Source organism: Lucilia sericata, unplaced genomic scaffold, assembly GCF_015586225.1.
Source record: "Lucilia sericata isolate MDLA Ls3-8-SP2 unplaced genomic scaffold, ASM1558622v1 Contig000510F_arrow, whole genome shotgun sequence".
NCBI classification, from domain to species: Eukaryota; Metazoa; Arthropoda; class Insecta; order Diptera; family Calliphoridae; genus Lucilia; species Lucilia sericata.
In genome coordinates, this window is record NW_023994523.1 from 73,354 (window position 1) to 194,338 (window position 120,985).

The following is a 120,985-nucleotide window of genomic DNA, read 5'->3' on the forward strand; positions in this document are numbered from 1 at the left end:
GAACTTGAAGAGAAGTAGAACTAAATTAGAACAGAACCAGAACAGAACCAGAACAGAACTAGAACAGAACTAGAACAGAACTAGAACAGAACTAGAACAGAACTAGAACAGAACTAGAACAAAACTAGAACAAAACTAGAACAGAACTAGAATAGAACTAAAACAGAACTAAAACAGAACTAGAACAGAACTAGAACAGAACTAGAACAGAACTAAAACAGAACTGGAACAGAAGTAGCAGAGAATTAGAAAAGAACTAGAACATAAAAAGAGCAGATCTAGAACAGAATTAGAACTGAACTAGAACAATACTAGAACAGAGCAGAACTAGTACAGAACTAAAACAGAACTAAAACAGAACTAAAACAGAACTAGAACAGAACTAGAACAGAACTAGAACTAGAATAGAACTGGAACAGAACGGAACTAGAACAGAACTTGAAGAGAATTAGAACTAAACTAGAGCAGAACTAGAACAGAACTAGAAGAGAACCAGAACAGAACTATACCAAAACCAGAACTAGAACAGAACTAGAGCAGAACTAGAATAGAACTAGCACAGAACTTGAACAGAACTAGAACAGAACTAGAACAGAACTAGAACAGAACTAGAACAGAACTAGAACAGAACTAGAACAGAACTAGAACAGAACTAGAACAGAACTAGAACAGAACTAGAACAGAACTAGAACAGAACTAGAACAGAACTAGAACAGAACTAGAACAGATCTAGAACAGAACTAGAACAGAACTAGAACAGAACTAGAATAGAACTGGAACAGAACGGAACTAGAACAGAACTTGAAGAGAATTAGAACAAAACTAGAGCAGAACTAGAACAGAACTAGAAGAGAACCAGAACAGAACTATACCAAAACCAGAACTAGAACAGAACTAGAGCAGAACTATACCAGAACAATACCAGAACAGGAACAGAACTAGAACAGAACTATACTAGAACCAGAACAGAACTTGAACAGAACTAGAACAGAACTAGAACAGAACCAGAACAGAACTTGAACAGAACTAGAACAGAACTAGAACAGAACCAGAACAGAACCAGAACAGAACCGGAACAGAACTAGAACAGAACTAGAACAGAACTAGAACAGAACTAGAACAGAATTAGAACAGAACTAGAACAGAACTAGAACAGAACTAGAACAGAACTAGAACAGATCTAGAACAGAACTAGAACAGAACTAGAACAGAACTAGAACAGAACTAGAACAGAACTAGAACAGAACTAGAACAGAACTAGAACAGAACTAGAACAGAACTAGAACAGAACTAGAACAGAACTAGAACAGAACTAGAACAGAACTAGAACAGAACTAGAACAGAACTAGAACAGAACTAGAACAGAACTAGAAAAGAACTAGAACAGAACTAGAACATAACTAGAACAGAACTAAAACATAACTAGAACAGAACTAGAACATAACTATACCAGAACAGAACTAGAACAAAACTAGAACAGAACTAGAAAAGAACTTGAATAGAACCAGAACTGAACTAGAACAAAACTATAACAGAACTAAAACAAAACTAGAACAACACTAGAACAGAACTAAACAGAACTAGAACAAACTAGAACAGAACTATACCAGAACCACAACAGAACTAGAGCAGAGCTAGAACAGAACTTGAACAGAACTAGAACAGAACTAGAACAGAACTAGAACAGAACTAGAACAGAACTAGAACAGAACTAGAACAGAACTAGAACAGAACTAGAACAGAACTAGAACAGAACTAGAACAGAACTAGAACAGAACTAGAACAGAACTAGAACAGAACTAGAACAGAACTAGAACAGAACTAGAACAGAACTAGAACAGAACTAGAACAGAACTAGAACAGAACTAGAACAGAACTAGAACAGAACTAGAATCAGAACTGAACAGAACTAGAACAGAACTAGAACAGAACTAGAACAGAACTAGAACAGAACTAGAACAGAACTAGAACAGAACTAGAACTGAACTAGAACAGAACTAGAACAGAACTAGAACAGAACTAGAACAGAACTAGAACAGAACTAGAACAGAACTAGAACAGAACTAGAACAGAACTAGAACAGAACTAGAACAGAACTAGAACAGAACTAGAACAGAACTAGAACAGAACTAGAACAGAACTGGAACGGAACTAGAACAGAACCAGAACAGAATTAGAACTGAACTAGAACAGAAGTAGAACCGATTTAAAACAGAATTAGAAAAGAACATTAATTGAACCGGAATAGAAGTAGAACTAAACTAGAACTGAAACCAGAAAAAGATTCAAGAAATTTTATTTTTATTAAACATTTTATTTTGCATTGCACATTTGTATTTTATTCCATAATTTTCACAACAAAAAATTAATCTTTAATAACATCTATTTAGGACTTACCCATATCATTACCTACTGCTTCTTCACCTGGGCCTTTAATATTTATTTTTTTAATAATTTTTATTTAAATATATTTTTTTAACATTTAACTTCTTTTTATTAACATTTTTCTTTCTTTTATTATATATTTTTCTAATTTTTAAATGATTTTCTTCCATATTAAACTTTATGATAATTTCCCCTTTTAAAATCACATTTGCAATAACAAAAACAATAACACATCACATTACACTCTTTAAATTCCCCTTCTTTTTACTCTACTATTATACTCTTTTTTATTACTTTTCATTTACACTAAAAAAAACAACACTTTGCTTATGCATATTTTTTATTTCTTTGGCTTGGGAATTTTTTTCCTTCAACTTCTTTGGCAATTTTCACTAATTTATTTTATTATTTTCAACAAGATTTTTATATAAATATATTAAATAACATTTAAATTTAATTTTTATGCAAAAATATTTTTAATTTCTTCACTTTTTACCCGATTTATTAACGTTTAAACAGGACAACTAATGAAATAACCGGCAAACTGTAGCAAATACAAAGAATGACTGACAATAAACTGTAAAATTGATGAATTACTAACTTAACATTGTTGTTGTTATTAATGTTTTGGTAATTTGCTTATTATGATGATAATGATGATTAGTGGGAATATGTTTGTGCATGTTTTTCTATTGAATGGGGAGAGATGGGAGAAAGAGTTTGTTTTTTAAAGAGATTTAACAGAAACAATAACAAGTATAACAATAACAAAAATAAACACTTGTTGTTTATATCAAAATTATTCAAGTATTTTGTGCATTTGTTCATAACAATTTGTAAATATTAATAAAAATAGTGTTCAAATTAAACAAATTAAAAATATTTTTGCATAAATGTGTTCATAAATATTGTTTTAATAGTTTTATATAAAAATGTTCAATAATCAAGCAACTAAATTAGTGAAAATTGTAAGGGAAGTTGATGGAAAAAATTTGGCAAAATTTTTAAGTAGCAGCCGGCTGGCTGGTGTTCCACAAGTATCTTCTAATGACAGAAAAGTGTGTTCTAAAAACAGTTTTTTTTAGAAAGGCGTTTTTTAAAGAAAAGTGTCTTGTAATGAACGTTTTCTTAAGAAAAGTCTCTTGTAAAGCAGTTAGAAGCGTGTCTTGTAATGACAGTTTTCTTTAGAAAAAAGTCTTGTAAAGACAGTATTCCTTAGAAAAGTGTCTTGTAATTACAGTTTTCTTTAAAAAGGTGTCTTGTAATAACAGTTTTCTTTAGAAATGTATCTTGTAAAGACAGTTTTCTTTGTAAACGTGTCTTGCAAAGACAGTTTTCTTTGTAAAAGTGTCTTGTTATGACAGTTTTATTTAGAAAAGTCTCTTGTAAAGACAGGTTTCTTAAAAAGAGTATCTTGTAAAGACAGTTTTCTTTGTAAAAGCGTCTTTCAAAGACAGTTTTCTTTGTAAAAGTGTCTTGTTATGACAGTTTTATTTAGAAAAGTCTCTTGTAAAGACAGGTTTCATAAAAAGAGTATCTTGTAAAGACAGTTTTCTTTGTAAAAGCGTCTTTCAAAGACAGTTTTCTTTGTAAAAGTGTCTTGTTATGACAGTTTTCTTTAGAAAAGTGTCTTGTTAAGACAGTTTTCTTTGGAAAAGTGTCTTGTTAAGACAGTTTTCTTTAGAAAAGTGTCTTGTTAAGACAGTTTTCTTTAGAAAAGTGTCTTGTTAAGACAGTTTTCTTTAGAAAAGTGTCTTGTTAAGACAGTTTTCTTTAGAAAAGTGTCTTGTTAAGACAGTCTTAACAAGACAGTTTTCTTTAGAAAAGTGTCTTGTTAAGACAGTTTTCTTTAGAAAAGAGTCTTGTACAGACAGTTTTCTTTAGACAAGTGACTTGTAATGACAGTTTTCTTTAGAAAAGTGTCTTGTAAAGAAAGTTTTCCTTGTAATGACAGTTTTCTCTAGAAAAGACTCTTGTAAAGACAGTTTTCTTTAGGAAGACAGTTTACTTTAGAAAAGTGTCTTATAATGACAGTTCTCTTTAAAAAGTTATCTCGTTAAGACAATTTTCTTTGGAAAAATGTCTTGTAAAGGCAGTTTTCTTTATAAAAGTGTCTTATAATGACATTTTGCTTTAGAATAGTGTATTGTAATGACAGTTTTCTTTAGAAAAGTGTCTTGTAAGGACAGTTTTCTTTAAAGTGTTTTGTAAAGACAGTTTCCTTTAGAAATAGGTCTTGTAAAGGCACTTTTCTGTAGAAAAGTGTCTTCTTTACAAGACTATTTTCTGTTTTTACAATACCAGACTACTGATCAGAGAATAAACTATTCTATAGAAGTCTGTAGACCAGAATTTAGACAAATCTATATTTCAGACTATAGATGAGCCTATAGACCATACTACAAATGAGTTGATACACCAGAAAACATAATCCTAATGAAACTTTAGAAAAGCTTTCTCTGAAAATTTTTTTCAAGAAAAGTCTTCTTTATAAAAGATTTCTGCATCTTTTACAAAAGTTTTCTTTAGAAAAATTTTCTTTAGAACTGTTTTTTAGAAAAGATTTTTAGGAAAGATTTCTTTAGATGACCTTTTAGAAAAGTTTTATTTAGAAAAATATTCTTAAGAAAAGCATTTTTTTAATTTTAGTTTTTACTAACAATTCAATTTTTCACAATAAAAATACATTTGTACTAAAAGTAGAATAAATTAATTTTATTACTTACCACTTTATTACTGCTTTTTCTCCTGGGATTTTAATATATTTTTTTCCTTTTACAGTATATAATTTATTATTTTTTATTTAAAATTAATTTTATTATAATTTTAATTTCAATTTTTTAAATTTTTTATAACGATTTATTATCAAATTTTCTTTAATTTTTTAATGATTTTTCATTCATTCAATATTTAACTTAAAAATAATTTCCCCTTTTAAAATCACACTTGCAATAACAAAAACAATAACACATCACATTACACTCTTTAAATTCCTCTTCTTTTTACTCTTTTTTATTACTTTTCATTTACACTAAAAACAACAAAACTTTGCTTATGCACATTTTTTATTTCTTTAGCTTGGGAATTTTTTCTTTTAACTTACTTAGTAATTTTCACTAATTTATTTTATATTTTTTAACAAGATTTTTACATATATTTATTAAATAACATTTAAATTTTATTTTTATGCAAAAATATTTTTAATTTCTTCACTTTTTACCCGATTTATCAACGTTTAAACAGGACAACTAATGAAATAACCGGCAAACTGCAGCAAATACAAAGAATGACTGACAATAAACTGTCAAATTGATGAATTACTAACTTAACATTGTTGTTGTTATTAATGTTTTGGTAATTTGCTTATTATGATGATAATGATGATGAGTATGAATATGTTTGTTCATGTTTTTCTATTATTGGGGAGAAAGAGATTTTTAAGGAGATTTAACAAAAACAATAACAAGTATAACAAAAACAAAAAAAAAAACACTTGTTACATTAAAATTATTTAAGTGTTTTGTGTCTGTTTTCATAACAATTAATAAAATATAGTGTTAAAATTAAAAAAATTAAAAATATTTTTGCACAAATTTGTTAATATTTTTTAAATAGTTTTATATAAAAATTTTAAAGAAATATAAAAGATAAATTAGTGAAAATTGTAAGGGCAGTTGGTAGACAAAATTTGGCCAAACTTTTTAAGTAGCAGCCGGCGGGCTGGAGTTCCTCAAGTGTTTTGTAATGACAGAAAAGTGTATCCTGATGACAATTTTCTTTAGAAAAGTTTCATATAAAGAAAGTTTTCTTTAGAAAAGTAAAGAAACGCAAGGACAGTTTTCTTTAGAAAGGTAAAGAGAGATTTCTTTATAAAGATGTATTCTAAGGACAGTTTTCTTTAGGAAATTGTAGTGTTCTTTAGAAAGGTGTCTTGTAAAGATAGCTTTTTTTTAAGTTACTTCTAAGGACAGTTTCTTTAGAAAAGTGTCTTGTAGAGTAAATTTTCTTTAGAAACGTGTCTTCTAAAGACAGTTACGAAACACTTTTCTAAAAAAAACTGTCTTTACAAGACATTTTTCTAAAGAACACTGTGATTACAAGACACTTTTCTAAAGAAAACTGTCTTCAGAAGACACTTTTCTAAAGAAAACTGTATTTAGGTGTCTTTAAAAGACACCTTTTTTAAAGAAAACTTTCATTACAAACATTTTTCTAAAAAAACTGTCCTTACAAAACACTTTTCTAAAGAAAACTGTCTTTTCAATACTCTTTTCTAAAGAAAACTGTATTTCAAAGACTATTCTTTACGACTGTCTCTACGAGACACTTTTCTAAAGAGACCTTTCTTTACAAGACTTTTATTTTTCTTAAGAAAACTGACTTTACAAGATGCTTTTCTAAAGAAAACTGTATTTAGAAGACACTTTTCTAACGAAAACTGTCTTTAAAAGACACCTTTTTTAAAGAAAACGTTCATTACTAAACATTTTTCTAACAATAACTGTCCTTACAAGACACTTTTCTAAAGAAAACTGTCTTTCAAAGACTATTTTCTAAAGAAAACTGTCTTTATAAGACACAATTTAAAGAAAACTGTCATTACAAGACATTTTTCTAAGGAAAACTGTCTTTACAAGACACTTTTCTAAAAAACTGTCATTGCAAGACACTTTTCTAAAAAAAACTGTCTTTGGAATACATTTTTCTAAAGAAAACTGTCTTTACAACACTTTCCTGAAAAAAACTCTCATTACAAGACAATTTTCTAAAGAATACTGTCTTCATTAGATACTGTTCTATAGAAAAATTATCTTTACAGGACGTCTATATAAAGAAAACTGTCACTGCAAGACACTTTTCTAAAGAAAACTTTCATTACAAGACACTTTTCTAAAGAAAACTTTCATTACAAGACACTTTTCTAAAGAATACTGTCTTTACTTTTCTAAAGAAACTGTCTTTACAAATCCCTTTTCTAAAGAAAACTATCTTTAGAACACAATTTTCAGTCATTAGAAGACACTTGTGAAACTCCAGCCGGCCGGCTGCTACTTAAAAATTTTGCGATATTTGTTTCCATCAACTTCCCTTACAATTTTCACAAATTTAAATGTTATAATTATTGAACATTTTTATACAAAACTATTAAAACAATATTTATAAACGCATTTATGCAAAAATATTGTTAATTTGTTTAATTTTAACACTATTTTTTGTTAATATTTGCAAATTATTATAAAAAAAGTCACAAAACACTTGAATAATTTTGATGTAAACAACAAGTGTTCATTTTTGCTTTTGTTATTGTGTTTGTTAAATCTCTTTAAAAAACAAACTCATTCTCCCATCTCTCCCCATTCAATAGAAAAACATGCACAAACATTAACACTTATACTAAGCAAATTGCCAAAACATTAATAACAACAACAATGTTAAGTTAGTAATTCATCAATTTGACAGTTTATTGTCAGTCATTCTTTGTATTTGCTACAGTTTGTCGGTTATTTCATTAGTTGTCCTGTTTAAACGTTAATAAATCGGGCAAAAAGTGAAGAAATTAAAAATATTTTTGCATAAAAATAAAATTTAAATGTTTGTTAATATATTTATATAAAAATCTTGTTGAAAAATATAAAATAAATTAGTGAAAATTGCCAAAGAAGTTAAAGGAAAAAAATTCCCAAGCCAAAGAAATAAAAAATATGCATAAGCAAAGTGTTGTTGTTTTTAATGTAAATGAAAAGTAATAAAAAAAGAGTAATAGTAGAGTAAAAAGAAGGGGAATTTAAAGAGTGTAGTGTGATGTGTTATTGTTTTTGTTATTGCAAGTGTGATTTTAAAAGGGGGAAATTATTTTAAGTTAAATATTGAAAGAAAAATCATTAAAAAATTAAAGAAAATTTGATAATAAATCGTTATAAAAAATTCAAAAAATTGAAATTAAAATTATAATAAAATTAATTTTAAATAAAAAAAAATAAATTATGTATGTACTGTAAATGGAAAAAAATATATTAAAGTCCCAGGAGAAAAAGCAGCATGTAATAATATGGTAAGTCATAAAATAAATTTATTCTACTTTTAGTAAAAATATATGTACATATTTTTATTGTGAAAAATTGAATTGTTAGTAAAAAAGTAAAATTAAAAAAAATGCGTTTCTAAAGAAAGTCTTCTAAAGACGTCTTTCTTAAAAAAAAGTTTTCTAAAAAACAATTTGAAAGAAAAATTTTCTAAAGAAAACTTTTGTAAAAGATACAGAAATCTTCTATAAAGAAGACTTTTCTAGAAAAAAAACTTCCAGAGAAAGCTCTTCTAAAGTTTCTTTAGAAATATGTTTTTTGCCTGGTCTATCAACTCATTTGTAGTATGGTCTATAGGCGCATCTACAGTCTGGTCTAAAGATTCGTCTAAATTATAGTCTACAGACTCATCTATAGAATAGTTTATTCTCTGATAAGTAGTCTGGTATTGTAAAAACAGAAAACTGTCATTAGAATACATTTTTATAAATAAATTTATTTTTACAAGAAAATTTTCTTAAGAAAACTGTCTTGACGAGATATTTTTCATAGAAAAACTGTCTTTAGAAGACGCTTTTTGAAAAAAAATGTCTTTAGAAGACACTTTTCTAAAGAAAACTGCCCTTACAAGTCATTTTGCTAAAAAACTGTCCTTACCTAAAAAAAACTGTCCTTACATTCTAAAGAAAACTGTCTTTAGAAGACACTTTTCTGAGGGAAACTGTCCTCACAAGAAACTTTTCTAAAGCAAAATACCTTTAGAATACATTTTTGTAAAGAAATCTCTCTTCACTAGATACTTTTCGATAGAAAAATTGTATTTAGAAGACGCTTTTTGAAGAAAACTGCCTTTAGAAGACAATGTTCTAAAGAAAACTGTCTTTAGAAAACACTTTGCTAAAGAAAACTGTCATTACAAGACACTTTTCTAAAGAAAACTGTCCTTACATGACACTTTTCGAAAGAAAACTGTCCTTACATGACACTTTTCTAAAGAAAATTGTCTTTAAAAGAAAACTATCATTACAAGACACTTTTGTAAAGAAAACTGTCTTCATTAGATACTTTTCTATAGAAAAAACTGTCTTAACAAGTCACTTTTTTAAAGAAAATATTCCTTACAAAACACTTTTCTAAAGAAAACTGTCTTTACAAGACACTTTTTTAAAGAAAACTGTTTTTACGAGACAATTTTTTTAAAGAAAACTGTCACTACAAGAAAATTTTCCGAAGAAAACTGTCTTTACAAGACACTTTTCTAAAAAAAACTGTAATAACAAGACACTGTTCTAAAGAAAACTGTCTTTACAAGACACATTTTTAGAAAAAGACTGTCATTACAAGACACTTTTATCGAGAAAACTGTCTTAACAGGACACTTTTCTAAAGAATACTGTCTTTACAAAACGTTTTTCTAAAGAAAGCTGCCATTACAAGATACTTTTCTAGAGAAAACTGACATTACATGACACCTTTCTAAAGAAAACTATTATTACAGGACACTTTTATAAAGAAAACTGTCATTACAAGACAATTTCCTAAAGAAAACTGTCTTTACAGGACACCTTTCTAAAGAAAACTGTGATTAGAATACACTTTTCTGTCATTACAAAACACTTAAGGAACTCCAGCCTGCCGTTCCTAAAAATTTTCACTAATTTAGTTGTTATATTTATTGATCATTTTTATATAAAACTATTTAAACAATATTTATTAACACATTTATGTAAAAATATTTTTAATTTGTTTAATTTTAACACAATTTTTTATTAATATTTGCAAATTATTATAAAAAAAAGTCACAAAACACTTGAATAACAAGTGTTTATTTTTGTTATTGTTATACTTATTATTGTTTCTGTTAAATCTCTTTAAAAAACAAAATCTTTCTCCCATCTCTCCCCATTCAATAGAAAAACATGCACAAACATATTCCCACTAATCATCATTATCATCATAATAAGCAAATTACCAAAACATTAATAACAACAACAATGTTAAGTTAGTAATTCATCAATTTGACAGTTTATTGTCAGTCATTCTTTGTATTTGCTACAGTTTGCCGGTTATTTCATTAGTTGTCCTGTTTAAACGTTAATAAATCGGGTAAAAAGTGAAGAAATTAAAAATATTTTTGCATAAAAATAAAATTTAAATGTTTGTTAATATATTTATATAAAAATCTTGTTGAAAAATATAAAATAAATAAGTGAAAATTGCCAAAGAAGTTAAAGAAAAAAATTCCCAAGCCAAAGAAATAAAAAATATGCTTGAGCCAAGTGTGGTTGTTGTTTTTTGCAACTGTAAATAAAAAGTAATAAAAAAAGAGTAATAGTAGAGTAAAAAGAAGGGGAATTTAAAGAGTGTAGTGTGATGTGTTATTGTTTTTGTTATTGCAAGTGTGATTTTAAAAGGGGAAATTATTTTTAAGTTAAATATTAAATGAAAAATTATTAAAAAATTAAAGAAAATTAATAATAAATCGTTATAAAAATTTTTAAAAATTAAAATCAAAATTATAATAAAATTAATTTTAAATTAAAAATAATAAAAAAAAATAAATTATGTACTGTAAAAGGAAAAAATATGTAAGTATATTAAAGTCGCAGGAGAAAAAGCTGTAATAAATCGTAAGTCATACATAAATTTATTTACAATTTTAATTTATTTTTATTGGAATTTTTTGCGAATTTTATTTTAAGTGAATTATTAGCAAAATACTGAAATTTAAAAAAGGTTGCTTTTCCAAAGAATACTTCTAATAGAAAAATTATGTAAAGAAAACTTCTGTAAAGAAAAGTGTTATAAAGAAAACTGTTCTAAAGAAACTTTGTAAAGACTAGACTATAGACTAGACTACACATAGACTAGATTTAAGACTAGACTATAGACGAGACTATAGACTAGACTATATTCTGGACTATAGACTAGACTATAGACTAGACTATAGACTAGACTATAGACTAGACTATAGACTAGACTATAGACTAGACTATAGACTAGACTATAGACTAGACTATAGACTAGACTATAGACTAGACTATAGACTAGACTATAGACTAGACTATAGACTAGACTATAGACTAGACTATAGACTAGACTATAGACTAGACTATAGACTAGACTATAGACTAGACTATAGACTAGACTATAGACTAGACTATAGACTAGACTATAGACTAGACTATAGACTAGACTATAGACTAGACTATAGACTAGACTATAGACTAGACTATAGACTAGACTATAGACTAGACTATAGACTAGACTATAGACTAGACTATAGACTAGACTATAGACTAGACTATAGACTAGACTATAGACTAGACTATAGACTAGACTATAGACTAGACTATAGACTAGACTATAGACTAGACTATAGACTAGACTATAGACTAGACTAGACTAGACTATAGACTATAGACTAGACTATAGACTAGACTATAGACTAGACTATAGACTAGACTATAGACTAGACTATAGACTAGACTATAGACTAGACTATAGACTAGACTATAGACTAGACTATAGACTAGACTATAGACTAGACTATAGACTAGACTATAGACTAGACTATAGACTAGACTATAGAGACTATAGACTAGACTATAGACTAGACTATAGACTAGACTATAGACTAGACTATAGACTAGACTATAGACTAGACTATAGACTAGACTATAGACTAGACTATAGACTAGACTATAGACTAGACTATAGACTAGACTATAGACTAGACTATAGACTAGACTATAGACTAGACTATAGACTAGACTATAGACTAGACTATAGACTAGACTATAGAGTAGACTATAGACTAGACTATAGACTAGACTATAGAGTAGACTATAGCCTAGACTATAGACTAGACTATAGACTAGACTATAGACTAAACTATAGACGAGACTATAGAATAGACTATAGACTAGACAACAAAACAAACATTTATATTGAATTTCACCTTAATTCCGATGTATTTAAGCAATTTATTGATTAAAAGCAAAATCTGTAAAAGAGTCTTTATATGGAAGTTAGGGTCAAATATGTGCCGATCCCCAAGAAATTGGGAGAAGGGATATAAAGGTTAGTTATGCTGAATTTAATCGCTATACTAATGGTTATATGACAATATTTGAACGTTTTAAGATGGTTTTTAAAGGGGGGGGGGTGTGGTTGGTCCGTTTGTTTTTGTATAGGGGCTAGGGTCAAACGACGACCGATCATTATAGAAATCGCCGTGTTCATTTATACCTATATAGTTGTGCCAATTTTTAGAAAGATAGTAAGTAGTATATTTGACGTAGTTATGAATAAAAACCGAAAATCTGGAGTTCAGGTTGTATTGGGGCTAGGTGAAGTAAGGGACCGATTTCAACTATTTTCAATAGGCATCGCTCTTGTACGTATGGTCAATATTTTATAAAAATATCTTGAAAATTGTGGCCTGAAAATACAGAAAAAAGTACTAAAGTACTGAATTTTCCAAACCTTCAACATTTCTCTGGTGGACACCACTCGTTTTGGTTTAAAAAGAAAACTACAAAAAATTTACATATTTTTGTTGGTATTTTTATTATTATTTATGTTTAATTATTATTAATCATCTTTTTTGTTTGTTTTTTTTTTGGTTTTAACAATTAAATACACATATATTTTTTATGTTTTTTTTTTTTTTTTGTTGTTAATTTTTTTTATGTATGTGTAGTATTTTGTTAATTCTTTGTTTTTTTTTTTTTTTTTGTATAGAAGATATTTATTCGTTTACTAAGTTTTCAATTTGTATTTTTTTTATTTGGTATTTTAAAATAATGATATACATGTAGATTTGATAGATACAGATATAAGTTTTTTTTATTATTTTTTAATTATTTTTAGGGATTTTTTTAGCTTAAGTGTTTTATCTTAATAAATGAATTTATTTACAAAATGTTTTATAAAGATTTGGTTTTGGTTTTTAAAAATGTTGTTATGCAGGGAGTGATTTTTTTTAAATAAAAAAATCTTTTGTTTTTTAAATTAAGTGATTATATTGGGGTTTAAAGGGTGTTTATCTTTTTTTATCTGTATTATATATTATTAAATATTTGTTTAAAATATTTAAGTATTTTTTTATATATAATAATAATGATTTTTGTTATACATACTTAAAATGTTAAAAATTTAATATTTTTTTTAATTATTATTGTTTTTGCAATAATAATTTTTGTTTAAATTTTTTAATACATTTTTGTTGTTTCAACACATACATTTATTTTTTTTTTTTTATTATTTATTTATTTTAACAATTTTGTGTTTTTTTATTATTTTGTTTAATTTTTGTATTTGTTGTTGGTTTTTTGTTTGTAATATTTGTTCTATATTAAATATTGCCACTTACATATGTTTTTATAAAAAAATATTATTTAAAGCTTTTTTTGAATTTTTTTGTTTGTGTTTTTTTAGTTCGTTTTTCAAACTTACAAAAAATTTTACTTATTTCATTTATTTATTAAATTTTGTTATATTTTTAAACAAAAAAATATTAAATAATATTAACTGAAAGGATAAATAAATGTTATTTATAAATTTAAAGCCAAAACAAAGCAGTTTCCTAAAAGAGAACTAGTACAAAACTAGAACAGAACTAGAAAAGAACTAGAACAGAACTAGAACAGAACTAGAACAGAACTAGAACAGAACTAGAAAAGAACTAGAACAGAACTAGAACAGAACTAGAACAGAACTAGAACAGAACTAGAACAGAACTAGAACAGAACTAGAACAGAACTAGAACAGAACTAGAACAGAACTAGAACAGAACTAGAACAGAACTAGAACAGAACTAGAACAGAACTAGAACAGAACTAGAACAGAACTAGAACAGAACTAGAACAGAACTAGAACAGAACTAGAACAGAACTAGAACAGAACTAGAACAGAACTAGAACAGAACTAGAACAGAACTAGAACAGAACTAGAACAGAACTAGAACAGAACTAGAACAGAACTAGAACAGAACTAGAACAGAACTAGAACAGAACTAGAACAGAACTAGAACAGAACTAGAACAGAACTAGAACAGAACTAGAACAGAACTAGAACAGAACTAGAACAGAACTAGAACAGAACTAGAACAGAACTAGAACAGAACTAGAACAGAACTAGAACAGAACTAGAACAGAACTAGAACAGAACTAGAACAGAACTAGAACAGAACTAGAACAGAACTAGAACAGAACTAGAACAGAACTAGAACAGAAACTAGAACAGAACTAGAACAGAACTAGAACAGAACTAGAACAGAACTAGAGCAGAACTAGAACATAACTAGAACAGAACCAGAACAGAACTAGAACAGAACTTTTCCTTCCTCTTATAAACCGCCTTATTTTGGCTTTAAATTGAGGTGTTTTTTTCAAAAATTTTGAAATTAAATTATTATCTACATTAAATATTCGTTTGTTTTTGTTATTATTTTTTTAAATTTTATTTAAATCTTATTTAACTATCAAGACGGATGTATGATGTTCACTAATTTCCAATTAAAAACCAAAAAACAAATATAATGTTTAAAAACTAGAATGGCATTTTGCAAAATGTTTAAATAAAATTAAATAAATTTTAATTATAACTAAAAGAGAGAGGGGAAAGAAGTTCCTTTGTATGGCCAAGTTTTATTAACCACTAGCCGCGTAACTAGTGAAATGTTTACAAACATATCAACTGTTTTTCAATTAAAGTTTTTAAAAAAATTTCTAGAGAACGAATAAGATCTCAGTTTTCGAAAGCTTTACTGGAACAGAACTGGAATGGAACTATAACCGAACTAGAAATGAACTTGAACTGAACTTGAACTGAACTAGAACTGAACTAGAACTGAACTAGAACTGAACTAGAACTGAACTAGAACTGAACTAGAACTGAACTAGAACTGAACTAGAACTGAACTAGAACTGAACTAGAACTGAACTAGATCTGAACTGGAACTGAACAAGAACTGAACTAGAACTGAAGTAGAACTGAACTAGAACTGAACTAGAACTGAACTAGAACTGAACTAGAACTGAACTAGAACTGAACTAGAACAGAACTAGAACAGAACTAGAACAGATCTAGAACAGAACTAGAACAGAACTAGAACAGAACTAGAACAGAACTAGAACAGAACTAGAACAGAACTAGAACAGAACTAGAACAGAACTAGAACAGAACTAGAACAGAACTAGAACAGAACTAGAACAGAACTAGAACAGAACTAGAACAGAACTAGAACAGAACTAGAACAGAACTAGAACAGAACTAGAACAGAACTAGAACAGAACTAGAACAGAACTAGAACAGAACTAGAACAGAACTAGAACAGAACTAGAACAGAACTAGAACAGAACTAGAACAGAACTAGAACAGAACTAGAACAGAACTAGAACAGAACTAGAACAGAACTAGAACAGAACTAGAACAGAACTAGAACAGAACTAGAACAGAACTAGAACAGAACTAGAACAGAACTAGAACAGAACTAGAACAGAACTAGAACAGAACTAGAACAGAACTAGAGCAGAACTAGAACAGAACTAGAACAGAACAGAACTAGAGCAGAACTAGAGCAGAACTAGAGCAGAACTAGAACAGAACTAGAACAGAACTAGAACAGAACAGAACTAGAACAGAACTAGAACAGAACTAGAACAGAACAGAACAGAACAGAACAGAACAGAACAGAACAGAACAGAACAGAACTAGAACAGAACCAGAACAGAACTAGAACAGAACTAGAACAGAACTAGAACAGAACTAGAACTGAACTAGAACTGAACTAGAACTGAACTAGAACTGAACTAGAACTGAAATAGAACTGAACTAGAACTGAACTAGAACTGAACTAGAACTGAACTAGAACTGAACTAGAACTGAACTAGAACTGAACTAGAACTGAACTAGAACTGAACTAGAACTGAACTAGAACTGAACAAGAACTGAACTAGAACTGAACTAGAACTGAACTAGAACTGAACTAGAACTGAATTAGAACTGAACTAAAACTGAACTAGAACTGAACTAGAACTGAACTAGAACTCAACTAGAACTCAACTAGAAACTAGAACTGAACTAGAACTGAACTAGAACTGAACTAGAACTGAACTAGAACTGAACTAGAACTGAACTAGAACTGAACTAGAACTGAACTAGAACTGAACTAGAACTGAACTAGAACTGAACTAGAACTGAACTAGAACTGAACTAGAACTGAACTAGAACTGAACTAGAACTGAACTAGAACTGAACTAGAACTGAACTAGAACTGAACTAGAACTGAACTAGAACTGAACTAGAACTGAACTAGAACTGAACTAGAACTGAACTAGAACTGAACTAGAACTGAACTAGAACTGAACTAGAACTGAACTAGAACTGAACTAGAACTGAACTAGAACTGAACTAGAACTGAACTAGAACTGAACTAGAACTGAACTAGAACTGAACTAGAACTGAACTAGAACTGAACTAGAACTGAACTAGAACTGAACTAGAACTGAACTAGATCTGAACTGGAACTGAACAAGAACTGAACTAGAACTGAAGTAGAACTGAACTAGAACTGAACTAGAACTGAACTAGAACTGAACTAGAACTGAACTAGAACAGAACTAGAACAGAACTAGAACAGATCTAGAACAGAACTAGAACAGAACTAGAACAGAACTAGAACAGAACTAGAACAGAACTAGAACAGAACTAGAACAGAACTAGAACAGAACTAGAACAGAACTAGAACAGAACTAGAACAGAACTAGAACAGAACTAGAACAGAACTAGAACAGAACTAGAACAGAACTAGAACAGAACTAGAACAGAACTAGAACAGAACTAGAACAGAACTAGAACAGAACTAGAACAGAACTAGAACAGAACTAGAACAGAACTAGAACAGAACTAGAACAGAACTAGAACAGAACTAGAACAGAACTAGAACAGAACTAGAACAGAACTAGAACAGAACTAGAACAGAACTAGAACAGAACAGAACTAGAGCAGAACTAGAGCAGAACTAGAACAGAACAGAACTAGAACAGAACTAGAACAGAACAGAACTAGAACTAGAACAGAACTAGAACTAGAACAGAACAGAACCAGAACAGAACTAGAACAGAACTAGAACAGAACTAGAACAGAACTAGAACAGAACTAGAACAGAACTAGAACAGAACTAGAACAGAACTAGAACAGAACTAGAACTGAACTAGAACTGAACTAGAACTGAAATAGAACTGAACTAGAACTGAACTAGAACTGAACTAGAACTGAACTAGAACTGAACTAGAACTGAACTAGAACTGAACTAGAACTGAACTAGAACTGAACTAGAACTGAAATAGAACTGAACTAGAACTGAACTAGAACTGAACAAGAACTGAACTAGAACTGATCTAGAACTGAATTAGAACTGAACTAAAACTGAACTAGAACAGAACTAGAACTGAACTAGAACTCAACTAGAACTCAACTAGAACTCAACTAGAACTAAACTAGAACTGAACTAGAACTGAACTAGAACTGAACTAGAACTGAACTAGAACTGAACTAGAACTGAACTAGAACTGAACTAGAACTGAACTAGAACTAGAACTGAACTAGAACTGAACTAGAACTGAAGTAGAACTGAACTAGAACTGAACTAGAACTGAACTAGAACTGAACTAGAACTGAACTAGAACTGAACTAGAACTGAACTAGAACTGAACTAGAACTGAACTAGAACTGAACTAGAACTGAACTAGAACTGAACTAGAACTGAACTACAACTGAACTAGAACTGAACTAGAACTGAACTAGAACTGAACTAGAACTGAACTAGAACTGAACTAGAACTGAACTAGAACTGAACTAGAACTAGAACTGAACTAGAACTAGAACTGAACTAGAACTGAACTAGAACTGAACTAGAACTGAACTAGAACAGAACTAGAACAGAACTAGAACAGAACTAGAACAGAACTAGAACTGAACTAGAACTGAACTAGAACAGAACTAGAACAGAACTAGAACAGAACTAGAACAGAACTAGAACAGAACTAGAACAGAACTAGAACAGAACTAGAACAGAACTAGAACAGAACTAGAACAGAACTAGAACAGAACTAGACAGAACTAGAACAGAACTAGAATTAATACTTAAGATGGAACCATTTTTTTAAACTTTAAAATTTTTAGAAAATTTTTTTGAAATCTTAAACTTTTGCCTTTAAAACTTCTTTAGTTGTTTTAAGATAAATTTGATTGAAAAAATTACACAAACTAATTAAATTATAAGATTTATTAATTAAAGAATTTATAAAAATAAATTAAAATTTAACTATTAATATAAAAAAATTTAATAAAATTTATACATAATTGAATATACAACCTTTTATACACATATTAAGAAATTAATTTGTTACAAAATTTAAATTAAAACTATAATTAATAAATAAATTATTATAATGAAAAATTAAAGGAAATTATTTACAAAAAATTTGTTAATTATAAACTAATTAAAAGAAATTTAAGAAAATTAAGAAAATCTTTGGTTTGAAAAAACTAAAAATTAAAGGGATTTCATAAAATAGTCAATATTAAGGGACCTATAAACACACATTTAAATAATTATAAAAATCCAAAGTTTTAGGAAAAACTTAAAGAAAGCTTTAAGCAAAAGCTTTCTTAAATTTAAAGACCTTAACAAACAAGTGTCAAGACCCAAAATAAATATCTAAGAAAATCTTAGTTTTAGCTTAAAAGCTTTCACTTGATCAGAAAGCTTTTTATGAGCTTCTAATGTGTGTTATTTTCAAAACCCTTTTTTTAAAAAATATCTTTAATTTTTAAAATAATTAACTAATTAACTATTGTTTATATTTTATATAAATAAAATTATTGTTTTGTTTTTTTTTTTTTCTTCATTGTTTTTTTCTTTTTCATTAATAATTTTCATGTCTTCTTACTAAAAGCACAAAACCTAAACTTTAAGCTTAAAATTTTGTGTTAAATTTTGTCTAATAAAAATTATACAAAAAAACTAGGTTTTTTCTCTTATTATTTGTTGGGTTAAATGGTAAAAAACAACATACAATTTTGACCACTTCTCACTCGTTTAAATGTAAAAATATTTTTGTTTTATTTTTTTTTAATATTATAATTAATTATTTATTAATTAATTAAATAATTATGGCTTGAGCAATAATTTAGGTATGTGTTTATATGTTTTAATTACATTATATAAATGTTTTATTATTATAATAAATTAATTACTCTTTTTATATAATACAACCTGGAGGGGATGTTTAATGAAAGTGCAAACGTTTAACATATTAAGCTTTCAAACATTTTTCTCTATTTTATAAAAGCTTTTGCAGTTTTCTTTAAAAATTTAAAAGAAAGTTTTAGTTTTTTCGAAAAAACTATAAATTTGATACAAAATTTTAAGAAAAACCGAAGTTTTCATAGTTTGTCGTCAAATTTAGCAAACTTTTAGTAAACTTTTGTTTATTTTTGTTGAGCTTTTTCGAAGCCTTAATATCACTTCTAAAAAAAGACGTAATAATTTTTCGATTTTTATTGAAATTTTTTGAAAGTTTTTAAATTTACAAAATTTTTCTAAGTTCAAGCACAACTCTCTACACTTTTCCTGTCAAACACCCCATCCTGTTTTTACCAGCTTAAGGTTTAAAGCTCACAAACAATACTTTAGCTTTTTGTCCAAAGCTTGGGCATCTGTTTCTAATTATTAAAGTTAGTCTGGACTATAGTTTAGTCTACAGTCTTGACTACAGTTTAGTCTATAGACTGGATTATAGTTTAATCTATAGACTAGTCTATAGTTTAGTCTAGAGACTAGCCTGGGCTACATTATAGTTTATTCTATAGTCTTGACTATAGTTTAGTTTACAATCTTGACTATAGTATAGTCTATAGTCTTGACTATAGTTTAGTATATAGTTTAGACTATAGCCTTGACCATAGTTTAGTCAATAGTCTTGACTCTAGTTAAGCCTATTGTTTTGACTATAGTTTAGTCTATAGTCTAGAGTAAAGTTCAGTCTATAGCCTTGAGTATAGTTTAGTCTATAGTCTTGACTATAGTTTAGACTATAGTTTAGTCTGTAGTCTTGACTACAGTTTGGTCTATAGTCTTGACTATAGTTTAATCTGTAGTCTTGGCTTTAGTTTAGTCTATAGTCTTGATTATAGTTCAGTCTATAGTCTTAACTATAGTTTAGTATATAGTCTTGACTATAGTTCAGTCTATAGTCTTAACTATAGTTTAGTCTATAGTCTTGACTATAGTTTAGTCTATAGTCTTGACTATAGTTTAGTCTATAGTCTTGACTATAGTTTAGTCTATAGTCTTGACATTAGTTTAGTCTATAGTCTTGACATTAGTTTAGTCTATAGTCTTGACTATAGTTAATACTATAGACTAGACTACAGTTTAGTCTATAGACGAGACTATAGTTTAGTCTATAGATTAAACTATAGGTTTAGTCTTTAGACTAGACTATAGTTTAGTCTATAGACTTGTCTGAAGTTTAGTCTATAGGCGAGACTATAGTTTAGTCTATAGACTAGACTATAGTTTTGTCTATAGTTTAGTCTGTAGACTAGACTATAGTTTAGTCTATAGTCTTGACTATAGTTTATTCTATAGACTAAACTATAGTTTAGTATATAGACTAGACTATATTTTAGTCTATAGACGAGACTATAGTTTAGTCTATAGACTATAGTTTAGTCTGTAGCCTTGACTGTAGTTTATTCTATAGACTAGACTATAGTTTAGTCTATAGACGAGAATATACTTTAGTCTATAGACGAGACTATTGTTTAGTCTATAGACTAGACTATAGTTCAGCCTATAGACTAGACTATAGTTTAGTCTATAGACGAGACTATAGTTAAGTCCATAGTATTGTCTATAGTCTTCACTATAGTTTAGTCTATAGTCTTGACTATGCTGTAGTCTATAGTCTTCACTGTAGTTTAGTCTATAGTCTTGACTATGCTTTAGTCTATAGTCTTCACTATATTTTAGTCTATTTTTTTTTACTATAATTTAGTCTATAGTTTTGACTATAGTTTAGTCTATTGACTAGACTATAGTTAAGTCTATAGTCTTGACTATAGTTTAGTCTATAGTCTTGACTATAGTTTAGTCTAGTCTATAGTCTTGACTATAGTTTAGTCTATAGTCTTGACTATGCTTTAGTCTATAGTCTTCACTATATTTTAGTCTATTTTTTTTACTATAATTTAGTCTATAGTCTTGACTATAGTTTAGTCTATAGTCTTGACTATAGTTTAGTCTATAGTCTTGACTATAGTTTAGTCTATAGTCTTGACTATAGTTTAGTCTATAGTCTTGACTATAGTTTAGTCTATAGTCTTGACTATAGTTTAGTCTATAGTCTTGTCTATAGTTTAGTCTATAGACGAGACTATAGTTAAGTCCATAGTATTGTCTATAGTCTTCACTATAGTTTAGTCTATAGTCTTGACTATGCTGTAGTCTATAGTCTTCACTGTAGTTTAGTCTATAGTCTTGACTATGCTTTAGTCTATAGTCTTCATTATATTTTAGTCTATTTTTTTTACTATAATTTAGTCTATAGTTTTGACTATAGTTTAGTCTATTGACTAGACTATAGTTAAGTCTATAGTCTTGACTATAGTTTAGTCTATAGTCTTGACTATAGTTTAGTCTGTAGTCTTGACTATAGTTTAGTCTATAGTCTTGTCTATAGTATAGTCTAAAGACTTGACTATAGTTTGGTTTATTCTGTAGTCTAGACTACAGTTTAGACTACAGTGTAGATGACAGTTTAGACTATAGTCTAAAAGACGACAGTCTATAGTCTGGATTTTAGTTAAGTGTAAATTATAGAATATTCTATAGTCTTGATGATAGTTTAGTCTATAGTTTAATCCAGTGATTAAAATTACTAATATATTAGTAACCAAAATGCATATTTTCTCCTATGCATACGTATGTAATATTAAAATATAAATATATTTTATGAATATAATATATTTAATTGCTCCCATTCGAAATATTTCTAGTATTTTTGCTAAAAATATTTACCCATACAAACTATTGCATATTACAGCTTACAGACAAATATAAAATGTTTTCACTTACAATATATTACGCAGCAACTCGCTAACATATTTATAATACCCACATATATTTCATATGGCTTGCCTATAATATTAAAATATTTTCCTACACAAATTATTCGCAGTCAACAATATTGAAGCCATGCGAGCAGTAATATACGAACATGAAATGTACGCAAGCAGAGCATATATGTGCCGACGAAAACACGAAACAAAACGATAGTCGCGACTATCAGGTTACAATATTTTTACTATCAAACTTAAATATTATTTACTATAGGAAATGACTTATGGTCTAAAATTTAACATTTCATGTTGAACTTGAAAAATTATAAAATGTGAAAAATGTATGCAAGATATAACCAAATTTTATTTAGAAAATAATTGAAAACGTTTATATCTATGTATGTTTTATGTATATAATGGGAAAAATGTATGCATGAAATAACCAAATTTTAATTAGAAAATTTTTGAATTGAATTATTGAATGTATGTATTTATTAAATTTATGTTTAATTTTTATGTGGAGTATTAAAATGTATGTATTTGTATTGATTGTAATATAATTAGAAAAAAATTATATAAATACTTAGAGGATCATATGAATGTAAAAATATATTCAAATATGCAACACCATTTATATCTGGTTTTGTATATACATATGTATGTATGTAAGTATGTGTGAAACAATAACAAACAAGTAGGAAAGTATAGTCGGGCATGGCCGACCATATAATACCCTACACCATGAGTATATTTTAAAAATTTCAATTTTTCACAAAGAAACTTTTATGTTGAATTTTACCTTAATTCCAAAGTATTTAAGCAATTTATTGATAGAAAACAAATTTTCTAAATGAGGCTTTATATAGGAGTATAGGTCAAACATGGGCCGATCCTCACTAAATTTGGGAAAAGGATATATTGTTAAATAATAGTTAATTATGTTGAGTTTCATTGCGATACAAATGGTTACAAGTCAATTTTAGACGTTTAAGACATTTTTTGATGGGGGGTTTGTATGGGACCTAGGGTCAAATAAGGGCCGATCATTACGAAAATCTGCAGTGTCATTTATACTTATATAAAACTTATTTGTGCCAATTTTTAGAGAGATAATAGCATATTTGACGTAATTATGGCATAAAAAGCCCAAATCGGGAGGTACGGTTGTATGGGGGCTAGGTGAAATAATGGACCGATTTCAACCATTTTCAATAGGCTTCGTCCTTGTGCCAAAAAACATGCTTGGTCCAAATTTCATCAAATTATCTTGGAAATTGCGGCCTGTACCTTGCGCACAAGGTTTACATGGACAGCCAGCCAGCCGGACAGACGGACGGACATGTCGGTATACTTAAAGGTGGGTGTAGGACCAATATTTTTGTGTGTTACAAACATCAGCACAAACGTATAATACCCTCCCCACTATAGTGGTGTAGGGTATAAAAACACATTCGTCATAAAAATGACCTGTAACAGCACTTTTCTTTCCTACTTTTCACGCACATTCCATAACGGTGGATTACGATAGGTCATTTTTTCCCTGAATTGGTGGAGGGAAGAAGATATGTACGTGTGATGCAAAAATACATTCGTCATAAAAAGGACCTGTAGTAGAAATTCTCTTTCCTACTTTATCATTTTACGCACATTCCTTAACGATAGTTTACGCAAGATCCTTTTTTTTTTGCTTTACTTTAATTTGTGGTGGGGAGAAGAGGAAAGAAATATCATTATTATTTAGTCTCTCTCATGCAAATTCAAAAGGTTGGCAATGGCATATGCAAATTTATTAACACCTATATATTTTTTTCTTCGCGCCTGTTCATTCATTATTGTAAGATAATTGAGTGTATGTAATAATAATTTATAGAAATGTGACACATGCATATGAAAAACATACTTGTATATGTATGTAATACACTCATACATTTTTGTTGTTTTAACCTTTCACAATGTAAAATTACAAAAACAACTTTTTATGTCCCTCTTAATTTTTTGCCATCCTTTTACAAATTTCTAAAATACCTATAATTTCCTTCATTATTGATCATTTCATAGACACTACTAATGCATTACTACCTGTTTACAAACTTATTGTCATCCTGTTACAAACAATATGTTTAAATATAGCCTGTAAAAACAATTTTTTACATATATACATATTTGAATATATTTTTACATTCATATGATCCTCTAAGTATTTATATAATTTTTTTTAATTATATTACAATCAATACAAATACATACATTTTAATACTCCACATAAAAATTAAACATAAATTTAATAAATACATACATTCAATAATTCAATTCAAAAATTTTCTAATTAAAATTTGGTTATTTCATGCATACATTTTTCCCATTATATACATAAAACATACATAGATATAAACGTTTTCAATTATTTTCTAAATAAAATTTGGTTATATCTTGCATACATTTTTCACATTTTATAATTTTTCAAGTTCAACATGAAATGTTAAATTTTAGACCATAAGTCATTTCCTATAGTAAATAATATTTAAGTTTGATAGTAAAAATATTGTAACCTGATAGTCGCGACTATCGTTTTGTTTCGTGTTTTCGTCGGCACATATATGCTCTGCTTGCGTACATTTCATGTTCGTATATTACTGCTCGCATGGCTTCAATATTGTTGACTGCGAATAATTTGTGTAGGAAAATATTTTAATATTATAGGCAAGCCATATGAAATATATGTGGGTATTATAAATATGTTAGCGAGTTGCTGCGTAATATATTGTAAGTGAAAACATTTTATATTTGTCTGTAAGCTGTAATATGCAATAGTTTGTATGGGTAAATATTTTTAGCAAAAATACTAGAAATATTTTGAACAGAACCATTTTTTAAATATGCATATTTTTAAATATGAGGTAAATGCATATTTATTGCAAAGTCAAAAATAAAAATATAAAAGCATCTACTAATATTTAAACTCTGGTTTAATCCATAGTCTGGACTATATTCTATTTTGAAGACTAAAGTTTAGTATTTAGTCTGTGCTATGGCTTAGTCCATAATCTAGACTATAGTCTAGTATATTGTCTGTAGTGTAGTCTATTCTTTAATCTGAATCTATACTATCGACTAAACTATAGCTAAGTCTATGATATCGACAATTGTTTATTTTGTAGTCTGGACTTCTTGACTGGACGTAATTCTGAATCATTTCTCTTTTCTCTGGAAATGTTTAAAAAAGTTTAAACGAAAGTTTTAAGCCGAAAGAACCAGTCGAGTATATAGTTCTGTAACGATAGTTAACGAAAACTTAACCGCGAGAGTAGAAACTGTCTATAGGTTGACCGTTCTCTCTGCTAAAGCTTAAACTGTTAATAAAGTTGAGCTTTTTCTCCTTTTACATGGAAAGCTTTAAAGTATTGTTTGTTTAATTTAAACCTTAATTGTTTTTATTTTGTACAAATTGTTTTTTTTTTAACTTATTTGCAGGAGTTTTTTTTAATAATTTTCATTTTTGTTAGTTAAATAATACTAAATTGTTGTTGCTGTTGGTTTTTTTTTTACACTAAATACACACACTCACTACATTTAATACAATTAATATATAATTTTTCTCTTTTTTTTTTTGTTTATGTAAATTATAATAATTTTTCAATTTATCGTTAAATATATAAATTTTTATTTAATGATTTTATTATTTAGATAAATTTTTAATTATTTTTATTTTATTTGTTTTTAATCATTAGTAACAATACAACCAACACACCCTGTATACACCACCATTCAAAAGAAGACAAAAAAAAACAAAGAAAACTTAACTTTGTGTGTTTTTTTTAAGGTTTTCTTTTATATAAAAAACGAAAAATAAAATTAAAGGGAAAATGAGTTTCTTTGATAAATAAGAGTTTAATGCTTTTAAAGCTTTCTCTTTTTTCTTTTTTTGTAGACTTAATATAATACTCTCTTAACTAACTTACTGTTACTTACACATTAACGGTTTGCCGAGCTTTTGCTGTGTTTAGCCGTTAAATTTAAATATAAAAAAAATGTGTTTCGCTGTTTTATAATTTCGCTAACTCTTGCCAAAAAAAAACGAAAAACGTAAAAGGAAAATTATTATAAATTTAACAACTTATCTCTGAATGTTTATCCTTATAACGCTCGCTATAGCCTTGTATGGTAAAGGGCGGGGCATTAGCACCCACGCCCACTACCGGCGCTACAGCTGCACCCGGCTTATTTAGATTACCATTCATTTTATTAACATTCAGACCATTACTGCTCTTGTGTAAAATACTGCAGTTAAGCTTTTCACTGCCACTGCCCATCAGCAGCATGCTGTTGTTGGGCGAGCTGCCATTGCTGGGATCGCCAGCAGTGCAGTGTCCTTTCAGATTGCCCACCGAATTGGACATCATTTGAATATTGGCATACGAGGAGTGCTTATTATTAGGAGTTGTTGTAGTAGTATTTGTTGTATTTGTATTTGGAACTGTTACGGTATTGTTCAGACTCTTTGTTAAAGCGGCCGGATCTAAGGTTATACCATCCAGCTGGGATGAGAATGATAATGGCGGTTGTATGGTGGTCGGTGTCGGCTGTGGTGTATCCAAACTAATGAGTGTGGTCTCTTCGTTCGGATTCATTTGCGTAGACGCTGTAGTGCTCTGGCTATTGCCATTACTATTATGGCAATTGCTGCTGTTGTTATTGTTGTTGTGTATTGTCCTTAAGCCATTGGAAACAGGTGAACGCTGACTACTGCTGCTATAGCCACTAGTATTACCGGGACCCGGTGCACCCATTGATACGGTATTTATGCTTTTCTGTGAACCATTTGTTTGATTCAACAACGGTTGATCACTCTTCGAATTGGGCAATATAAACGAAGTCTCCCAACTGCCCTCATTATTCGTATTAAGACTCTGTTCGCAATCACCCTCTTTTAGGCCGCAACAAGGGGCCGAGGGTGAGGATACTCCAGGCGGGGTACAAACATTGGTTCCGGTTGATACGGCTGCCACCACAGGTGAATTTGTGTTGGTGGTTGCTTCGCTAATTTGCATTTCGCTGATTTGTTGCTGAGGATTGTGTGTTATCCCAGGCAAGGGGATTAAATAGTCTGATGTTGTGGGTACCTGTAGACAAATGTCATCGACTCCTTGCGGTCGTATTATTGTTTGATCTCGTTCATTGGAGGGCGGGCGTAAGATGTGTGGTAGTGGCGCATTCATAACAGCGGGATCCTATTAAGGAAAAGATATCAAAAATCAATCGTAAATTCTTTCGTTAAGAATTTTGTACTAAGTTAACCTTAGGAGAACAAAATTTCATACATTTTAATACAATTTCGCAAGAAAAGTTTCAAAGTACGATTTCCCAAAAAAAAAACTAAAAATTTTTCCAAGTGTAATATTTAAGCCGAGCACACGATTTTATTAAAACTTCTCAGGGATAAAGCCCAGGTATAGCAGAGTCCAACAACCCAATTTGAAACTTTTACAAGCACAAGAACCATGGCCAAAAACACCTAAAGTTGGACATACCAGGTAAATGAAACACTAAAGAAAGATAATTGGGAAATGTAACGGTTATTCTTAAACCCAGCAACCGATTTCCAATAAAAGGCCCAGAGTTTAAATTGAAAATATAAAGCGAAAAGCTTCATAAGAAGCGATGCCACTGGACCCTAAAGTAGAGCTCTTCAGCATTTGAAATAATACGAAAAGGAAGCCATGGAAATAGGAGCATTATTTCTAATAAAACGATTTTAATAAAACTTCTCATGACTAGAGCAGAGAAATAGTGCTAGGGAGATCCAAAATAGGGCACTTGAGCTCCAGAAAGAAATTTCAAAAGTAACAAAGAAAAGAACGGCATTATTCCTAAGCCGAGTGAGAGATTTGAATAAAACTTCTTACGACTAGAGAAAATGAGTACCAGAGTTTATGCTAAAGGTACGAAGTTCCAAGAAACGTTGTTAGAACGACTCAAAGTTCAGAACCGAGCGATCGATTTTAATAAAACTTCTCCTAATTAGAGCGAAAGTAACGCAAAGTTCAAATTTGGAAAATGGACCATATAGTATCACTACAAATGTCTGCAGAGAGACCTATAGTACAGCACTTCAAAGTTCTCTAAGCTTAAATACTTACCTCTGTTACGGCCTTTAGTCTCTCTAAAAGACTAGAGAATGTGGGACGATCTTCTGGTGTGGGATTCCAGCAATCGGCCATAATTTTATAAATTACCGAAGGACAGCCGGGTGGTGTACCCAAACGACCGCCATTGGTAACCAATTGCATTACCTCGGGATTGGGTAAACCGGTATAGGGCATTAAACCCAAACTGAAAACCTAATAAAAAAGGAAACAAAATTATGTTAATAACCTGAAATAACCATATAATTTTTCAATTTTCTCAACCCACCTCCCACAATAATACACCAAATGACCAAACATCTGTCTTGGAAGTAAATATACCATCGAGAAAAGCCTCTGGAGGCATCCATTTTATGGGCAGCATAGCCTTGCCACCCTTACGATAATAATCACTACGATATATATCGCGTGCCATGCCAAAATCAGCAATTTTCACCACACGCCCAGGACCTTTACTACTCAGCAGACAATTGCGCGCCGCTATATCGCGATGTATAAAACGTTGACTCTCCATATAACGACAACCCTTGGCCACATCAAGAGCACAGAAAACTAAATCTTTCATGGTTAACGAAGAGGGTCTATCGGGTTTGTGGCGTCCCTCACGCAAGAAATTCTTAAGATCACCACCGGCCAAAAGTTCCAACACTATGAAACGAGGATGACGATCAAAGCAAACACCTATTAAATGGACCATATTAGGATGATTAAATTTAGCCATAATGGCAGCCTCCATAAGGAAATCTTCCTCGGCCTGCAGCGTGGACATTTCGGGCAAAGTTTTAACGGCTACAGGCATTTCAACAGCATCACCATCACGATGACGATACAAACCCTGATAGACTTCACCAAAAGCACCCTGGCCCAAAGGTCTGAAAGCATAATATAATTAAAATAAGCAAAACTTAAAGAAATAACAAAACTTACTTCACCAAACGCAAACTTTCCCTTGCGACCTGAGGCAGACTTTGAACATTAATGGTGCCATTGATAAGATCATCACAGCCATAATTAGGATTGAAATTATTCAAGTTATTTTCATCCAAATTATGTCTTAAACGGGTCAATTGCATATCCTGTTGCATTAACATCTTATGACGCTGTTTGGCCAGTTTCTTGCGTTGATAGCGGTTGTCTGAAAAAAAAATCAAAACATTAAACTTTTTGCCCATAATTCCCCAGAACACACTACTTACATAACATCACAATCAAAGCCGCCAAACAGGCGATTAGCAAAAGCATTAAAACGGTAAAGAAGGAAATCAAATATTTCAAAGGTATAGACTCGGTTATGGGCACTAGAAAGGAAAACAGAACATATTAGATAAATTGTAAAAAAATCTCAACAAAAATTCTTTTCTTACTGTCACACGAAGAAGAATTATCCTTGCGTATACGCCAACCCTCAGGACAAATACATTTCACCGATGATCGATATTCATCCAAAGCTAAACATCTATAATCACAACCACAGCCCTCTATGGCGGGTATTATAATCACTGAACCTGCTCCCAAGTTAGAGCCCTCATATATAGCATTTAGTTCCTTTAAAGTGCGCGTTGTGGTTATATAAGAAGTGCCTCCTTCACCATTCGATTGATTGAGATAAACATCTCCTCCAGCATAACCGCCGCCACCACCTCCTGTATAACAACCTCCACCACCGCCACCAAAACCACCCTGACCATGACGTTTAACATTTGAGCCATTATTTTCCAGATCTACATAACAAGAAAAGCCACCACGTCCTCCCAACAAAAGAGCTGCACCAAATTTAGGATCTAAAGCCTGATCAATATTGGCACGCCAGCCCCCACCTGGACCCGCTATTTTCTTAGGTAAAGGCTCACCATTTATCTGGCCCGTTAAACCTTTACGTGCTGAATTATCCTTTTGGCCATGTTGGAAATCTTCATCTAAATAGCGTCCTATACCCAAACCACCACCACCTCCGGCCACTATTAAAGGCACAGCTTCATTGCGCGCTGAGTTCAACTAATAAAACAAATAATATCATATAGAAAACATGTTCTTTTTATAATCATAATTAAGCTACTCACACTTACCAAAAACACATAAGAAGCTCCTCCTCCTCCGCCAGCTCCATATTCCAAATTCATATTTTTCAACATGTGCTGTTTAGAGGTAAAACTGTATTTACTTAAATCCAAATCAGGATCACTAGAACCACAACCATCTTCCTTATAGCCCAAAGATTTGATGCAGGCATTTTCCCCCTGTTGTCCTACCAAAATATACAATTCCTCGTTTTTGTGCAATTCCAACACAGCCACTGCTACAGCACCACGTGAGGAACCCACACCGCCAGAACCCAAACCACCACTGGCTCCCTTGACTATGAAACTAAAATGTCAAGAATAGTATTATTTTATAGGTTTTATTACTAGATATTTGTTCTGAAACTTACGTATAGAAGCCCTCGTGCGGCACCTTCCATTTTTGCATTCCCTTATAGGGTATTTCATCCACTACTTTCACCTCTTTTAGTACTCGACTTCGATTGTGTGTGCTATAGTAGTGTTCACATTGCGATTGCGTTGGTCCTAACATGCCTCGATTATCACAGGTGCCCAGTTCCAGGTCTAAAAGGAAAGAGTAAAAGAATGTTAGTGAAGTGAATAATTAAACTAGAACTGAACTAGAACTGAACTAGAACTGAACTAGAACTGAACTAGAACTGAACTAGAACTGAACTAGAACTGAACTAGAACTGAACTAGAACTGAACTAGAACTGAACTAGAACTGAACTAGAACTGAACTAGAACTGAACTAGAACTGAACTAGAACTGAACTAGAACTGAACTAGAACTGAACTAGAACTGAACTAGAACTGAACTAGAACTGAACTACTGACTAGAACTGAACTAGAACTAACTGAACTAGAACTGAACTAGAACTGAACTAGAACTGAACTAGAACTGAACTAGAACTAGAACTGAACTAGAACTGAACTAGAACTGAACTAGAACTGAACTAGAACTGAACTAGAACTGAACTAGAACTGAACTAGAACTGAACTAGAACTGAACTAGAACTGAACTAGAACTGAACTAGAACTGAACTAGAACTGAACTAGAACTGAACTAGAACTGAACTAGAACTGAACTAGAACTGAACTAGAACTGAACTAGAACTGAACTAGAACTGAACTAGAACTGAACTAGAACTGAACTAGAACTGAACTAGAACTGAACTAGAACTGAACTAGAACTGAACTAGAACTGAACTAGAACTGAACTAGAACTGAACTAGAACTGAACTAGAACTGAACTAGAACTGAACTAGAACTGAACTAGAACTGAACTAGAACTGAACTAGAACTGAACTAGAACTGAACTAGAACTGAACTAGAACTAGAAACTGAACTAGAACTGAACTAGAACTGAACTAGAACTGAACTAGAACTGAACTAGAACTGAACTAGAACTGACTAGAACTGAACTAGAACTGAACTAGAACTGAACTAGAACTGAACTAGAACTGAACTAGAACTGAACTAGAACTGAACTAGAACTGAACTAGAACTGAACTAGAACTGAACTAGAACTGAACTAGAACTGAACTAGAACTGAACTAGAACTGAACTAGAACTGAACTAGAACTGAACTAGAACTGAACTAGAACTGAACTAGAACTGAACTAGAACTGAAACTAGAACTGAACTAGAACTGAACTAGAACTGAACTAGAACATAACTAGAACAAACTAGAACAGAACTTTTGAAAATTTTCAGATAAAACTTATACTTACAATTATGATTCGTAAAATCTTTATGCGTAGGACTTTTCGTATGACGAACATTCCAATAATTATAGCCATTCAAATGTCGGGTGGTATATTAATGCCAAAGCTATTCGGGGGACAAAGAGAAATCATCCACAGCCACATCGGAGTAAATGCGCATGCCCATGCGAGCCTCAAATTGCAAGTAATATCTTAAAAGAAACAAAGAATTAATTCAATACAATAATTTATATTAAAATTTCTCTAATTTTACCTTGAAGTTATATTCGGCAATATATATTCTGCTCTCAGCCAATCGGCGCCCTGATTCTTGGTACTCCACCATAAAGTCGTGGTAATATTTTCCTTTTCCTTCATTTCTACCACAGATAAATTTATGCTACCGGGATTTTTACCAAATTGATGTATATAAAAACGCACGACACAGGAGTTGCGATAGGGCGAATTGGGATCTCCATGCACCGTAGGTGGAGGGTTAAATGTGCGCGATATCATTATAGCATTACTAGCAAAACCGATTAAAGAACCTTTTTCACTATTATTGCTATGTTGATTCATGTTCACAAGCATGTAATAGCCCACGGTGGAATTGAGTAAATGCTGATAGGTATGATCACTATCGGGCCCGGTATCAAATGTAGGCGAAGAGCCGGTGTGACGCGACCACGATAATACCGTACGTCCCGAATCACGCCAGCCACACCAATCATTTTCAAAATCACATCTAGCTCCAAAGGGAATTTTGTCACAATTCAATAGCTCATCTTCGGCCTCATCACAGTCCCTTGTTATATCACATATCCTTGGTAATGGTATACAAACTGGCACTTTATTCATCATACATTTCACCTGGGAAGTGCTACACTTCTCAGCTTTAGCTCCTTCAGGGAAACAGTTAATCATTCGTAAATTATCAATGGCCACATGAGCCTTTTGACCCTCGAATAGTTTGGGCACGATTTCAAAGACTATTCGAAAATCACGAGAAATACGCCCCAAACGAAACACTTTCCTTTCCCATTGACTATAGTTATCACCAACAATTTCCGCTGGCACCCAAGAACTTTCTTGCGAATGTAAAGGTTCTACCACCACACGTGAAAGACCATGTGTCATGCCACTTTGATGCATATAAACTTCGAGAAAACATTTCTCCATGGTGGTGCTAAATTGTGGTGAAGTCAAATTGATTTGTAGCGTAGTGGGCGAGAGGCGGGCATATAAGAAATGTCCATTAGCATCATCGATATTATCGGCTAAGGGGCCGGGATATAAACCGGTCATATTCTTTTTCGAAACCTCAGTACCACTCATAATGTGAAAACCATCAGAGAGATTTTCTGTCCATTTCCAGGCACAGGGAGTTTCAAAGGTGCAACGCACTCCTAATAGGTCTTCAATGTCGGTATTAAATGTGGCCTCGGTATTGATGATATAGGGATTCTGTAAAGAGAAACAAATTTTGCGTTTAATAAAATTTAAAAATATTTGTTTAAAACTTTGTTCATCTTTGGACTTTTTTCTATGGATGGGTGTCTTCTTTAGACTCTAGTCTATAGTGTAGTCTATAGTCTAAATTATATTCTATAGTGTAGTCTATAGTCTGGTCTATAGTCTGGACTAAAGTCTGGTCTATAGTCTGGTCTACAGTCTGAACTATAGTCTAGTCTATGGTCGGGTCTACAGTTTAGTCTATAGTCTGGACTATAGTCTGGTCTATGGTCTGGACTATAGTCTGGTCTATGGTCTGGACTATAGTCTGGTCTATAGTCTGGACTGTAGTCTAGCCTATAGTCAGAACTATAGTCTTGTCTATAGTCTAGCCTATAGTCTGGACTATAATCTAGTCTATAGTTTGGACTATAATCTAGTCTATAGTTTGGACTATAGTCTAGCCTATAGTTTGGATTATAGTCTATCCTATAGTCTGGTCTATAGCCTGGACTATAGTCTGGTCTATAGTCTGGACTATAGTCTGGTCTATAGTCTGGACTATAGTCTGGTCTATAGTCTGGACTATAGTCTGGTCTATAGTCTGGACTATAGTCTGGTCTATAGTCTGGACTATAGTCTGGTCTATAGTCTGGACTATAGTCTGGTCTATAGTCTGGACTATAGTCTGGTCTATAGTCTGGACTATAGTCTGGTCTATAGCCTGGACTATAGTCTGGTCTATAGCCTGGACTATAGTCTGGTCTAGTCTGGACTAGTCTAGTCTATAGTCTGGACTATAGTCTGGTCTATAGTCTGGACTATAGTCTGGTCTATAGTCTGGACTATAGTCTGATCTATAGTCTGGACTATAGTCTGAACTAAAGTCCAGTACATAGTATGAACTATAGTCTAGTCACTAGTGTGGACTATAGTCTAGTCTATAGTCTGGACTATAGTCTAGTCTATAGTCTGGACTATAGTCTAGTCTCTAGTATGAACTATAGTCTAGTCTCTAATGTGGACTATAGTCTAGTCTATAGTCTGGACTATAGTCTAGTCTCTAGTCTGAACTATAGTCTCGTCTCTGGTCTGGACTATAGTCTGGACTATATTCTAGTCTATAGTCTGGACTATAGTCTAGTCTATAGAATGCACTATAGTCTAGTCTATAGTCTGGACTATAGTCTAGTCTATAGTATGGACTATAGTCTAGTCTATAGTCTGGACTAAAGTCTAGTCTATAGTCTGGACTATAGTCTGGACTATAGTCTAATCTATAGTCTGGATTATAGTCTAGTCTATAATCTGAGCTATAGTCTAGTCTATAGTTTGAACTATAGTTTAGTCTATGGTCTTGACTATAGTCTAGTCTATGGTCTGGACTATAGTCTAATTTGTAGTCTGGACTATAGTCTAATCTATAGTCTGGACTTTAGTCTTATGTATAGTTTGGACTATAATCTACACTATAGTCTGGACTATATTCTGGTCTTTAGTATGGACTATAGTCTAGTCTCTAGTCTTGACTATAGTTTGGACTACAGTCTAGTCTATAGTCTGGACTATAGTATTGTCTATAGCCTGGATTATAGTCTTGTCTATAGTATGAACTTGTCTATAGTACAGTCTGGTCTACAGTCTTGACTATAGTCTGGTCTATAGTCTGGACTATAATCTGGACTATAGTCTAATCTACAGTCTGGACTATAGTCTATAATCTGGACTATAGTCTAGTCTATAGTCTGAACTTTAGTCTAGTCTATAGTCTGAACTGTAGTCTAGTCTATAGTCTGTACTATAGTCTAATCTATGGTCTAGTCTATAGTATGGACTATATTTTTTGTAAAGTCTGGAGTACATACAAGACTGTAGTTCAGACTATAGTCCACACTTGGATTCTTATTAAGTCAGTTTGTTGCAGTGTTTTTGCAACCTTATGTTTTTATTGTGTTTATTGTGTTTTGCAATGAATGTGTTTCCTTAACCCTCTAGCAGTTGCAGTTGCACTGAAATGAAATGCTAAAAATAGCTACATGTCAACATATTTTTAATAAATTCCCACCCAAAATAGCAAAACAATCTTTCAGAAAAACGGAGATATTAGTTGGAGCAAGTGTTTTAATGTTTTCATAATAATTCCCCCAATATATGGCGGAACACTAAAAAGAGTGACAAACAAGATGCCACATTGTTTAACGTATTGATCTAGTGTACAAAGTGTGGTATCATGTTGGAGATTTTAAAGTTACCATATGATGTTAATTTAACATTTTCAAGTTGCCATATTGCTAACTATTCTTTTCATCCTTAAGTAGTGTATTTCCTTAGTCGTTTTCTTTCCAACTTTTGCTTCTAGTTTTCTTATTTTATTTATTTTTTAACATGCTAAATGTGTGTTTGTTTATTTCGATTCTCTCCCCCTATTTTCTTGAAGAGCTCTTTTTAAATTGTCATCCGTTTGCTATTTAATTAGTTCCTGTTTTATTTTTGCAACATTTGTACATTTTCTTTTCGTTTTTTTTTTTTAATTTTTCAAAATGTACTTTTATTATACCAGAGGGCGGCTTGTTGATGCGGGTTTGTTGGTTTGATGATTATAATTGAAATTTAATAAAAACAATATTGAAAATGTTTATAATAAAAATATAAGAAGAAAATTCCTTTACTGGGGGAAAAATAACAAAAGGATTTAAACATATAGGAAAAAATTCGTTCAGCATGTATGTCTAACAACAATTCTTAACATTGAATTCAAAAATAGAGTTTTTGTACCAAATAAAAACATATAAATGTCCTGCAATAGCCAGAGGGTCCTTTGAGTGGAAGCAGTAAGTGTGTATGTAGAGTGTTTGAAAGTGAAGGGAACAGGGCTGGTATTTGTGCTATAAATATTTTCTAGAAGGACACTCCTGTATGGAATAGAGCCCAAAGTGCATTCAACAATAAGATACTCTTTTGAAAATGCCGAAAAATTGTTCAGATTATAAACTGACATAGACCAGTTTACAGAGTCGGCTACAGTCAAAAATTATATGACTAGACTATGGTCCAGACTATAGACTAGACCATAGTGCAGGCTATAGACTAGACTATAGTCCAGACTATAGTCCTGGCTACAGACTAGACTATAGTCCAGACTATGGGCAAGACTATAGTCCATGCGATAGACTAGACTTTAGTCCATGCTATATACTAGACTATAGACTAGACTATATTCCATACTATAGACAAGACTATAGTACAGACTATAGTCCAGACTATATACTAGACTATATTCCATACTATAGACAAGACTATACTCCAGACTATAGACTAGACTATACTCCAGACTAAAGACTAGACTTTAGTCCAGACTATACTATAGTCCAGACTAGACTATAGTCCAGACTATAGACTAGACTAAAGTCCAGACTATAGACTAACTAAAGTCCAGACACTTCGGACTAAAGAGTAGACTATAGTCCAGACTATAGACTAGACTATAGTCAAGACTACACACTATACTATAGTCCTGACCATATACTTTAGTCTACACTATAGACTAAAGTATAGTCCAGACTATAAACTAGACTATAGTCCATACTTAGACTAGACTATAATCCAGACTTTAGACCAGACTATAGTCCAGACTTTAGAGCAGACTATAGTCCAGACTATGGGCAAGACTATAGTCCATGCGATAGACTAGACTTTAGTCCATGCTATAGACTAGACTATAGACTAGACTACAGTCCAGACTATAGACTAGACTTTAGTCCAGACTATAGACTAGACTGTAGTCCAGACTATAGACTAGACTGTAGTCCAGACTATAGACTAGACTATACTTCAGACTATAGACTAGACTATACTCCAGACTAAAAACTAGACTTTAGTCCAGACTATAGACCATACTATAGTGCAGACTACAGACTAGACTATAGTCCAGACTATAGACTAGACTATAGTCCAGGCTAAAGACTAGACTGTGGTCAAGGCTATAGCCTTTACTATTGACCAGACTATAGACTAGACTATAGAACATACTATAGTCCAGACTATAGACTAGACTATACTCCAGACTATAGACCAGACTACACTCCAGACTATAGACTAGAATTTAGTCCAGACTATACTATAGTCCAGACTAGACTATAGTCCAGACTATAGACTTAGTCCAGACTATAGACTATAGTCCAGACTATAGTCTAGTCCAGACTATAGACTATAGTCCAGACTATAGACTAGTCCTGACTATAGACTGGATTATAGACTAGACTATAGTACATACTATAGTACAGACTATGGACTAGACTATAGTCCAGACTATAGACTAGACTATAGTCCAGACTATAGACTAGACTATAGTCCAGGCTAAAGACCAGACTGTAGTCCAGGCTAAAGACTAGACTGTAGTCCAGGCTAAAGACTAGACTGTAGTCAAGGCTATTGACCAGACTATAGGCTAGACTATAGTCCATACTATAGTCCAGACTATAGACTAGACTATACTCCAGACTATAGACCAGACTACACTCCAGACTATAGACTACAATTTAGTCCAGACTATACTATAGTCCAGACTAGACTATAGTCCAGACTATAGACTTAGTCCAGACTATAGACTATAGTCCAGACTATAGACTAGTCCTGACTATAGACTGGATTATAGACTAGACTATAGTACAGACTATGGACTATACTATAGTCCAGACTATAGACTAGACTATAGTCCAGACTATAGACTAGACTATAGTCCAGACCATAGACTAGACTATAGTCCAGACTATAGACTAGACTATAGTCCAGACTATAGACTAGACTATAGTCCAGACTATAGACTAGACTATAGTCCAGACTATAGACTAGACTATAGTCCAGACTATAGACTAGACTATAGTCCAGACTATAGACTAGACTATAGTCCAGACTATAGACTAGACTATAGTCCAGACTATAGACTAGACTATAGTCCAGACTATAGACTAGACTAGACTATAGTCCAGACTATAGACTAGACTATAGTCCAGACTATAAACTAGATTATAGTCCAGACTATAGACTAGACTATAGTCCAGACTATAGACTAGACTATAGTCCAGACTATAGACTAGACTATAGTCCAGACTTTAGACTAGACTATAGTCCAGACTATAGAGTAGACTATAGTCCAGAGTAAAGACTAGGCTATAGTCCAGACTAAAGACTAGAATATAGTCCAGAGTATAGACTAGACTAAAGTCCAGACTATAGACTAACTAAAGTCCAGACACTTCGGACTAAAGAGTAGACTATAGTCCAGACTATAGACTAGACTATAGTCAAGACATGCAAAAAAATTGGTCAAAAACTCATTCAAACTTACCGATTGTGGTTGTGAAATTCTTATCTCATCCTTGATCACTTGCAAGGGATCATTGTGACCCTCACGGATAATATCATCATCAACACGAGGATCATCATTGGGAGACATAGGACCACCAAATTGTTGAATCTGATTGTTTTTACCATGATTCAATTTCCAAAGTTTAGCAATGCTACTCTGTTTGGGTTTATGGCGTATAGAGGATTCTAAAAAGTTTAAAAAATTTTTAATAGATAAATTATAAAATTTTGCAATTTATTTAAATCAGCTAACCTTGAGGATTCGATAAATAGGTAAAGGGGGGAGAACTGGTCGAATACATAGAACCGGGAGCCATTTGTAAAGTTTCACCATAAGGACGAGCCGGGCCGACACCACCAATGCCATCTATTTTCCCTATAGCAGAGGTGGCCGAGTAAGAAGGATAACCAGGACTATTGCCACTAATGCCACCACCAGGACCACCCACCGAAGGTTTCATGAGTTCTTTGCGTAAAGAATTAATGCCACCACCACGGCCACTGTTACCACGTGGTATATTAGCGGCTAAGGATTGATAATTAATGCGTCTTCTATTATCACGTCTACCCAAAGAAGAAGGTAAACGTGTGCTATCCATGTCATCATCGTAAAGAGGTAAACCACCCGATAAAAGGCCTCGAGGTATAGAGGCCACTGTCGAAGGGGGTATAATTAAATCATGAGTCCGGCCATTGCGTAACTGTTTATAGTGATGCTGTGATGTGGGTATGGTATTGTAGGTGGTATGATTTAGCAGAGGCCTTTGGGCCTCTACTTCTTTCAACGGCACCGTACTCAAAGTCAAGGTAACAAAACACAAGGTGGCCACACTGAATTGATGTTTAGCCTTAGGCGGCCTATTTAATAATGTTAAATGGGAAAATGCCATTTTGTTATAGTTTATTTTCTTTTCAATAACTTTTTGTAGTCTAAGTTGTGGGGTTTTTAAAGTTTAAGACGATTTTTCGTTTTAGAGTAGATTTTTTTTTCTTAAATTTTTATGTTTTTTAAGAAGATAGTTTTTTTGTATAGTTTTTAATTGTTTAAAACAATTGTTTTTGTTTTATTTATTTTGTATTTGTATCATTTTGCTTTAACTTTTATATTTATTACAACACTTAGGTAAGGTTTTTATTAGTATTTTGTTACAAATATTGGGATTTTTTAAAACACATCCGTTTAACCGCATTTTTGTTAAATTTTTATAAATATTTTTGTTGTTTTTGCTTTTTTTAGATTAATTTAATTAATTGTAGTTTTAGGTATAAATCTGTAAAGAAATGATAAAGAAAATTGTTAGAAATTATATAAGATTTATTAAAAATTTTAGAAAAAATATATAGAATCAAGCTGCTAGAAGAAGAATGTCTTTAAAATTTAAAAAAAGTCCCTAAACCAGAGATTTTAACAGCTAACCGAACGATTAATCGAATATTTTCCATCACCTTTTTTTACAAATTATTTGTTTACATTTTACAACATTTTTTTAAACGATTTTTTATTTTTTTTAGATTAACCGAATAATTTATTCGAATATTTATTCGATTAATCAATTACTATTTTAAGTATTTTCACAAATTAAATTTTTTAAGCATTTTTATTCAATTAATCGAATAATTTTAAGCGATTATTCAAATAATTTTAAGCGATTATTCGAACAATTTTAAACGATTATTCGAATAATTTTAATCGATTATTCGAATAATTTTAATGGATTATTTGCTGAAATTAAACAAAACTATTTACATATTTTTTTACGATTTTTCATGTTTTTCGATTAATCGAATAATTTATTCGAATAAATTACTTTGAAAATTTTAAGTATTTCCATAAATTTTAAAATAAATATTTGTTATTTTTAAGCAAATTGATTCGATTAATAGAATAATTTTGAACGATTATTCGAATAGTTTCAACCGATTATTCGAATAATTTTAATGGATTATTTGCCGAAATTAAACAAAATAGTGATATAAATTGTTTTGTTTAAAAAAATTTAATTTTTTAAATGATTTTTAATTTTTTGCGATTAATCGAATAACATATTCGAATAATTTATTCGATTAATCGATTACTTTGAGAATTTTAAGTACTTCCATAAATTTTAAAATAAATTTTTGTTCTTTCTAAGCATTTTAATTCCATTAATCGAATAATTTTAATCGGTTATTCGATTAATCGAATAATTTTAATCGATTATTCGAATAATTTCATTCTATTATTCAAATAAATAACAAAAATAACACGATTCTCAATTTTATTAGTTTTACATATTTTACAAAAATTTCGATTCGAATAATTCATTAAAATTATTATTCGAATAATTTTAATGGATTATTTGCCAAAATTAAACAAAACAATTTTTATCATTTTTTAAACGATTTTTAATTTTTTGAGATTGATCGAATATGTAATATATTCGAATAATTTATTTGATTATTCGATTGTTTTAAGTATTTTAATTATTTTCATAAATGTTAAAATAATTTTTGTTCTTTTTAAGCAAATTGATTCGATTAATCGATTATTCGAATAATTTTATTATTCAAATAAATAACAAAAAGTAACATGATTCTCAATTTTATTAGATTTACATGTTTTTGCAAAAAATTTCGATTTGAATAATACTACTCGATTATTCGCATTTTTTTAAATTTTATTATTTATTATTTTTCTACTCAAGTTTTTACAAATTATTTGTACAGATTTTACAACATTTTTTTAAACGATTATTCCAATTTTTATTCGAATAATTTTAATCGATTATTCATTTCTTTTTTTATCTTATTTTATTGTTTTCCAATTATTTTAAAAATTATTTAATTAGATTTTACAAATTACGATTAATCGAGTATTTTATTCGAATGTTTATTCGATTAATCGAATATTATTAAAATATTGTTTTTTCTTCAATTTTAAAAGCAATTTTTGTACTTCTTTGTTCGTTCTACTCATTTTGATTCGATTAATCGAATAATTTTAATCGATTATTCGAATATTTTTTTCTTAATTATCCGAATAATTTTTTCTTAAATTTTATAAATTTTGTTTAAGGAATTTTAAGTTTTTTGTTTATTTCATGTGTTTTTAGTAAATTATTCGTTAAATTTTCAACGATTAATCGATTGTTTTAATAATTATTCGAACAATTTCAATCAATTATTTGGTTCTTATTTTTTTTATAATTTTTTTCTTAAGTAAATTAATTTTTTTACAGGAATATAAATATTTTATTTATATTTTCGGAGCATGTTTATCCGATTAATCGAATAATTTTAATCGATTATTCGAAAAAATCTTTTAATGAATAGAAAAATGGTTTATTATTTATGGGAATATATTGCTTTTAATCAATTATTCAACACTACTTTAATCGGATAGTTTTATTCGAATAATTTTAAACGAATAATTTTAATCGATTAATCAAAAAATTTTGATTTTTTTTTTGTCAAAACTTAATAGATTTTCTTATGCCTTGAAGTTTTTAACGATTGTAGGGAAATTTTTACTCGAATAATCTTAATCGAATAACTTTTAAGCATTAAACATTAATTTTAATCGAATAACTTTAAATTTTTTATAAACAATTTCCAAAGAAAAATTAGTTCAAAGAAATTATTCGTATTATTCGAATAAGTTTAAACGGATAATTTTAATCGATTAATGGAATAATTTTATTTTATTTAAATTTCTTAATTTGACATATTTTCTTAAGTGGTAAAGTTTTAACGATTAATCGGTTATTTTTATTCAAATAATTTTAAGCGATTACAGTGGACGTCCAATAGTACGTACACTCTTTATTACGAATATCCAATAATACGAATGGCAAAATTGTTGCATTGTCTACTCTATAGTACGAATAAAGTCACAATTTTTCTGTTCGATAGTACGAATAACTCATTTTTTATGGGAATTTTGGTTTTATTTACGTATGAATGAAGTTTTTATTATGTTTTTATTTTATTATTTTGGTATCATTCACCTTAAGCTCAGTAATTTTGAAGTTTTTTTGTATTTATTACAAGTGTTTTGTATTTTTAAAAATCCTATACACACAATTTACTGCATGTATATTTACAAATCAACAATTATTTAGTGTTATTAATTTATTTTATTGGAATTTTGATGACCCAAGAGAAGAAATTAAATTGGATGATAACGCCAATGAGGAAAGTATTTTATTAGTTCCCGACAATAACTCTGCTGAGAACAATATTGAAGCCTCAAAAGCGCTGTTATTGAAAAAGCCGTAAGAATCATTTTACAATGTAATAAACATCGATGTTAAATGATGGATTTTTTAATAAGTAAAATGATATTTATATACATACATATGTATGTATGAACTGTTAATTTTGAAAGTAGTGTGACTCCACATTCCAAACAATGGGTTTAAGGATAACTATTCTAATTTTTAAGAGAAAATTATAAATTAGAGAATTGTGGTATATTCCATTCAAGTTTCTAATAAAAGTTTTATGTAATCTGAACATTTTAATACATTTTAGAACACATATGTAAATTGCAAATTGTCTTTGGCACACATCTTTTTAAAAACATTAAAATTTAAAACCTTCTACATATATCTCATTTCAACCATTGGACTCACAATACTTTCAAAATTAACAATTCATATACGTAAATATGTCCCTTTTATGCCTGTTTATGTACAAGAAATTTATTTAAAATAATACATATTTATTATATTTTGTTCCGTTATGTAATTTTTCATGAAAAATAAAACAAAAATAAATAAAATCCAATATTTTATGTGTATTATTTGAATTTAAACATACAAAATGTGTTGTTCAATAATACGAATTTTTCGGTATTACGAAAGGGCCTGACACTATATAATTCGTACTAGTGGACGTCCACTGTAATCGAATAATTTTTTTATAAAAAAAAATTTATTATTTATGGAATATATTGGTTTTAATGTTCAACTTAATTTAATCAACACTGCTTTAATCGTATAGTTTTATTCGAATAATTTTAACCGGATAATTTTAATCGATTAATCAAAACACTTTGATTTTTTTCAAAATTTAATAGATTTTCTTATGTCTTGAAGTTTTTAACGATTGTAGAGATATTTTTATTCGAATAATTTTAATCGTTTAATCGAATAATTTTTAAACTTTGATTAGGATAATTATAATGGAACAATTTTTAATTTTTTATCAAAAATCGCAAAAGATAAATCAGTTTGAAGAAACTATACGTATTATTCGGAGTGTTTAATCGATTAAATTTAACCGGATAATTTTAATCGATTAATGGAATAATTTTATTATTTTTTTTTTATTAAAAATTCCACATATTTTGTAATGTTTTGTAGTTTTAAATGGTTAATCGTATGTTTTTATTCGAATAATTTTAACCGAATAATTTTACTCGGTTATTGGTATAATTTAATTTTTTTTATTTTAAAATTGTACATATTTTCCAATGTCTAGCATTTTTCAAAGATTAATCGGATATTTTTAATCGAATAATCGATTAATCGAATAATTTAATTTTTTTAAATGAATAGGAAAATTTGTTTATTATTTATGGAAATACATTGCTCGTATAGTTTTATTCGAATAATTTTAATCGATTAATCACAAAATTTTGTTTTTTTTTTAAATTTAATAGATTTTCTTACGTCTTGAAGCTTTTAACTACTGTAGGGATATCTTTATTCGAATAATTTTAATCGATCAATCGAATAATTTTAAACTTTAATTAGGATAATTTTAATGGAACAATTTTTAATTTTTTATAAAAAAATTCCAAAAAAATTATTCGTTTTATTCGGAGTGATTTAATCGATTAAGTTTAACCGGATAATTTTAATCGATTAAGTTTAACCGTATAATTTTAATCGATTAATGGAATAATTTTATTTATTTTTTTTTATTTACAAATTCCACATATTTTCAATGTCTTGCAGTTTTCAAAGATTAATCGGTTATTTTTATTCGAATAATTTTAATCGATTAATCAAATAATTTTTTTTTTTTTTAATTTAATTTTTTTTATTATTTATGGGAATTTATTGCTTTTAAATGATTATTCAACATTTTGTTTTAAGAAATATTATTTAGATTATTTCATAAAAAAATCACTTTTTGTTTCTTTAAAAAGTTTCATCATTTTCTCAAGTTTTCTCACTTTTTGGGAAAAAGATTTAAGAAAAAATTTTAAATATTTTTTTGTTTCTTAATATAAAATTTAAAGTTTTATATTCTAAATATTTTGTTTTATTTTTATTAATTTAATATTTTTTTCATTACTTTTTTAGAAAAAAAAACACTTTTTTATGGGGCGTCGTTCAATTTCACTTTTAACATTTTTCCATTTTTTTTTTTTGTATGCCTGACACTTTTTTCTTGCCTTTTTTTTTTTTTTGTTTCTTTTTTTTCTATTACAAATTTCGTTTTTTCATTTGTTTCATTGTTATATGTATTTTAGTTGTTGTTGTTGTTGCTGTTTTTATGTGTAGATATATATTTTATAAGGATTTGTTTTTTCATTATAATATTTTTTGCCTTGGCCAAAATGTTTGTTGTTGTCTTTTGTTCACTTTTATTACAAAAATATTAAGAAAAACAACAACAACAATAGCAACAATGCTGCTGTGTTATTGACACAAGATAAAATAGATTTACTTTCGCATAATAATTCACTAATGTTTGTCTCTCTGTCTCTCTTTCAAAAAAGGACTCTTGTGTTAAAAAGAGAAGTTTTTAAACAAGAGTTATTTTAGATAAATTTTAAACCGTTATCACTCTCTCTCTCTCTCTTTCTAAATATATCATCACTCTCTTTTGTACAAACATTTTACACACTACTCTTACACTCTACTATAATTTACAACTCCCGTTATAAAATGCTTAGTTGTTTGTCTGTCTGTTTGTCTATAAGTATGTGTGTGTTTCTTTGCCGTGTATATCATCCTGTGTATTTTAATTTCAATTTCGTTTTTGTTTTCTTTTCATTTGTTTCCTTTTCAAATGCTATTATTCTTTTGTTGTTGTAGGCATACGGTACGTATGTTTAATATTTTGTTGCTTTCTTTTGCAAAAAAAACATTTTACGTTTGTTTTTTGTTCGTTCGTTCTTTCTTTCTGCTTCTCACTGTTTTACTATATACAATTATATATATATTTCTTTCTTTTTTACTATCCACTCACACTAACTCGATTTCAAGTAGTATAGCTTCTCATTTGATTTGTGTTTTTCATTCGTTTTCGTTTTTTCAACTTATTTTACAACTTCAATATCTGTTTTTCTGTTTTTGTATGCTTTAGGTTTTTTTTTTCTTTTTATATTAATTTTCAAGATGGCGTCCTTATTTAAAGAACCTACAACAACATGTTTGTAAAATTTTTATGCAAAAAAGAAAAACAACTAATAATTAAAAGTTAATAAAATAAAATAAACTTATTATTAATCATACGCCTAAGTGGACTACACTTCTTAAAAATTCAAACTAATTTTTATGTTTTTTTTTATTAAATATTATAAAACAAATTTCTTCAAATTTAACAAAATTTTCTTTATAAAAATAATTTAAATTATTTAATTTAAAGGATCTATTTCTATACACAACTGCTACAGTTTTGCCCCATTTGTAGGTTATTGAGTTTATCGTCTAAAAGTAAATTTTATTCTTTTATTAATATATAAATATCAAAACCCAATAGAAGTGATTGAATACCATACACCTTAATAGCAGTGTAAAGCTCTGACTCTTTTATAAATTTCTACATTGAAAATCTGGGCTATAGATTAATATATAGTCTAGACTATAGAGAAGTCTATAGTTATAGTCTGGACTATAGAGTAGTCTATAATGTGGACTATAGAGAATTTATAGTTAGGAATATAGAGTAGTCTATAATGTGGACTTTAGAGAAGTTTATAGTCTTGACTTTGGAGTAGTCTGGACTATAGAGTAGTCAATAGTATGGATGATAGAAATGTCTATAATCTGGGCTATGGAGTTTACTATAGTCTAGACCATAGAGAAGTCTATAGTCTGGAATATAGAAAAGTCTATAGTCTGGACTATAGAGTAAACTAGAGATGGCTATAGTTTGGACTATAGAGTAGTCTATAGTCTGGACTATAGAGTAGTTTATAGTCGGGACTATAAAATAGTCTATAGTCTAGACTATAGAGTAGCCCATAGTATGGACTATGAAGTAGTCTATAGTCTCGACTATAGAGTAGTCTATAATTAGGACTGTAAAGTAGTCTATAGTCCAGACTATAGAATAACCTTTAGTCTGGACTATAGAGTAGCCTATAGTCTGGACTATAGAGTAGTCTATAGTCTGGACTATAGAGTAGTCTATAGAATAGTCTGGACTATAGAGTTGCCTATAGAATAGTCTGGACTATAGAGTTGCCTATAGTCTGGACTATAGAGTAGTCTATAGTCGGGACTATGAAGAAGTCTATAGTCTAAACTATAGAGTACCCTATAGTCTGGACTATAGAGTAGCCTATAGTGCGGACTATAGAGCAGTCTATAGTCTGGAGTAGCATATAGTCTGGACTATAGAGTAGCCTATAGTCTGGACTATAGAGTAGTCTACAGTCTGGACGCTAAAGTAGTCTATAGTCTGGATTATAGAATAATCTGCAGTCTGGACTATAAACTTTATAGTCCAGATTATTATATAATCCTTACGATAGACTAGTATATAGCCCAGACTATACACTACTCTATAGTACTGGCAGTAGACTAATCTATAGTCCGTACTATATAGTCAATGCTATAGACTACTCTATAGTCTAGACTATAGACTACTCTGTAGTCCAGACTGCAGATTATTCTATAATCCAGAATATAGACTACTTTAGCGTCCAGACTGTAGGCTACTCCATAGTCCAGACTATAGACTACTCTATTTAGACTACTTTAAACTATAGACGATTCTATAGTCTGGACTGTAGAGTAGCCCATAGTCTGTTTATAGTTTATAGTCCAGACTGCAGATTATTCTATAATCCAGACGATGGACTACTCTATAGTCCAGACTCTAGGCTACTGTATAGTCCAGACTGTAGGCTACTCCATAGTCCATACTATAGACTACTCTAATTAGACTACTTTATACTATAGAGCATTCTATAGTCTAGATTATAGAATAGCCTATAGTCTGGACTATAGAATAGCCTATAGTCTGGACTATAGAGTAGCCTATAGTCTGGACTATACAGTAGCCTATAGTCTGGACTATAGAGTAGTCCATCGTCTGGATTATAGAATAACCTGCAGTCTGGACTATAGAGTAGTCTAGACTATAGAGTAGTCTATAGTCTAGACTAGTCTATAGTATTGACTATATAGTACGGACTATAGAATAATCTACTGCCTGTACTAAAGAGTAGTGTATAGTCCGGACTATATACTAGTCTATAGTCTGGACTATAGTATGGTCTATAGTCTAGACTACAGTGTGGTCCATAGTCTGGACTATAGTGTGGTCTATATTATAGACTATAACTTGTCTATATATGGACTATAGCATGGTCTATATTATAGATTCCAGACTTCATAGTAGTCCATAGTGATTTATTGTCTGGACTTTAGAGTAGTTTATAGTCTGCACTATAGAATAGTTTTTAGTCTGGACTATAAAGTGGTCTATAGTCTGGATTACAAAGTGGTCTATAGTCTGGACTATAAAGTGGTCTATAGTCGGTCTGCTGTGGTCTATATTCCGGACCTATATAATAGGCTATAAATTGTCTATAGTCTGGATTATAAATTAGTCTATCGTCTGGGTTTTAGAGTAATCTGTAAACTGGTCTGTACCTGGTCTAGTTTATAGACTATAGCCCAGTTTATAGTCTGGCTTATGGAGTAGTCTACTGTCATACTACTTCCTTTATAGTTAATATTATTGACTAAAGTCGCGACTATAGACTAGTCTATAGTTTTAACAATAGTTCAGTTTATTATCTCCATTAGGCTTTACATAATATCAAAAGTAACTGCACATTCAAGAAATTTAATAGACGTATGATTTCTAAGTTTCATAAACTATTTCAGAAACTAAACTAAAATACGTACTATATAAGGTACATATGGAAAAAATTATATGAAAATAAATATTATAAACGAATGATAAAAGAAAGAAGCTGTAAAGTAAATATATAGATACAAGATTTTGGGTCTACTACCTTTTTTTCTTTTTGCAAAAACTCAAACCCCCCAAAATAAGAAGAAGAAAATAGAATATAAAAAGAAAAAACAACAACAACAATAATTAAAATAAGAAAAACAACAACATAAAAATTGAACATAAAATAGAAAAGAAAACAGAAAACGTAAAAAAACTTCATATAGAGGAGCTTTGAATTTGAGAAAAAACAAACTCTAGGAGTCTCTAAAGCAAGACAAGTGAACCCAAAGATGAAAAATGTTAAGAAGTTTTAAAAGGGCGAAGGGAAAAGGAGATGATATAGAAGATATACAAATGATGGCAGAAAACCGAAACGACGCAAATCGTACAATCCAGGATATAATAGAATATAACTTGCGCACGATTACAGTTGGCAGACACACAAACACTTGTATGTAATGCCTTTAAACACACACACACACACAAACACATGTTGGGGCAGCAGCCGCAGCAACGATAGAGAAAAAAAAACAGTTTTATACATTTCGGAAATATAGATACAGATTATATTTGTAATGTATATATGCCGAAGGACCAAAATCATGAAGAAGTATAACAAGAAGAAGACGAACAGCAACAACAACAACAACAGCAATAATTGGAAAAAAGGATACTATACACACACAAACACACACATACACTCTCATACATTCAAACTAATGCCTGTGTATATTAAAGACATTTTTTTTCTTCTTTTTTTTTGCAGCTTGAAAAAATTTTCTATATCAATTTTTTTCTGCTTTTACAAATTTTATCTATTTAAATTTTAGCAAAATTTAATTACTTTTTTTTATTATAATTTAAACATTTTTTAGTTGTTTTAAATAAATTCGTTTTTCTTGTTGTTAAAATTTATAAAAATCATAGACATTTCTCGTTATTAATCCACAAAAGCTTTAAATTTATCCATTTTCTTTTGTTGGTTGCAAAATCTGGCTTTTTTTTTCTTCTTAAATATTTTTTTCAGTAGAATAAATTCATTTTTTTCTTCTTGTTGTTCCAATATTTTCTTAATTTTTCACTAGCACTCGCGACGCGTTCAATATAAAGACTAAAGAAATCTAAGGATTTTTAAAAGTTTTGCACATATACAGCATCTAGAGGCAAAAGAACAGCTTCGGCATCGTACACACAGCATCCCCGAAAACAAAATTTGGCAACAACAACACAATTTCGTAAGAAGAAGAGAGTATAGAGAGCAAGTGGTACACAACACCTAGAATGTTGATGTTGTACTCGTTTGGGGTACATACAAAAATTGTTGTGCGTTTTCTTTTGGAATATGGTCTTAAACCTGAAAGGGGTCAAGGGGACTCAATCGAACTTTAAGCCAAATATTCAAAACAAACAGAACTAGAACAGAACTACAACAGAACTACAACAGAACTAGAACAGAACTAGATCAGAACTAGAACAGAACTAGAACAGAACTAGAACAGAACTAGAACAGAACTAGAACAGAACTAGAACAGAACTAGAACAGAACTAGAACAGAACTAGAACAGAACTAGAACAGAACTAGAACAGAACTAGAACAGAACTAGAACAGAACTAGAACAGAACTAGAACAGAACTAGAACAGAACTAGAACAGAACTAGAACAGAACTAGAACAGAACTAGAACAGAACTAGAACAGAACTAGAACAGAACTAGACAGAACTAGAACAGAACTAGAACAGAACTAGAACAGAACTAGAACAGAACTAGAACAGAACTAGAACAGAACTAGAACAGAACTAGAACAGAACTAGAACAGAACTAGAACAGAAACTAGAACAGAACTAGAACAGAACTAGAACAGAACTAGAACAGAACTAAACAGAACTAGAACAGAACTAGAACAGAACTAGAACAGAACTAGAACAGAACTAGAACAGAACTAGAACAGAACTAGAACAGAACTAGAACAGAACTAGAACAGAACTAGAACAGAACTAGAACAGAACTAGAACAGACTAGAACAGAACTAGAAACAGAACTAGAACAGAACTAGAACAGAACTAAGAACAGAACTAGAACAGAACTAGAACAGAACTAGACACAGAACTAGAACAGAACTAGAAACAGAACTAGAACAGAACTTAGAACAGAACTAGAACAGAACTAGAAAGAACTAGAACAGAACTAGAACAGACACTAGAACTAGAACTTAGCAAACTAGAACTGAACTAGAACTGAACTAGAACTGAACTAGAACTGAACTAGAACAGAACTAGAACAGAACTAGAACTGAACTAGAACAGAACTAGAACAGAACTAGAACAGAACTAGAACAGAACTAGAACAGAACTAGAACAGAACTAGAACAGAACTAGAACAGAACTAGAACAGAACTAGAACAGAACTAGAACAGACTAGAACAGAACTAGAACAGAACTAGAACAGAACTAGAACAGAACTAGAACAGAACTAGAACAGAACTAGAACAGAACTAGAACAGAACTAGAACAGAACTAGAACAGAACTAGAACAGAACTAGAACAGAACTAGAACAGAACTAGAACAGAACTAGAACAGAACTAGAACAGAACTAGAACAGAACTAGAACAGAACTAGAACAGAACTAGAACAGAACTAGAACAGAACTAGAACAGAACTAGAACAGAACTAGAACAGAACTAGAACAGAACTAGAACAGAACTAGAACAGAACTAGAACAGAACTAGAACAGAACTAGAACAGAACTAGAACAGAACTAGAACAGAACTAGAACAGAACTAGAACAGAACTAGAACAGAACTAGAACAGAACTAGAAAACAGAACTAGAACAGAACTAGAACAGAACTAGAACAGAACTAGAACAGAACTAGAACAGAACTAGAACAGAACTAGAACAGAACTAGAACAGAACTAGAACAGAACTAGAACAGAACTAGAACAGAACTAGAACAGAACTAGAACAGAACTAGAACAGAACTAGAACAGAACTAGAACAGAACTAGAACAGAACTAGAACAGAACGAACAGAACTAGAACAGAACTAGAACAAACTAGAACATAACTAGAACAGAACTAGAACAGAACTAGAACAGAACTAGAACAGAACTAGAACAGAACTAGAACAGAACTAGAACAGAACTAGAACAGAACTAGAACAAACTAGAACAGGACTAGAACAGAACTAGAACAGAACTAGAACTGAACAGAACTAGAACCGAACTAGAACAGAACAAAACTAGAACAGAACTGGAAAACAACTAGAACAGAACTAAAACAGAACTAGAACAGAACTAGAACTGAACTAGAACTGAACTAGAACTGAACTAGAACTGAACTAGAACTGAACTAGAACTGAACTAGAACTGAACTAGAACTGAACTAGAACTGAACTAGAACTGAACTAGAACTGAACTAGAACTGAACTAGAACTGAACTAGAACTGAACTAGAACTGAACTAGAACTGAACTAGAACTGAACTAGAACTGAACTAGAACAGAACTAGAACAGAACTAGAACAGAACTAGAACAGATCTGTTATCATTTAAGTTAAAATACAACCCTGTTTTGGTATTTAGGTAAATCTTATCTAAAATTTTTCATTTTAGGGTTAATATTTAATAATCTTTCTTGCATTGGCGCATGTCCCAAAAAATCTAGAGAGTTTAACTCAAAAATCACTGGCTTTATGATTTTTGTTGTTCCCAAAAAGCACACACACATAAAAAGGGTCTACATCTGTCTAACTGTCTGTCCAAAAGGTACGTCTGTCTAACTTAGGAATGAACGTACGTATATGGAGTAGTGGACGTAAATATTTGTACGGTATAAATACGAGTAAATATGAAGTAAAATGAAATTGAAATTTGTCTTGTCGTTAACAATTTTCATTTAACGGCTTTTACTAAAGAGAGTTTCAATTGGCTGAAATTTATCTGAAATTACTCTTAGTTGGAAAGAAAAGAGAACTTAATAAACAAAATTCAAAAACAATAGTTTGTTTACAAATTACGGCTAAAAATGCACAAAATGTTTAAATATTTTTATTTTTAAACAATTTCTGTTCCTTAAAAAAAGTCTTAAGCCAATCCGTTTCCTATCTACTAATACATCTACTAGACATTTACCGGATGTTATCGTTTACCTTCTACATCCTTTATACTTTGTCATAATATGCCTTCTAATAAGTGCAATATGTACGTGTGTATGTATGCATGTGTATCTGTGTTACTACTTGTTTAGTTTATGTATCCAACTAAATCTCTATGTCATTCTCTATATATCCTGTTACGTACATTTCTAATTCAATTTATTGCGTTTCCTATTATCGGCATAAGATTTCTTTCCTTTAAAACTAGAAACAGAAAAAAACAAGCAAAATCAAAATTACTCTTGCCGCTGCAGGTTTAACGTCATAATCATGTAAATATATACACAGTGTATGAGTGACACTAAGTCGTTGCTTTTCGTTGCACGTAAATGTGAAAACAACAAAAACAATAATAAATACTTGTAATTGTAGTTGTAGTACATTTTACATTAGTTTTAAGTCAAGGAAGTGTCAACCAGGTTCATGTGTTTGTTTTACATCATCACTATCAGGGATGGAAACATAAGAACAAATCTTGTCTAATTCCAGTTCAGTTCTAGTTCAGTTCTAGTTCTGTTCTAGTTCTGTTCTAGTTCTGTTCTAGTTCTGTTCTAGTTCTGTTCTAGTTCTGTTCTAGTTCTGTTCTAGTTCTGTTCTAGTTCTGTTCTAGTTCTGTTCTGTTCTAGTTCTGTTCTAGTTCTGTTTTAGTTCTGTTCTAGTTCAGTTGTAGTTCATGTCTAGTTCAGTTCTAGTTCAGATCTAGTTCAGTTCTAGTTCAGTTCTAGTTCAGTTCTAGTTCAGTTCTAGTTCAGTTCTAGTTCAGTTCTAGTTCAGTTCTAGTTCAGTTCTAGTTCAGTTCTAGTTCAGTTCTAGTTCAGTTCTAGTTCAGTTCTAGTTCAGTTCAAGTTCAGTTCTAGTTCAGTTCTAGTTCTGTTCTAGTTTTGTTCTAGTTCTGTTCTAGTTCAGTTCTAGTTCTGTTCTAGTTCTGTTCTAGTTCAGTTCTAGTTCAGTTCTAGTTCAGTTCTAGTTCAGTTCTAGTTCTGTTCTAGTTCTGTTCTAGTTCTGTTCTAGTTCTGTTCTAGTTCTGTTCTAGTTCTGTTCTAGTTCTGTTTTAGTTCTAGTTCTAGTTCAGTTCTAGTTCAGTTCTAGTTCAGTTCTAGTTAGTTCTAGTTCAGTTCTAGTTCAGTTTAGTTCAGTTCTAGTTCAGTTCTAGTTCAGTTCTAGTTCAGTTCTAGTTCAGTTCTAGTTCAGTTCTAGTTCAGTTCTAGTTCAGTTCTAGTTCAGTTCTAGTTCAGTTCTAGTTCAGTTCTAGTTCAGTTCTAGTTCAGTTCTAGTTCAGTTCTAGTTCAGTTCTAGTTCAGTTCAAGTTCAGTTCTAGTTCTGTTTAGTTCTGTTCTAGTTTTGTTCTAGTTCTGTTCTAGTTCAGTTCTAGTTCTGTTCTAGTTCAGTTCTAGTTCAGTTCTAGTTCAGTTCTAGTTCAGTTCTAGTTCTGTTCTAGTTCTGTTCTAGTTCTGTTCTAGTTCTGTTTAGTTCTGTTCTAGTTCTGTTCTAGTTCTGTTCTAGTTCTGTTCTAGTTCTGTTCTAGTTCTGTTCTAGTTCTGTTCTAGTTCTGTTCTAGTTCTGTTCTAGTTCTGTTCTAGTTCTGTTCTAGTTCTGTTAGTTCTGTTCTGTTCTAGTTCTGTTCTAGTTCTGTTCTAGTTCTGTTCTAGTTCTGTTCTAGTTCTGTTCTAGTTCTGTTCTAGTTCTGTTCTAGTTCTGTTCTAGTTCTGTTCTAGTTCTGTTCTAGTTCTGTTCTAGTTCTGTTCTAGTTCTGTTCTAGTTCTGTTCTAGTTCTGTTCTAGGTTCTGTTCTAGTTCTGTTTCTAGTTCTGTTCTAGTTCTGTTCTAGTTCTGTTCTAGTTCTGTTCTAGTTCTGTTCTAGTTCTGTTCTAGTTCTGTTCTAGTTCTGTTCTAGTTCTGTTCTAGGTCTGTTCTAGTTCTGTTCTAGTTCTGTTCTAGTTCTGGTCGAGTTCTGTTCTAGGTTCTGTTCTAGTTCTGTTCTAGTTCTGTTCTAGTTCTGTTCTAGTTCTGTTCTAGTTCTGTTCTAGTTCTGGTCTAGTTCTAGTTCTAGCTGTTCTAGGTCTGTTCTAGGTTCTGTTCTAGTTCTGTTCTAGTTCTGTTCTAGTTCTGTTCTAGTTCTGTTTCTAGTTCTGTTCTAGTTCTGTTCTAAGTTTCTAGTCTAGTGCTGCTGTTCTAGTTCTGTTCTAGTTCTGTTCTAGTTCGTCTAGTTCGAGTTCTGTTCTAGTTCAGTTCTAGTTCTGTTCTAGTTCTGTTCTAGTTCTGTTCTAGTTCTGTTCTAGTTCTGTTCTAGTTCTGTTCTAGTTCTGTTCTAGTTCTGTTCTAGTTCTGTTCTAGTTCTGTTCTAGTTCTGTTCTAGTTCTGTTCTAGTTCTGTTCTAGTTCTGTTCTAGTTCTGTTCTAGTTCTGTTCTAGTTCTGTTCTAGTTCTGTTCTAGTTCTGTTCTAGTTCTGTTCTAGTTCTGTTCTAGTTCTGTTCTAGTTCTGTTCTAGTTCTGTTCTAGTTCTGTTCTAGTTCTGTTCTAGTTCTGTTCTAGTTCTGTTCTAGTTCTGTTCTGTTCTAGTTCTGTTCTAGTTCTGTTCTAGTTCTGTTCTAGTTCTGTTCTAGTTCTGTTCTAGTTCTGTTCTAGTTCTGTTCTAGTTCTGTTCTAGTTCTGTTCTAGTTCTGTTCTAGTTCTGTTCTAGTTCTGTTCTAGTTCTGTTCTAGTTCTGTTCTAGTTCTGTTCTAGTTCTGTTCTAGTTCTGTTCTAGTTCTGTTCTAGTTCTGTTCTAGTTCTGTTCTAGTTCTGTTCTAGTTCTGTTCTAGTTCTGTTCTAGTTCTGTTCTAGTTCTGTTCTAGTTCTGTTCTAGTTCTGTTCTAGTTCTGTTCTAGTTCTGTTCTAGTTCTGTTCTAGTTCGTAGTTCTGTTCTAGTTCTGTTCTAGTTCTGTTCTAGTTCTGTTCTAGTTCTGTTCTAGTTCTGTTCTAGTTCTGTTCTAGTTCTGTTCTAGTTCTGTTCTAGTTCTGTTCTAGTTCTGTTCTAGTTCTGTTCTAGTTCTGTTCTAGTTCTGTTCTAGTTCTGTTCTAGTTCTGTTCTAGTTCTGTTCTAGTTCTGTTCTAGTTCTGTTCTAGTTCAGTTCTAGTTCTGTTCTAGTTCTGTTCTAGTTCTGTTCTAGTTCTGTTCTAGTTCTGTTCTAGTTCTGTTCTAGTTCTGTTCTAGTTCTGTTCTAGTTCTGTTCTAGTTCTGTTCTAGTTCTGTTCTAGTTCTGTTCTAGTTCTGTTCGAGTTCTGTTCTAGTTCTGTTCTACTTCTGTTCTAGTTCTGTTCTAGTTCTGTTCTAGTTCTGTTCTAGTTCTGTTCTAGTTCTGTTCTAGTTCTGTTCTAGTTCTGTTCTAGTTCTGTTCTAGTTCTGTTCTAGTTCTGTTCTAGTTCTGTTCTAGTTCAGTTCTAGTTCTGTTCTAGTTCTGTTCTAGTTCTGTTCTAGTTCTGTTCTAGTTATGTCCTAGTTCTGTCCTAGTTCTGTTCTAGTTCTCTTCTAGTACTGCTTTACTTTTGTTCCATTTCAGTTCTAATTCATTTCTGCTTTTAAAAATTTTCAATTTTCCATCCCTGATCACCATCAACATCATCTCTTCATCATCATCAGCGCGACAGCCTATAGCTTAAATTCAATTTTCACCTAGAAATGCTGTTAAAGATAATTGAGTAATTTGCCTCAAGTGTAAATTTTTTAATGGATGCTTCATATTTTAGTTTTTATTTTTTCATTATTATTCATTTGCTTTCTTTTTCCATGGAAAAAGATTGCACAAGTTTATGCATTTAACTATTAAGAAAAATTATCTTTAATAAACTTTTTAAATGGATGTGAAAAACATTTTAGTTGAGAGATTATAGATTTAAAGCAATTACATAAGGTACAGTTTTCAATCAAATTCAAAACGAGACGATAACGATCGTTATTGCAATTTGTTACCAGTATTGAGTCAACTTACATATATTGGAACAGAACGATCAGTATATATCAAGTCTCTTGCAATCTTTATAATATAGTTTTGTCACATCAATTTATAGAATCATTATATGTTTCTATAAATTATTAAATATTTTGTTTTGAATATTTTTATTTTTCTTCTATTTCCGGTCATTTATTAGATTCTCTTAACAAGTCTATATCTTTGAGAAATATTCTCTATCAAATTTTGCTCTTTTTATTGCAATCAATTTTCGATCCACCTACTTTCAATCCCCCAGAAAAATCCCTCTCAAACCCAAGTATCACTGTTCGTGACCTTTGACCTCTAATATCTTAATTTTTCAAATTTGATATAGTAACGCATAAACATTATTATTAATTTTCATTTCACCAGTTGTCACGTCAGATAGTAAGTTTTTACTAAAAACCCCTTTTTGTGTGCGAATTGATTTTGTGTTGATATTTATTTTTGTTTTGAAATTATTTATAGATTTTTTTGAAAAAAAAATGGAACTAGATAAAAATACACACATAGATTTGTACACAAATTAACGCAGACAAGAAAATTAAGGCAGTGAAAGCTTTTAATAATGAAAATAGCAGAAATATATTTTCAAATCTTTAAATAATTTAAAAATTTTCAAATCTTCAAATTTTAAAAATTTTCAAATCTTCAAATTTAAAAAAAATTTATAAAGTTATCAACTTTGTTTTTTAATTTCAAATTTTTATAAAATTTTCAAAATTTCTCAACAGAACTAGAACTGAACTAGAACAGAACTAGAACAGAACTAGAACAGAACTAGAACAGAACTAGAATTGAACCAGAACTGAACTATGTAGAACTAGAACTGAACTAGAACTGAACTAGAACTGAACTAGAACTGAACTAGAACTGAACTAGAATTGAACTAGAACTGCACTAGAACTGAACTAGAACTGAACTAGAACTGAACTAGAACTGAACTAGAAACTGAACTAGAACTGCACTAGAACTGAACTAGAACTGAACTAGAACTGATCTAGAACAGAACTAGAACTGAACTAGAACTGAACTAGAACTGAACTAGAACTGAAACTAGAACTGAACTAGAACTGAACTAGAAACTGAACTAGAACTGAACTAGAACTGAACTAGAACTGAACTAGAACTGAACTAGAACTAGAACTGAACTAGAACTGAACTAGAACTGAACTAGAACTGAACTAGAACTGAACTAGAACTGAACTAGAACTGAACTAGAACTGAACTAGAACTGAACTAGACTGAACTAGAACTGAACTAGAGAACTAGAACTGAACTAGAACTGAACTAGAACTGAACTAGAACTGAACTAGAACTGAACTAGAACTGAACTAGAACTGAACTAGAACTGAACTAAACTGAACTAGAACTGAACTAGAACTGAACTAGAACTGAACTAGAACTGAACTAGAACTGAACTAGAACTGAACTAGAAACTAGAACTGAACTAGAACTGAACTAGAACTGAACTGAACTGAACTAACTGAACTAGAACTGAACTAGAACTGAACTAGAACTGAACTAGAACTGAACTAGAACTGAACTAGAACTGAACTAGAACTGAACTAGAACTGAACTAGAACTGAACTAGAACTGAACTAGAACTGAACTAGAACTGAACTAGAACTGAACTAGAACTGAACTAGAACAGAACTAGAACTGAACTAGAACAGAACTAGAACAGAACTAGAACTGAACTAGAACTGAACTGGAACTGAACTAGAACTGAACTAGAACAGAATTAGAACTGAACTAGAACTAAACTAGAACTGAACTAGAACTGAATCAGAACTGAACTAGAACTGAACTAGAACTGAACTAGAACTGAACTAGAACTGAACTAGAACTGAACTAGAACTGAACTAGAACTGAACTAGAACTGAACTAGAACTGAACTAGAACTGAACTAGAACTGAACTAGAACTGAACTAGAACTGAACTAGAACTGAACTAGAACTGAACTAGAACTGAACTGGAACTGAACTAGAACTGAACTAGAACTGAACTAGAACAGAACTAGAACTGAACTAGAACTGAACTAGAACTGAACTAGAATTGAACTAGAACTGAACTAGTACTGAACTAGAACTGAACTAGAACTGAACTAGAACTGAACTAGAACTGAACTAGAACTGAACTAGAACTGAACTAGAACTATGCTAGAGCTGAACTAGAACTAAAATTGGAAGAGTTTGCAATTCTCTTTTAGATAGATTTCACTGTATTCTAAATAATTTCAAAATTCTAAAAGTAATAAATATGGAAAATTAAAGGGGAATTATTGACTCTAATACAAAAATTGACATTTATGAGATTATTTTTAAATATAAATTATTATTTGGAAAACTACAGTAAATCATTTTGAAATAAAATTGAAAAAAAAACTTACTTGAAATATTTTGCTTAAAAATTTTGGCAAAAATTGTTTTTATATTTTTAAAACAAATACATATGACGCAAATAATTTATTATCTTTTTAATAATTATTGACACACTTTTTGTTGTTGTTTATGTTTTAAACAAAATATTTTCTTTTTTCGTTAAGAAATTTTCTTGTTATTGTAATTTCCTTTTTCTTAAAATTTTATATTATTTTGTTTTTATTTTATAATTTGTTGCTTATTTTCTTATTTATTTTGTTTTGTTTTCTTTATTTTTTTTTAATATAAAAACACTTTGTGTAAATAAAAAAAACACCTTTTTATTAAATTTAAATGCAATTTTTTCTTCTATAGTATTGAATTGAATTGGACAAGGTACTCTGTGGTACGATGACAGTTAAACTGTTTGGTCCATCCGTCCGTCTTAATATTTGCATAATTCCACTTGTCACTTGTTTTGTAATCACTTCTACACTCTAGCACAACTCTCTAGGAGTGATCAAGATATTTAGCATAATTTATCAGCAACAACAATAACAGCGACAAAATTGTCATCATCGTTAAATGACGTACGCGACATGATGTCGTTAAAAGTAACACAATTATAAACACGCGCTCGTTATTATTTTTTTTTTTTTCAATTTTATTTTAAAAATATTTTCTTTAAAATTTCGCTTTAGATTTTCTTGTTTGAAAATCTCACAAATATTTTGTTTTAGAATGTTGTGAATTGAATGAATGTGCAATCTAAACTGAAAATATCTTTGGGATCTCTTGTTTTAAGTTGCTTGCGCCGCTACAGTTTTTCTTGCTAGACTTTCTTCGTGTGTTCTTTTGCCTTTAAGAATTGTTGTTGTTCTTCATGAGTACACCCTCACTAAATTGTTGTTGTTATTGTTCGATCAAGTCCTCAGACAAGTGTTTGTATATTGTGCATATTTTATTAAAGATGTTTGTCTATCACTACAATTAGAGAGTTATGAAAACAAATCCTCTCTCTCGATCTGTTATTATTACTCTTAGAAAGAAACAAGTGTGTTTATTTAAGAGTACATATTATAGTTTTTTAGACAATGACAAAAAGACCTAGAACTGAAATAGAACTGAACTAGAACTGAACTAGAACTGAACTAGAACTGAACTAGAACTGAACTAGAACTGAACTAGAACTGAACTACAACTGAACTAGAACTGAACTAGAACTGAACTAGAACTGAAAACTAGAACTGAACTAGAACTGAACTAGAACTGAACTAGAACTGAACTAGAACTGAACTAGAACTGAACTAGAACTGAACTAGAACTGAACTAGAACTAGAACTGAACTAGAACTGAACTAGAACTGAACTAGAACTGAACTAGAACTGAACTAGAACTGAACTAGAACTGAACTAGAACTGAACTAGAACTGAACTAGAACTGAACTAGAACTGAACTAGAACTGAACTAGAACTGAACTAGAACTGAACTAGAAACTGAACTAGAACTGACTAGAACTGAACTAGAACTGAACTAGAACTAAACTAGAACTGAACTAGAACTGAACTAGAACTGAACTAGAACTGAACTAGAACTGAACTAGAACTGAACTAGAACTGACTAGAACTAAACTAGAACTGAACTAGAACTGAACTAGAACTGACTAGAACTGAACTAGAACTGAACTAGAACTGAACTAGAACTGAACTAGAACTGAACTAGAACTGAACTAGAACAGAACTAGAACTAGAACTGAACTAGAATTGAACTAGAACTGATCTAGAACTGAACTAGAACTGAACTAGAACTGAACTAGAACTGAACTAGAAACTGAACTAGAAGTAGAACTGAACTGAACTGAACTGAACTAGAACTGAACTAGAACTGAACTAAAACTGAACTAGAACTGAACTAGAACTGAACTAGAACTGAACTAGAACTGAACTAGAACTGAACTAGAACTGAACTAGAACTGAACTAGAACTGAACTAAAATTTTATATTATTTTGTTTTTATTTTATAATTTGTTGCTTATTTTCTTATTTATTTTGTTTTGTTTTCTTTATTTTTTTTAATATAAAAACACTTTGTGTAAATAAAAAAAACACCTTTTATTAAATTTAAATGCAATTTTTTCTTCTATAGTATTGAATTGAATTGGACAAGGTACTCTGTGGTACGATGACAGTTAAACTGTTTGGTCCATCCGTCCGTCTTAATATTTGCATAATTCCACTTGTCACTTGTTTTGTAATCACTTCTACACTCTAGCACAACTCTCTAGGAGTGATCAAGATATTTAGCATAATTTATCAGCAACAACAATAACAGCGACAAAATTGTCATCATCGTTAAATGACGTACGCGACATGATGTCGTTAAAAGTAACACAATTATAAACACGCGCTCGTTATTATTTTTTTTTTTTTCAATTTTATTTTAAAAATATTTTCTTTAAAATTTCGCTTTAGATTTTCTTGTTTGAAAATCTCACAAATATTTTGTTTTAGAATGTTGTGAATTGAATGAATGTGCAATCTAAACTGAAAATATCTTTGGGATCTCTTGTTTAAGTTGCTTGCGCCGCTACAGTTTTTCTTGCTAGACTTTCTTCGTGTGTTCTTTTGCCTTTAAGAATTGTTGTTGTTCTTCATGAGTACACCCTCACTAAATTGTTGTTGTTATTGTTCGATCAAGTCCTCAGACAAGTGTTTGTATATTGTGCATATTTTATTAAAGATGTTTGTCTATCACTACAATTAGAGAGTTATGAAAACAAATCCTCTCTCTCGATCTGTTATTATTACTCTTAGAAAGAAACAAGTGTGTTTATTTAAGAGTACATATTATAGTTTTTTAGACAATGACAAAAAGACCTAGAACTGAAATAGAACTGAAACTAGAACTGAACTAGAACTGAACTAGAACTGAACTAGAACTGAACTAGAACTGAACTAGAACTGAACTAGAACTGAACTAGACTGAACTAGAACTGACTAGAACTGAACTAGAACTGAACTAGAACTGAACTAGAACTGAACTAGAACTGAACGAAACTGAACTAGAACTGAACTATAACTGAACTAGAACTGAACCTAGAACTGAACTAGAACTGAACTAGAACTGAACTAGGAACTGAACTATAACTGAACTAGAACTGAACTAGAACTGAACTAGAACTGAACTAGAACTGAACTAGAACTGAACTAGAACTGAACTAGAACTGAACTAGAACTGAACTAGAACTGAACTAGAACTGACAGAACTGAACTAGAAACTGAACTAGAACTGAACTAAACTGAACTAGAACTGAACTAGAACTAACTAGAACTGAACTAGAACTGAACTAGAACTGAACTAGAACTGAACTAGAAACTGAACTAGAACTGAACTAGAACTGAATAGAACTGAACTAGAACTGAACTACGAACTAGAACTGAACTAGAACTGAACTAGAACTATGAACTAGAACAGAACTGAACTAGAACTTGAACTAGAACTTGAATCTAACTAGAACTGAACTAGAACTGAACTAGAACTGAACTAGAACTGAACTAGAACTGAACTAGAACTGAACTAGAACTGAACTAGAACTGAACTAGAACAGAACTAGAACTAGAACTGAACTAGAACTGAACTAGAACTGACTAGAACTGAACTAGAACTGAACTAGAACTGAACTAGAACTGAACTAGAACTGAACTAGAACTGAACGAACTGAACTGAACTGAACTAGAACTGAACTAGAACTGAACTAGAACTGAACTAAACTGAACTAGAACTGAACTAGAACTGAACTAGAACTGAACTAGAACTGAACTAGAACTGAACTAGAACTGAACTAGAACTGAACTAGAACTGAACTAGAACTGAACTAGAACTGAACTAGAACTGAACTAGAACTGAACTAGAACTGAACTAGAACTGAACTAGAACTGAACTAGAACTGAACTAGAACTGAACTAGAACTGAACTAGAACTGAACTAGAACTGAACTAGAACTGAACTAGAACTGAACTAGAACTGAACTAGAACTGAACTAGAACTGAACTAGAACTGAACTAGAACTGAACTAGAACTGAACTAGAACTGAACTAGAACTGAACTAGAACTGAACTAGAACTGAACTAGAACTGAACTAGAACTGAACTAGAACTGAACTAGAACTGAACTAGAACTGAACTAGAACTGAACTAGAACTGAACTAGAACTGAACTAGAACTGAACTAGAACTGAACTAGAACTGAACTAGAACTGAACTAGAACTGAACTAGAACTGAACTAGAACTGAACTAGAACTGAACTAGAACTGAACTAGAACTGAACTAGAACTGAACTAGAACTGAACTAGAACTGAACTAGAACTGAACTAGAACTGAACTAGAACGAACTAGAACTGAATAGAACTGAACTAGAACTGAACTAGAACTGAACTAGAACTGAACTAGAACTGAACTAGAACTGAACTAGAACTGAACTAGAACTAAACTAGAACTGAACTAGAACTAGAACTGACTAGAACTGAACTAGAACTGAACTAGAACTGAACTAGAACTGAACTAGACTGAACTATAACTGAACTAGAACTGAACTAGAACTAAACTAGAACTGAACTAGAACTGAACTAGAACTGAACTAGAACTGAACTAGAACTGAACTAGACTGAACTAGAACTGAACTAGAACTGAACTAGAACTGAACTAGAACAGAACTAGAACTAGAACTGAACTAGAATTGAACTAGAACTGATCTAGACTGAACTAGAACTGAACTAGAACTGAACTGAAGTAGACTGAACTGAACTGAACTGAACTAGAACTGAACTAGAACTGAACTAGAACTGAACTAAAACTGAACTAGAACTGAACTAGAACTGAACTAAAGAACTAGAACTGAACTAGAACTGAACTAGAACTGAACTAGAAACTGAACTAGAAACTGAACTAGAACTGAACTAGAACTGAACTAGAACTGAACTAGAACTGACTAGAACTGAACTATGAACTGGACTAGAACTGAACTAGAACTGAACTAGAACTGAACTAGAACTGAACTAGAACTGAACTAGAACTGAACTAGAACTGAACTAGAACTGAACTAGAACTGAACTAGAACTGAACTAGAACTGAACTAGAACTGAACTAGAACTGAACTAGAACTGAACTAGAACTGAACTAGAACTGAACTAGAACTGAACTAGAACTGAACTAGAACTGAACTAGACTGAACTAGAACAGAACTAGAACAGAACTAGAACAGAACTAGAACAGAACTAGAACAGAACTAGAACAGAACTAGAACAGAACTAGAACAGAACTAGAACAGAACTAGAACAGAACTAGAACAGAACTAGAACAGAACTAGAACAGAACTAGAACAGAACTAGAACAGAACTAGAACAGAACTAGAACAGAACTAGAACAGAACTAGAACAGAACTAGAACAGAACTAGAACTGAACTAGAACTGAACTAGAACTGAACTAGAACTGAACTAGAACAGAACTAGAACTAGAACAGAACTAGAACAGAACTAGAACTGAACTAGAACTGAACTAGAACTGAACTAGAACTGAACTAGAACTGAACTAGAACTGAACTAGAACTGAACTAGAACTGAACTAGAACTGAACTAGAACTGAACTAGAACCTAACTAGAACCTAACTAGAACAAAACTAGAACAGAACTAGAACAGAACTAGAACAGAACTGGAACAGAACTAGAACAGAACTAGAACAGAACTAGAACAGAACTAGAACAGAACTAGAACAGAACTAGAACAGAACTAGAACAGAACAGAACTAGAACAGAACTAGAACAGAACTAGAACAGAACTAGAACTGTTAAATTTAACATTATTCTTCTTCCATTGTATCATTACAGCTGTAATTAACAGTATTTTTAGCAAACACTAACAGCAACTGTTAAACTTAACATTTCATGCACTTGCTGCTTCTTCTGTGACATCAGCTTGCAGTATTTGTTGCATTTAGCATAATTAAATAATGTAATGTCGTTGTTTTTGGTCTTATTACTCTTTCTTTGTTGTTTGTATTTTATTCTTAAATGGAAGTAGTATGTGTGTGTTTGTCCGTCTGTTTATTATATTTTTTCTTCTTGTCTTTTTTTGTACAAATATTTCATGTCAAGTACGATTGATTTGCTGCTTGTGCGTATTCTTTCCTTCATTACTTTATTCTTAACACTCTCCAGTCTTGTTCTTTTTACTTAGACGACACACGTTGTGTCATACATACATTTACTCAAACAGCAGTCTTTTGAACAGCGGGGGTGCGGCGACACTCTTGTAAGGGGACAAAAGACTCTCTTCTCTCTACGTACATATAATTTAAAAGAATTTAAAAAATCATGAAAAAGTGTTTAACATTTCTTTTTAAATCTAATTGATCAAGAAATTTAAAAGGTAATTAATGATCGAAAACTATGTATTATAATATTTCATTTATTAATTGGCTTTATTTAGCTTAAAATTTTTTACAGTGTATTTTTGCTTATAAAGTGGAGCAAATACAAATTTCCTCCAAAAATAAAACCAATTTAAAATTAAAATCTGTTTTCATTTTTAAAGGAGCTATTTATAAGATTTGATGGACTGACAGGCATGCAGTTCTTTTTGCAAGTGGAAACGAATCATGGGAATATCATATAGAATAAAAAAAATGAATATCTACAAGTTATAGGGTGTTCATTTGTTCACGTTCTAGTTCTGTTCTACTTCTGTTTTAGTTCTTTTCTAGTTCTGTTCTACTTCTGTTTTAGTTCTTTTCTAGTTCTGTTCTAGTTCTGTTCTAGTTCTGTTCTAGTTCTGTTCTAGTTCTGTTCTAGTTCTGTTCTAGTTCTGTTCTAGTTCTGTTCTAGTTCTGTTCTAGTTCTGTTCTAGTTCTGTTCTAGTTCTGTTCTAGTTCTGTTCTAGTTCTGTTCTAGTTCTGTTCTAGTTCAGTTCTAGTTCAGTTCTAGTTCAGTTCTAGTTCTGTTCTAGTTCTGTTCTAGCTCTGTTCTAGTTCTATTCTAGTTCTGTTCTAGTTCTAGTTCTATTCTAGTTCGGTTCTAGTTCGGTTCTAACTCTGTTCTAGTACTTTTATAGTTCTCAACTAGTTCTTGGGAAACCCTACATTGATTGTTTCTTACATTTACATGTAAACATTTACACGATTTCCTGTACTCTTCTCTTTCTCTTGCCAGCGAATTGAAATTCCAGTACTCGTTTGATCCATCAAAAACCCCTTCATTAAAAGAGGGGAAAAAGCCATAAATATAACGAAATAAGATTAATGTAAAACCGGGCAAAAGAAAAATAAACTGAAATAAGTAAAAATTTATATAAAAAGAAAACATGCACTTCAAGCGAAATAAAAATGCATTAAATCAGATGAGCATGATTAACCAAAAACAAGATGCAATAATTGCAAAAGGCATTGGAAAAGGCAAGTTGAAGTGTTGCAGGGTATGAGTAAAAATTAAGAAACTAATTTGCAAGAAACGTTTAAAAACGTGTTAAAGATTTCATTAAATGATATATATTAATTGTTAAAGTTTTTTAAGAATTTATAATTTTTCTGTTTTAAATTTTCAAATACTTAGTTTTAACTTGGCGCCAACATAAACAACAACATTTCATCGCTAATCCTGCATAATGATGAGTTGTTTGTTTACAAAACAAAATATCAATTGCAAAACAAAACAAACAAAGCAAAACATGAAAACAAATTTGACAGATAAAAATGTTGTATGTTTGCGTAAAAAAAACACTTGAAGATTTGTGATAAGATCCTTTATTTAGTTTAATGTTAAAAGTAAACTATTACTAGGTTAGGTCAGTGCCGCCAAACACCCGTGGTTATTTTGTGTAAAAGGAACCAAAATTAATATGTCAAGTGGTCCAAGAGACAGACTTGTCTGTCTGCCATAAAACGTGTGTGTGTGTCTGTCTATCTGTTTAGTAAAAATAATATAAAACTGACTAAATATTTACATAATTTTGCGGAAATACAATTCCATTATTTGTTGTGGTTAAACAAAAATCCACTTGACATTTACTTCAAGTGTTAGAAAACTACTTGACAGGCGTCAACAAGTTTTACATTTCCTACACAGAGTTTCAGTTTACAACAGTAGCCTTAATAAATGTTTTAACATTTAATGGGTGGTCTTCTCTTAATAAATTACCCAAATCAATCTAAATATTATAATTTTTAATTAAATTCTAATCAAATTCATTTTACCTCAACAACCACTGTTCTAAAACAGCTGTTTAAATGACAATTAATCACAGCCAACTTCACTTGGTTATTGTCATTTGACATTTGACAAATATTTGTTTACGTTTACCACACACATTCACTTTATTAAAGCGCCGAATCCTTTTTTCCTTAAAAATATTACAAAACAAAGAGAGTATTGAAGAAAACAGAGAGCCAGCGAGTGTTTTTATTGTAAAGCAAACAAGTGGTTAAAACCTAACCTCACTTGCTTTTAATATAAAATTTGTTAAATTACTATTGTAAATTTAAGGGATGCGGGGTAGTTACAATAAAACGCATGTCTGACACGAACACGAAAATTTGAATAAAACTTGTTGCAATAAGAACAACAAAGAATTCTGCTTAAATCCTTAGGGGCTTTAATAAAAATTCCTTTGCAGTTTAATGATGGGTGTGGGTTTTTGCCAAATAGTAAAGGAATTTGGAACAAGAAAATTCCCAAGCTATTTGAACCAGTTCTAGTTCAGTTCTATTTCAGTTCTAGTTCAGTTCTAGTTCAGTTCTAGTTCAGTTCTAGTTCAGTTCTAGTTCAGTTCTAGTTCAGTTCTAGTTCAGTTCTAGTTCAGTTCTAGTTCAGTTCTAGTTCTGTTCTAGTTCAGTTCTAGTTCAGTTCTAGTTCAGTTCTAGTTCAGTTCTAGTTCAGTTCTAATTCAGTTCTAGTTCAGTTCTAGTTCAGTTCTAGTTCAGTTCTAGTTCAGTTCTAGTTCAGTTCTAGTTCAGTTCTAGTTCAGTTCTAGTTCAGTTCTAGTTCAGTTCTAGTTCAGTTCTAGTTCAGTTCTAGTTCAGTTCTAGTGAGTCTAGTTCGTTCTAGTTCAGTTCTAGTCCAGACCTAGTCCAGACCTAGTTCAGTTCTATTTCAGTTCTAGTTCAGTTCTAGTTCAGTTCTAGTTCAGTTCTAGTTCAGTTCTAGTTCAGTTCTAGTTCTGTCTGCTCAGTTCTAGTTCAGGTCTAGTTCAGTTCTAGTTCAGTTCTAGTTCAGTTCTAGTTCAGTTCTAGTTCAGTTCTAGTTCAGTTCTAGTTCAGTTCTAGTTCAGTTCTAGTTCAGTCTAGTTCAGTTCTAGTTCAGTTCTAGTTCAGTTTCTAGTTCAGTTCTAGTTCAGTTCTAGTTCAGTTTCTAGGTTCAGTTCTAGTTCAGTTCTAGTTCAGTTCTAGTTCAGTTCTAGTAGTTCTAGTTCAGTTCTAGTTCAGTTCTAGTTCAGTTCTAGTTCAGTTCTAGTTCAGTTCTAGTTCAGTTCTAGTTCAGTTCTAGTTCAGTTCTAGTTCAGTTCTAGTTCAGTTCTAGTTCAGTCTAGTTCAGTTCTAGTCTCAGTTCAGTTCTAGTTCAGTTCTAGTTCAGTTCTAGTCAGTTCTAGTTCAGTTCTAGTTCAGTTCTAGTTCTAGTTCAGTTCTAGTTCAGTCCTAGTTCAGTTCTAGTTCAGTTCTAGTTCAGTTCTAGTTCAGTTCTAGTTCAGTTCTAGTTAAGTTCTAGTTCAGTTCTAGTTCAGTTCTAGTTCAGTTCTAGTTCAGTTCTAGTTCAGTACTAGTTCAGTTCTAGTTCAGTTTAGTTCAGTTCTAGTTCAGTTCTAGTTCAGTTCTAGTTCAGTTCTAGTTAGTCTAGTTCAGTTCTAGTTCAGATCTAGTTCAGTTCTAGTTCAGTTCTAGTCAGTTCTAGTCAGTTCTAGTTCAGTTCTAGTTCAGTTCTAGTTCAGTTCTAGTTCAGTTCTAGTTCAGTTCTAGTTCAGTTCTAGTTCAGTTCTAGTTCAGTTCTAGTTCAGTTTTAGTTCATTCTAGTTCAGTTCTAGTTCAGTTCTAGTTCAGTTCTAGTTCAGTTCTAGTTCAGTTCTAGTTCAGTTCTAGTTCAGTTCTAGTTCAGTTCTAGTTCAGTTCTAGTTCTAATTCAGTTCTAGCTCAGTTCTAGTTCAGTTCTAGTTCAGTTCTGTTCAGTTCTAGTTCAGTTCTAGTTCAGCTCTAGTTCAGCTCTAGTTCAGTTCCAGTTCAGTTCTAGTTCAGTTCTAATTCAGTTCTAGTTCTGTTCTAGTTCAGTTCTAGTTCAGTTTTAATTCAGTTCTAGTCCAGACCTAGTTCAGTTCTAGTTCTGTTCTTTTTCAGTTCTATTTCAGTTCTAGTTAAGTTCTACTTCAGTTCTAGTTCAGTTCTGGTTCCGTTCTAGTTTAGTTTTGACTCAGTTTTAGTCTATAGTCAGTCTATAGTCAAGTCTATAGTCTAGTCTATAGTCTAGTCTATAGTCTAGTCTATAGTCTAGTCTATAGTCTAGCCTATAGTCTAGTCTATAGTCTAGCCTATAGTCTAGTCTATAGTCTAGCCTATAGTCTAGTCTATAGTCTAGTCTATAGTCTAGTCTATAGTCTAGTCTATAGTCTAGTCTATAGTCTAGTCCAGGTTATAGTTTTTAGTCTAGTCTGTGGTCTAGTCTAGCCCATAATCTAGTCTATAGTCAAGTGTATAGTCTAGTCCACTGTCTAGTTTATATTCTAGTCTGTGAATTCTTTTAAAAATTGTAATTTGCTAAATTTATGTTATAAATAATTATAACCTCCCAAAAGTCCTTTAATAAACTGCTTAAAGCGCATGTGCTTTCTAAAATTTTAAGAATTTCCTTCGCCTTCATTTAGTTGTTTTTTTGGGTAAACTCCTTTTGGTATAGAGACCAAATCAACAGAATACATTTTACTCTTCAACCAAACGGTTCGCAAACTTCAATAAAATTGTAAAAAAAGAATAAAAATTAATTATTAAAATATTGAAAAAATATATATAGAAAAAATTAACACAAATTTTATAATTATTTGCTAATTTATTTTATTAGAAAGAAAAAGAACGCAAAAAGAAAAGTTTTAATTTTCTTTTAAGAAAAGAAAAAAGAACAGTGCTTAAAGAAAAACTTTAAAAAATAAAAAAATAAATTTTCTTATCGTGAGCCTAAGATTTGTTTAAATAAAAAGTAAACTTTATTTTAATATTTTTAACAAAATTTACTAATTTTCTTTGAAATCAAATTGCCAAAATGCAAGTTTTTTTTATAAAAATTCCTTAAAATTTTTATATTTTTAGTCTTGTGAAAAAATTTCCTAATTTTTTTTCTGATTGCATACCATATTTTTTCCATTCGTACGTTTGATCCTTTTTTTTCATTTTGTCTATATTCAAAATTTTTGTGTGTGTATATGCGTAAAAATATTGTGTGTGTACTCGAAAATGTCAGAATCCTTAAAAAAAAGAGAAACCAAAACGAAAAAAAACACTGAGAGACAAAAACAAAGTTTAACAACAAAAAAATACTAACGTTACAAAAAGAAAAAACAAAAATAACAGAAGAAGAATGATGTGTTGTAACCTTAACCCAACTACCCAATTATTGACCCAGAAAATTATTTGTTGATTTTCTTCTTCACACATAAAGTTGTAACTTTTTTTGTAACGTGTATTTTGAGAACTTTTTTTTTCTTATTTTATTACTGCTTTTTTAAATCACATACATTTTTGTAATTCTTTTCTTTTGTTTTTTTCTTAAAAAATGCATGTTTTATTTGACTATTTTTTATTCGTAACACTAATCTGTAATTTTTGTTAATTTTTCCTTATTACTAAAAAAAACCCTAATGTTTAACAAAACTAAAAAACAGTTAATAATGAAATAATATTAAGCGACTAAACGGATTTTTCAAATATTTATTTTGAAATCCGTTGAAACGTCCCAAAAAAAAATTCAAAATATTTTAGTTGGTAAGTAACAAAGCAGTTTATTAAAACAACAACAAAATCGCTTAAATTACACAATTAAAATAGTTTTCACAAAACACCAAATAATTCAAGGTATCCATGGATTAAAGTAACTTAAATCTTAATTAAAATAAATTTAACTTAAAAACCCCAAAACAACTGAACATTCAATCACAACTCGATTACACTAAATACAAAATTAAAGACTAGACTATAGACTAGAATATAGACTATACTATAGAGTAGAATATAGACTAGACTATAAACTAGACTATAGACTAGAATAAAGACTACACTATAGACTAGACTATAGACTAGACTATAGATTAGACTATAGACTAGACTATAGACTAGACTATAGACTAGACTATAGACTAGACTATAGACTAGACTATAGACTAGACTATAGACTAGACTATAGACTAGACTATAGACTAGACTATAGACTAAACTATAGACTAGACTATAGACTAGACTATAGACTAGTCTATAGACTAAATTACACTAAATACAAAATTAAAGACTAGACTATAGACTAGAATATAGACTATACTATAGATTAGAATATAGACTAGACTATAAACTAGACTATAGACTAGAATAAAGACTAGACTATAGACTAGACTATAGACTAGACTATAGACTAGACTATAGACTAGACTATAGACTAGACTATAGACTAGACTATAGACTAGACTATAGACTAGACTATAGACTGGACTATAGACTAGACTATAGACTAGACTATAGACTAGACTATAGACTAGACTATAGACTAGACTATAGACTAGACTATAGACTAGACTATAGACTAGACTATAGACTAGACTATAGACTAGACTATAGACTAGACTATATACTAGACTATAGACTAGACTGTAGACTAGACTATAGACTAGACTATAGACTAGACTATAGACTATAGACTAGACTATAGACTAGACTATAGACTAGACTATAGACTAGACTATAGACTAGACTAGACTATAGACTAGACTATAGACTAGACTATAGACTAGACTATAGACTAGACTATAGACTAGACTATAGACTAGACTATAGACTAGATAGACTAGACTATAGACTAGACTATAGACTATAGACTAGACTATAGACTAGACTATAGACTAGACTATAGACTAGACTATAGACTATACTATATACTAGACTATAGACTAGACTAGACTATAGACTAGACTATGGACTAGACTATGGATTAGACTATAGACTAGACTATAGACTAGACTATAGACTAGACTATAGACTAGAGTATAGTTTAGACTATAGACTAGACTATAGACTAGACTATAGACTAGACTATAGACTAGACTATAGACGACTATAGACTAGACTATAGACTAGACTATAGACTAGACTATAGACTAGACTATAGACTAGACTATTGACTATACTATAGACTAGACTATAGACTAGACTATAGACTAGACTATAGACTAGACTATAGACTAGACTATAGACTAGACTATAGACTAGACTATAGACTAGACTATAGACTAGACTATAGACTAGACTATAGACTAGACTATAGACTAGACTATAGACTAGACTAGACTAGACTATAGACTATAGACTAGACTATAGACTAGACTATAGACTATAGACTAGACTATAGACTAGACTATAGACTAGACTATAGACTAGACTATAGACTAGACTATAGACTAGACTATAGACTAGACTATAGACTAGACTATAGACTAGACTAGACTATAACTAGCTATAGACTAGACTAGACTATAGACTAGACTATAGACTAGACTATAGACTAGACTATAGACTAGACTATAGACTAGACTATAGACTAGACTATAGACTAGACTATAGACTAGGCTATAGACTAGACTATAGACTTGAATATAGACTAGACTATAGACTTGAATATAGACTAGACTCTAGAATGTAGACTATACTAGACTAGAGAGTAGAGAGTATACTATAGACTAGACTATAGACTATAATATAGACTATACCATAGACTAGACTATAGACTATACTATAGACTAAACTATAGACTTGAAGATAGACTAGACTCTAGAATGTAGACTATACTAGACTAGAGAGTAGAGAGTATACTATAGACTAGACTATAGACTTTACTATAGACTATAATATAGACTAGACTATAGACTAGACTATAGACTAAACTATAGACTAGACTATAGACTAGACTATAGACTAGACTATAGACTAGACTATAGACTAGACTATAGACTAGACTACAGACTAGACTATAGACTAGACTACAGACTAGACTATAGACTAGACTATAGACTAGACTATAGACTAGACTATAGACTAGACTACAGACTAGACTATAGACTAGACTATAGACTAGACTAGACTAGACTAGACTATAGACTAGACTATAGACTAGACTATAGACTAGACTATAGACTAGACTATAGACTAGACTATAGACTAGACTATAGACTAGACTATAGACTAGACTATAGACTAGACTATAGACTAGACTATAGACTAGACTAATAGACTAGACTATAGACTAGACTATAGACTAGACTATAGACTAGACTAGACTAGACTAGACTAGACTAGACTAGACTAGACTAGACTAGACTAGACTAGACTAGACTAGACTAGACTAGACTAGACTAGACTAGACTAGACTAGACTAGACTAGACTAGACTAGACTAGACTAGACTAGACTAGACTAGACTAGACTAGACTAGACTAGACTAGATAGACTAGACTAGACTAGCTAGACTAGACTGAACTAGAACTGAACTAGAACTGAACTAGAACTGAACTAGAACTGAACTAGAACTTAACTAGAACTGAACTAGAACTGAACTAGAAACTGAACTAGAACTGAACTAGAACTGAACTAGAACTGAACTAGAACTGAACTAGAACTGAACTAGAACTGAACTAGAACTGAACTAGAACTGAACTAGAACTGAACTAGAACTGAACTAGAACTGAACTAGAACTGAACTAGAACTGAACTAGAACTAGAACTGAACTAGAACTGAACTAGAACTGAACTAGAACTGAACTAGAACTGAACTAGACATATATATACACGAGTTTAGTCCGTTCTATAGACTATATAGTCTTGCCTATAATATATCATATAGAATGGCCTTAAGACTAGTTACAGTCTGGCCTATTGACTTTGAACATTATTTTCACGTGATGTGCCCCACAAAGAAACACCCCTTAATAATTGCTTTTTAGCGAAAAAAATTTTTTGAAATTTATTTATAGGATACATTTAATTTTCCATTAATTTGTTTTTGTTTACTGAAACTTTTTTCTATAAAAGATACAGCAAAAAAACTTTTAAATCAGCATGCGTAGTCGTAAATCTTTTGTGATTGACAGCACTCCCAAAATTTGTACTTTTTTTTTTTTTAGTCATATTGTCTTGTAAACATCCACCGAACCCCGCAACACCCCCCTTTTTGCAACAATTTATTTATTACACACACAATTTTGTTTTTTATCGTTCAGTCACAACACTTGTTGTTGTTATATTATTGTGGCACCAACAGCATTTTTACAGCATCCCCCTCTTTTCCACTCTCGCTCTTACAACAGCAAAAAATATTGTTGATGTCAGAGAAAAGTAAACGTTTGAAGGCAGAGAAAACAACAACAATAATAAAAGAAATACATACAAGTAATGGGTACAATATAGAAAAACTTTTTAAATCGTTACATTTGAAGGGTTTGAATTTTTAATTAAAAATCTGTTTTATCGTTAAATGGTTGACTGGCTGTTTGGCCAAGAACAACATTTGTAGAATGTTACAAAATCTAAAGGTCAATTTTGTCCAGAGACATTCGAAAGGCTTCTTTCTGTAAAAATTGAATAGCGTTTAAAATTCAATCACATTTCAGGGTTTATAGCGAGGAAAAAGTATGGCAATGAAACCTTTTATAATTTTATGTACAGATACTACAAGGTATACGTTTGTTTTTTGTGTTCAATTTGAAGCAACAAGGTTGTTTTCTTAATGTCATCATGTTTTATGGAAATTTTATATATGTACTCGAAAAGATGAAGATGATGCTGTCAGTTTGGCCATATTGATGAGGCATGAGGACAGAGTCTTATGGATATTTATATAAAGTATATTATTTAAATAGTCTCGTCATAGTCGAGACTATAGTTTTGTTCAAAGTGAAGTGCATCGTCCGGACTATACTATAGTTTAGATTAATGTATTGTCCAGACTAAAGACTAATCTATCCAGCACTCAATTCTATTTAGTTCTAGTTCAGTTCTGGTTCAGTTCTGGTTCAGTTCTAGTTCAGTTCTAGTTCAGTTATAGTTCTAGTTCTAGTTCAGTTCTAGTTCAGTTCTAGTTCAGTTCTAGTTCAGTTCTAGTTTCAGTTCTAGTTCAGTTTAGTTCAAGTTCTAGTTCAGTCTTAGTAGTTCTAGTTCAGTTCTAGTTTCAGTTCTAGTCGTCTGTTCAGTTCTAGTTCAGTCAGTTCTAGTTCAGTTCTAGTTCAGTTTCTAGTTCAGTTCAGTTCAGTTCTAGTTCAGTTCTAGTCAGTTCTAGTTCAGTTCTAGTTCAGTTCTAGTTCAGTTCTAGTTCAGTTCTAGTTCAGTTCTAGTTCAGTTCAGTTCTAGTTCAGTTCTAGTTCAGTTCTAGTTCAGTTCTAGTTCAGTTCTAGTTCAGTTCTAGTTCAGTTCTAGTTCAGTTCTAGTTCAGTTCTAGTTCAGTTCTAGTTCAGTTCTAGTTCAGTTCTAGTTCAGTTCTAGTTCAGTTCTAGTTCAGTTCTAGTTCAGTTCTAGTTAGTTCAGTTCTTCAGTTCTAGTTCAGTTCTAGTTCAGTTCTAGTTCAGTTCTAGTTCAGTTCTAGTTCAGTTCTAGTTCAGTTCTAGTTCAGTTCTCAGTTCTAGTTCAGTTCTAGTTCAGTTCTAGTTCAGTTCTAGTTCAGTTCTAGTTCAGTTCTAGTTCAGTTCTAGTTCAGTTCTAGTTCAGTTCTAGTTCAGTTCTAGTTCAGTTCTAGTTCAGTTCTAGCTCAGTTCTAGTTCAGTTCTAGTTCAGTTCTAGTTCAGTTCTAGTTCAGTTCTAGTTCAGTTCTAGTTCAGTTCTAGTTCAGTTCTAGTTCAGTTCTAGTTAGTCTAGTTCAGTTCTAGTTCAGTTCTAGTTCAGTTCTAGTTCAGTTCTAGTTCAGCTCTAGTTCCAGTTCTAGTTCGTTCTAGTTCAGTTCTAGTTCAGTTCTAGTTCAGTTTCAGTTCAGTTCTAGTTCATTTCTAGTTCCGTTCTAGTTCAGTTCTAGTTCAGTTCTCGTTCAGTTCTAGGTCAGTTTCTAGTTCAGTTCTCGTTCAGTTCTAGTTCAGTTCTAGTTCAGTTCTAGTTCAGTTCTAGTTCAGTTTCTAGTTCAGTTCTAGTTCAGTTCTAGGTCAGTTCTTAGTTCAGTTCTAGTTAGTCATCTAGTTCAGTTCTAGTTCAGTTCTCGTTCAGTTCTAGTTCAGTTCTAGTTCAGTTCTCGTTCAGTTCTAGTTCAGTTCTAGTTCAGTTCTAGTTTCAGTTCTAGTTCAGTTTCTAGTTCAGTCTAGTTCAGTTCTAGTTCATTCTAGTTCAGTTCTAGTTCAGTTCTAGTTCAGTTCTAGTTCAGTTCTAGTTCAGTTCTAGTTCAGTTCTAGTTCAGTTCCAGTTCAGTTTAGTTCAGTTCTAGTTCAGTTCTAGTTCAGTTCCAGTTCAGTTCTAGTTCAGTTCTAGTTCAGTTCTAGTTCAGTTCTAGTTCAGTTCTAGTTCAGTTCTAGTTCAGTTCTAGTTCAGTTCTAGTTCAGTTCTATCTCAGTTCTAGTTCAGTTCTAGTTCAGTTCTAGTTCAGTTTTAGTTCAGTTCTAGTTCAGTTCTAGTTCAGTTCTAGTTCAGTTCTAGTTCAGTTCTAGTTCAGTTCTAGTTCAGTTCTAGTTCAGTTCTAGTTCAGTTCTAGTTCAGTTCTAGTTCAGTTCTAGTTCAGTTCTAGTTCAGTTCTAGTTCAGTTCTAGTTCAGTTCAGTTCTAGTTCAGTTCTAGTTCAGTTCTAGTTCAGTTCTAGTTCAGTTCTAGTTCAGTTCTAGTTCAGTTCTAGTTCAGTTCTAGTTCAGTTCTAGTTCAGTTCTAGTTCTAGTTCAGTTCTAGTTCAGTTCTAGTTCAGTTCTAGTTCAGTTCTAGTTCAGTTCTAGTTCAGTTCTAGTTCAGTTCTAGTTCAGTTCTAGTTCAGTTCTAGTTCAGTTCTAGTTCAGTTCTAGCTCAATTCTAGTTCAGTTCTAGTTCAGTTCTAGTTCAGTTCTAGTTCAGTTCTAGTTCAGTTCTAGTTCAGTTCTATTTCAGTTCTAGTTCAGTTCTAGTTCAGTTCTAGTTCAGTTCTAGTTCAGTTCTAGTTCAGTTCTAGTTCAGCTCTAGTTCAGTTCTAGTTCAGTTCTAGTTCAGTTCTAGTTGAGTTCTAGTTCAGTTCTAGTTCAGTTCTAGTTCAGTTCTAGTTCAGTTCTAGTTCAGTTCTAGTTCAGTTCTAGTTCAGTTCTATTTAGTTAGTCAGTTCTAGTTCAGTTCTAGTTCAGTTCTAGTTCAGTTCTAGTTCAGTTCTAGTTCAGTTCTAGTTCAGTTCTAGTTCAGTTCTAGTTCAGTTCTATTCTAGTTCAGTTCTAGTTCAGTTCTAGTTCAGTTCTAGTTCAGTTCTAGTTCAGTTCTAGTTCAGTTCTAGTTCAGCTCTAGTTCTGTTCTAGTTCAATTCTAGTTCAATTCTAGTTCAGTTCTAGTCTTATCTGTGGTCCATATATAGTCTAGTCTATAGTCAAATCTATAATCTGGACTATAAACCAGATTATTGTCTAACTTAGTACTGTGTTACATATCCTTTAGTTCGGTGTTGAGCTAATGTTATTATCAGCTGATCCCTTCCACAGTTTTTAGCACCTTTTATTAAGATTGTATATATTTTTGTAAAAATTTTTTACCAATTCCAATTGTTTTTTTAAATTAACTAACTCCTAACCCTATTTTTTATGGAAATGAAAAATTACTAAAATTTTTTTTAAATTATTTCTAAACTAATTTAATAAAGAAGTAAATTTTATAATAATTTTGTTAATACAAAACTACGCATCTTTAGAAACCCCAATGCCTGAAGCTTTAACATTACCCGGTATGGCTGACGCAGAGCCGGACTTATCTACTTTTGAAAATAAAACTGGACTGGCGGAGGATATGAAATTTCTGGCCTCTATGCCAGAGTTGTGTGATGTAACATTTTTGGTGGGTGACACACGAGAGCCAGTATGTGCGGTGAAGGTAAGTAGTTGACATTAAGTTTTATTGATCCACTGATAACTGAGATATATTTTACAGGCCGTTTTAGCTTCCCGTTCAAGGGTCTTTGCCAAAATGCTTTATGCTGCTCCCTCGCCGCAAAGAAAACGCGAAACCTCAACCAAGGAAAATAAGTTGCGTTTATTCCTTAAACGTTCCTCGGAGCCTTTATTGAATTTACAAAATGCTGCTCAACAGGTGAGCAAATGATTCCTTTAATTTATTTTTCAATTTTTCTTTCATTTTTTGAACTTAATTCAAGTGTAATTTTTTTTTTCGCTATAATAAATTTTGTTCAAATTTATAAGCCAAACAATTATCATACATTTATTCATTGAGATCATTTAAAAACCGTTAACTTTCCCATTACATTTTCATTTTCAAACCAAAAAATTTATATATATATAGAGAAGTGGTTTTACCCAACAATTATCTCCGATACCTGAGGTAAAGTACATTTTCAAGTTGGTTTCGAAAAAACAAAAAAAAAAAAAAACATTTCAAAATTTCATTCTTTACATGTCATTAACTCTTTATATCTCTAACTGTCACTTGAGTTGTCATTTATAAACAAAATTAACTTGAAAATTTGCCTGGTTTTATAGTATGAGATTGTTCAGTTCAATTCACACGCTCGTTCGCTCGTTCGTTCGTCCATTTTATACATTCGTATTTATTTGGATTTTGAAATCATTTTTCTGAATTGCTTCCATGATCATATATTATTGACATTATATACTACTTAATCGAATTAGTTTTTATTGGTGTCTATTGTAATCATAATCTAATCATAACCAAAGGGTTCCTAACCTACTTTTTGCCATTTTTAACATTTACACTTTTTTTTGCTTAATTGAAATCTTTTTTGGAAAATTTGCATGCTTTATTATTTTGCACTTATATTTTTTTAACAAAATTTTGGATTGAGTTTCCATTGTATACACAAGTACAAATATATTTTAAAGAAAAATATTTATGATCTATCATATATGTACTACTTATAACATGTATACCCGAAACCAATTGGTTCGTATTTACAAATCTTTAGGTTGACTATACATAGTCTAGACTTGACTAAACTTCTTTAGACTAAACTTCTCGAAGTCTTTACTTTAAATTAAACTATAGACTAGATTAAAGACTACACGATAGACCATATTATCGACTAGACTATCGACTAGAATATAGACTAGACTAGTTATCGACTAGACTATAGACTAGACTACAGATTAGACTATAGACTAGACTATAGACTAGACTATAGACTAGACTATAGACTAGACTATAGACTAGACTATAGACTAGACTATAGACTAGACTATAGACTAGACTATAGACTAGACTATAGACTAGACTACAGACTAGACTATAGACTAGACTAGACTATAGACTAGACTATAGACTAGACTATACTAGACTATAGACTAGACTATAGACTAGACTATAGACTAGACTATAGACTAGACTATAGACTAGAGTATAGACTAGACTATAGACTAGACTATAGACTAGACTATAGACTAGACTATAGACTAGACTATAGACTAGACTATAGACTAGACTATAGACTAGACTATAGACTAGACTATAGACTAGACTATAGACTAGACTATAGACTAGACTATAGACTAGACTATAGACTAGACTATAGACTAGACTATAGACTAGACTATAGACTAGACTATAGACTAGACTATAGACTAGACTATAGACTAGACTATAGACTAGACTATAGACTAGACTATAGACTAGACTATAGACTAGACTATAGACTAGACTATAGACTAGACTATAGACTAGACTATAGACTAGACTATAGACTAGACTATAGACTAGACTATAGACAGACTATAGACTAGACTATAGACTAGACTATAGACTAGACTATAGACTAGACTATAGACTAGACTATAGACTAGACTATAGACTAGACTATAGACTAGACTATAGACTAGACTATAGACTAGACTATAGACTAGACTATAGACTAGACTATAGACTAGACTATAGACTAGACTATAGACTAGACTATAGACTAGACTATAGACTAGACTATAGACTAGACTATAGACTAGACTATAGACTAGACTATAGACTAGACTATAGACTAGACTATAGACTAGACTATAGACTAGACTATAGACTAGACTATAGACTAGACTATAGACTAGGACTATAGACTAGACCTATAGAATAGACTATAGACTAGACTATAGACTAGACTATAGACTAGACTATAGACTAACTATAGACTAGACTATAGACTAGACTATAGACTAGGACTATAGACTAGACTATAGACTAGACTAGACTATAGACTAGACTATAGACTAGACTATAGACTAGACTATAGACTAGACTATAGACTAGACTATAGACTAGACTATAGACTAGACTATAGACTAGACTATAGACTAGACTATAGACTAGACTATAGACTAGACTATAGACTAGACTATAGACTAGACTATAGACTAGACTATAGACTAGACTATAGACTAGACTATAGACTAGACTATAGACTTGACTATAGACTAGACTATAGACTAGACTATAGACTAGACTATAGACTAGACTATAGACTAGACTATAGACTAGACTATAGACTAGTCTAGACTAGACTATAGACTAGACTATAGACTAGACTATAGACTAGACTATAGACTAGACTATAGACTAGGCTATAGACTAGACTATAGAATAGACTAGACTATAGACTAGACTATAGACTAGACTATAGACTAGACTATAGACTAAACTATAGACTAGACTATAGACTAGACTATAGACTAGACTATAGACTAGATTATAGACTAGACTAGACTAGACTATAGACTAGACTGTAGACTAGGCTATAGACTAGACTATAGACTAGACTATAGACTAGACTATAGACTAGACTATAGACTAGACTATAGACTAGACTATATACTAGACTATAGACTAGACTATAGACTAGACTATAGACTAGACTATAGACTAGACTATAGACTAGACTATAGACTAGATTATAGACTAGACTATAGACTAGACTATAGACTAGACTATAGACTAGACTATAGACTAGACTATAGACTAGACTATAGACTAGACTATAGAAAAGACTACTCACTGTCTGTCACACAAACACGTGCTTTGTTTGTCTACCTTACCATTCATTTTTGCACGGCTAGGCGGATCTTTCGAGTCGATTTTCGCAAAGAAAGATTCATTCTTTGACGCCACATGTTTGTTCGATTAAAAATCTGACATGATCTAGCTTGATTGCCACAAAACCTCCTGTTTTGTGCTACCTTCTTTCGCCAAATTACGAGGTCTTTATAGTATAGACTTATTTCTCTGTCTGTCTGCCACACTAGTGGTAGGATGAGGTACGATCCATTACGGATAACACAAAAGTAACATTTAGAAACCCTATTAAGTCCACTGACTGTATTAACTGATAGTCCGTTTAAAGCTATTCCTTTTCTCGAAGAAATCTGACACTAATTCAATTCCTTAAACTATTATGAAATATTTTCTTTCAAAAACTTTTTACTACTTTCAACTGAACTTGATTTTTTACTAAATTTTTACTTTAACTATAATTATCTTAGTTGTTAGGAAACTATTACTATTTTTTCTTAACAAATTCCTTTCAACATTTACTCAGTGTCTAAATTTTACTACTCGAATATAGAAAATAAAGTATCTTTTTTTAATTTATGATCAAATTTTAATAAAAACTTATTAAACTTTTAATTTAAACAAGTTTTCTTAAAAATTTATAAAGATGTTGCCAAATGCTGATATTAAAATAAAGTTGCCAACTTTAGAAAAGTGTAATAAGTGGGTAACCTTGTTTAAATATTTAGGCAACATGTTTATAAACATTTCTCTCTATCTTTCGCGAGATCTTTCTCTATTCATAATGAAATTTGTTTTTAACTGAAAATTGAGTTAGAATTTTTTTATTATGAATTGGAAGAGAGTAACTTTTTAAAGAATTTTACTTAATTTTTAACTAATTTAACCTAAATATCAAAAAATTTAGAAGCTATTGTGAAAAATATATTTCATTCCCTTAAAATATGTATTTTTAACCTATTTACAACTATATTATGGAAATGCGAGATTTTCTTAAATGTCTATGATATGCAAAACCTTTTAAAATTTTGATATAAACTAAAAAAATTATTACATATTCCTGTTTTTAGCCTGCGGGTCAACAACATCAAACCTTGATTATAGAAGAATTTGAACCGGATGTTTTCCGTCAACTAATCGAATACATACATACAGGATGTGTAACCCTACAGCCCCGAACTTTGTTGGGTAAGTGGATGAAAACATTGGAGTTATTATAAAGATCATAATGATTCTCTTATTTTATAGGAGTTATGAATGCTGCCGATTATTATGGTTTGGAGGAACTGAGACGGGCCTGTGGTGGTTTTGTCCAGTGTTGTATTAATGTGGATACGGTTTGCGCTTTATTGTCCTCGGCCGAACGTTATATCCAGTACAAATGTACTAAAAGTTTGGTTCAGAAAGTTTTGGAATTTGTCGATGAACATGGCAATGAAGTTTTGAATTTGGGTAGTTTTACTCTATTGCCTCAACATGTGGTTAGATTGATTTTGGCCCGTGAAGAACTAAGAGCCGATGAGTTTACCAAGTTTCAGGCAGCTTTAATGTGGAGCAAGAAATATAATGATAATAATCCGGTAAGGACAACTAAATCCATTTACAAACGAAAAGAACGGTATTTGAAACCTTTCTCTGTTTTCAGAATATCGATATGAAAGAGATTTTGGGTAATTTCCTGGAATATATACAATTCCATAAAATACCCGCCAATGTTTTGATGCGTGAAATACATCCTTTGGGTTTGGTGCCCTATTCCATTATAATGAATGCTTTGGCCTACCAGGTAAGTCCTAGAAATAGTTTTATTTTGAAAACGAATTTTAAAGATTAAAACAATTAACAAAATTGGCTTTTTTTATAACAAAAAAAAAATTGCTTACAAAAATTAACGCTTTCATATTTTTCCAATTTTCCTCAATTAAAAACTCTCATGATCTTGCTGAACGTTGAACGTAAACATTATCATGGGCGTTATTGATTGTCGTCCCTTGTGTCCCCCCTTTATGTCTGATTCTAACCATTGCAGGCAGACCCAGAAAGTATCGACCCCGGAAAATTGTCTCCCAACTCTAGTCGAGTGAGAAGGGCTCGACAAAATCAAGGCAGATCGATGTCCGTGCAGAGTTCACTTGATCCCTATGGTTCGAATACAACTTTGAGCTCCAGCGGCAGCAGCGATCCCACCAGTGGCCCACATAATACCAACTAACATAAGTTGAACGGCCCCTCCTCCTCCTCCTCCCATCACTCAACACATGGACGTCACAAACACAATCAATCCCTGCCAAAAATACGCAAAGCTAAATCGCAAAGTTTTCGCACACGCCGCAGTCCCAGCGATCGCCGCAGTCCCATAAATCCTCAGGGACCTTTGACTTTGAATGCCATGCTGACGACCAACGATAAGGGGCTTAGTCCTCATACACCCAAAAGTCCCATATTGCCGCATCCTGAATCGAAAAGTCCGGGTAGTGTGTCACAGAAAACGCCCACCACTTTATCCAGACAGGGCACTTTAAGGGCTTCACACAAACGCAAAAGCAGCATGACCGGTTCTTTATCCTTGGCCCAGGGTAGAAAAAGTCCGGTGGGTTTTAATAATGATCGCAGTCCTCAGGGACGGCGCAGTCCTCTACTTGTAGCCAATGATCGTTTAAAATCACCCAATGAATTGCCTTTGCATTTGGGTTTTGGTTCAACCACACCTACCGCCAGATCACCTACAGGAGATAGACGCAGTCCCACCTTCAGCATACACACCCAGGAAAGACGCTCTCCAGTGGGAAGTGCTGCTCCTTTGGATTTTTCTCAGATGTCACGCAGAAGTCCTACTTCTACGGTGCATGTACAAGATGCTCATGGTAGATCCACCTGTGATGCGGCCACAGAACCAGATGATGCTCGCACTCCCACCAGCTACAAGAGACCTTCTATCAATCTTTTCACACCAATTTATTTCAGTGGCGATAAACGCAGTCCCATAGGTCCCATACCGCCCATAACGGTTTCCAATCCAGCCGAAACCTATCGCATGGCCGAAAGCAGCAATATGGAAAAATCTCTAGAAAACCAAAAGCTCTTGGAGCAACGTGAACGGGAGGAGCAGGAAAAAGCTGAAGCAAAGTCCGGCGCCGATGCCAAAGATCAACAGCAGCAACCGGAAAAGAAGAGCGTAATGCGTGAGATTTTGGCTTTTGTGCGCAAACCCTCAAAACACATATCGACGCGCACGAATCGCTTTGCTAATGCTTTTACCAGAGCCGAATCGGGTACATCTAGTGGACCGCTAATACGCCAAAGTACTTTTTCAGCCAGTCCGGCCGCCTCGTCGACGGCTGCAAAGAGTGCTGTAGTCAAACAAATGTCCGAAGTTGGATTCGAACCAAAGATGTCATTGAAATTCTCACACTACGCTAAAATGTCCTTGAAACTACGTCGATCTGCCCGCGGAGATGAGGAGAAAACGAAACAGCAACAACAACAGCAGCAGCAACAACAAACACAATCGAATGATAGCAAACGGCCCAGTTCAGATTCAACGGGTACTTCATCGGCTGGTGGCGGTAGTGGACAATTGAATATTCATGAAGGCAGCGGCGGTTCGGGTAGAGCAACACCTTTAAGCGATATACCGTTCGAGCTGGCCAATGTCCATTTCGAAAAGGTAGGTGAATCCTATATCAAGCATGATAAGAAACTCGAGGAAGAACCAGAAGATGGCGCTGAACAAGGCGATCCTACGACCGATAATATTTTAGCTAATCTCGTGGAAGAAATCAATAATTCTTTGAAAATTTCTTCTTTAACCACCGAAAACTCGGGAGCGGTTCATCATTTTCAGCGTCGCTCTGAAAGTCGTGAACCCATCGAACCGCGCATTAGCGAAGAACGTGAATCGGATTCGAATGATTTGATAATACCGGAAGATTTTCGTGCGGAATTAGTTGAGATTTTAAAGGGCTACAAAGAGGAACCGATTTATGTAAATCTCATAGATTTGAAAAAAGAAACCGAAGAGGCGGAGGTGGCCGCTAAAAAGGCTTTAGAGGCGGCCACTTTGGGTTCTTCTCTAGAGAAGTCTCCTTTACAGTGTCCTATTATAGAATTTGAACCGCCTTCTAGGCGTTCTTCTTTTGATCCTCCCCGTTCACCTTTCTTAGAGACCTTACGCAGTCCGGGCGCTGATACCGATGTAAGTTTACAACGTTTAGAATCGGGTGGTGATAGCTTTGAAATGGTGGAAGGCGATCGCAAGTCCAGCAGGGCAGAATCAAGTTTTGATTGTCCCTATTCCTCGCGTGAAACCAGTTTTGATATCTCACGCTACCAATCCACCAGTTATGAAGATCAATCTTCCAGTTTTGAAATAGTAGATATGGATGAAAAGGTGAAAAAGTCTAGTATTGATTTGAGAAAATCTTCCATAGAATTAGTGGATGCAGAGACTTTTCAAAGAAGCAATTCCTCTAATGGCAGGAAATCTTCTTTGGAGACTCACTTTGATTATACCCCCTCCGAGGCTAGTGGTGCTGGCATGGGTGTCTCCGGTATGGGTTTGAGTACGGTTAGGTCCCCCAATTTTCCCATGACTAAGAAACAAAAGACCGAAACCTTTAGATCTTTGCATATATCACCCTTTAGTGCCTTTTCACGTGCACGCAGTCCTCTATCCAATCAAACTTCTTCGAATTATAGTTCACGTGATAGCTACGACTCCAGTTCCTCCAGTGTGCCCCATCATGAGCCACCACAACGCAGTCCTTTTGCTGATCCCAGTAAAAAACATTTCCCCTTGACCATCAAACAGAAAGAGGAAGAAGTTAAGACATTCTTGTGCACCGATCAAAGATGTGCCTCGATCTTTGAGCCACGACCCAGTTCGGTATTGACACAACAATTTTCCACCGGCTCTATGTCCACACCCTCGGGTTATGCCAATGGCACACCCAGAGCTTTAAGTGCTGCTGGGGGTAGTAGTGCGGGCTGTGGGGGCTTTTCCTCAGGCAGTGAATTTGATCCGCCCTCTCCTAGACGAGCTACCAGTGCTTCACCCAAACATACTTTTACTTTTCGTATAGTCTTGAAAAAGGTGGACAGCTCTCCTGAAGCTTTATGTCCCGAAAGACATAGGAGTCGCATAATCGATAGATATCGACGCAGAGATAGTAGACGCAGGCGTTTACAAACTGTGGGCAAAAGTGTTTAGGACAAATGGAGAAGAATAGAGGAATAAGTAGTTAATGAAATATAGGTAATACTGGGAAAGATCTTCACTTAAGGGGAAGTAAAATTTAGAGTAAAATTATATAATTAGGCATTAAGCGAAATTATCAAACGATTCTAAACTAAAGCTCAAGGTGTAGGTTAGATAGAGTTTTAACAAAAAGGTTTTCTAAGCAGACAATCTTTTTACTTTTCATTTGGGAACCACCAGCAAAGAAACCAGGAAAGAAACTACAAAAAAGTCTGCCCGGAAAGTATTAGTTATGAAAATATTGAAACTATTTAAACTTAAAATAAAAAAAAACAAGAAAACACAATTTTAAGGTTAAGGGAAAGTAAAATAAACGTGTGGCAACTCTTTAAGAAAACAAAAGACAGAGTTGGATATTTGAAAAACTAAAAAAACAAATGGTATACGTTATTTTGTTAACAAATTGTGTTTTCTTTTCTTTTTTTCTAAAAATTAAAAAAACAAGCGCCATCTTATGATTGCATAAACCCCCTCCCATTTGATAATAAAAACAATAATTTTTTTCTTAAAAAAAAAACAAAATCATTTAAATATTTACATATAAATGTGAAACTCCCTATAAAATCCAAGAACAAGCAGTTAAATAAATTTAAATATACATCTTTTCCATATTTCATATTTCACAGTGTTGGTCAACTAAGAAGCACACTTAGGCAAACAAAATAATAACAACTATGTTTTAGATATTTTTCTTCTAAATCTAAAATAATTGTTTAAATTAATGTTTAAATGTTTTATGTCACCTAACTAGCACCATTTATAAGAAAACAAATTCCCGTTTTATATTAAAAAAATTCACCAAATTTTTTTTAAATTCTTTATAAATTTTAAAAGATTTTTCAAAATTTTAAAGCAAACAGTATTGGTCATCTAATTACATTTTAAATATGTTATTAAAAGCCCTTAAACTTGTTTTAATTAAGTTTAACTAAACCAGGTTTAAGTCAAATTTTGTTTCAACATAAGAAATTTTGTTATTATTCAATAAAGTTTTAAGTAAATTATAAAAATATATAAACATTTCTAGTTAAACTTTGTTTAAACAAGTTTAACTAAACCAAGTTTAAACTAAAATTCAACAAAAATCCAAAAATCGGCGATTTTTATTATACAATGTTGTTCTTAGTTACAAAAATGATAAATTTAAATCTTAAGCTTGTTTTAATTAAGTTTAACTAAACCAAGTTTAAACAGAAATGAATCAAAAAAAACATTATAGTTTTATAATAACATTTTTGCGCTAAACTATAAAATTATTAGTTAAAAGTTGTAGTGATTTTTAAAATAAAGGATTTTATAACTCATAATTGAGTTTAACTAAACCAAGTTTGTAAATTTCATGCTAGTTAGCTGACCAATGCTGTGTACATAAGAAAATATGGAAATTTAACATAAACTTGAAATAAAAATCAAACCCTTTTTGTAACAAAATTTAAAAAAAATATATATAAAGGAGCAATAAGGAGCACTTCACAAAATTTTTTGACAATCTCTCAGTGTTTTTTATTAAAAAAAAAATAATAAAAACAAAACAATAACTTATAAAATCAAAGTGAAATACATATAAAAAACCCAAAACCCCCAAAAGTCTGTTGTAGCCCTTTAAAAACCAACTTTTACAAGAATAAACATTTAAACACATAAAAAAAATTTATTATATTAAAAACCCCATTACCTGATAAATGTTAAAGTTTTTAATTAATAAAAAGTTTTTTTACAAATAAGTGTCTAATATTTAAACTAAAATTATCATAAATTAAATAAATAATTTTCCCCACTTTTTCAATGTAAAATGTCTTAAATGGTTCCTGTTAAAGTATATAAAAATTTATAAAAAAAAAACTTAATATTTTTTTATTAAAGAAATATTATTATTAATAATAAACATTTTTTAAGCTGGTCAAGGGGCCGTACTTTTTATTAAATTTAATGTAAATGTTAAATATATAAAAAAAAAAAACAAAACTTAATTTATATATAAAAACATATCTTTTAAATGAAAATTAATTATAATATTTATATGTATATTAGTAGTTAATTTGGCTTGTTAAATCTAAAATTTAGAGCTTTTTTTATAATAAAAACAAAGCTAAAATACGGCTGTGCCGCATTTTTTCTAAATAACCTCCATTACAGTTTAACAAGCACTGTAAAACTATAACAAACGTAAACAAAACATTGTCATAACAAATACAATGTAATGGTTTGTTTACTTTAAAGAGCAAACAATAACAAAAACACTCACACTGCAAGAAAACAATCGCAACAAATGACAGACATGGAAAATTTAATTTTTAAATTAGTACTAACTTATAACAATAATACAACACTATAGACTAGACTATGGAACAGACAATAGACTGAACTATAAACTAGTCTATACTATATGTTAGACTAAACTATATACAAGACTATAGACTGGACTATAGACTAGACTATAGGATAGACTGGCATATAGACTAGACTATAGACTAGACTATAGACTAGACTGTAAATTAAACTATATACCAGACTATAGACAAGACTTTAGACTATTGACTAGTTTATAGGCTTGTCCTTATACTAAACTATAGAATAGACTATACTATAGACTAGTCTATAGACTTAACTAGACTATAGACTAGACCATAGACTATACTATAGACTAGACCATAGACTAAATTATAGACTAGACTATATACTAGACTATAGACAAGACTATAGACTAGACTATAGACAAGACTATAGACTAGACTATAGACAAGACTATAGACTAGACTATAGACTAGACTATAGACTAGACTATAGACTAGACTCTAGACTAGACTATAGACTAGACTATAGTCTAGACTATAGACTAGACTATAGACTAGACTATAGACTAGACTATAGACTAGACTATAGACTATAGACTAGACTATAGACTAGACTATTGACTAGACTATAGACTAGACTATAGACTAGACTATTGACTAGACTATAGACTAGACTATAGACTAGACTATTGACTAGACTATAGACTAGACTATAGACTAGACTATAGACTAGACTATAGATTAGACTATAGACTAGACTATAGACTAGACTATAGACTAGACTATAGACTAGACTACAGACTAGACTATAGACTAGACTATAGACTAGACTATAGACTAGACTAGACTAGACTAGACTATAGACTAGACTATAGACTAGACTATAGACTAGACTATAGACTAGACTATAGACTAGACTATAGACTAGACTATAGACTAGACTATAGACTAGACTATAGACTAGACTATAGACTAGACTATAGACTAGACTATAGACTAGACTATAGACTAGACTATAGACTAGACTATAGACTAGACTATAGACTAGACTATAGACTAGACTATAGACTAGACTATAGACTAGACTATAGACCAGACTATAGACTAGACTATAGACTAGACTATAGACTAGACTATAGACTAGACTATAGACTAGACTATAGACTAGACTATAGACTAGACTATAGACTAGACTATAGACTAGACTATAGACTAGACTATAGACTGACTATAGACTAGACTATAGACTAGACTATAGACTAGACTATAGACTAGACTATAGACTAGACTATAGACTAGACTATAGACTAGACTATAGACTAGACTATAGACTAGACTATAGACTAGACTATAGACTAGACTATAGACTAGACTATAGACTAGACTATAGACTAGACTATAGACTAGACTATAGACTAGACTATAGACTAGACTATAGACTATACTATAGACTAGACTATAGACTATAGACTATATGACTAGACTATAGACTAGACATATAGACTAAGACTATAGACTAGACTATAGACTAGACTATAGCTAGACTATAGGCTAGACTATAGACTAGACTATAGACTAGACTATAGACTAGACTATAGACTAGACTATAGACTAGACTATAGACTAGACTATAGGCTAGACTATAGGCTAGACTATAGACTAGACTATAGACTAGACTATAGACTAGACTATAGACTAGACTATAGACTAGACTATAGACTAGACTATAGACTTGACTATAGACTAGACTATAGACTAGACTATAGACTAGACTATAGACTAGACTATAGACTAGACTATAGACTAGACTATAGACTAGACTATAGACTAGACTATAGACTAGACTATAGACTAGACTATAGACTAGACTATAGACTAGACTATAGACTAGACTATAGACTAGACTATAGACTAGACTATAGACTAGACTATAGACTAGACTATAGACTAGACTATAGACTAGACTATAGACTAGACTATAGACTAGACTATAGACTAGACTATAGACTAGACTATAGACTAGACTATAGACTAGACTATAGACTAGACTATAGACTAGACTATAGACTAGACTATAGACTAGACTATAGACTAGACTATAGACTAGACTATAGACTAGACTATAGACTAGACTATAGACTAGACTATAGACTAGACTATAGACTAGACTATAGACTAGACTATAGACTAGACTATAGACTAGACTATAGACTAGACTATAGACTAGACTAGACTATAGACTAGACTAGACTAGACTAGACTAGACTAGACTATGGACTAGATTACAGACTAGACTATACACTAGACTATATACTAGACTATACACTAGACTATAGACTAGACTATAGACTAGACTATAGACTAGACTATAGACTAGACTATAGACTAGACTATAGACTAGACTATAGACTAGACTATAGACTAGACTATAGACTAGACTATAGACTAGACTATAGACTAGACTATAGACTAGACTATAGACTAGACTATAGATTAGACTATAGACTAGACTATAGACTAGACTATAGACTAGACTATAGACTAGACTATAGATTAGACTATAGACTAGACTATAGACTAGACTATAGAATATAGATTAGACTAGACTAGACTATAGATTAGACTATAGACTAGTTTATAGGCTAGACTATAGACTATACTGTAGCTAAAATGTTGCGGGGGTCCATACCTGCATCAGAACAAAACAAATCAATGCATTTGTTTATCAATTACTTGTCACTTAAAAACAGAGATGCCAATTGTTTACAAAATGGAAACGCTTAAACTAAGTAAAAACTTTTATTTTTTTTTTTTTTCTTAATGGAGGTTATTTTATTTATAAAAATTTACTTATTTATGTTGTTTAATAGCTTCATTATTTAGTTTTATTTAAACAACTTTAATAAATATTAAAATAAACTTATAATTTCTTTTATTAAACGAATGCAAGTAGAACAAGTTTTTTTTTTTTCTTTGATTTTTATAATTTGCTTATATGATTTATAAACTTTTAATTTGTAGTACATATACAAAAGCAATGTTGCAAATAAATGTTTGGCTTTCTAACTTTTTAAAAAATAAAAAATGAAATTCCCCAAAATTTATTAAAGTTTTTAAAAAAAAACTTTTTCTATTTGCAGTTTTTGCTAAGGATTTTTAACCACAACAGCCATAAATTATTTATTAATATTAAAACTAATAATATATTTTATAAAATCATTATTATAACCTAAAAAAAAAACTTTAAACTGAAATGTTGTTTTTTGTATGAGAGGAGAGGAAAATTAAAAAAAAATATTTATTAATTATTACAACAGTTAAATAGAAGATATTATTATATTTATTATAAACAAACAAATTAAACATATTTTAAATAAATTAAAAAAAAAATTAAACAAAAAAATACTTAAAAATTTCATAAAAATCAACTAAAAATAATACAAATTGCTGGGTTTATTATAAAATATTTTTAAATTTGATTGAAACTACCTAGATATTTTGTTTTTAAGTGTTAAACTTGTTTTTATTAAGTTTAATTAAACCAAGTTTAACCCGTTTTTATAGAAAAATTAAAAAAATTTTAGATTTTCTTTAGTAAAACTTTGTTTTATATAAGAAAATTTAGTTTTATAAGCTTAAACTTGTTTTTATTAAGTTTAACTAAACCAAGTTTAAACAAAATTTTATTGAAATTTGTCAAACTTTAACTTTTCCTAATAAGCAGTATGTTATTATTAAGAATATATTATTATTTTGCGTTAAACTTTATTTTAGTCAGTTTAACTAAACTAAGTTTAAAACATTTTTTCTATAAAAATCTAAAATTTTTGAATTTTCTTTAATAACATTTAATGTAATTTATAAAATAATAGTTTCTTAAGGTTAAACTTGTTTTCATAAAGTTTAATTAAACCAAGTTTAACTTCAGTTCAGTTAAAATTTAAAAACATATAACTTTTTCCAATAAAATATTGTTGATTATTAAAAATGTGTGATTAATTTTTGTTAAACTTTATTTAAGCGAGTTTAACTAAACCGAGTTTAAACTAGTTTTTAATTAAAAAATCTATAAATTCAGCATTTTCTTTAATAAAACTTTAGTTTATTTTTAAAAATATAGTTTTATTAAGTTAAACTTGTTTCTATTAAGTTTAACTAAACCAGGTTTAACTTATTTTCTAAAGATTTTTGAAATAATTTTAATAAATATTATCATAAGTTATTAAATTTTCTAAGTTTTCACTACCCAGCACAAAAATACTTTTTAATAACAAATTTAATTACAGATTTTATTAAATTTCCCCCCAAAATTTGTAAATTAAACCATAATTGATGTTTAAAAATTCCCCAAATCCAAAATAAAAATGTTTTTCAATAAAAAAAAAAATGTATTGTATTTTTGAAAATTTAAATCATCTGAGTTTTATTTTTCCATTAGGTCCCTGTTTTTTACAATTTGGAATCTTGATGTATAGCCAAAACACCATCTTCTTCCTGGGAACCTATAAAGATATCAGCATAACCCCATAATTCCACTAAGATCGTTTTACCAGTACATTGACCATTAACTTTTGAACCCGAAATAACATCACAATAAACACCCGGTTCCAGGCAAGTCATTAAACGTTCTTTTAGATCATACGATTGACCATTAAAAGCCACAAAACCCCGATTACCACGGCAAAAGGCAATTTGATTATCACCATTATCCCACCAGTCATTAATGCCCGCCGGGCCTACAACATTTTTGAACTCAATCATATTATAAATTTGACGCCATCTGTGCTCACAAACCCAGCCATTAGTGCAAGCTCCAGTGATCTCATCAAATTCGGGAGATATAATCTCTTCCGCGATCGTTTGAGGAGGTGGCTGATCACGATCAGAAAAATCAAAGGAAGACATAATACGGGTTATACCATAAGGATATGCCAGAGCAAAAGCTGTCGCCATTTTATATTGTTTCGAAGTTTTATAGGTTAAAACCTCTCCGCCATCACGTTGATTGTCATGATTATCAACGAAAACTAAGGCATGTTCACTCGGTAGAAAACCCCATTGAGGGCCCCAATTCTGCAGCCATTTCAATTGATTGTGACCACGAAAAGCTCTACCGATTTCTTCGGAAAAACGAAATTCTGTTACCGTACCCAATTGATTGTATTCGTATTTGCTGACAGTTTCGTGGCCATGATCGATAACTTCCTGATAGATAAAGGGGCGGGAGCTGGGGGCAAAACCATGATCCACATTTAAATCGCGTACACGATTGTAAATGATCTGGGGAGTTAGAAATATAAAGAACAATTTTCAGCAATGACAGTTTTTCATAGAAATTATGACAAATTTCTATAGAAAAATGTTCACCAATGACAGTTTTCTATAGAAAAATGTTCACTAATGAAATTTTTCTATAGAAAACATGTCACCAATGAACTTTTTTCCACAGAAACCTAATATTTATTGATTTCTCACCTCCAAATCACTAGCCCTCATATGTTTTGCTGCATCCACCCGGAAACCTGCCACACCCAACTCCACTAAATGATCCAAAAGCTCCACCAAACGTTCCCTTACCCATTCACTGCTTTGATCCAAATCTTTCAAACCCACCAGTTCACAATTTTGCACCTGATAACGATCATTCCAATCCCAAATCTCGCAAGTCGAATGAAAATCTAATTCGGTAAATGGTATAGCAGGGAAAGACTTTGCCCCTGGATCAGCTATAGAGCCAGCTGTACCCACCGCCGGCTGATATTGATCGGCAGCCATATGATTAAGTAGAACATCGACATAAATACGTATGCCCACATTATTGCAACGACGACACATTTCGGCAAATTCTTGCTCCGAACCGGAACGTGTTTGCAACTTATAGGACATCGGTTGATAACGTTCCCACCAGGGACGGTTGGCAACAATAACATTTTCCGTTACCGGAGACACTTGTACGCCAGCAAAACCGCGAGGAGCCAAAAACTCCTCACATTCTCGCGCGATATCCAGCCATTTCCATTCGAATAAATGGACTATGGTGTTGCGATTCGACCACCAATGTGGATTATGCTGGCCATTTGATCGGGACAGCAATATTGTTAGCAGAAGTAATGTTATTATAGTTTTAAAGGTCTTTAACATCTTTCTATAGCAAAAGTTAATGAAAAACTAAAGTTTTTTTATGGTTTTGTTGTGATTTTTATATAAAATTCTATTTACTATCTAGTCCAAGATAAGCAGGTCTAATATTGTGGGATTTACTGGTCATTTATTATATGTATGCCTGGTTATCTCTACCTTGACCATATTGTTATGATGGGAGGTACAGGCTGTAAATCTTTTCTTTAAACAATATCTCAATAATATGACGTAGAAGTTATGGGAATGCGTTCTGATTTCATTGGTGAAGATTCTATTCTATAGAAAATTAACTTTAGTGAAAATTTTTCTAAAGTAAAATATCATTGGTGAACTTTTTGCTATAGAAAATTGACATTGATGAACTTTTTTCTATAGAAAATTAACATTGGTGAAAATTTTTCTTTAGAAAATAGTCATTTGTGAACATTTTGCTATAGAAAAATGTCATTGGTGAACATGTTTTTACAGAATAATTTCATTGGTGAACTTTTTTCTATAGAAAATTGTCATTGGTGAACATTTTTCTATAGAAAATTGTCATTGGTGAATATTTTGCTATAGAAAAATGTCATTGGTGAACATTTTTTTGCAGAATAATTTCATTGGTGAACATTTTTCTATAGAAAATTGTCATTGGTGAATATTTTTCTATAGAAAATTGTCATTGGTGAACATTTTTCTACAGAAAAATTTCATTGGTGAACATGTTTTTACAGAATAATTTCATTGGTGAACCTTTTTCTATTGAAAATTGTCATTGGTGAAAATTTTTCTATAGAAAATTGTCATTGGTGAAAATTTTTCTACAGAAAAATTTCATTAGTGAACATTTTTTTACAAAATAATTTCATTGGTGAACTTTTTTCTATTGAAAATTGTCATTAGTGAACATTTTTCTATAAAAAATTGTCATTGTTGAACATTTTTCTATAGAAATTTAACATTAGTGAAAAATTTTCTATAAAAAAATCCATTGTTGAACAATTTTTTTAAAAAATTTTTAGAAAAAATCCTAAAATCTATATAAAAACGTCATTGGTGAACTTGTTTCTACAGAAAAATTCAATTGATGAACATTTTTCTATAGAAAACTGTCATTGGTAAAATTTTTTCTATAGAAAACTAACATTGGTGAACTTTTTTCTATAGAGAACTATCATTATTGACAAATTTTCTATAGAAAACTGTCATTGGTGTACATTTTTCTACAGAATAAATTCATTGGTGAACTTTTTTCTATATAAAAATTTGATTCGTGAACTTTTTTTTACAAAAATATTCCATTGGTGAACTTTTTTCTGCAGAAAAATTCCATTGGTGAACATTTTTCTATAGAAAAATATCATTGGTGAACTTTTTTCTATAGAAAAATGTATCCTTCAACTTTTTTCTATATAAAACTATCATTGGTGAAAAATTTTCTATACAAAAGTTTAATTGGTGAACATTTTTCCATAGAAAACGGTCATAGTTGAACATTGTTGAATATTTTTGTACAGAATAATTTCATTGGTGAACTTAGAAAATCCTAAAATCTATAGAAAACTGTCATTGCTGAACATTTTTAATTTTTCTATAGAAAACCGTCATTGATGAAGAATTTTCAATAGAAAACTGTAATTAGTGAAAATTTTTCTATAGAAAACTGTCTTTAGTGAACATTTTTCTATAAAAAAACTGTCATTGTCCGAACATTTTTCTATAGATAAATATTTTCTAAAGAAAAAAAAAAAGAAAAAAAAATTGTTATGCCGAAACCCGGGATTGAACCGGGGACCTTTAGATCTTCAGTCTAACGCTCTCCCAACTGAGCTATTTCGGCTGTTGGTACTTCATTTCACAAAATCATACAACATGCACGCTTTTGGTCATGTATTTCAAAACAATAACAATTCCCCTACAAAACTTCTATATTTATATAAACTGCCTTAAAGTATGCTACAACGTAAAATACAATTGACAACCAAACAGACCTTAATATGATTATAATTAAGGGTTGTCAGGCTGCACAGTAAAAAAAAAGGATGTTTTTATTATGAAATATTTAATTGACTAAAAATGTTGAGGGGAAATTTTTGTTATAAAAAGAGGAAATTTTTGATTTACACAATTATTCTTGAGTTAACTGGTCTTAAAGAAACTATTTATTAGTGTTTAACATGGGTCACGCCGAATTACAACCTGAAGATATAGATGAATCTATTACCGCCTTAAGGGGAGCCCTCAAACGTACCTGGTATGCTTTTTGTGATACCACCAGTATTCACGGCTTAAAATATACCAAAGATGAGGAAACTAATAAATATATAAGGTACAATTTTGGAATATCTTTCTAGGATTTAATATAAAATAGAAATAAATCTTATTTTTCAGATTTATTTGGATGTTAATTTCCTTAATAATGTTCATTTGTGCTGTGGTCATGGTGGTTACCTTTTATGTCGACTATAGCAGCAATCCTACACGCATGAATGTGGAAAATGATCATGCCCCTATTTCAAGTCTTATATTTCCCCCCACCACCATTTGTCCGGAGGTCATGTATAATATGCAGAAATCTAAAGAGTTTTTAGAGACATTGTAAGAGTTTTCGGATTTCGTTACAAAATGTTCTTAATTTTTCTTTAATCTCATTCCAGAATTTTACCCAATTTTACCTCGGTGCCGGATATTTTAGATCTTTTAGATGCTAATTATGGTTTCATGTATGATGGCATTAAATATTCCCCTAAAGAATTGAATTTATTAGAGGAACTTTTGATTCTCAATAATTTAAGTGTTTTACAATTTGTTGGAAAAATAAGTTGGAATTGTAGCGATATTATATATAAATGTCGTTATAAGGATGAGATTGTACCCTGTACCCGATTGTTCCAAGTTGCTCATACTTTTAGTGGTTATTGCTGTTCGTTCAATTTAAATCAATCTGTGTGAGTGTTCAGTTTTCAAATTTATTGCCGAAGAAATTTTGAACTCTATAGACCAGACTATAGATTAGACTATAGATTAGACTATGAACTAGACTATGGACTAGACTACACTATAGATTAGACTATAGACTAGACTATAGATTAGACTATAGACTAGAGTAGACTAGACTGTAGATAAGACTATAGACCAGACTATATACTAAGTAGACAATAGACAAGACTATACATTAGACTATAAACTAGACTATACACTAGACTATATATTCTAGTATACACTTGATTATAAACAAGGCTATAGAATAGGCTATAGACTAGACTATAGACCAGACTATAGAGTAGACTATAAACTAGACTATAGACTCGACTATAGACTAGACTATATACTAGACTATAGACTACACTATAGACTAGACTATAAAAAAAAAATTTAATATATTTTTCCCTTTCTTAAGCATCAACTTTACCAATCGTTATGCCCATTCCGGACTACGCAATGGTCTCTCACTCATCCTCTACTACAATGACAGTATATTCGATCGTATCTACTCCTATTCCCACGGTTTCAAAGTGCTCATACAACAAACGAATGCCTTTCCCAGTGCTCACTCCATAATCAAATTTGTACCCCTCAACGAAGAAGTTTTCATGACGGTACGACCTACCGAAACATTTTGTTCACAAGCCGTCAAAGATCTTGCCTTCGAAAATCGTAAATGTGTTTTTCCCAATGAAAGGCCTTTGACCTTTTTTCGTTCGTATATTGGTGCTAATTGTGAGCTTAATTGTCGGGTGGAATTAATGCTCAAACTATGCAATTGTTATACGTATTTTTTCTTTAGTAATCGAACTCAGGATCGTATATGTTCGTATAAGGATATACCTTGTTTGGTGGATAATTTTGGTGAGAGAGAAAAAGTGATATAAACGATTAAAAAACGAGTGATAGAGAGAGTATTTGGCAATTTTTTTTTTTGCAGCTGCTATTATTGGCCGTTATAAGACGACTCAGTGTTCCTGTTATAGAAGCTGTGAAAAGATTGAGTATGATGTTCAGGTCACCAGTGCACCGTTGCAATTGAATACTCCCACTATAGATAACTTTTAGTAAGTAAGACATGACAGTTTCTTCAGAAATGTGCCTCATTGTGACTTTTTTCTTTAGATAAGTTTCTCTCTAAAGAATAACCTTTTTCTATAGAAAAAGCCTCTCTAAAGATGACATTATTTTGTATAGAAAAATCCTTTACAAAGCCATATAGTATTATTTATATTTACTTTATTTCAGCGATGGTATTAAAAAGGACTATAGCGTTGTCCATGTCTATATAAATTCTCAAGTTTTTCGCCGAGTACGTCATGATCTCTTATCCAATATGGTGACATTGGTCTGTAAGTAGTAAACTATTACTACAAATAAAAATTTTATAAATATTTTATTTTTTAGCTAATTTAGGCAGCGCTTTCAGTTTATTCGTGGGCATGAGCATGGTTTCAGCAGTGGAAATTTTTTATTATTTCTCCATTATATTGAATAAATATTATCGGCAAGAATGTCGAGCCAGAGAATTGTTATTTGAGCAGAAAATACAAAAAGAAGCGGAGGAAAATAAAAGAGAAGAGGAGAAGCAACAAGAACTTGAAAAAGACGATAAAGTAAATATAGAGGATATGGAAAATTAATATGAAAAATCATAAAAAAACTTAAATAAATAAAAATTATTATGAAAAATCATTATTTTTCAATATATTTGTTGTAATTTTCTAAGAAATTTCAATGAAATTGCAATTTTAACTTAATTTTCATACATTCCTATTGAATACAAACGTAACGTTGTTTTTTGTTTACATTAACAACACAGAGTTGTTCTAAGCCAAACAAAATTATGTGAAACATCCTGTTGTTTGACAAACTGTCAATGCTGTCATTGATTTTCATTTAGTTAAGAACTCAACTACTCTAGAGACACGTTTTGCCGATTTAATATTTTACAAAATATTTACATACACTTTTTTCGGTGAAAATTTTTGTAGTGGATAAATATTAAACAAAAATTAATATTATATTCACTACTTTATTATAAAATAAAACAATCAAATAACTAAAATATTCAATAATTTGTGTGTAAGTGAAGACAAACGGCCACTGAACCCACCCCCAAAATTAACTCTGCTGTTGTTGCTAGAAATCAAAGAAAGAATTTATAAAGGAGTTAGTGGTTTAAAAAAAGGGGGTAGACGTCAGTAATTATAAATAAAAAAAAATCACTTGAAGCCATTGTATTGTGATGTATTGAATTGTTGTCTTACAAAGGAATTTCGTGTTCAAGTGCGGCAGAAGTGAGCGTATAAAGGAACACAACCTGACAACGGGTTGCTGCTGCTGCTACCGTTTGTCTCGCTAACGTCATCACCTAGAATTTTTTTAGACCCAAACACTGAAAAACTCAAAAATTTATTAAAGGAGCATCAACATCATGACTGATTTAATAGCTTCTATGCTTAATTACAATGTCTTGGAAGTGATATTTTCATATTTGGATTTGCGTGATCTTAGGAATTGTATGTTGGTCTGTCGAAGTTGGAAAAATTTCCTAGACGATGAGAATAGTGATGTCTGGCGTACATATTGTATACGTAAACTACCCGAAGAGGCTCTAAAATCAGATTTACTTTCGTCGGTGCCCACATATAAAATGAAATTGAGAGCTTTTTATCATGCCTGGGATCCATTCGATTGTTCGCGGAATGTTTATATAAAACGAAATGGTTTTACATTACATAGGTGAGTAGCTTTTTAAAATTTTCAAAGTTATCCCATCAAAGTATCCAAAAAGCAGGGTCTTTTTATCAAAAAAGTCTTTCTAAAACAGATGTTTTTCTTTATAAAAAACGTCTATATTTAGCAGACACTCTTTCTCAAGAAAGCAGACACTTTTTCTATAGAAATCGAGCCTACAAAGCAGACACATTAATTATAGAAAACAACACTACAAATGACTCTACAATGCAGACACTTTTTCTATAGAAAACGACTCTGAGACTTTCTATAGATATTGAGCCTACCAAGCAGATACTTTCTATATGGAAAACAAGCAGATACTTTTTATAGAAAATGAAACTACAAAGCAGAGACATTTCTGTAGAAAACTAGCCTACAAAAGCAGACACATTTTGTGTAGAAAAGAGTCTTTCCAAAGCAGTTACTTTCTATAGTTAACGAGTCGTCAAATCAGACACTTCCTATAGAAAAAGTCTCCACAAAGCAGACAAATTTTATACAAAAAACTACTCTACAAAGCAGACACTTTTTATAGAAATCGACTACACAAACACTTTTTCTATCGAAAAATATCCCTCTAAAGCAAACACATTCTTCAAGAAAATTACTCTACAAAGCTGACAATTTTTCTTTAGAAAGAAAAGCAGGCACTTTTCTATTAAATAATTCTATATAAAGCAAACTCTTTTCCTATAGAAAATTACTCTACAAAGCAGCTTCCGTTTCTATAGAAATTCTCTATTAAGCAAAATTTTTCTTTATTTTCTAGAAATCCCGTTGCTCAAAGTACAGATGCAGCAAGAGGTAAAATAGGTTTTCGCGAGGGACGTCATACCTGGGAGGTGATATGGGAAGGACCATTGGGTACAGTGGCTGTTGTTGGTATATCAACGAAAGAAGCACTTTTACAGTGTCATGGTTATGTGGCCTTATTGGGATCAGACGCTCAAAGTTGGGGTTGGAATTTAGTAGAAAATCATTTATTACACAATGGTGATGTACAAGGCAGCTATCCATTGTTAAATAATGCTCCCAAATATCAGGTATAATGAAATTTCTTTTAACAAAATTATTTTAAATAGAAATAATTTTTCTTTTCCGCTTAAATAGGTGGGCGAAAGAATACGTGTTATACTAGACTGCGATGATAATACATTATCATTTGAGAAAAATTATGAATTTTTAGGTGTTGCATTTAGAGGTGAGTGTTTTTTAAGATATAAATATATTTTTTTCTTTTTATTTCATTTTACTGCCTGTACAGGTTTACCGGATAAAAAACTTTATCCCACGGTATCAGCTGTTTATGGTAATACGGAGGTTTCTATGGTGTATTTAGGGCCGCCTTTAGATGGTTAAATTTTTGTTTTAGTTCTTAAGTTTTTAACGTATTTTTTAAAAAAATATATTTCTTAATTAAATGGCTCTTTAACTATAAAACAAACACACACACATATGAAAATGAAAACAATATTTATCACATACCACAACAACACACAACTCACCAACAAAAATTTTTCGGCAAAAAGTACATATAAATAAGGAAATTTAAATGAATCTAAAAAAAAAAGAAACAATTCCAATATAAATCTTAAAGTACTACTAAAAATTAAAATAATTATTAAGAAAAAGTAGTTGAAAAACATTAGTAATTTAAGTATAAAAAGCCTTGGACTTAACACATTTTAATTTCTTTTGTATTGATACAAACTAAACCTAAAGTAAAGAATTGCAATAATTATGTATACCCTTTTATAGTTAATTATTTTTTACAAACATTTTTAGTTAATTTTTTTTTAAATAACATTTTGCTTCCCCTAAATTATATATATATAGTCACCGTATTTGTTTTATATTATTGTAAAGGTGCTAGTCTTGCTTAAGTTTATTTTGTTTTCATTTTTAATTAAAATAATTTTATAACTGTGTATAAAAAAAAGAAGAAAAACAAAAACTATCCATAATTTAGCCTACAAAGTAAAAAAAAACCAACATTCGTGTGTAATATAAGTAATAAAACAAAATGAAACAAAGAAAAATATATGAAAAAAACAACAACAAGAAATAGTTTTGTTTCATAATTTATTTAGGAATTGTTATCAGAGGTGAGATTTAAAATATCATCATCGCCATCATCAAAGAGATCATCGAAATCATTATAGAAATCAGCATGAACATGCTTTTCATTACTGGCCAAATCCATTAAGATAGCTGAAGAACCACCGGACTGAAATAAAAGTAATTAGAAGTTTAGGAATGGGTAAACAATCAAATTTGGAAGATCGAACTTTATCTGAACATACAGGCCTCAGAAGTAGACACAGAGCTTTTCTACAAAAAAGTCTACAAGTAATGCTGTTTTTCTATAGAATAAGTCTACAAAGCAGACACTTTCTATAGCAAAAGTCTCTACAAAGCAAACTCTTTCTATAAAAAAAGTCTCTACAAAGCAAACACATTTTCTATAGAAAAAGTTTCTACAAAGCAAATACTTTTTCTATAGAAAAAGTATACAAAGCAAACACTTTCTATAGAAAACGACTCTACAGAGCAGACACTTATCAACTTGTCACTAACCTCCTCCATATCCATGTAACCAGCTCCCTCGGGAAACATTTCATCAGCCGCTAGAGTTGGTTTCATATTTTCTACACTGCTGCAATCCGTTTTGAAGTGAATTAAATGTAATTTTTAAAAAATAATTCAATATTTGATAATTTTTCGCTAAAATTGCTTATTGTTTGTGCAAAATAATTTTCGAAATGTCAAAACATACAAAGACAGGGTTATCAAAAGCAGATGGTTGTTTAAGAAATTGAATACAATGGTGGCCGCAGGCGACAAGCTACTATCACAAGGGGAAAATTAAGCATTTAACTAATACAAAAGATAATTTAATTCCAGAATATAAAAAAAGAATTGCTAGAAAATAAAAATTTATCAACTTTCGATTAGAAATTTGTATAGAAAATGTTTCTGTAGAAGAGCTTTCTAAAGAAATCTATTTAAAAGTTTTGTAGAGAAAATTTAGCACTGTTTTCTATAGAAAAATTGTTCCATTGTTTTTATTAATTAATTGAAAAGAATTCAAAATGTTATATAGAAAAGTTATCTATAGAATATTTTACTATAGAAAAGTGTTCAGTAGAAAGTTTTCTATAGAAAAATGTTCAATAGGAAAGTTTTATATAGAAAAGTGTTCGACAGAAAAGTTTTTTATATAAAAATTATCAACGGAATTGCTTTTTATTTAAAAAAGTGTTCGATAGATAAGTTTTTTATATAAAAATTATCAACGGAATAGCTTTTTATAAAATAATTCTCAGTAGAAAGTCCACTAGAAAAGTTTTCATTGGAAAAACTCTTTATAGAAATGTTTACTTTTCTTCAGTAAACAAAATAGTTTTCTATAGATAAGTGTTCAAAAGAAAATTGTTCAATAGTAAATAGAAGTAGAAAACTTTTTTCAATAGAAAAATTTTCCAATAGATATGCCTAAATTAGGTATTTCAAGCGATTTTTAAAAAAAGTACTTATTTCAGTAAGAAAAAGTACCCATTTTACCCGCTGTCATTTCTTTATCACATAGAACAACCCTGTTTATGGGTCCGTGTTTGCTAAATACATTGCTGTTTGACAAACCATAGTTTCCTAGGTCGTCAAACAAATGTATTTTAAAGGGACATCAAACAGAATCAGTTTGAAGGAATAATTCTGCAATTTTTTGCGCGCAGTTGCATGTTTTCGCGCCAATTTTTGCAAATTCTTCTTTTATCATCTTGTGCATTTTACATACATTTTGAGTTTGTAACAAACACAGAACGTGTTAAATTTGGAAATTTTTTGAATTCTTTTAAAAAAATTTGGAAATATATATAATTTGGAAATAACAAAAATTGTTTATTGAAGAGTATAAAAGTATTTTTAGTATTTTACTAAAAGTATTGATAGATTTGGCCTGTTTGTGAGATCTAGAAGAAGATTAAAAAATGTAAGTACATTACATGTTAAATAATTAATTATTTGTCTCTTATATTAGAGAAAGAGGAATATTAGAAAAGAGCAAATGCAGTATAGCATTAAATATGTTAATGATAATAAACCGGCTAAGGGAAAATATGTTGAACATAATGATGGAGAAGCTAATGACGATAAAGGTTATCGCACATTCCTGGTGGCCGATTATGTGGATTACAATAGAGAAACCAATGTATCGAAATGTTTGATAAAGAATTGCGAAAGACCCATGAGTGGCCGGCGAACAGGTAATATTAAGAGACATTATCACAAGGTACACAATTTGGTTATTGTACACGATAACCAAGAGACATTACGTGCTATGGGAAGGGAATTAACGGAATATTATAATAATGACACCTATGCCGATACTAGAATGGAAGAGGAAATACCCGAGGAACAAATGGCCTATTTAGGAGATCAACAAACAACCATAAACTTTGAACAGTATATAGATTATGATCCCTTAATCAATAAGTCCTTGTGTAAGGTACCCGGCTGCAAGGCTTATCTAGTAGGCTTGAAACCTTTTAGCATTAAGCGTCACTATGATCTGGTGCATAATTATGACATTGAATCGAATGGTGCCAAGCCATTTGATAAATCCAAATACAGCAAAATCTCCAATGGAAAAGAAAATCCCCCCGAAGATGATAAACCCTATCAATATTTAAAACAAATACATTCCCCTAATATTCCAGCAGTAGGCCTAAACAAGGCTTCATTTTATCAGCTATGTTTGGGCTTGGTAATAGAATGTGACATTTCCCTACAACTATTTGATGATGATAAATATTTTAAACCATTATTGGCTCCCTATGAACAGGCATTAGATTGTCAAATGAACGCCAACTTAATGGAAGATCTGTTGCATAAGGCACCGCCAGTGGCGGTGTTCATTAAACATAAACAAAGGCTTTTTGAGTTGTTTGTTTATATTAAAACAGGATATAATTATAATCAAATAAATTATTATACATGAAATATCTAACAATTTAAATTAAGAAAACATTATTAATAATTCGTTTTATATGTATATAAATTTTAAATAGTTTTAATAATACGAATACATCTGGCAATATTTTGCACTAAAAACGCAACACTGATAAGAAAACCAAACGTCAAATGGGAAATGTCACAGAAAAGCAATGAAAACAAAAAAACAATATGGTCTTTTCAACGATTTTTATCAAATAAGAGGGTAAATTAAAAAGCGTTAGAAAAGAATAAATGAAATATTTTATTTAAAAGCAATTAATATAAGAATAATATTATTATTATTGTATTGACATTTTGTGAAAGTTTTGTGTAATGTGAAAATATTTAATAAAAATTATTTTATTTAAAGTTTTATTAGCAAAAGTTTTTGCCCCCTTTATTTAGGCGTTTATTCACGCGCATTGACAGCACCTAAAGATGCCTGTTTGGCGCGCGGTAAATCAGCTGAGCCACATTCGGGTCATTTGCTCGCTCATTTTAGTCCAACACGACGCATTTGGTAAATTCTAAGAAAATTTTGATACCCCTTTACAAGGTCTTAAACCCTACCGATTTTCCTAAAAAATACACCATCTGAAAATTTCAATTTTTACGAATTTTTTGCTATAAAATTCATAAAAATCGGTTAACATTAAGGGGTAGTAAAACGCCTTTGAAAATTCGTATTTTTTCGGTGTGTGTGGTGTAGAAAAGTAGAAAAAAGTTGTAAACGCTGGAATTGAAAATTCCTTTTCTCGCCATTTTGCTTATAGAAAAAAAGTGAATTTTTACTTTTGAATGAAGAATCTTTAAAAAAAATGTTAAGTGAAAATTGTCTAGCTGAAGGGAAACATAATTAAATATGTTATAATGTGTTTAGAAAATGAAAATCCTGAAATAAAAAGCCTTTAAAATAAATGATGAGCAAAAAATTTTATTTTCAACATTAACACACAAAAAAATGTAAGACAATTTTTTCTTCGCCGTAGTTTAGTGCTTGACAAATATGTAGAAAAAATGTGAATAAAAAAAAGAAGTGCTGGTGTTAAAACGATAAGAAAATAATGGTTGTGGTTGGTTAATATTGAATTGAAAAAAATATATAAAACGTGTAAAGAAATTTTGTGAATTTTTTCCTATATAAATTAATTATTAAGCCACCAAAGTCCTTTTGCTTTCACAAAGAGGAAAATTAAACGTCAGCAGTATAATTATTAAAAGAGGTGTTTAAATATTATTAAAGAAAAAAACTATAAATGCAAATTGTTGTTGTTTTATCCCTCCATTTAACAACTAAACTTCTTTCTCTGGTTCTCCCACTCTCTATATAACTTTCTGTTCAACTGTCTTCATAAATTAATTTAAAAAATTTATTAATATTTTTATAGCCACTTTTTATCAACCGGGTTTTAAAAGAAGTTTTTTGTTGTACAAATTAATTTTCTTAATATCAAAAACAAAACTTGCAAAAAAATGGCGCATTCATCGACTGCTAATGCAGCTTCTTCGGCCACTACGACAGGTGAAATAAATTATTTCTTTCAGGATGAAAATGGTAAGTTTGTCTTGGTTTTAAAATATGTTTTTTTTTGTAAAAATTTCATAATTATTTGTAAACTAACTAACTATGCATGTGGTCGTTAGTTTTTGCAATTTGCATTTTATTAGATTTTTATATTTTTGCACCATCCCATCCCCCTTTTTTGTATGCTTTTTCGTTTTCTTTTTTCTCTCTCTCGATCAGTTTATTGTTGTTGTAATATCTTTGAGCCGCCATATTTTTACAGTTCGTCTTAAGGCGTGCAGTGTTTTGAATGAGTTAAATTGATATTTGGGAAAAATGGAAACAATTTGGACTTCTTAATAAAAAAAAAAAAACATTAATTTGTTGCTACATAATATATATAACTTTCCTATGCAAGATCAAAAACATTAAGCATTCTTAATTTTTAAAGTTATAAAAGTAAAAATTGTGGAGTATGTCTATTATAGTATAAGTGTTCTTTAAGAACAAGAACTGAAATAAAACTGAACTAGAACTGAACTAGAACTGAACTAGAACTGAACTAGAACTGAACTAGAACTGAACTAGAACTGAACTAGAACTGAACTAGAACTGAACTAGAACTGAACTAGAACTGAACTAGAACTGAACTAGAACTAAACTAGAACTGAACTAGATCTTAACTAGAACTGAACTAAAACTGAATTAGAACTCAGCTTGAACTGATGCAGAACTGAACTGATTTAGCTTTCTTTAAAAAAAATATATAAAAGATTTCTGTTTAAAAAAGTTGCAGAAGAAAAGTTTTCAATTGAATTTTTTCTAATTTTTTATTTTAATAAGTTTTCTTTATAAGAGTTTTCTATAGAGAAGATAGAGATATTTTCACCACAACAAATAAAAAAATGTATATTAAACCTAGCTATGCCCTTCATTAGAGACTAAAACCTAAAAAATCAATTCAACTTTTTAATACAAATCTTTAGATTTATATACTTTCCTATATTATCAATTTTTTGTTGCTTGCTTTACATTTCTTTTACATTTTTGTCATAAACTTTTTTTATATTTATTTATATTTTTCTTCTATATATTACATCTATTTTAAATGAAAAACAAAAGTTGTGTGTTACTTGTGTAAAAAGCAATCATGAGCGTCGTTTACTTTAAACGCAAACACATATTTTTAGAAATTGTTTTTTTTTTTTTTATAATAAAAATGGAACGAAGTGTAGAACGAAAGACACAAAAATGATTGCCCACATTTTTGTTTTTTAGCACAGAAGAAGAGTTGTAAATGATGTACAATATTTTTTGATTTTGTTTTGTTTGCTGTTTTTTTTTTCATTCTTTTGGTTCACAATTGATAACACGACCGTAATACATAAACGCCTAACCACCAGAGTGTCTTTAGAGAGTTTCGCATCAGAAATTTAGGAAATTGATTTGAAATAAAGTAGGTTTGATTGGGTGTTATTCGTAAGAGAAGGGTGTTTTTAAAGTAAAGCAGATACCTATGTATAAGCTAATAGATATTAGTTTTGTATTGGGGTACTAGAACTGAACTAGAACAGAACTAGAACTGAACTAGAACTGAACTAGAACTGAACTAGAACTGAACTAGAACTGAACTAGAACTGAACTAGAACTGAACTAGAACTGAACTAGAACTAAACTAGAACTGAACTAGAACTGAACTAGAACTGAACTAGAACTGAACTAGAACTGAACTAGAACTGAACTTGAACTAGAACTGAACTAGAACTGAACTAGAACTGAACTAGAACTGACCTAGAACTAGAACTGAACTGGAACTGAACTAGAACTGAACTAGAACTGAGCTAGAACTGAACTAGAACTGAACTAGAACTGAACTGGAACTGAACTAGAACTATACTAGAACTGAACGAGAACTGAACAAGAACTGAACTAGAACTGAACTAGAACTGAACTAGAACTAAACTAGAACTGAACTAGAACTGAACTAGAACTGAACTAGAACTGAACTAGAACTGAACTAGAACTGAACTAGAACTGAACTAGAACTGAACTAGAACTGAACTAGAACTGAACTAGAACTGAACTAGAACTGAACTAGAACTGAACTAGAACTGAACTAGAACTGAACTAGAACTGAACTAGAACTGAACTAGAACTGAACTAGAACTGAACTAGAACTGAACTAGAACTGAACTAGAACTGAACTAGAACTGAACTAGAACTGAACTAGAACTGAACTAGAACTGAAGTAGAACTGAACTAGAACTATACTAGAACTGAACTAGAACTGAACTAGAACTGAACTAAAACTGAATTAGAAATGAATTAGCACTGAACTAGAACTGAACTAGAACAGAATCAAAACTGAACAAGAATTGAACTAGAACTGAAATAGAACTAGAACTGAACACGAATTGAACTAGAACTGAACTAGAATTGAACTGAACTGTAATAATGTTTATATTCTGGGCATTAATAAATTTTAAGATATACAGGATTTCCTGATTTCCAGTTAATGCTGGTATACAAGAGATTCCCTCGTATTTATACAAAAATTCATTCATTTAGAATTTAGCATTTATAACTCCACTCATGTATTGCATGAGTTTCCAGACATCTACAACATAATTGTGCATTACTTGACATTTAAGCCCCTGTTATATGTGGTCATTTTAAAATACAACCCTAATATTAAATGAATACAAAAATTAACTTCAAATTCATTAAAACCAAAGCTGACGATAATAATGATGGTTGAATTGTTGTTAGTTTTTTAATATTGTTTCAAGTTTACAAAAAAAGTAGTGTGGTTGAAGCAAATAAATAAGGTACTTGTTGTTTTTGTACTAGAAATAAAGTATTTGCCCACCAAAAAACCAAAAATACATACATATATTTCTTTCGTGAGCTTGTTTTCGGTGTTTTTTCTTCATAACTTTAATACATTTTTGCATTTTATAAGTGGGTTTCACGTCATTCTTAAAATGTGTTTTAGTTTATGTATAATAACAAAAAATATTAGATTTTAACATAAGTATTTGTGTATTAAAAATATTAGTACATATTAGTAGTTGTAGTCTTATTATTGTATTTCATACTAAAAATGTAGTAAATAGTTTGTTTGTTGTTGCTTTCTTTACTTTTTTTACTGTCATGAATTTTACAACTCTGTCTTGGGATTGTGTTGTTTGTTGTTGATGTTTGGTGTTGTAATAATAGACGAGTGTGTGCGATGAGAGCGTGTAAATTGTTTCCTTGATGTGTGTGTAAAAAATTCATTCATACATTTTTATTTTTAATCAGTTTTATTTTGTTGTAAGTTGTATTTGTTTGTGTTAAATACCACATAATTTGTTCATTTAAATATTCATTATTTTTATAAAATTATACTGTTTTGGAATTAAGATTTAATTTATTTAAACATATTTTTTTGAATTTTTGTTTACTAATTTATGTTGTGTGTTTTCGTTTCATCTTTTTTATAGGAAAAATACACAAAGTTCTTAAACAAGTTGAAATAAAACAAGAACCACTTGGTGGTCCATCTACAGTTTATGCACCTACAGTTGGCGGCAATATGGGCACATTTACACAAATGGTAAATATGAACACAATTATTATCGATATATATTAGACTAGACTATAGACAAGACTATAGACTAGACTATAGACTAAACTATAGACTAAACTATAGACTAGACTATAGACTATACTATAGACTAGACTATAGACTAAACTATAGACTAAACTATAGACTAGACTATAGACTATACTATAGACTATACTATAGACTAGACTATAGACTAGACTATAGACTAAACTATAGACTAGACTATAGACTAGACTATAGACTAGACTATAGACTAGACTATAGACTAGACTATAGACTAGACTATAGAGTAGATTACAGACTAGACTATAGACTAGACTATAGAGTAGATTATAGACTAAACTATAGACTAAACTATAGACTAAACTATAGACTAGACTATAGACTAGACTATAGACTATACTATAGACTAGACTATAGACTAAACTATAGACTAAACTATAGACTAAACTATAGACTAGACTATAGACTATACTATAGACTATACTATAGACTAGACTATAGACTAGACTATAGACTAGACTATAGACTAGACTATAGACTAGACTATAGACTAGACTATAGACTAGACTATAGACTAGACTATAGACTAGACTATAGACTAGACTATAGACTAGACTATAGACTAGACTATAGACTAGACTATAGACTAGACTATAGACTAGACTATAGACTAGACTATAGACTAGACTATAGACTAGACTATAGACTAGACTATAGACTAGACTATAGACTAGACTATAGACTAGACTATAGACTAGACTATAGACTAGACTATAGACTAGACTATAGACTAGACTATAGACTAGACTATAGACTAGACTATAGACTAGACTATAGACTAGACTATAGACTAGACTATAGACTAGACTATAGACTAGACTATAGACTAGACTATAGACTAGATTATAGACTAGACTATAGAGTAGTTACAGACTAGACTATAGACTAGACTATAGAGTAGATTATAGACTAGACTATAGACTAGACTAGACTAGACTAGAGTAGATTGTAGACTAGACTATAGACTAGACTATAGACTAGACTATAGACTAGACTATAGACTAGACTATAGACTAGACTATAGACTAGACTATAGACTAGACTATAGACTAGACTATAGACTAGACTATAGACTAGACTAAAGACTAGACTATAGACTAGACTATAGACTAGACTATAGACTAGACTATAGACTAGACTATAGACTAGACTATAGACTAGACTATAGACTAGACTATAGACTAGACTATAGACTAGACTATAGACTAGTCTATAGACTAGACTATAGACTAGACTATAGACTAGACTATAGACTAGACTATAGATTAGACTATAGACTAGACTATAGACTAGACTATAGACTAGACTATAGACTAGACTATAGACTAGACTATAGACTAGACTATAGACTAGACTATAGACTAGACTATAGACTAGACTATAGACTAGACTATAGACTAGACTATAGACTAGATTATAGACTAGACTATAGACTAGACTATAGACTAGACTATAGACTAGATTATAGACTAGACTATAGAGTAGATTACAGACTAGACTATAGACTAGACTATAGAGTAGATTATAGACTAGACTATAGACTAGACTAGACTAGACTAGAGTAGATTGTAGACTAGACTATAGACTAGACTATAGACTAGACTATAGACTAGACTATAGACTAGACTATAGACTAGACTATAGACTAGACTATAGACTAGACTATAGACTAGACTATAGACTAGACTATAGACTAGACTATAGACTAGACTATAGACTAGACTATAGACTAGACTATAGACTAGACTAAAGACTAGACTATAGACTAGACTATAGACTAGACTATAGACTAGACTATAGACTAGACTAATAGACTAGACTATAGACTAGACTATAGACTAGACTATAGACTAGACTATAGACTAGACTATAGACTAGACTATAGACTAGACTATAGACTAGACTATAGACTAGACTATAGACTAGACTATAGACTAGACTATAGACTAGACTATAGACTAGACTATAGACTAGACTATAGACTAGACTATAGACTAGACTATAGACTAGACTATAGACTAGACTATAGACTAGACTATAGACTAGACATAGACTAGACTATAGACTAGACTATAGACTGACTATAGACTAGACTATAGACTAGACTATAGACTAGACTATAGACTAGACTATAGACTAGACTATAGACTAGACTATAGACTAGACTATAGACTAGACTATAGACTAGACTATAGACTAGACTAGACTAGACTATAGACTAGACTATAGACTAGACTATAGACTAGACTATAGACTAGACTATAGACTAGACTATAGACTAGACTATAGATAGACTAGACTATAGACTAGACTATAGACTAGACTATAGACTAGATTATAGACTAGACTATAGACTAGACTATAGACTAGACTATAGACTAGACTATAGACTAGTCTATAGACTAGACTATAGACTAGACTATAGACTAGACTATAGACTAGACTATAGACTAGACTATAGACTAGACTATAGACTAGACTATAGACTAGACTATAGACTAGACTATAGACTAGACTATAAACTAGACTATAAACTAGACTATAGACTAGACTATAGACTAGACTATAGACTAGACTATAAACTAGACTATAGACTAGACTATAGACTAGACTATAGACTAGACTATAGACTAGACTATAGATTAGACTAGAATATTATCGATCTTAATTTTTAATTTTCCCTTTTAATCAAAAAAATGTTTCCTTTTTCCTTTTCTTTTTGTGCCTTTTAGAACACAAATCAACCTCAATTCGTACGAATACAAAATAGTTATAATATCCAATCAACAGAAAGTGAGTTTAAAGTTTTTAAATCAAATATAAAGAAAACTTTTTTACACAAAACTAATAATCTGGTACTGTGTTACCTTAAAAAAACTCCCTCTAGGTCCCACATATACTGTTATTACACCACAAAGTAGTAGTGGCAGCAGCAATAGCAATATGCAACAAAGGCAACAACAACAGCAGCAACAACATAACAACAACACAAATATCACCACAATAAAATATGAACCAGTTGAAGAATTTACAACACACACGGTAAGTTTGATGAAGCTCTGGGTGTTTGAAACAAAAGAACATTTCTAGCAAATCTTAAAAAAAAGTAATAATTTGTTTGTGGAAATGGAGTTTTGGCGAGTTGTATAAAAGTAGTTTAAAACTAATTATTTTTGTTGTTTCCCTTTATACAAAACATTATAATCAACTATCTTAATGTTTAAAGACTGTTGTAAAGGAAGAGGAACGTTACAAATACAAACCACAAATTCTAACGAACACAGCGAAAACCACAGCTTCAAAATCAAAAATGTAATTATATTAATATTAAATTAACATTAACATTTTATTTGTAAATTAAACTAATTGTTTTTAACTTAGACAACACAATACCAGCCATCAAAATGTCTCCGCCTCAGCCGCCTCCGCAGCAGCAGTACAAAGAAAACGTAAACCGGAGAAGGCGGGTAAAGGTTTACGTCATTTTTCATTGAAAGTGTGTGAAAAGGTTAAAGTCAAAGGCACCACCACCTACAATGAAGTGGCCGATGAATTGGTGGCCGAAGAAATACAAAATAATTCCTTTGACAAGAACTGTGATCAAAAGAATATACGAAGACGTGTTTACGATGCTTTAAATGTTTTAATGGCCTTGCAAATAATATCCAAAGATAAAAAAGAAATACGCTGGATTGGTTTACCCTCAAATGCAGTGGAGGTAGTAAAAAGTTTTATTTATAATTTAAAGAATATTAGCTAAAAGAATTTTTATTGTTTTAGGAATTTTCACAACTGGAAAAGGATAACCAAGAGCGTCGACTGCGCATCAAACAAAAAAATCAACAATTAAGAGAATTGCTGCTGCAGCAGGTCTCCTTTAAAAGTCTTATAGAACGTAATAAGGAGGCCGAAAGACAGGGCATTATACCCACACCAAATTCATCCATACAATTACCTTTTATAATTGTTAATACACACAAGTCAACAAAAATTAATTGTAGTGTTACCAATGATAAGTAAGTCTATTGGAATCTAATCTCTAGTTGCAAGTTTAAGTAAAATATTTATTGTTTTTTTCTAGGTCCGAGTATATTTTTAAATTTGACGATAAATTTGAAATGCATGATGATGCCGAAGTGCTTAAACGTATGGGTTTATTATTTGGTAGGTTTTTTATTTGATTTTGGAAAGGATCCTCTTATTAAATGCCTATGTATTGTTGCTTTTAAGGTTTGGACAAGGGTCAGTGTTCGTATGAGGATGTTGAACGTGCCAAATCGTTGGTGCCACCAAATTTCGAAAAGTATATAGAAGGTAAGTTTGAAATATTTTCAAAAATAGCTTTTTAGACTAGAATATAGACTAGACTATGGGCTAGACTATAGACTGGACTATATACTTTTTTTAGACTATACCATAGACTAGATTATAGACTAGACAAGTCTAGACTGAACTATAGACTAGTCTATTAACTAGACTAGACTTTTGACTAGACTATGTACTATACTATAGACTAAACTATAGACTAGACTATAGACTAGGCTATAGGCTAGACTAGACTATAGACTAGGCTATAGACTAGACTATAGACTAGGCTATAGAGTGGATTATAGACTAGGCTATAGAGTGGATTATAGACTAGGCTATAGACTAGACTATAGACTAGGCTATAGAATAAACTATAGACTAAACTATAGACTAGAATATAGACTAGACTATAGACTAGACTATAAACTAGACTAGACTAAGATTAGACTATAAACTAGACTACACTATAGGACTAGACTATACATAGACTAGACTATAGACTAGACTATAGACTAGACTATAGACTAGACTATAGACTAGACTATAGACTAGACTAGACTAGATATAGACTAGACTATAGACTAGACTATAGACTAGACTATAGACTAGACTATAGACTAGACTATAGACTAGACTATAGACTAGACTATAGACTAGACTATAGACTAGACTATAGACTAGACTATAGACTAGACTATAGACTAGACTATAGACTAGACTATAGACTAGACTACAGACTAGACTATAGACTAGACTATAGACTAGACTATAGACTAGACTATAGACTACTAGACTATAGACTAGACTAGACTAGACTATAGACTAGACTATAGACTATATAGAGAGACTACTATAGACTAGACTATAGACTAGACTATAGACTAGACTATAGACTAGTCTATAGACTAGACTATAGACTAGACTATAGACTATAGACTAGACTATAGACTAGACTATAGACTAGACTATAGACTAGACTATAGACTAGACTATAGACTAGACTATAGACTAGACTATAGACTAGACTATAGACTAGACTATAGACTAGACTATAGACTAGACTAAAGACTAGACTATAGACTAGACTATAGACTAGACTATAGACTAGACTATAGACTAGACTATAGACTAGACTATAGACTAGACTATAGACTAGACTATAGACTAGACTATAGACTAGACTATAGACTAGACTATAGACTAGACTATAGACTAGATATAGACTAGACTATAGACTAGACTATAGACTAGACTATAGACTAGACTATAGACTAGACTATAGACTAGACTATAGACTAGACTATAGACTAGACTATAGTCTAGTCTATAGTCTAGTCTATAATCTAGTCTATAGTCTAGTCTATAGTCTAGACTATAGACTAGACTATAGACTAGACTATAGACTAGACTATAGACTAGACTATAGACTAGACTATAGACTAGACTATAGACTCGACTATAGACTAGACTATAGACTAGACTATAGACTAGACTATAGACTAGACTATAGACTAGACTATAGACAAGACTATAGTCTAGACTATAGACTAGACTATAGACTAGACTATAGACTAGACTATAGACTAGACTATAGACTAGACTATAGACTAGACTATAGACTAGACTTTAGACTAGACTATAGACTAGAGTATAGACTAGACTTTAGACTAGACTATAATATAGACTAGACTATAGAATAGACTTTAAATTATCTTCGATAAATTTGTTTAAAGGTTATTATTAGTCACAATTTTATGTATAAAAAATTATTAAAATTTTCATATTTCATTTAATAAAGTTTAATATTATATTCAATTTATTTTCTAGCATACGGCAGTGGAAAATCGAATGATATCAGCTATGACTCAGATGATGAAATGAACTCCTATGACTATATCGAATTAACTCAAGATAATTCGCAACATGGTTTTACAACAACAGCGACAACACACAATGCTCTAGTGAGCAGTGGTGGTGGAGGCGGTATTGGTGGTGGTGGTGGCGGCGCTAGTAGTGTTATCATTAAAACAGCTGATCTCGATGATGAAGAGGATTTCGTAGAACACAGTGATATTGATTGAGGTGTAGGTAGAGTTACATTAAGTAACAATACAAATACAAATGGAAAAAACAAACAAAACTATAAAATTAAAAGATCTTTAAAAACAAATAATAAAAACCAACAGTTAAAAACAACAACATCATCATCATCATTGGCAATTATGCAAAAAACAACAACAACTGCTAACACAACATTGTTGTCCTCATCAGCATCATCGGCAACAATTCCACCATCACCACCACCATCCACAGCTACAAATGAAATTCTAGAAGAAACTAAATTATCAGGGGAAAGAAAGAAACTTTTTATGTCTGCCCAGGATGGTAATTTATCAGATACTGATACTTTTAGTTTCTCTTTTATTTCAGCCTTATTAGGTCTGCATAAAAAATAAGTAATTTTCTTTTTTTTAGTTGTTTATATAATAGATTATTAATTAATTAATATTATTTTATTACAAAGAAAAGGAAAGAAAAAATATGCTATTTTTTACTAAAGAAAAAAAAAACAAAAACAATTTAATATATAGAAACAAAAAAAAAAATATATTATATATAATATAAAGATTTTTTTAAATGTCATTTGTTGTAAGTTTAAATTAATTTAAATAATTATTTTTTCTCTTCTTTGGTTCTTTTATGTAATAACTCTCTTCTCATTTTAACACTCTTAACCGAGAGCAAGTTTAAAAGCTCTGGTTATAACTTAAGAGCAACAAAATTTAGGGGCTTTTTAATGTTTTTATTTACTGTTTGTAGACATCCGTTTCTCTTTAAAATTTCTTTTTAAATTCTCTAAATTAAAACAGTAAATTCTATATATTTATAATAATTCGTTACAATTTTAATTTAATTAAAAATATTTTTTGTTTTTTTTTCTCTCTCTCTCTTTTTTTAGTTTTTATTTAGTTTAAGTTTGTCATTGTTTTATAATGATAAATCTTTTTTTTTTCGTTTAGAGAAAACTTTTCTAATTCTATAATACAAAAACAATGAAGTTTTAATGTAAATTTAATGCTTGAAGGGTAAACAATTGTCCAGATTATAGAGTAGCCTAAAGTCCAGACTATAGAGTAGTCTTTAGCCCAGACTATAGAGTAGTCTATAGTCCAGACTATAGAGTAGTCTATAGTCCAGACTATAGAGTAGTCTATAGTCCCGACTATAGAGTAGTCTATAGTCCCGACTATAGAGTAGTCTATAGTCCAGACTATAGAGTAGTCTATAGTCCAGACTATAGAGTAGTCTATAGTCCAGACTATAGAGTAGTCTATAGTCCAGACTATAGAGTAGTCTATAGTCCAGACTATAGAGTAGTCTATAGTCCAGACTATAGAGTAGTCTATAGTCCAGACTATAGAGTAGTCTATAGTCCCGACTATAGAGTAGTCTATAGTCCCGACTATAGAGTAGTCTATAGTCCAGACTATAGAGTAGTCAATAGTCCAGACTATAGAGTAGTCTATAGTCCAGACTATAGAGTAGTCTATAGTCCAGACTATAGAGTAGTCTATAGTCCCGACTATAGAGTAGTCTATAGTCCCGACTATAGAGTAGTCTATAGTCCCGACTATAGAGTAGTCTATAGTCTTGACTATAGAGTAGTCTATAGTCCTGACTATAGAGTAGTCTATAGTCCCGACTATAGAGTAGTCTATAGTCCCGACTATAGAGTAGTCTATAGTCCCGACTATAGAGTAGTCTATAGTCCCGACTATAGAGTAGTCTATAGTCCCGACTATAGACTAGTCTATAGTCCAGACTATAGAGTAGTCTATTGTCCAGACTATAGAGTAGTCTATTGTTCAGACTATAGAGTAGTCTATTGTCCAGACTATAGAGTAGTCTATTGTCCAGACTATAGAGTAGTCTATTGTCCAGACTATAGAGTAGTCTATAGTGCAGACTATAGAGTAGTCTATAGTCCAGACTATAGAGTAGTCTATAGTCCCGACTATAGAGTAGTCTATAGTCCAGACTATAGAGTAGTCTATAGTCCCGACTATAGAGTAGTCTATAGTCCAGACTATAGAGTAGTCTATAGTCCAGACTATAGAGTAGTCTATAGTCCCGACTATAGAGTAGTCTATAGTCCAGACTATAGAGTAGTCTATAGTGCAGACTATAGAGTAGTCTATAGTCCAGACTATAGAGTAGTCTATAGTCCAGACTATAGAGTAGTCTATAGTCCAGACTATAGAGTAGTCTATAGTCCAGACTATAGAGTAGTCTATAGTACAGACTATAGAGTAGTCTATAGTCCAGACTATAGAGTAGTCTATAGTCCAGACTATAGAGTAGTCTATAGTCCAGACTATAGAGTAGTCTATAGTCCAGACTATAGAGTAGTCTATAGTCCAGACTATAGAGTAGTCTATAGTCAAGACTATAGAGTAGTCTATAGTCCAGACTATAGAGTAGTCTATAGTCCAGACTATAGAGTAGTCTATAGTCCAGACTATAGAGTAGTCTATAGTCCAGACTATAGAGTAGTCTATAGTCCAGACTATAGAGTAGTCTATAGTCCAGACTATAGAGTAGTCTATAGTCCAGACTATAGAGTAGTCTATAGTCCAGACTATAGATTAGTCTATAGTCCAGACTATAGATTAGTCTATAGTCCAGACTATAGATTAGTCTATAGTCCAGACTATAGATTAGTCTATAGTCCAGACTATAGAGTAGTCTATAGTCCAGGTCGAAAATTATACAAATTCTGCGGCGAAGTTATAACAGGTCCCATACATTTCGCTTATA

General features: G+C 31.2%; 7 protein-coding genes and 1 non-coding gene across 15 annotated transcripts; 4 read left to right on the forward strand and 4 right to left on the reverse strand.

The window, feature by feature from the left end:
- Positions 1–8,347: 8,347 nt before the first annotated feature.
- Positions 8,348–88,339, forward strand: LOC119605699 (serine-enriched protein). 6 transcript variants are annotated; one of them, XM_037958972.1, is made up of 10 exons: positions 70,819–70,853; positions 71,770–71,869; positions 78,964–79,142; positions 79,200–79,358; positions 79,569–79,607; positions 83,357–83,474; positions 83,535–83,866; positions 83,932–84,072; positions 84,316–84,365; positions 84,540–88,339. In XM_037958972.1, the coding sequence occupies exons 3-10, from the start codon at positions 78,972–78,974 to the stop codon at positions 87,493–87,495; spliced, it is 3,966 nt and encodes a 1,321-aa protein (XP_037814900.1). In that variant the 5' UTR covers positions 70,819–70,853; positions 71,770–71,869; positions 78,964–78,971; the 3' UTR covers positions 87,496–88,339. The 6 variants fall into 6 exon arrangements, with proteins under 6 accessions (XP_037814897.1, XP_037814895.1, XP_037814900.1 ...); XM_037958969.1 differs by lacking the exons at positions 70,819–70,853; positions 71,770–71,869 and adding an exon at positions 8,348–8,437 and having other exon boundaries at positions 84,316–84,772; XM_037958967.1 differs by lacking the exons at positions 70,819–70,853; positions 71,770–71,869 and adding an exon at positions 10,950–11,038 and having other exon boundaries at positions 84,316–84,772.
- LOC119605698 (ALK tyrosine kinase receptor) lies at positions 25,461–40,372 on the reverse strand. Its single transcript, XM_037958965.1, is given in 12 exon segments — positions 25,461–27,772; positions 28,682–28,882; positions 28,956–29,559; positions 29,615–29,822; positions 29,884–29,985; positions 30,052–30,682; positions 30,754–31,051; positions 31,116–31,290; positions 32,460–32,644; positions 32,707–33,896; positions 39,232–39,437; positions 39,505–40,372. Coding segments are annotated over 12 exon segments (5,559 nt in total). The 5' UTR covers positions 40,142–40,372; the 3' UTR covers positions 25,461–26,650.
- Positions 88,340–94,210: 5,871 nt separating the features above from the next.
- On the reverse strand, positions 94,211–95,992 carry LOC119605691 (alpha-amylase-related protein). Its single transcript, XM_037958954.1, has 2 exons — positions 95,313–95,992; positions 94,211–95,117 (listed from the first exon to the last, which is right to left on the reverse strand). Exons 1-2 carry the CDS (start codon positions 95,976–95,978, stop codon positions 94,287–94,289), a joined length of 1,497 nt encoding a protein of 498 aa, XP_037814882.1. The 5' UTR covers positions 95,979–95,992; the 3' UTR covers positions 94,211–94,286.
- A 1,735-nt stretch (positions 95,993–97,727) lies between these two features.
- On the reverse strand, positions 97,728–97,800 carry Trnaf-gaa. The gene has a single exon. It is a non-coding gene; the product is annotated as a tRNA-Phe (tRNA).
- A 337-nt stretch (positions 97,801–98,137) lies between these two features.
- Positions 98,138–100,588, forward strand: LOC119605689 (sodium channel protein Nach). The gene is made up of 7 exons (XM_037958952.1): positions 98,138–98,289; positions 98,352–98,558; positions 98,618–98,908; positions 99,361–99,809; positions 99,886–100,012; positions 100,194–100,297; positions 100,353–100,588. The coding sequence occupies exons 1-7, from the start codon at positions 98,138–98,140 to the stop codon at positions 100,586–100,588; spliced, it is 1,566 nt and encodes a 521-aa protein (XP_037814880.1).
- Positions 100,589–100,849: 261 nt separating this feature from the next.
- On the forward strand, positions 100,850–103,432 carry LOC119605695 (F-box/SPRY domain-containing protein 1). The gene is made up of 4 exons (XM_037958962.1): positions 100,850–101,690; positions 102,457–102,730; positions 102,798–102,888; positions 102,952–103,432. The coding sequence occupies exons 1-4, from the start codon at positions 101,383–101,385 to the stop codon at positions 103,044–103,046; spliced, it is 768 nt and encodes a 255-aa protein (XP_037814890.1). The 5' UTR covers positions 100,850–101,382; the 3' UTR covers positions 103,047–103,432.
- Positions 103,433–103,752: 320 nt separating this feature from the next.
- On the reverse strand, positions 103,753–104,471 carry LOC119605696 (COP9 signalosome complex subunit 9). Its single transcript, XM_037958963.1, has 2 exons — positions 104,265–104,471; positions 103,753–103,914 (listed from the first exon to the last, which is right to left on the reverse strand). The coding sequence occupies exons 1-2, from the start codon at positions 104,328–104,330 to the stop codon at positions 103,774–103,776; spliced, it is 207 nt and encodes a 68-aa protein (XP_037814891.1). The 5' UTR covers positions 104,331–104,471; the 3' UTR covers positions 103,753–103,773.
- Positions 104,472–107,069: 2,598 nt separating this feature from the next.
- LOC119605688 (transcription factor Dp) lies at positions 107,070–118,676 on the forward strand. 3 transcript variants are annotated; one of them, XM_037958951.1, is made up of 11 exons: positions 107,070–107,202; positions 108,071–108,237; positions 111,672–111,784; positions 114,592–114,652; positions 114,747–114,901; positions 115,086–115,171; positions 115,241–115,577; positions 115,640–115,875; positions 115,941–116,023; positions 116,090–116,173; positions 117,995–118,676. In XM_037958951.1, the coding sequence occupies exons 2-11, from the start codon at positions 108,156–108,158 to the stop codon at positions 118,246–118,248; spliced, it is 1,491 nt and encodes a 496-aa protein (XP_037814879.1). In that variant the 5' UTR covers positions 107,070–107,202; positions 108,071–108,155; the 3' UTR covers positions 118,249–118,676. The 3 variants fall into 3 exon arrangements, with proteins under 3 accessions (XP_037814879.1, XP_037814875.1, XP_037814876.1); XM_037958947.1 differs by having other exon boundaries at positions 107,162–107,645; XM_037958948.1 differs by lacking the exon at positions 107,070–107,202 and adding an exon at positions 107,740–107,905.
- Positions 118,677–120,985: the final 2,309 nt, after the last annotated feature.

What these genes read in the sequence shown, in the direction of transcription:
- LOC119605691 (XM_037958954.1), bottom strand. Translation starts at nt 95,978, where the DNA reads ATGTTAAAGACCTTTAAAACTATAATAACATTACTTCTGCTAACAATA. An exon ending in TGAGGGCTAGTGATTTGGAG is followed by an intron (nt 95,118 to 95,312) that starts GTGAGAAATCAA and finishes CTAACTCCCCAG; the next exon opens with ATCATTTACAATCGTGTACG.
- LOC119605689 (XM_037958952.1), top strand. Translation starts at nt 98,138, where the DNA reads ATGGGTCACGCCGAATTACAACCTGAAGATATAGATGAATCTATTACC. An exon ending in CCCACTATAGATAACTTTTA is followed by an intron (nt 100,013 to 100,193) that starts GTAAGTAAGACA and finishes ACTTTATTTCAG; the next exon opens with CGATGGTATTAAAAAGGACT. An exon ending in CAATATGGTGACATTGGTCT is followed by an intron (nt 100,298 to 100,352) that starts GTAAGTAGTAAA and finishes TTTATTTTTTAG; the next exon opens with CTAATTTAGGCAGCGCTTTC.
- LOC119605688 (XM_037958951.1), top strand. Translation starts at nt 108,156, where the DNA reads ATGGCGCATTCATCGACTGCTAATGCAGCTTCTTCGGCCACTACGACA. An exon ending in TTTCTTTCAGGATGAAAATG is followed by an intron (nt 108,238 to 111,671) that starts GTAAGTTTGTCT and finishes TCTTTTTTATAG; the next exon opens with GAAAAATACACAAAGTTCTT. An exon ending in TTTCGAAAAGTATATAGAAG is followed by an intron (nt 116,174 to 117,994) that starts GTAAGTTTGAAA and finishes TTTATTTTCTAG; the next exon opens with CATACGGCAGTGGAAAATCG.
- LOC119605695 (XM_037958962.1), top strand. Translation starts at nt 101,383, where the DNA reads ATGACTGATTTAATAGCTTCTATGCTTAATTACAATGTCTTGGAAGTG. An exon ending in ATAATGCTCCCAAATATCAG is followed by an intron (nt 102,731 to 102,797) that starts GTATAATGAAAT and finishes CCGCTTAAATAG; the next exon opens with GTGGGCGAAAGAATACGTGT. An exon ending in TTTAGGTGTTGCATTTAGAG is followed by an intron (nt 102,889 to 102,951) that starts GTGAGTGTTTTT and finishes CTGCCTGTACAG; the next exon opens with GTTTACCGGATAAAAAACTT.
- LOC119605699 (XM_037958972.1), top strand. Translation starts at nt 78,972, where the DNA reads ATGCCTGAAGCTTTAACATTACCCGGTATGGCTGACGCAGAGCCGGAC. An exon ending in TGAATGCTTTGGCCTACCAG is followed by an intron (nt 84,073 to 84,315) that starts GTAAGTCCTAGA and finishes TAACCATTGCAG; the next exon opens with GCAGACCCAGAAAGTATCGA. An exon ending in TTGTCTCCCAACTCTAGTCG is followed by an intron (nt 84,366 to 84,539) that starts AGTGAGAAGGGC and finishes CTCCCATCACTC; the next exon opens with AACACATGGACGTCACAAAC.
- LOC119605696 (XM_037958963.1), bottom strand. Translation starts at nt 104,330, where the DNA reads ATGAAACCAACTCTAGCGGCTGATGAAATGTTTCCCGAGGGAGCTGGT. An exon ending in GTTACATGGATATGGAGGAG is followed by an intron (nt 103,915 to 104,264) that starts GTTAGTGACAAG and finishes CTTTTATTTCAG; the next exon opens with TCCGGTGGTTCTTCAGCTAT.